At 41.8% G+C, this 144,179-nt stretch overlaps 1 protein-coding gene and 2 long non-coding RNA genes across 8 annotated transcripts; 2 read left to right on the top strand and 1 right to left on the bottom strand.

Moving 5' to 3' along the window:
* The first annotated feature begins 41,019 nt into the window (after positions 1-41,019).
* Positions 41,020-42,539, top strand: LOC116783634. The gene is made up of 3 exons (XR_004355772.1): positions 41,020-41,125; positions 41,852-41,890; positions 42,461-42,539. It is a non-coding gene; the product is annotated as an uncharacterized LOC116783634 (long non-coding RNA).
* Positions 42,540-85,914: 43,375 nt separating this feature from the next.
* PRDM1 (PR/SET domain 1) lies at positions 85,915-142,336 on the top strand. 6 transcript variants are annotated; one of them, XM_032684104.1, is made up of 7 exons: positions 85,915-86,343; positions 119,216-119,464; positions 126,009-126,128; positions 129,265-129,517; positions 137,251-138,359; positions 138,667-138,795; positions 139,211-139,786. In XM_032684104.1, exons 2-7 carry the CDS (start codon positions 119,282-119,284, stop codon positions 139,784-139,786), a joined length of 2,370 nt encoding a protein of 789 aa, XP_032539995.1. In that variant the 5' UTR covers positions 85,915-86,343; positions 119,216-119,281. The 6 variants fall into 6 exon arrangements, with proteins under 6 accessions (XP_032539995.1, XP_032539999.1, XP_032539994.1 ...); XM_032684108.1 differs by lacking the exon at positions 85,915-86,343 and adding an exon at positions 117,565-117,713; XM_032684103.1 differs by lacking the exon at positions 85,915-86,343 and adding an exon at positions 118,861-118,962.
* On the bottom strand, positions 112,478-118,363 carry LOC116785000. The gene is made up of 3 exons (XR_004356341.1): positions 118,155-118,363; positions 113,556-113,831; positions 112,478-112,999 (listed from the first exon to the last, which is right to left on the bottom strand). It is a non-coding gene; the product is annotated as an uncharacterized LOC116785000 (long non-coding RNA).
* Positions 142,337-144,179: the final 1,843 nt, after the last annotated feature.

Genomic DNA, 144,179 nt, shown 5'->3' with positions numbered 1-144,179 from the left:
TGGGACAAAGAAACTATCTTAAAAGAGTTAACTTCAAAGGAAGAAAGTCAAATAACCTGCTGTCGCATAACACATCATTACATTGGCATTCTCCTTGGCTCTTGAATTAAACTCTGTAGAGAGGATAAGGATACTAAAAAATAATGCTCGGAGTTTCCACTTCCTATTAGTAAGTAATTGATATCTATAAACGTGTCACGGGATGCAATATTACTGACAATTTTAGCTGGAAAGAACCACCACATGTTTTTCCTCTCTTCCATCCCTATATATGTATTCCGTGACTCAAGGTTTTCTTTCTTTTCCTTTATTCAAGAGCATGTCCAATCCAACTTTCAAAGCCTATTTGTTCATGCAGAAAAGCCCAGTCTTCAGACAGTCAGTGTAGAGAAATTTTTGAAAATCATACTATATCAAAAAGCTTTCAAATGAACATTCAAAATCAGTATCCAACACAGAAAACAGAGCAAGCTTCCTTCAGGCAGCCCACCATGCTAGCTCCCTCTGAAAGTCTTGATTGCCTTGATTTAACCAAGCAAAATCAATATCAGAGCTGATCTCAGAGGTGATTTTATGTAGCCAAAATGAAAGTATATCCATTTTAAAATACTTCTGCGCCGCAGAAGGTCTGTATTTTTAGTATTTTATTCTCCCTGATCAGACTGCATCTCCCACAGTCTGCCACATACATGACCATTCTGCATCTCAAAGAGAAGTACTACGGCTTTCCAGCAGCATCAAGTTTTCCTGTAAAGTAGCATAAGACACTTAAGGTTAGAGTTACAAGAAAGACTTAGGCCTGTCAGATGCCCAAGTTTGGTACAACTAATTGCCCGAGATATGCACAACACATTGTCTGCAATATGCTCCCTTGGTTTCCTAAATTTCATGTCTGACTTGCCTGCTGCCACCAAATACCTGGTGGCTCAGAAGAGTTCTTAGCAGCCCATACATACAAAGTATCATAGCCAGAGCCCAGGCACACTCCCATCACCTACACAAAATGCTGAAGGAGGGAAGGAAGCTATTTGTTATGCTCATTCCCACCTTTTTAATATCATAGGCTCATGCTTAGAGCACAGATGTAGGGGGATTGGGACATCATATTGCAATCCTTCTACTTCCTAAAGGGACTTTAGCATGTTCAAAATGCTTAAACAGTGTTTGCAGGGTCATTCTCGCATCATGGTCTGATGAGCATGTATTCAGATGAAAGTGGAATAGATGACACAGGAAAAATAAAAATATTTCCAATGCGTAACTTTAGCCTGTTGTTATTGGTAATCTAACTAATTTTCTCACCTAACCTACTGTGTGTTACAGATCCTACTTGCAGGACCTACCTGCAGCCTTTTTATCAAATGCCTTATTGCAGTCTCATCCAGGGATTTTCTTGGGGTTTTTTCTTTTCCCTCCTTAAACACATGTTCTGACAGTAAATGTACTGGATTACTAGGACTGCTTCATTTTGTTGTGGAAAGCATTACTCTAAAACACACATCCTGCTAGTGAGCATCCACAGTTAATATGCCAGCCAGCCGTCTAGGTTTCAGAAAAGTTTCTCTCTGTATTGTGAAAAAGAAAATGTGCAAATCAGCTATGAGAGAATGAAAGCCAAGGTCAAGGCAGTTCCCAGGAGCTCTCCCTGGTTACAAATAAGAAGGGAACTTGTAAAAAGTTGGAATTAAGTTAATCTAAACAGAACTTAATGCAACTGAGATTGAAATCTGGCCCTGAACACACCTCTGTGGAGATATCATACTTCTAGGTCAAATGTGAACAAAATATCCTTTTATAATTATCATCTCATTGCTAAGCAGCAAATCTTACCACAAAACATTTGATGTTTGTCACTGACAAGAAGGCTTTATCTTTCTCACATGATATGACACAATCTCTGGTCTCAGACTCAGAATATATCAGCCGATGTCAACACTTTCTCCTTCCATGTTCAAAATACTGCTGATCAGACCAAGTTTCATTTCACTGAAAAAGGTCACTTTCTTTCCTGGCTGGGTGGAAGAGCAAAACTTGTCAGGGTTACATGACACTTGTGTCCCTATCAGTTTAGACTGCAACCTCTGCGATTGTCAGCCAAAAACTTCCTTAGGTGGCAAGGATGCAAGGCAATGAAATGAGAATTTATTGTTGGGTTACAAACTCTTGGGGTGCTCTGAACTGCACTGCTGTCTTTCCTCTGGCTGCCCCTTGCTTATGAGCGTGCTGCCAAAAGAGGTACTCCTGGAAAGAGCTGCAAGAGTGAAAGCAGAAATCTTCACAAGCATTTTGCTGAAATAAATACTGAATTTCAAGATGGCATGCCCCACCCTCTTTGAGTCAACCTTGAAAAAGTGCTGAGTTAAAGCTTATGATAAACACATAATTAGGATAAATATTTTTTTGAGTTGCAGCCAAAACTGAGCTCTGCTATAGAGATTGTATTAGGTGATAATGATACAACAGAGTGTCTGACAACCACAGTCTTCTGTCTTCTCTGGTCCTATCTAACATATGTGGTATCCACCTTGCAGCATTCAGGCCATGCTCATTTGGTTATGTTCAGTGTCTACGTATGCATTCACACACATATTTTGCCACATACCCCTTTTTTATCAACTAGTTTAAATCAAAACAAAATCAGCAAATACTTTCCATGCATATGAAGTTTCCTATCACAGGCAGTTTTTCCACTTCAGTTTCACTTAATTCACATTGTCAGAGTTCCTCCCTCACATGTTCTTCTCCGTCTGTCTCCCTCACCTTGTGCTTTGTGTTCTTCCTCAGGAGTTACTGGCACTATGCTAGCAAAATATTATTTTTTTCACTTAGGATGTGAAAAATATTGTGTTCCTTCTCATGAAAAGACTTCTTGAAAATACAGAATATTAGGTTGAGAGGTTCAAAGGTGATGGCCCTGAGAAAGCACTAGCTGCATTGAAGAGTTAACATAGGTTTGGTTGCAGAAATGTTAGCCCATTCTGAGAATATCTCCGTCCAAATCTGAGTATTTACTAGGTAAGAACTGCAAGATAAGAAAACTTCAAAACACAGCAAAACATTTGAAATAGCAAGATGTTTTAGCAGTAAGTCCCTTTGGTGGAAAGATGATACCCAATTCTAATTTCTTATTCAATTAAGCTCTTTATTTTGGGCCAAACAGAAAATGTGATTTCACTCAGAGAATCTCAAGTTGGTCCCTTTAAGAGCTGTAGGCATGTTCTGCTTGGCAAAAACAAACAGGCGGGAGGAAAAATCAGATAGTGCAAAATGTTGTGGGTTTTTTCCAGAATCAAAGTGGTTGGTCAGTCACGCCAGATATTCTGGGGTAGCAGGTAAGACATGGTTGTTATTGTTTTAGACCCCATGCTTGTCTGGGACGCTATCTGGGTGTAACCAAATCCCTTTCCCTGACTGTGAATCCTGCATAACTCAGTAGGTCTCTAAAAATACAGGAAAATGAGAAAAGAGAGACAGAGAGCTCAACAGGGAAAGAGCAGAGAGAGAAGGAGGGAGAAGGTGCAAGAAGGCAGACATGGGGTACAAGTGCAGAAAGGAGCACTAGAAAGAGGCAAGCAGAGTGTTGTCCCAGGCGCTTAAGCTTGATCTGGTCCCATGGGATGGGTGAAAGGGCCTCCTGGCTGGGCTAGTCTGGATAATACAGTGACTGAGGCTTACTAATAAAGGGAAAAGTCTCCATGGCAAAGCAAGCCTTCCACTGGGGAATTCCCCAAACATCTGCTCTGCCCAAAGCTTCCCTTTTCTCAAGATGCCAAAAAAAGCAGGGCGGGGGGAAGGGAAACATAGACTTTCATTATTTCAGTCACCATTTAGGACTGAAATGAAATATACAAATTTTGTTCTAGTTTCCAATTCCCACACCTCTTTTCTTTGCCATATGGGAACCTTGGGCCTTCGTGCTATCAGTAATCTTTCTCACCGGTACTATTTTCAGTTTTTTGAAGGTCCCTATCTCTTTTTCACCCACTCTAGTATAATTCATTGCTATAGGTAGTATAATGCTTACAGCTGTGTCCTTCTTTCCTCCTCTGAGTTCACAGTTTGTCGAGACATGGAAGAACTTTGGATTGATGAGTCTGCAATGGCTCCATTCACCTCACTGCCCGCTCAGTAGCCTATGGTTGGTAAAACACATGTACCTAGGCGAAGTCATCTTTTTTTCTCTGTGTAGGCATGCAAAAGAAGCAGACAAATCTACACAGAAAAGACAACAAAAAACATGTTTAACTGAGTAAGCATTATTTCTTGTACACTGGTACAACTACCTCATGTAGTTGCAGTTTATCCTTGTTTAATAAAGAGAAGAGAAGAGAAGAGAAATCTCTTCTTTGGTGAATATTACCTGAGCCTATGCTGTTATCCTCCCCATATGATATTCTCACTAACTCCTCTTCTTCATACCAGCACAAATCAGCTCCATTCACACTCAGGTGCATTGGAAGACCTAAGTGCTTTCCTTTTGCTTGGTGTCAAAACCAGAAACTTCAGTCTGTGTTCATTCCCTGTATTGAAACAAGAACTATGGTTCTGGTCAATGTCCAGGATATTACAGACTAAAGTAATATGAACATTTATTTCCAGTAAATAGATCTTCATTTAACAAAATTGCATGAGTATTATAAACTTAAGAAAAGAAAGATCTGAATTATACACTGACTGAATCCTCCGGAGACAACAGTCTAACGATACACATGTTCAATTTTATTATTCCTGTGTCTAGAAATTACAATACAAACCAATCACTTGAGAGAAAACTAAATCCCTGTTGGCAAATGGACAGCATTTGTTGACTAGCTAAGCAAGTTGTAGATTTCCTTTGCCAAAAATATCTGATGAGCCAAAAAAGGACTTTTTGAAGTCATTCAGCTTTGGAAAAGAAAAGTACTAAAAAACCATAAATTTTTTGTGGAAAATATTAACCCCAAAATTTGAAACACGTGAAGGATGTGCAGAAGTGATGCCATTATTCATACTGTATTTTACTGAAATTTCAAGGTTCTTTGTGTGATAGATTTTGAGGCACGTCAATTATACTGCCGTGACCCAGTTTTAGGTCAGCAGCTGATTCTTCCTTCACACTCAGGACAGGTCTCCTCCCTTTTTGCCATAAGGCTGCAAGGGAAATCCTGGCCACTCACCGAGTCCTGCAGTAGCATCCCTGTTCCCATAAAGGGGAGTTTCCCATGCCCAAGCCCTGGATGGCAAATGCTAAGAAACTCTGAGCTGGAAAGAACGACAGGCCTGGGACTTGTTACAGGTTCTTCTTGATTTAATTAGCAAAGCCAAGGCCTGGGAAGCACAAGGATAGGACCCGCTACAGAAAATATAGTCTGAAGCAACAGAGGTAAAACATGAGCCAGAAGATGCTCCCAACACTGGGCATATAACACAGCACAGCTGGGCAGAAATTTGAGTATTTTTATTATTGTTATTTGATTGTCAAGGGGTAATTAAAAAGGGCCTTACAGATTTTTAGTTATTACTTTTAACTTTTTCAGAGAAATCTAAAGAAGCATCTTAAGGCCATGCTTTACCACCGAGAATATCTTTTTCTCAAATTACTGTTTTTGAAAGTTATTTTATATCCCTCTACTCCCAAGTGTCTCTCCTCACCTTCAGGGGAATGGCAATATTGACCTACAAGAGCAACAAGAAGGGAACACAAAAAATCTGAACAATATTTTGCTTCTTGAATGGATTATTTATTTGCTAAAAAAAGAAATAATTTCATGTTGATCAAAATAAACAGGGATTTTTTTTAAGTAAGGATTTTAAATTAATTGTTTCATTGTCCCCTTAAAGCAAAATATTTTGATGTTCTCAATTTGAAAAGTTTGAAATGAAAGGGAATTTTTATTTCAAGCTACATCAAAGTTGGCCTGACATAAAACCAGGGATTTCAAAGAGAGCTTCTGTTCTACTGGGAAAAAAATAAAAGTATCTCTGTAGTGGTACAGAAACTCAAATTTTTTTGAATTATGAGTTTCTACTGAATCAAAAAAGAAAAAAAAAGTATGAATTTTGAGAGCACCATCTTATTTTATATAGAATAATGAAGGTAGAATGGCAACGGAACATTAGGTTTGTCTGGTTCTTTTGGTGCAAATTATAGTTACACAAAATGTTTATTAATAATTTCAGCGGTGTTATAAAAAAAAAAATCAGGCAAAAAATGCAATCTTCTATACTTCCCCAATCTTTCCCCGGACATTAAAAGAACTGCTACACCACAACCTCCGAGTCAAAACCATACTTATTTATGGTCATTTTCCTATGCCATTTCCTATGACTGTAGATGTTGAGGTAGTCTACAACAGAATATTTTCCTTTCAAAAAATGAGAACTAGGGGGCCTCTGCTAAACAAAACTCTCTTCCTAAAATATTGTCTAATGACATGGGAGAAGGGGCTTGTTTTTCAAGTGGCCACTTTGTAAAACTTACAATTTTGAGGAAACAGAAAATAAAACCCAATTCTAATTAGGGTCTAGTGGCCCCTCGCTAGCTGTAGGAGAAATGGTTCAACTACACTGTGAACAGTGTCATTGCATATCAATAGCTGGAGCCTCTAATAATGCCAATACACTATTTCTTTTGTGTCCTTTGTTAAACTGTTTGGTTTGAAGCTATAAACTGGGAGCAACAGCATCAAGTGTCATCGTATGCCTGAGAAATCATTATGGGACACAGATCCATTTGTAGAAGGGGCCACTCCCCACAGTGGATCGGATCTCCTCACTTGCCTGTTGTTCTTACTGTTCACACTCCAAGAAAGTGCAGAATTAAAAGATTACCAGCTTCAGACCCAAACAAAATATACTCCTTTTCTCCTGTCAGTCTGACCAAATATAGTGCTTGGGTTTTAAACTGACCTTATACTGCAGTTTCTTCTTAAATAATCTGTTAATTAAAAGGTGACGTATCACAAACACCGAAACTTTAAATAACTCTAGTGGCCTAAAAAAAGAACTGATAGCTTTTCCTCTGGGGAAAAGTACTAGTAGCTTACTGAGAAAGCTTAACCTCCAAGGCCAGTCTAGCTAACTATGGCCTTAGGGACTAATCCTTGTAAAGTCCATCTGGAGAATGTCCTAATTCCACTGCCTGCTCTTCACGATCATCCTTCTCCTTTTTTTCCCCACTCTTGCATCCGTTTAGTGTCCTCATTTGCTTTCTAATGACTTTCTAGCATGAACTCAGATCTGATTTTTTTTCTCAGATGACCTTTAGCTGGTTTTCCTTTCCATGCTTCCCTACCTCATGGCAATATGATCTGTGATGCTCATATCCATATGAGCATCATATCAATACCATATGTTACAGACACAAGGCAGGCAATTAGCAACCATACCAAAACACACCTGTAACTTCCCAAAAGAGTAGGTTGAGCTGGGTAGACATCTGAGGCACTTCTGCATTTTGAAACAAGTAAAGGTGCTGAAAGACTTTAGTCCTGATAGCTAAGGCCAATGCTTCCAGTGTAGTTTCCTGTGGAGCTTGATGCTTTTCTGAACTTCCGATAATTCAACTAGGCGTTTTTAAAGACGAGGTAGTGACTCTGTTCTGAACAAGGTCACGTCTTCAAGCAACAGAGTTTCAAATATTTCTGCCAGTCTGATTCTCAAGTACTGCAAGTACTACAAAACCCTTGTTCTTCTTGGAATCAGCCATCAGAGTCGTCATGCAATTACCGCGAAACTACTTTCATTTGGAGAGAAATGTAGCAATAATAGCCTGATTTCTGGTATTGTGTTTATTGTTTTACCTTCAGAGTATGAGCTTAGTTTCTTAATTACAGCCTCTCATTCAGTGGTTTTCATCCTTTTATGTGTCCCTAAATTTTACTCCTAAGAAAGACAATGGAGATGGGGCAGAGTGCACCCTTGCATAGCACATGTAGAGCCCACTCGTCCTAGGCTGTGTGCCTCATACCTCTCAGGAACCCCCACAAAAGAAGTCTGAGGATCTCTAGTGGTATGTGGGCCAACAGCTGAAAAGCAGGAAGCAAGAAGTCCTCACAGAAGGAAGTGAAAATACTGCAGTGTTGTAATCACTGTAACATTACACGTACCAGAACATAAAGGCAAATGAGACAGTTCATCCCTGCTGTAATTTCTTGTTTACTTACATTCTAGTTTTCAAGTGCAAACTCTTTAAGCAATTAAGACTTGCAGTTAAAAGAGCTTGTTGAAGGAGCCTTGTGGTAGCATTAATTCTCTCATGTCCTGACACACTGACCTGAAATGCTCAATTCCTTTTACAGCATCAGGCTTCTTACTAACAGGGAAATCTTTGATAGTGAGGACTTGACAATCTGACAATATCGCATAAGTGAAAAACTCCTTGGGTAAAAATAAGTTGGGTTAAACAGATACACCTATGCTAACAGCTAAGTACCTGTTTACACTTACTAGTCACCTCATTAGAAGTATTACTCTAAATAACTTGCCATATATATTTGTTAAACCCACTTCACAGGAAGCTTAACTAAAAAGGAAAGAGGTTAAGATTTTAACCTCTGCATAAGTAGGTGGCTAATCACAGCTTCAGACATGCGTGGTGGAGAGGCAGGCCCTGAATCAGGGCAGATCTAAAAGGTACATGCATACGTAATCCGTTGTACAACGCTTGAGCTTCAGGCGTGTTGTGGAAGAAACAGGCGCTAGCAAAACTGGGAATACCTTTTACTGCTTTGGGAATAATGCTTTTCTCTTTATGGGGAGGCTTTTAAATTATCTCTCCATAGAGCATATTAACAACCTTGGTTTTTTCTGAGTGCTGGTCCACATATGTGGTGCGCCTGCAGATGCTGCGTGAGTTGTTCCAGCTCCGCTCAGCCCTGCCAGGTCTCTTCAGTCCTGACTTTCACACTGTCCTGCTCTGCTTCTTTCCACAGCAGAGGTTACCAGCTGTGGGACATGCTCTTATATTCTAGGAACTATGATGTTATTACCAAATCTATTTTTCCATGTAACTTGAGAGAGGAATAAAGAGCAAATTCTCAGCTAGCACAGATCACCACGACCCATTTGCGATGGGAAAGGTTCATCATACTGTGCAGAATAATGTCGATGGCTATCAGACAGGAATTTGACTCTCAAGATCCAGGCACTGCTGGAGACACCACCAGCCCTCCCCCAGCCCTGGTCCCCAGAAGGGGATAATTCCAGATTAAATGCCTCAGGTGCTATGTGGGTTGGACCCTCATTCCATTGTCAATGGGTGTTTGTTTTTTTTGCGGGAAAGGAGGAGGGGGGGGGCGGTCGTTGGGAGGGAGAAATTCTTGAACCAGATTCAAAAAGGCCCTTAATGGGCAGCAGGACAAGTGAATGGGACTGAAGTGGCTTTTTTTGCCATTTCCCCAGCTGCAAGCCAAGCTGTCAGCCAGCATCCTCACATGGGCCAAAGCTCAACACACTCTCATACCTCTCTTCTTTCTCCTCTGGTAGGCTACCTGCTCCTGGTCCATCCAGCTCTTTTTTTTCCATTTGCAAGGTAAAATTTCTGTAAAGCTATAAACTGCATTGTTTCAGAAACTCTGACAAATGGTACAAAATAAGATGAAGGAGCATACGGGTGGAGATGGGAAGCAGTGGGCATGAGGAGCACCAAAATGAGACTTTCCCTGTTATGTCATCTCTCACCCCTCCTGTAGGCACATTCACATCCACCACACTGAAAGCCCTTGTTCAGCTGCAATCAAAACCTCAGCAGGTCTTTACTGGCCAAAAGTTTATGTGGTGTCTAGCTCCAGGCCTGTATGCAATGACAGGGTTGTCCTGACAAAGAAAGCTGAGTAACCTCATGCCTACCCCACAGAGAAAGTGAGCCAGGTTGGCTTCCCGAATAGGAAGGAACACGGCAGGGTCAGGAAGGAAGAGCTCCAGGTTCTTGACCCTGGTCTCAGGACTACTTCATGCCCACTAGTGGAGAAGTGTATTAGGAAGACACTGGGGTGAGGGCCCTTGAAGTTACCCACAGCATTTAAGTGGGGTAGTTCATTCCTCCTACAGAGTTTTAAAAGCAATTCTTGGCCAGGTGCATGGGTCATCGTAGGATGGTTTACACCTTGCACAGTGACAGATCCAGAGCAAGGGAAGCCAGACACATCCAAATTAGATGCTGGAGGACCAGAAACCACGATGTCCCCTTGGCTAACTCCAGGGTAGTTATGGTATCAGCACAAGGTGAAATCTACTCTGAGGTGCCGAATTCTCCTCAAGGACTCAATAGACATCACAAAGCCCTCACACAGGGTTTGGGGCTCTGTTTGGGAAGTCAGGCATCAGCAGGTGTTGTGCCATTTAACCTAGAAACAACCATGCTCTTTATTGGATTGGGCCTGTCAAATCAGATCTGGAAAGTTATTTGTGTTTGTGCTTTGCTCAGCAATGTGTGCAAGAGAGCAGAAATGTGAGCTATGTAGATATCCATCCTCTGTCAGTGCCTAAGCACAGTCAAAATAATTACCAGATGGTGATGAAAGTGACCCACGAGAGAATCACAGAACTCCATCCAAACAAGCAAGATGAAATTACTGCCACAGAGGTAAAGAGATGATAACAACAGACTTCATAAAAGAGAAAGAAGATTTCTAATCTTCTGTACAGGGACTAGTTTCTCTTGCTGCAGAGAATACCTGTAGGAATAGAAGGATCCTGATGTTCCCATGTTCCATGAAGTACTTCAAAATGTGTTATTGGAAACTTACTTTGAGTGCATATCAAGACTACTTATAAGGAGTATGAATCACTCTGATTTACCAGAACAAAGAAAAGAGGTTTGTTCCTTTTTTTTATAGTGCTTTTTTTTAATGTTTCTGCAGAATTTAGCTTATTTACCTCAGAGCTGGATTATAGACATACCAAAAAATGACTGAAAGCTTAATTCAAGCTGAAACATTATTATTCAATAAAGAGTCCAAGTTAGTAATGTAAGATCTAAATTGTTTCAACAGGGTTTTTAGAGGGAGAAAGATATTCAAATAACTGTAAACTTACGGGTATACTGTACTGCTGTCAATCACCTGTTTAAATTTCTGAAATATCTTAAGTATATGTGAGATGAGATGGCGACTTCCTAATTTTCTGAGATCTTGTTGTGTGACATTGCCTAGCTGGAGTTTCGTGGATGCCAGAAGACAGGTAGAGCCTGGGTGGCACTGAGGGAAGAGGAGGTGATGCAAGCCACAGTTACAGTGCAGTGTGTGTCCAGAGCACCTCGGATGAGTAAGTCCAGAGATTGCCCCTTCAGGATACACAGCAATACCTCCGTTTTTAAAAATGTCTTCTCACCAGAAGAAAATAACTTGGACCAGATACCTTCCCATATTTCATTAATCCGCCTTTACTCTCCAAAATATGAGAGGAAAAAGCAAGAAAATTTACTAGTGAAGTCATGGGAAGATGAAAGCCACTTTGCGTTTAACTCCAAAGAGGAAGAATTTAGCAGAGACTTCACTGTTGCTGCTGATTTTATGCAGAGCATACTCAGGTACTAACAAGATTATAAAACCAAGATAGGTGCCTAGATAATCAGACAGACAGACTGAGCTTATTTGTTTGCTTGTTTTTTTCTTTTTGTTGATTTGAAGACAAAGATCCTCACAAAGGCACAGCAGTCTGCAAATGGTATTTTCTCATAGGAAGTTGTCTGAGAGGCTGAGCAAGATGAAGAGAACTTAAACCAGTACTTCTAATGCTTTTTTATTAAAGGACTATTTGGAGTACATTCTCCACTCAATGTACATGCAGATCAGCCTTAATAATAACATATGTTATATTTATAAATTTCAAAGAAGAAAATACTTCAGAGAAAGGATTAGGTAAGTCTGAGGAGCCTTAAACAAACATTTTTACACCACCTCGCTTTTGTCCAAAAGTTTCTTGGAAAAAACACTGAATTTCATCATTTAAATCACATTTATAGAAGTTGACAGATTTAAATTCCAATGTGGTTCTGTTTCTCAGTCCAGGGGCACATACATCCGTGTGTCACACAAGCATCTGTTTAGTTACTGAATCTCAACTGTGCAGATTGGACAAAGTTTCAGACTTTTGTCTAAATTTCCCTGTAAGAAATAGGTCAGTTTTAATCTTCACATTTTAATCACTTCTTTTTCAACTGAAATTTAAATTGCTGAGAGGTTTTGTAGGGGAGGGGGAAATTCCCATAATTGTCTCATTTAAATAATCTGAGAAAAACAACGTGAGTATCACTCAGTGCAGGTAAGCAGGATGCAGATGAGCAGCCACAGCTGAGTGAGTGGTCTCCTGTCATCCCACCAGGCTAAATCTGACTTGTCTTGGATTTAAGGTTAGGATGAGTAGGACTGTTGATACTGAGTAATTCAGATCATCCCTGTGCTAGGCATGGGCATGGACAGTGCACCCCAGTGAGATATCTCCACTTGACAGAGAGAGATGGGTGGAGAGTTGGCTACCCCTGTGGCTCTGGGTACAAGTGCACCGCCTGTGCAAGAGATAGAAGGACAGAAGAATTCCCAAAAGCAATGTAGTAGGTGCATTCTGATAATTACTGGGACCTGTAGCAGTAGGCTGTGAGGCATTCATTTCCTCAAGGAAAATGCTACATGAAAAGACACTGGCAACAGATGTGCTAACAAGTTATATATGGTTCAGTGCGGGGATTTCAGTCTTGTAGGATATCAGACTCCTCAGTCAGCTCAGTGTGGGGAATGGCAAGAGCAAAGACATTCTTCCTTCAAGGGGAGCTGTAGTTCAGTTCCTCCCAAACTGGTTCTCTGAGATCTTTCTGAAGCAACAAACTTGTCAAAGAAACTAAGCCCATCTAAGTCTTATCTCACTGCAAGGAACCGTATACCCAGTGCTTGAGGAAGCTGAGAGGTGGACACAGCAGAGGACAGAAGAAGCAGTAGAGAAGGGAAGGTGGACTCATCCCCAACTTTCAATCTAGCAGTGGCTTGCCTTTAGGTTGGCAGCTCATGGTCTGTAACACCTGCAAAGAGCTTCAGAAAAATATGCAAAAGAAGGTTTCTGCTTGTATTAACTGTCCATCATTTCACTAGCCTTTCCTCCTTTCCACTGCCTCAACTGTAATGAATGGCATCCTGAGGGGTGCAGGGTCCTCTCCCACCATATGGAGTTGCAACAGAAAACCAAGCAGCTACAGCAGCTTGCATCTAAGGAAGGTTGTCATCATCCTTGTCCCATCCTTGACTAGAGAGAAGCCCCACTAAAACTGATAATTAAACCTTGGCAGGCAGACAGACAGTGCGGGTGAATCACCACTTCCTTTCATAAAAGACATGTCTTTGTTTTCAAAAATGCTAAGTAAATTTCACAAATTACTTAGTCAAAGCTATATTAAAGAGACCTCTAATAACATGAATGCCACTTTTAGGCTCAAAAGTGGTATGTGAGCTTTCTTACTGCAGAGTGTGTTTATTTTTTTCCCAGGAAGCTGATGCCGAGAATTAGTTTCTTGCACAAGATACAGCGTCTCAAAGTCCAAATGGTATGGATCAGAAAAGGCATCCAGTGTCTAACCCACTCTCTGAGTCCATCATTCAGCCATGATGGCCAATGCATCCCCAGATCAGCTCCATTTGGTTTTGCCTTTCCCTAGATCTTCTATGGTTCAAAACCAGAGAATTTTGGATGTTTGGAAACAGAGTGGTCTAATCTGCTCTACTGAGATGTGTAGTGGTGCCATAAAGGCACTAGAAACATAGCTACACAACTAATCCCTGTCTCAGAGTGAGGTTAAACTGTTTTAGAGATAGGATTGCAGCACATTAGAGCTATGGGTCTTGTACTTCAACAGTCTATGCTGCTGGCAACCTCAGCCCTTTCAAAGTATTCCCATCTACCACTGGCTTGCTCTACCTTATGTGACTCCATTGCGGCTCCTAGAAACTGCCAGATAATCCCTTCTGAATTATAAACCTCCCACATACCTTCCTTCCTTCCTTTCTTTCTTGCTTTCTTTCTTACTTTCTTTCCCTTTCTCTTTCCAATCTCTTTCATGTGTCAGAAAACTCACAATTCACAGAAATGAATCTCAAGTTGCTCAGCAAATCAAAGTATATTAATAGAAGTGTAGTTCAACAGTACAGGGCCAAAAGTCCATCACCCCCACTATCCCTTCTCTGCAAGTGATAAACTGGACATGAAGAGCCTAGACATGCTGGCTGCAACAGCTCATAGGAATGAAGTTCCTTCCTGGCCTTCTCTTCCTTTGCCAGGACCAACAGCAGCTCCCACAGAAGAGTGGGAGCTGTAGAAAGATGACACCCCCTCCCAAACTGCCACCAGCAGCCAAGGTCCGACACGGCCAGTGCTGCACCCCATAGCCATGCAGAGGTTCACCTGGGTGCAGGCTGGTCCTAATGTCATCTGGAGAGCTTACCTGCTCACTGCTCCTTCTCTTCTCTGCACTTTCTACCCAGAGGGAGTGGGGAGGAGGGGGTGGAATGGAAAGGGCAGAGTGGCCCTTCTAGCCTGTCCCAGATGCTCCACTGTCCCTGTTCTGCCATTCACCTCCCCTGTCTCTGTAGATGAATCTTTACAGGCCTTCTGCCATGCTGTCCCTATAATCCCCTGAGCTGACCTAGCTCAGGTCTCATAGCTATCTGGGTGAGTGCTCTGGGAGCAGGGTGACCTCCTTTTTGTGCATGAGGGCCACGAGAACCTCTGGTGAAAGAAGGACCACTGACACCTGGGAAACCTGCACCCAGAGATGCTGTCCAGCACAGATGACAAACGAAGACCATCTTGCTGCAACCTGAGTCTGTGCTGAGGAACATGATCTACCTAGAAAAGACCAAGACAGAGTGATATCACATGTCCAGATCACAGTGATCCATCTACAACCCAAGTTCAGTTTGGAGCAGGATGCTATGTGCCCTCTCCCACCACCTTCAATGGCTCTGACACAGTTAGAAACTTTTCACCATCAACCTGAGATGCTTTATCATGCAGCTCTCTGACCTGTCAGTATTTCCTCACAACCTGGGAGCTCTTCAGAGTCAGTAGATCTCTGTGGTCAGCAATGCCAGGTGGATGCCATGCTGCTTGCCCAGCTCACAGAATGCCCCTTCCATTCTGTCTCTGTCCCATCTGCTCTGGAGCTGCAGGGTATGCTTAAGTCCCCCTCTTAAATCCTGCAGTCTTCGCTTGGTTAAGCTTATGAGCCTTGCCAGGTGCCCCCTCTACAAGACAACATGATGTCCAGAGAGACTGCCTTTGCACACACCTTTATGACTCTTTTATGAGCCCTTACTCTGCTGCTTCACCAACCCATCCCACCCAGAAACAACATGCTAAGAGCTCTCCTCACCAAGAGAAGGCAAAGAGCATCAGTGAGCTATCACACACTGAGCTAATTCTGTGTCCCTGGGAAATCTGGCAGTTGTGGACTGCAGGATCTGTTTCCAATGCCTGGTGCTGCCATGTCTCCTTGCAGGGTAGCTCTGGTCAGCATCTGGCAGCTATTTGGGTGCCTCAAGGGAGGAGTGGGTGCAGCTGGGGCACCCTGACAAGTGTCACCTGATCTGTTTCCCTGTGTTCAACCTGCTGTCTCTCCTCTACATATCTCTTTATCATTTTTGCCACTTGTGATTATTTAACTTTCTTTCCTCTTCTGTCTTCTCTTTTCCTCTCCTCCCTCTATGGACATTTTTGGGATATTTTTTTTGTTTGTTTGAGCTTCTCTTAGGGATGGACTGCCTCCCATACCTAAAGCAAAAAAAAAAATGTCCTGGGGGCAGGGGCCAAAAGCAGATAACTTCAGATGGCTACAAACCAGGGGAAAATACAACAATGTTTTCCTGGTGCACTTTCCCAACCATCGTACTCTCCTAGCCTCCAGCAGATTGCAGGTCAGAGATGTAAGCAAACACTTTCTTCAGAAACATTGTTCATCAGAACTCTCCTTCTTTAGTAACCCACAATGGAGTTTGTTGTATTACCTACCCTAAATAAATTAATATTAAAGGTTATGACTGGCTATGGCAAACATCACTGGGTGAACAAGGCATGCTACACCATGCCCATAAACGAGAGACTCATGATGTCCTTGGAGAGAGAACAGAACTTTTATAAAGCCATGGAGTTTCTTGTAACAACCTTCATTACAAATGCAGACCGTCTGCCCATAAACCAAAAGTCAGTGCCTGCCAATTTCCTTGTACACCTCTAGTTCCTGGTACCTTATGAACTGGGGCTGGGTTTCTTTTCAGTAATGAAATGGAAAATGAAAGAGCATGAAGGGGCAGCAATGGCATGCTCTAACAGAGAGATACAGATGAAGAGTAAAAATCTTAACCTTCTTGAAGTTAGCAGAATGCTAACACTGACTTCACGGGGCCAGAGTTTCAGTCTGATCTGTAGAAGCTGCCAGGCAATCTCATCAGTCTTTGGAAAGTGCTGCTACGCTTGTTATTTGTAGTATTTTCAGCAATTTGAATGACGTTAAGCCCTAGGGGGTGAAGCCCCAGGAAGCAGAAGGATGCAGATAGCCTGAGTGATAATAGCATGAGCCCTGCTAACTCTCCTTGCTTAAATCAATACCCTGAACTGCTCCATGCAGAGTTGCAACAAAAGGAACAACACAAAGCTAGCCTGAAAGTTTTTGAGGGAAAACAAGCAGAGATCAGCCACAAACAGAATGTTCTGACCAGACCGCTTTTTTTTCTCTATCTTGGGAAGTGCTGAAAATTCACCACTGATCTTCTACTCACTCTCTCAATCAGTCATATGACAACTTACGTTTTTACTATTTCCATAATACCTACTCCAATCACAGCTTGTTAAAGAATTGTGGGCACACTATATACAGGTGCCTAATTCCAGCATAAATATTTACAGCAGTGTTGCCACTTAAGAGTTTTCACATGTGGCCTTTTCAGGGAGTAATTTATGTGTGTTTTAACTCTTCTGATGAATTAGACTACGCAGGTGAAATTTCTCTTTAAAAGTGCAAACGGTGACATCAAGTATTGCCTAATAGCTAGAACATGCTTCATGTAATACTCATGCTGTTTTGGGATCTAATCCTTCAAGTCCTTGTCCTAATAATGTCTTCTTTAGATTTCCATAGCCTAACACGTGGGCTGATTTCTTTTACAGTCTATTTTTTTTAAAAAGTCCTCCCACTTGTCCCACTTCATTCATTGGCAAAAGACCCAACTGAACCAAATGGTAAAGGAAGCAAGAGGAAGCCTGCAAGGAAAACTTATAAAAGCACTCTAATCTTTTAAAAAAACAGTTTCAAAAAATGCACACAGCATTTTTTGAGTGAATAGAGGTTTGTGAAGGTCCTTTACTAACCAAATTCAAGTAAGAATTCAACAAAAGCACTCCTGAAATTTAAAGAAGTGAAGCTGGTGGTGACAGAGACTAATGTTTGGATTCTGGGAATCCACTTATTAATTTTGTCAGACTGAAAACAACGGTTAACAGTTTCCAAAATAGCTGAACAATGTCAGCAAACATTTGCTTTGACTGAACTGAGACCTTCCCTTGCCCTAAAATCAGCTCCAGGACATTTTCAGAAAGGCTTTCTTTATCTCTTGACAGTGTGAAAAAAACTTTACCTGCAAATTGACTTGTGTGTAGAAGGAAGCTATCATTCATGCTAATGGAGCCCATCAGCTTGCTTTCACTGTACCATGATACCCCCGAGCAAAAAATGTGAAGCCTGTTAAGCCCTAGGCTTAGCAATAGGATTTAACAACTCTAAAATGCCTACCTTCCTCTGTTCACATATTGTGGACCACTATCCCACACATTTCTCTGTTTCTGTGACAGCTGGTCAATGTAAAGTAGCTCTTAAAACATTTTATGTTGATTTTTATGCTGTGGAAGCTGTTTTCTTAAAATAAACCCCACAAATTTTAAAAAGCAAAGAGACAATGGGAAACTGCAGCAGAAAACAGAGCAGAAAATTGTACAGAAAATTGTTTACAAAGCTTCAGGTAATTTGTTAATATGAAGCATCTTCTTGCTCGCTGCACTCCTCAAATAAAAAGTTGGAGGGCACATTTTGAAAGCATTAGAGATCATGACTCCTGCAAAAACATCACTTTTCTAAAATGTGAAGGTATGAGAAGAGTTAATCTCAGACCACGAAGTCAGACAATAAAAGCATGAAGAAGCTGGCCCCAACTGTGGAAGGGCTTTGACTGGGACACTCAAATAGGTTAAGATGCACCAGATGTGCCGAAGTGGTGGGCAGCAACTTTGTTAGACATAGTTTACCAGTTAATAGTATCAAAATGCTAACATGCAAAGAAGTGTTCAGTGCGGGGAAGAAATGGCTCCAAGCCATAATCAGCAAATGGGGAACATCAAACTATTCCCAGTCCGGCCTCCTGAGATCTGGAGTCATGCCAGCCCTGGGATCTGACACGCCCCATCTCAGGCAAAACAAGAAGGATTGAGACAAAGGGCTCATTGACAGTCCCTGCATCTCAGGTCTCTTCTCTCACCCATAAAAGTTGATCACAACCCTCCAGAGCTGGTCCCATTGGCCCCTACCCTCCACTGGACCCTGTCCAAAACTATGAAAGCGCTACGCTCCTTGTAATCCAACCAATCCTACATACTGCTGGGCAAAAGTTTTTTTTTTAAAAATTAAGTGATTGATGATGGGAAAAGACAAAAACTCTCAAGGATATGACAGAAGCCAAAAGAGAAGCAGCAAGACTAAAGAGAGCAAGGGCGGGGCAGAAGAGTAGTCCTCACAGATGGCACCAAGCACATACCCTTCAACTTCAGGTAAAACAACCCTACATTGTGGTTAGGTGGCAAAATGAGATTGGTCAAGAGCAGGGAACAAGGCAGCAAACCATCCTGAAAGAAAGGTTTTATGAAAGCCTATAGTGAAATGTAATGTTCAGTCTTTGAGGCATGAGACCAACCAAGGGTGCTGTCTGCTTGATGGAGGCATTCTTGGAGCCAACCTGACCACTAGTGCCCTACCAGGACACGTGGGAATCTGGAAGAACAGCAGAGAGGGCTAAGAGTTCCCCTTCCCTGCCTGTTTTCAGAGGATGAAAAGGGCTGAGTTAAAGAAGGACTTCTTCTCTGGAGGTATCTTAAAAAGTCCCAATGATATAGTAAGTTAAAGGGCAATACTTGTAGACAGGTGAAAGAGGATGAACCAAGATTTTCAGTAAACAAACACTGTTTGGTGTCTATATGGGGCATGTATTCAATGTGTTTTCAGCACTCTAACCCAGGCCCACCTTGGCCAGTCTCACTGTGCTACTCTGTGCACATGTAGCCATGAGCCAATTCATTTTGATCTCATAAAGTGTTTTTCCCTAATATTCAGTCCTCCCCCTGAGTACAGCCAGGACTTCCATTCTCAATCTGACAGCCTTAGAGTCTTGGTCCACTGCCCATCTCTCAGTGGGTATGGCACCAAAGGACTCAGGATAGACAGGAGTTTCAAAGGCAGATTCATAGTGCTTGATGAAGACTACAGAAGTCCTACTAGAAGGATAATAACTCTTCCGAAAAATTATTCCTTTGCATCCTGTCGTACCATAAAAATACATTACAGACCATAGATTGTCTGGACTTACAAATGAATTCCCAATGTTTAATCTATCTGAATGTCTTTCTTGTGGTTTTTTACTTCAGTGTAATCCTTCACTAAACATTTTTCAGCCATTAGCTCAGGACAATACATTTTTCATTATTAAACTGCCTCATGTTTTCATTATATCTGCACGTCAGATTTTACTTAGTGATATATCAGTGGGATCACCTCTCTTATTACTGCACTTGAATTTCTCTTCTGAGAAAAATACAGTTATTTCAGATGAAAAGGGGCTTCTCAAATCCGAATGGTCATGAGCATATTGTCAAAGAAGCTACTCAGAGAAGAGAAGGCTGTGCGGTGACCTAATTGCTGCCTTCCAATACCTGAAGAGAGCCTGCCAAAAAGATGTGGAGAGACTTTTTACAAAAGCATACAGGGATGGGACAAGGGGGAATGGCTTTAAACTGGAAGAGAGTAGGTCTAGATTAGATATCAGAAAGAAATTCTTTACTGTAAGGGTGATGAAGCACTGGAAAAGGTTGCCCAGAGAAGCTGTGGATGTCCCAACCCTGGAAGTGTTCAAGGCCAGGATTGATGGGGCTCTGAGAAACCTGGTCTAGTAGAAGGTGTCCCTGACTATGGCAGAGGATTTGGAACTAGATGATCTTTAAGGTCACTTGCAACCCAAACCATTCTATAATTCTATGATTATTCTTGCCAGACCCATGATAATTTGTATGAACTGAAGTAATAGAGAAGTAATATCATTTATGAGAAGGGAACCAAAGTAAAAATTATCTCTCTGGGGAAAGGTGTTATGTGTAGCTGGAGGAAACACTTGCCCCATGGAAGAGCTGCCCAAACAGACGAGACAGACAAAAGGTGTGAGAAAAGAAGTGTTGTCGCCCCATATTACAAACTGGGACTTGAGTCATAGGATGAGCAAGTGATCCGGAGAAGGTCACACAGGAAATCTGTGTCATGGTTAGTTATTAAACCCAGATTTCCTGATTTGCCACTGAATCCCATAATTACAAGACCATCCTTCCTGTCCTTCCAACTCTATCCATAAAGTACCTCATTAATTGGGCAATGCTTTACAAGAAGAAAAAGCCTTCTGTGCATCCTGCAACATGATCTTGGGTGACTCCCACCATCGGATTCGAATCCATGTCCCAAGAGCCTGGCTGAGAAATTGCATTTCCTCGTCCACACCAGGCTGCTGCCCACCCCTGTGCACATGTCCTCTCACGCAGCTTGTGACTTGACACCCAGCTTGCTCCACTCCCTCACACCATCCTTCTCTGCTCCTTGGCCACTGCTCCTCTCACAGCCCCCCATCTGAACCAACCCTGCTGCTCCCATCTGGTTTGGTGGGGTTTCCTCATTTCGTTGGTTGGGGTCTGGCTAGTGGGGTCTGACTAGAGAGGAGGCCTTGGAGATCTTCAGGGCTGATGCTGTGGTACATTTAGTGAACCTACCTAAAAAAAATAAAATGAGGTCACAGCATGTACCCGTTAGATAAATCTTATCCATCGCACTTTAAACAAAAGGAGGAAAACCGACTAAAGATGGCTGTATCATGTGGAGAATGACCTACACAGAAGATTTCTACCAGCAGAGGGAGGAGCCCTGGGGCTCCAGGAATATCAGATATTCTGGAAATTTATGGAACTTCTGGAAATCAGAAGACAAAGGAAATTGGGCTGGGACTCCTATGAATAAGAGATGTGAGGATATGAAGTGGACACTACTCAGCCTACCTAGGAAAGGAAAAAACTAAAAGCAAACAGCAAATGTCTGAAATACCAAGTTAAACAAGAAGATAATGATACAATCTCATAGATTTCCACAATTTGCTGAAGAAGACTCGTTAGATTTACAGATGAGAAAAAGAATTTGGGTCCCTTCTTATTGGTCTTCTGAGAGGTTTACAATCTGGTTTTGGAAGTGTTAAAGAAGTCGGTAGCGGAAATAACAAGAAGATAGAGACAGGCAGCCCTCCCTAAGGAAGAGGCAGCAAACTCATTTTCAAGTTTAAAAAAACAGAGCCATATGGCTGGATGGTAATGCAGGGCTGAACCCTATTTAATATCAGCATTAACACTATAGAAGCTGTTGCTATAGTAGTGACATCTGGAAGAAACCTTCAAATAGATTATTCTCTAACCTGGATGAAGGATTCTGCCAGTCTGTCTGTCAAAGAAAGCCTTCAGAGCAAATCAATAACAAAGATCTTGTTACCTGAATGCAATGTAATTTAGCAGCTAATCAGTTTGACAACATTAGAAACACAAGGAGAGAAGAAAAGAAGAATGGAAACCAGGGGATGTAATTAACAGCCAAGGCAGAGATGTCTCCAGGAACACATGGAGAAACATCAAACTTTTATATGCCACTATCCAATGAACTTGATCAGTAAAATCACACCTTCAGTCTAAATTGTTCCCAGTCTAAGCTAATACTTGCTGTTCGTAGGCTCCACTTAAAAAGCATAACATTACCAATGAATAGTATTACTAGTGAAGATGAGAGATGCATGCACAAAATACTGCTAATTGCCAGAGCAGTGATAGATACAATGGTCCATCTTTTTTAATATTGGTCTGAATACCTGTTTTGCTTTGGCCAAGTGAAAAGATTCCTGTTGACTAACTAAAATGACTCTGCTGAGCACAGACATTTGGCAGCCTCTGGAAATTCAATTCCTCCTCGTAGCTGGCCTCTCTTGCTGAAGCAATATGTGAAATAATTGCTAGAGAGAGGGGTTTGTTGATCTGTTTGTTGATTTGTATTAGATTTACACAAAAGCATTTTGCACCTGATTTACTTTTCCTGACACTGAAGAGATCAGCTGTAGTTGACAGGAGCAATTCTCAGCACCCACCCCTTGCACAAGATGTGGTCATTGAAATCGTAAAGTGTAAGAAAGTTAGCAGTGCCGTTTCCATTCACTTTCACAATGTATAAAACAACTCCATGTCAAACACTCTGATGTGAAATCATGATCATGACCATGTGTTTTTTGGAAGGTAACAGACTGTATGTGGGGATGCAGCATTAAACTTTACAGTTATTTTTTTAAAAATCTTGGAAATAGTAATTGACATTTTTCACACTTGTTTTCAAAAAACACTGTCCTATGCATTCCTTAATGTAATTAACCTATTTGTTTCCTGGAGGGATTAAACTATTTATTCATTGAATAAACATTGATATTCATTAGGGGTCTTACCCCAACCCCTTCAAATTCAGGTCCAACTCTGTATGTCTTCACCACTCAGTAGAGCAGATCTTACAGAGAGCAAAGGCATGACACAATTCTTGACTCGCAGCCTATGGGCTTCCCAGGTGAACACACAAGTGAATCCTACTTCTTGAGAACAGGCAAGGGCCTACACTAAATAGGCTGTGTGTATTTACCCCATGAAGGCAACAGAAATTTTGTCATAGAGTCCAGTGGGAGTAAAGTCTTGCAGAGTTCTCTTAACATCATCTAACATGCCACATGCAGACATCTCAGAAAATGAGTGGTTTTAAAGTTCTCACTGTCCTGGTTGTTCATGGACATATGTGAGCAAGAACTAGATACACAATTCATATAATTCATAGCATTTAATACCAATATTATCTAGATGTTAATACAAAATATGCTATTTCAGAATGCCGTATTTTTCACACCAACAGCAATTCTGGATTTTCTTTTTCATAAAGCAGAGACAGAACGTACAAGGGTCAGCACTATTCAAAGGTGAAAATAGATACAACCTCTAGGGCAAAAAGCCCATGCTCGTTACAAATTTTGTTTTATTTAAATATATAAAGGTGATTTAAATTATTTAATAACAGAACTCATACAGTCTCAGCAGGAGTAACTGTAAGAGAGGAAGAAAAGTAGATGGAGCACGAGAAAAAAAGTAGAGATTTTATTCCAGTTCTGAGAAAGTGGTTAAGAAGTCCCTAGATGGCTATTCATGCAGTTCTTACTCTGGCAAAATTGCCACTGACTTTAATTGCAGTTCACTCAGTTGGATCAGCCTGCTAATCAACTAAGCACTTTTCATTTCATTGCAATGAGAAGGTGTGCTGAAAATGCCATCATATTTCTAACCATCTTCAAAGCCTAGAATGTCTTCACACCATTTCATGAGTTTCCCCTTTCCAGTGCTAAAAAAGGATGCTATAAAAGTCAGGATTTAAATGATATATTTCAATTTTATGGACTTGGAAGCTAATTTTGCTTAGAAGCATTTTTATGGACTTTGGAAGCTGAGAGTGGGGGGAAACAGAGCTCCTAAGATCAAAAACTTTCCTTCTGTAGAACAGGTTTCAGCAGGGAGCAATTTCTACCTCCTCTGGATAGGACTCAATTGCTTCTTGAGTCTCCAATATTGAAAGGTTTTTGCTGGAAAGTACATGTAAAGAGGGAATTCATTTTATCTGCCCTACAAAAAAAAGAGATTATTTTCAGTTTCTGTTATGAGAGTGAGAAGGGAAGGAGTTCTTTCCGGGGAAAAGCTAGAAGATGTTTTCCTTAATTAGTTTAATTACAAAATGTACTAAGACTATTAGATAAACATTAGGCTGTTTTCGGGTTGAAAACAGGCAGATGTTAGCAGGATTAAATCAAAATACTTTATATGCCTTTGAAGATTTTTTTTACTCAAAGACCTCAGCTCTTTTTTCTTTTCTTTTTAGGCTCTGTAACAGCTGATATTATTAGAATTCTTTTTCCTTTTGATTAAAATTATGTTCATCTAACTCATGCAAGTCAGCTTTCATTAGCAAAGCAAGTGGGATTTGGCCTATGGTATCACATTTCTGGAATCTGATGATTTCTTTTGTATTCATCCATTCTCCCCGCACTGATCAGACTCTAATTATAGCCAAATTACAGCTATTGTCTCAAAGACTGAGTAACATATTTGTGGTATTGGGGGGGGAGGGGGCAGAAGATGACTGATTTAAAAATAGGAATTATACAAAGTAATAAGAATTGTTTATAATAATTTTTTAAGGGAAAATGAAAAAGGTGGAGAAGGGGAAGAGGAAGGCATCTTTACATTCAAGTAGGAGAAAATTACACTTTGCTGAATTGAAACTGTCTTTCTACAGCTTCCCTCAATATTAGCCCTCTATCAGCTGCTATGAGGCACCGAAGAGCTAGGTAACTGAAGAGCTGGGTAAGAGGCATGAAACATGCTGCTTTGGGGCCTAATGGAGAGTTCACTGAATATGTGAATAGTTAAAGTATCACTGGATAAATAAATGTAAAACTTATAGAGAAAGTTTCATAGTCATGAGCAAGTCTGCTATAAACTTAATGTCACTATTACATACATACTAGGAGAAGAAATAATACTATATTAAGCAAAAGTATAAAGAACTGAACTCAATGTTTGTGCATCCTTAAGAGCAGTAATGATGCTTCTCTGAAAACACCAAAATTATTTCTGAATTGAATTTCAGGCACAGGTATCCTTAACTATTCTCACTGAGTGACAACCTGACAACTGTTATTAAAGGCATGAATGTTATCAAACATAAATGAGAACTCAAAGTAAAAAGAGCAATGAACTATTTTGGTCAGAAATGCAGTTTTCAGTGCTAATATATTTACAAAGCATTTTTACTTCATCACCTTTAAAATCTATTGCTAAAGACTACCTTTAAAATTACTTATTATCCACCTGCAAATTAGCCCAAGATACATGCAAAGTCAAATGAAAGGCTTCTCAAACATTCTTGCACATCAATAGAAGTGGTTTTACAAGAACAATGCAGTATATTTTATTACATTACCGTGCTGGTAACCTCAACAAGATGAAAATGTACAAAGCTTTTTTAGCTTTTGGTTTTCAAAAGACACTTTGGATACTTGGCAGCCTTCTGTCTCCACAGCTAAAAGTTTAAGTGTGAGTTTATCATTTTCTCAGAGACTATCTTCGCCAGCATCTACCAGGAAGACAATAACAACAAAACCCACCAGGGTAGGCTGATGATGAACAGACAGCTTCCAAAAAAATCCATAAAACAGAGAAAACCATGGACAATGCCATGAAGACAGCGATATATTCAGTAAAAAAGTGTGCATTGTGAATATTGCTCTTGCATGTGCATGCGTAGTAGCTCAGTGGCCTACCTTTCAAACTCAGTAATCCCTTTGAAAGCCTTCAGTGAAAAAATAGAGGCTAAAATCCCTGAAATGTTCTTCCTGCACACAAACTGAGATGAGCAGTTCCTCCTCAGAAAGAACTGTATAAATGTCATCATGTGTTAGTGTAATGCAATGACCATCAGATTTTACTAAATTACTAAATCTATTAAATGATTAAATTCTTGGTCACACCAATTCATGTCAAGTGTAAACATACGGTGAAACACTTTTAAATCAATTACCTGATGATAAAGGAATAATCTTCTTACTTAAATGAAAGCAATTAATGTATGTCAGGGTTATGCATTTAAGAGGTTTCCAGGATCAGAACCATCCATTTGATAGTATCTAAACTCACACTTTCAGAAGTTAAATTAAATATTGCTAGCAGATATTGAGTAGTACTAAAGCACATGGAAAACTAAATAGTGTTTCTTTTTTTCTTTTTCCAGTGCATTTCATTCCACAGGATCTCATAACATTGTACTTCACACAGCACTGAAATGCAGCCACTGATATTCCTCTTGCCATTTGTTTCAGTATCTGTAAGCATGACACCAGGAGAAGAGCAGAAGTCTCGTACTGCTAAAAGGTGGCATTGTGGAGTTCTTAATAGCAAGGGTGACATGAATAGCATGTGAAAGAGAAGAGGAGGTGCAATAGGGCCAGATGATGTGCCCTGCAGCAGTGTCACAGCTGCTCAAGGTGATTATGGCTGTGAGGCCAGGCACAGTATCTCTTTACTGTAGCAGGTACATAATTTACTTGTTCTGGGACCCCTGGACCACAAAAACTGAGACTTTTGAGAGGCCACAACATACACCAGGCCAAATGACAAAGAAGAAATATAACAACTAGTTTAACTAAGAACCTTTAAGAAATTGCATACAGAACCTGCCACATTTTCATAGAATCATAGAATCATTGAAGTTGAAAATGACCTCTAAGACCATCAAGTCCAGCTGTTAACATAACACTGCCAAATTTTATTTGACTGTCTTGCTAGCTAAGCCTGTCTCCTGTTCTTGGTAGAACTATGGCCTTGGTCTTGCTCTGGGCAATGTCAACCTAAGGATAAATGAAAAATTGTAACTGTCTCCCTTTTCACACTCTCAGTCTCCTTCACTCCTTTCAGACAATTTTTTTTAAACATTATATTTGCAGTATTATGGCATTGATGGAGAGGTAGGTGTTACCCCTCAGATCCACATATCCTACCTCAGCTCTTGGTCCATTCACCTCAACATGGGGCTCACCAACACCAGAGATACTATGCACCACCATGGAGGCAGAACTAGGAGTCACTCTGTACATGTCACCACTGCGAGGTTTGTGTTCTCAGCAGAACAATGACAGTGAACACCAAGCATGAGCCTGGGAGTCTGGCCACAGGCCCCAGCTGAAGAGGGGTCTTCAGTGTGCATTATGTTGGATACTTCGAACACACTGTAAAGGTCTCAAGGTCTGATAGTGTTGTGCTGTGGATACGCCAAGTGATGTGCAGCGTTAAGTGATACCCATGTGTAGCGTGACCATGGCCATATAATGCACAGTGAAACTGCATTACACATGGCTTGTGTAAGAAGTCCAGTCTTGTTGAATATGCAATATACAATCACTCTGTGGCAGGGCCTTAAGGCAGCCCAATTAAGTGGCAGTGACAACTGTGGGCATTGGTGGAGCATGCTGACACCCACCCTGCTAAGAAATAGAAGCATACTCCTGAAGCTGACATAGCAGTTTTTCCAGCACAAGTTCAGTGTTCTCCAACACTGCAGGGTATTGTGTGGCCTAGATATGCCCCAGGTTGCAGAAGGGTGGCTAACCTCTCAGTGCCCCTTTCCAGCTTTCACCTTAATTTTGTGAGGGAGGGAGGGAGCAGTTGCACTTCCCAGTACATGTGGAAGGGAGAAATTCCAGCCTACTGCCAGCCTAGGGCTCAGAAACTTAAGTTATTAGATGCAGACTGAGTTACGCAGATAAGCAGACAGTTGCTCATAGAGTACAGATAGAGATGGAGACATGTCATGAGACTTGGAACCCTCTTTTCCTTTAGATGACTGGCCTTTGGCAACAGACCTTTCCTAAAGTTTCACTGGTTGCATCCTTAATTCATTCAGTCAATCTACTGTATAGGGTCCTGGCGATTTTCTCCTCCCTGCCCTTTCCTTTATTCCCTTCTCCCACATCTGTATTTTTGGGTTTTTTTAGCTAGAGTTTCACTGTATCCTGCCATGCAATGTGTTTAATACCTGTGTCTATGTGGCAAACAAAAAATCAGAGGTGGAAGAAACAGTCACATTCAGAAATATTTCCAGGATCACTATGTCCAGCTGTAAAATGTTTGGACCTGTGTGTCTTTACTCTGAACCCATTCTGAGACATTCCCAGAAGTGATGCACAAGACCCTTAGACGCAGAGAGGTCCTGGGATTATGGAGTCCCATCTTTGGCTGACCACATCATGAATGATGGCAAAATTAATTTCCCTCCACAACTGTGGCGGCTGGGTTTGCCACCACATCCTGCAGCCCAGGTTTCACTGGGATGAATTTAACAGACTTCCCATCTATACAGGATGATACAGAACTAGATCCTTGGGAACATCATATGCAGTATAGATGTATCACACTGAAGGTTTTATCTCATCAGAACTGTTCACTCACACTACCCTTATATCCCCAAATTGATTTCTGGAACTTCGGCTATGTTTTATCTACAGTGTATGGCTCTTATACCACATATAACTGTCAGGAAAGACTCTGAGCTCTCTCCCATTTCTGCTGAACTTGATCACAAATTCCCCTTAACCTTTAATGCATAGATGCAAGTACTTCCTCAAATAATTGAAGATCACTCTTAAAAAACAGACCATTTCTAAGTATTAAAACCTAGGAAGCAAATTTAAAATACCCTCTTCTACTGTTTCCAAACCCCAAAAAGTTGACCAAATTGCTTAATTTCAAAATCTTACAGAGTGGAAAAAAATGTCCTGTCTGAGACTCTCCATACCAAACTTAAGCCACAAATACGTTCTTTACTGTGACCATTTACAACTGGGAAATCTGTGGTTTATAATGGAATGATTATAGACATTTAGCTTGGGATGTCACAGGCCTTCTGGTAAGGTAAGTGAGAATGGAGCCAGTTCTGAACCTTCATGTTAGACACAACTATTGTAATAAAGCAGCTCCCTGGCCCTTTGCACACAGTTTTGCACCAGTTCTGAGTTTTGTGGAGTTTTCTTTTTAATAAAGTATATTATGTAAGGCCCAGCTTGAAACAAAAATGCTCATTCCTTGCTGAGTTGTATGAACTTTGGAAATACGGCAACAAAATGGACACATATGTTCTATTGTTATTATTGTTATTATTATTATTATTATTATTATTATTATTATTATGCTTAAGGGCTACAAAAATAAATCATTTGCAAAGTTCACATGGACAAAATGAGCACTGCCTTCTACGAGAGTCTGTACTTACACATATCTGTTTACTTAAAGGCATCTGTTCTTGATATCTCATGGAAAAATCAAATATTGTATCTTATGACAAAACTTTGCTGAAGCAATGTTCAGAAAATCAATCCTAAACCAGAAGTCCATTAAAAAAACCTGAATACCTGGGTCTCTTTGCATGGAACTGTCTTTTATTGTTATTAATAGATCATTTATCTTCAATATGGTTGGAGATAAAAATTCCTTTTTGAAGTGATGAAATGAAGAGATTTGCAAGTGCTGAAACCCCCTGATCTCCCCCTCTCTCTCATCACCTGATACAGGCTTAAGGTTTCACAGTTTGTAAAAATCAATGGGAAGTTCTCCCCTTGCTAGCAGATTGGGCCAATTTAATAAGTACCTGAACAGAGAGGCAGCCTGTCAAAGGGGCAGTCACCTTTCGCCTGGCAGCAGGAGCTGAGGGGGCCAGGACACTGGAGTGCATTGTGTTCCCACACGAAGGCCTTAATCAGCAGTGATGAGATTCTTCTCTCTAGCTTTCCCTCACCAGCTTGACTGTAACCCAGAGGGGAACATGCAAGGGGATGGCCAGCTTCTGCCACAGGATGCACTTCCCGGTGGTGATGGGACTTCACGTTTCTCGTAAAGGGCTTTCTCCTGTCTTACTAGGGCAAGCACATAGTAGGGAAACTCCAAGCAGCTGTCAAGCAATTTCCTTTCAACTCTGTTCCAAAATCACTGTCTAAAAAACCAGTTTTCTGAAGGCAGCTCTGGCAGCCTCTTCTCCTCCTCTCCCTCCCACTTGTTCAAGTTTGTCGATACCCGATCCATGAACATTTGTTTCTTCCTTCCCTGGAGGAGTTTTGCACTCCACTGACCTCAAGTTCAGCCTCAATGAGGCTGGCAGGAGGGCTCAGCTGGCTCTCGTTTTCCCACTTGCTGCAGTCCCTTTTGTTGGACTAGCAAAATCAGTGTAACTCAAGCAGGGGCAACCCTTCCCTTGCTAGCTCCTCACGGCTGCCCAGGGCTCTGCTGTAGGGAGAAAATTCACCCACCCTGGTCCCAGCCTGCGGAGGTGAACCCCCTACACTCCATCCATGGAGGCTACTGGTGCTGGGGACATACAGGCAGGTCAAGAGCCTCGCCTCTGCTCTGGCTGCCCTTAGCTCTTCTCCCCGGTCTGCACTGCTCCTCGCTGTTCCGTACCGCACACCGTACACCTGTGGCTAAGCTGCACCATCCCCAGGTGGGTCCCCACTTCACAACACTGCTGTGGGTGCACAGGGGTGAAGCACTGGGGGATGGCAATGGAATGGTTGGAGGGATGGATAGATGGACAGATGCGTGTTTAACTCCCCTCGCAGCTTGATCTCCAGGTGATTCTCCTCCCACCTTGTATCAATACTTCTCAGACCTCTCTTTCCTTCCCCCCTCCCCTCTCCACTTCTTCTCCCTCTTTTCAGCAGTGACAAAGCCTTTTTCTTTAACCCGTCGGGGCTGTCCGCTGCCTTCCCACAAACGTGGATTGAGGAGGGAGATCGAGGCTTTCTGTCTCTCAACAGCTGCGCCGCCCGTGCCTAGTCCTCGTCGCCCCGCTCCCCGGAGCGGGGAGCCGCGGGGGTGCAGAGAGCTGCAGGGGGACCACTCGCGGTGGGGACGGACGGGAGCCTCGCGGGGGAGAGAAAGGGTGCGTGGACGGGCGGGCAGCGGCGCAGACCACCGCGAAACCCGAAGCACGGGAGGGGAGGGTTCCCCCGCGGATAAATCAGCGCGGCTGTCCCACCGGCTCCCGCGGCGCTGCGCGGAGAGTGCGCGCAGGCAGCGAGCAGGGCTCGCTGCCCGCGTCGCGACTCCGCAGCCCGGCGGGGAGAACCGCGCTAATTCCCGTCCCGCGGAGCCGTTTCGGTGCTGGTCCCATGGCACTCGGAAACCGCCGCCCCTCTGGTGGCTCCTTCTGCGCCACCGGCCACCCAAATAACTATTAAATGCCGGTATTCGTTGCTTTCTAATTAGCGGCGCCCGAAATGAATCTGTTTTGTCTTATTCAAGACGTTGCTGTTACGCGAGCAACATACATCAAATAAAGAAAGAAAAAACCCTATATTTTAATTAAATTTTCCCCTCGAGCAGGGTGAGGTAAAAGAAACCAAAATGCAACACACATCCTGGGAGATAATCTCTGCTTTTTACTCTCCTCTGTCCGCTTTGCCCAGGGTTACTCATTCCGATTGCCGCGCTGTTATTTATTTCGGTGTATTTATGTTTCCCGAAAGTTACACAGTGAAGATGTTTACGCAAACTGCAGCGAGAGAAACATGGCAAAAATTTTGGGAAGGATGTGAAAATGAACGTGGTTTGATAGTGCCAGGATTGCGACGGAGTTCACGTTTAAATCACGCTCTTCGTCCGAGCGCTTTGGGTGCGCGTGAACAAAAAAGAAAAAAAAAAAGGGAGGAAAAAAAAAAGGAAGGAAGAGGGCACATGCTAGGAATAACGTACTTTTCTCGGTGCTGCCGAGAGGCGGATGGTGGAAAGCCGCCCGTGTTTGTACGTGCCGGCCCGGGGAAAGACCCCGCGACTGGCATGCAGAGCCGGCTGCCGCTCAGGTGCGCGGAGCTGCAGGTGGGCCAGGCCGGTCGGGTCTCGTCTCCCGCGGGTTGGGGCCACGGAGAAGGTTGCTGAAAGAAGAGCAGTGCGAAAGCCGAGGGGGTCATTAACGCGGCTGATCCTCCTCTCCGCGCCCATGCCCTGCCTCCGTCGCTGCGGCGCTGCAGCACCGGGGCACACCTCGCAGGTGGGGCGCGGAGACCCGGGGAGCGCCCACGCTCCCGCCCCGGCAACTCCTGTCTCCCGCAGCCGCTCCAGGCCGGCTGCCCACCGGCCGCCGCGGAGCCCTTGCCTGGCGCTGCAGCGAGAGGAGCGGTCGCCGGCGCAGTTTTGCCACCGCTATTTTTCTTTCCCCTTACACCAGCCTCCGGCGGGATTACCGTGCGGCCAAGCCCGCACGGCCTTGGGCTTTGACCCCTCCGCAGCTCGCACCGCAAACAGGGAACTGCTCGGTGGTTCCTGCGCTGAAGGGTGAATCAGCCACCGGCGGGATAAGCCCTGATGCTCAGGAAACGCACTCGGGCGGGTGTCGAGAAGGAGAGTGGGCATCTTTTTTTTCTTATTTTTCCCGAGGGTTCACGTGAAAGAAAAAAAGTCCCTTGTTGTGAAGCGCACGATTTTATGAGAAAACACGAAGTCCCTCAGCAGAGCGTTTAGGTTCGCTCCGAGGAGTTAACTCGTTCCTCGGCGTCGCGGTGCCGTAGGCGGGAGGGGCGGGAGGTGACCGAGCCGAGCCGAGCCCTGCCGCTTCTCACCGGCTCCGTGGCGCTGGGAGCCACTCGCCGGGGCTGCTTCAAGTGTGTCCCTTCATACACGATTTGTAAAAACCGATTCCAATCAGCAAGCAGCTCCGAAGCTAAACGACTTTTTATGGGCTGAGTTTACCACCACCGGGGTAAAGCAAAGGTAACTTTCTAACAATAAACTTACCCCCGGGGGTGGAAATGAGATTCCGAGAGGCTGCTGAAGTCTTCCTTGTATTGTCCAAAATGTAACGTTTTGCATAGTTTCTAGTGGCTTCCTGGTCATTAAAACGCCACGTAATTATTTGTGGGTGTTCAAAGACAAGGGCTCCCATGCTCGCAGGAGGAGAGATATACATGCTGGATTTGGGGAGTGGGAAATGGAGACCTTCCTTCAAGCAAACACTTATGTTCCTCCTAAATGACTTTTCAAACCCAGTTCACCTAATCTAGGTACCTCTTCCTCACTAGAACAAAAAAAAAATGTGTTGTTAGGGCTCTGGGAGGGTTGGCAAGCTATTGATTTCCTAGTTATTGGGAAGACAGACTGAACGTAATTCAGCAGATGCAGACAGATCCTGGCTGAGAGATTGTTTTCCTCCAGAAAGCAACCTTGCAAGATGCTGAGGTTATTGACTTTGGAGTGGGGAAGGAGGTGTCTGATAATCAGCTCACTTTCTATCTCCCTTAGATTTATAGACCAGGGCCTCCCTGTCACTCCTGAAAATATAATCATGCTGGCAATAAACCCTGAGGGAAGAATGAGACAGCAAGTGTTTTTCTCAGAGGTAACGCAGTGACTTTTGAGTTACATATTTAAACGAACCATAATCTTATAGCAAGCTCAGTGCTGGTCTACTTGATTGCCCTGTCTTGGTTAAGGTGCCATAGCTGCAGCGGATGCAGGGCTGGCAGCGCATCCCACAGCCACAGTGCAGAGGGGCCCAGGGTACAGTGCCCTGCTCTGGCTCTGAAACTGCTGCCACAAGGTACAGGGTTCATTTTGAAATACTTGTTCACGAGGGGGGAGATATCTGTCTCCCTGTCTCACTTTGTTTCTCCAGATGGGAAAACTGCACTAGAGGGACTGCTTTCTTTTTTTTTTTTTTTTTGCCTTTTTTTTTTTTTTACAGAAACATTTCCTGTCTTCTTTGCAAAAATGTATTTTATGACCACTTTGCTGTACAGATTTCTCCCTCTCTGGACATTGCACAGAGTAATGCAACACCTTCAATCTGTGGAGCAGATATCTCTTGATTTCTTTATCTCAGAACATGCATTTGTCTCTCTTCAACCTGTTCTTGCTCTTCAGCAAAAACTCACCTTTTTACAAGCTGTCAAACGTAACACTAACAGCTGAGCATTCCTTTGGAAAAAAAACCCCACACATATTTACTTAAAAATCACTTAGTATTTATGGTTCCTTGATTTTTTTATTAGCCCTTTAACCATGTCTCTCACTTTAACACTAATCCAGAGGGAAGGGGCTCTCTCCTGTGCCTGTAGCAGACATATCCAAACAGAGAAGGGGAAAACAGTTGTTTAATCGCCTCTAGTACTTCTGATATTTAAGGCCATCTTTGAACAAGTAGAAGACCCTGTTTCTGTGTGCCCTCTGCTAAAAAAGTATTGTTTCCAAATGCCATGGTCTATCTGGTGATAAACAGGATTCAAACAAACAGCACAAAAGGCTGCAGATGCAACTGCTTCTACAATCCCATTCTGCAGGGCAGGCACTGTTTCCCAAGGGACCTTGTTTAATGAGGAAGAACATAACCAGGAGATGAAAGTTTGGCCCTTTGACACAAAGATGGCTCAAGCATCGCAACACTCCTTCACTTTCTTTCCTAAACTCAGTTGAGTAACTCCAGCCTGCCCACGGTCTGGCAGGCGAAAGGAGGATAAGTGCAACTAAGTGGTATCCATCTTAAATGGCACAAGTGGTTACTTTGGCCAAAAGCTTGACAGACTGAGGGGAATTTCAAAGAGGCCCAAGGCAGCCACGAGAATGGGTAACAGCTTGGGAAATGTTAAACAACAGACACAAGATTTGAAAAACACATTCACTGATTTGCCTCTCAATTTGCTCTGGTGACTCAGGATGGAAATCTGGACATCACTGTGGATAACACAGTGAAAACCTCTGGTCAAAGGGCAGCAACAGTAAAGGAAGCTAATTAAATATTGGATAGCAAAGGAAAGGGGAGGCAAGCGTGGGAGAAAGATTTACATAAGCTTTGTCATCATGTAGATCAGCGGGAAGCCCCTGCCAGGAATAGGATCTCAAAAAGAAAAGAGTAGAAATAAAATGGCTCAAGGAAGCAACAGGAATTGTCAGTGATCTAGACAGCAATGGTGTTTGAAAAAACCACGGTTGCTTTGGGGAGTATGGGATAATCAGGGGGTAAGATGAATAACACAGATGTGTAAAAGAAAATGGGTGCAATAGAAGATAGATTAGGAACTTCTTGGCCCTCATGACTTGTATGAGTAATACATAAACAAGACAAGAGGAAATGGAAAAGAGATCTTAGGAATTTTCTGTAGAAGGGAGTGTTAACTTGTGGAACACTGTCATCAGATGCCATTAAAAGCAAGGTCTTGATGGAATTAAAAGAAAAATATAGATGGATAGTGAGAGTAATATTCCAAATGAAAACAATAATATTTTTATATTATCACATTTGGAAGCAAAACAAATCTTCATCTCTAAACCTAAGTAACCAAATATTTAGGAAGAACCTGGATTAACCTAGAAATGTTATTTTTGGCATTCTTTGTGTCTTCCCCAGAAGTAGCCACTAGCAGTCATAATTTGAGGTTGAATACTGGATATACCTTGGACTGAGCTAGTAAGACCACTCTCATATTTTTAAATCTCTCTGAAGCAGCTTTCTTTACTGGAGAGCTTTTAGTCCTGATTGCTAGTAGCAAGCCTTGAACAGAATTCAAAGAATAGAGGTACTGAATATTACACTGAAATATTAAGTAGAACAATCAAATAATGTTCTATCCTTTTCTCCATGTTATTATGGCATCTATGTAAATTAGGATGTCTCATTTAGTGTCAGAAAAATATTAAGTCTCCAGATTTTTGAAGATGGGACTGGGAAACTTTTGAAAATATTACCCACTGCCTGAAAAAATAATGTGTAATGTCTAAACTGTTACCTCTTTGACCTATTCAAAATAAGAATCATGAACATTTATCTGGGTCTTCACATGTGGCAGAGTCAGTTTAGCTTTCACTTCCAATTCAAGTAATCTCTGTCTTCATATTTGTGTTCTAATTTTGGGACTTAGATTTGTTTTTAGTGGAAGTAGAAAAGAGTGCAAGCATGTAACATAAAATTTCTTTAAAACTACAAAGAGAAAACTTCTACCCTTATTTTTGTTCTTTGACTTTTAGTAAGAATAATTTTAATTTACCACATCTGGGCAGCTTGCACACTATCAGATAGTACTTGCATATCCGGTGTTCTAAGTACTCTGGACAAATACAATGACTTAAAAAATTAAAAAAAAAAAACAACAACCAAAAAACCCAACAGAAAACAAAAACCACAAAACAACAACAAAAGCTCAAATTAAATAAACAAAAGAGTAACCACTGACACTCTTCAAGTGCCCTTACAGACCTGTAACACTATTTCTTTGCCCTTCCTAACAGCCACCTATTCTAGGCAACAGAGAAGAAGAGTAGGGGGTTTTTACCCTGAAAAAAAATATCATCAGTAAATTCAAGCTATGTGAAGCTTAGAAGAAAAATAAGCAGCAAATTTCCAGGACTCTAATACAGTAATTTCTCCCTCAGGACAGACTGAGCTTCGATCTCAATTTCTGTGTTAACTGAAATTTCTTAACTAAACTCTATCACTTTGAAACAAATACTTTCAATGTGGGATTGCTGAAACAGGTTATAAACCTGAAAGAAATCATACTTGCAATCACTGGGACACAGAGAAATATTATTTACCTTGAGCAGAAAAAGCAAGGCACAATATCCTGCCCGAGCTTCTAGGAAGTCTGTCTGGTTCAGGAAGACAAAGATCTTTTCTAATTCCCATTGGGAAGACCACCTTTCCACACTGTATTTAATCCAGCCTGCCCACCTCACATAGCACCACACTTTTGTCACATTTTGTCCATATCAGTTGTCATTATAGCCGAAGGTCAAAAAAGGGTGTAGATTGCGCCAAAGCACTTTTCCTTCAGCTCTTTTTTTTTTCAGAACAGGATGCCATTTAGACTCATGCATACCATTAACATAAATAACCTCAGAACTATTTAAATCCCAAAGAGAGTTTTCAAGTGTTTGGAAACAAAAATGTGTGCCAGGTATACATTTTAATTTATCCTTTCCTCCTGTTTTTAACTTAAAACGTTGGTAAATTAGATTATCGTGAAAACTACATAAAAGGGATAGCTTTGAGTCTGGTCATCCCTCCTTTCACTGCTCAGCAGCCTGACAAATGTTCTCTTCCTACCTTGACATGCAAACACAGGTTGGTTGCTTCAGATTATTCTACTAGTAATTATTAGAATAACTTTTGTCATTGCTCCCTGTAATTTTGAAGATGGAAGGACATTTAGCCAGTTGATTTTAAAACTGTGTTTCACTTGTTTGAGACCACTTCTTTGATGTTAGAAAAAGCCAACAAACAAAGTCACCCAATTTATTTAAAACATCATGGACACTTGATGGACACTCAACCTGATATTCCTTTAATTCTAGCCTTTTGTCAGTACAACTGATGTTCATTTAAGTGCACATATGTAAATTAAAAAGTCCTGTGATGAAAATGTGCCAACAAATGAATAAATTCGTGCCTCTTTTTAAACTAAAAAAGAAAAAGTAAGGTCCTTTCCTCTCATTTTCTGTATTTTTTGCCCCTTTAATTTTGTTTTCCAAGCATCCAAAGGTAAAAGAGCTTGATAAAAACTTAGCGGTGGGGGCAGGGAGCAGGGGAAGAGAGGTAAGATAACATTATTCCAGGCCCTTGCTCTGTTTTGTTAGGACAGATTTAACCTTTGGGCTGCATCAAAAGATAGGCCTGAATGACTGCCTGATCATCTCTTCACTCTCTCTTCTTTCATCTGGATTACTCTTGACTGTTTTCAGGGATGATATCTCTCTGTTCTTATTTGGTAAATTAGGCTACTGTTTTCTTGTATTTCACTTATTGTAAAACGTTTTCTTTCTTAACTTCAGGCCATTGTTCCTGGGTAGTGAGCATGCTGTCACTGGAGAGGGGGTTCAAAGAGGGAACTATGTAACTGGGGACAGATTCTGCCATATTTTGCCAGTTAACACTAGCTTGTTGTTGAGTGCTCTTGATTTCATGGCGGTTTCTAGCAGAAAAAAATATTTAAAAAGGAGATCAAAATCGGCCTTGTAATTGAAGAGGAAAATGAAGAAAGATAATTAAGATTATGGAATATGAAATAGTCTCAAATGGCAATTTAATTTTCAAGTTAGTAAATACTCAGAATAACAGGCCATGAACTGGGTGGTTTTTTGAGAGAGCATTTATTCATAGTCTGATTTATTAGTTCTTCTTGTTACTTTATGATAAACACTAAAAAAAAGAAGAAACACAAACAGAAATGTCACAGTCATTTTTGTTCCATTTAACAGTGAGTTTTAAAGCCAACAGTTGTAGTTCAGAAACAGAAACCTCAGGACAGAATACAAAAATGTGTGGTGCTGGACTTCATTTGTTGTCACTGAAATGTATATTGTGTGGCAAATTTTTATCTCGTAGTGCTTTGAAAATAAAAAAAACAAAGCAAACCCCATTGTAATTATATTTTGTCTATTCACACTGAGTAAAACACGCCAGACATTTGAGGAGAGCAGGCTGAGGTGCAAGTAACCAAGCATAAGCATGTGCCAGTGCTTCACAGTGTGTGCAGCTCGATGGCTGTCACTGGCATCAGCCAAGCTTCAAGAAAACCCAAGGGACTGCTAGTGTGCTTGTGACAAGGGCTTGCATGAAGGTGGTTACGGGCCAGCTCATTAAAGATGATGAACATGTGTTGTACCATGTTTGATGACTGTTGAGAGAAGGCCAGAATGAAAGAGCTTACATAAAAGCAAGGACATAATGCCAGTTGACTCACTCAGCACAAGGTTGTCTCCACATGGAGCATGTGTAGCCATAATTAGTGAAATAAGTGCTGCTGTGTCTTTCAGGAACTGTTAGGACCTACAAGTTCCATTAGGTGGTTAATGACCACCAGCCCACAAGCATCACATAGGTGATGGGTATTTTACAGGATACACATGGAGAGCTTCTTTAGAGTAGGTTACTGCTCTTTTCTGGTTCTCTTCCCTCCAGACTGAACGGCATCAACATTTAGACCAGAGGTAGTCATGAAAAATCTCATATTTCATACAGGAGGGTCATATCCATGAGGGTAGGGTGCCCACAGAATTTCCAAGTGCTGTAGCAAGACAAGTAACTCCCTTTTCCTTTTTAATTGCTCTTTCAAAATGAAGCAGGGAGGCAATGGCATTTGATATACTTGTATCAAGCATGCCTCCAGCCCCGGAAGTGTTTATTCCGAGCTCAAAAATAATGCTGCTGGGTCAGATCCATCCCTGGTGTCATTGTGGGACACTGGATTTGCTACTCGTCAGGTATTAAGCAGTCTCTTATGTGTGGTTGCAGTGTTTTGGAGGGAAGTGTGGAAAGGTCCCGCAGAGGCACCACCGCGTCCCCGCGCCAGACTCCGGCCATTGCCCGAGGAGACCTTCCCTGTGCAAGGCATGGTGCTGACTCCTCAGTGGGATTTTCACCAACCCCTTTAGATACACTGACAGAAGGGATCAAGTAGGTCGAGGGACGGGACGCACACGGGGCCAATCCCGCAGGAAACCAGAGAAAGCATCCCTCTCTGCGGCTCTCAAAAGCCCTTCTCCTACCAGTCCCCTCGACACACTCATCTGCTGTGGCGCTGCATGCGCTTCCCTAGACCAGAGCTCCCACGGAGCCGGCTATATTCATATTATTCTCCCTTTTTTCCTACTTAAAACACAAAGTAAGGCTGACGCGAGCGGAGCCGCTCCTAACGACCCTGCTCCGCAGGGAGGTCAGGGGCGGCCCTGCTCCTTGACAAGGGATGCGGAGGGGGCTGAGTTCTGCCCCTCAGCCCTCTCCGAAGCCGGGGCAGGCGCGGGGCAGCGAGTGAAGCACTCGCTGCGAGGCCTCCTGTCAGGCGCCGTGCCCCCTCCTCCCCCGAGAGCCCCTTGGCGGGGCCAAAGTGAAAGCGAAGCGACTCCCGAAACCCTTTGGGGGTGGCGGCAGGAGCCATGTGACAGCCGGGAAGCAGCCCGGCCGCACGGAAGGCGAATAACGGGAGGCAGGGGTGTGCGTGTATAATTTCTAAGGGCTGCGGTGCCCCCCTCCCCGCCCGCCACGGCAGGGGCGCCCAGGAGCCCCGCGCCGCCTCCCCACCCCACCCCGCTCCGCTCCCTCCCCTCCCGCAGTCCCGCACCGCCGGCATCTCCCTCCGCGGCCGCACTCGCGCCCGTCCCTGGAGGCTGGGCCGGGCAGGACAGGGCGGGCAGCTCCCCCTCCCTTCCTCCCCTCCCCTCTGCCGCGTCCCCCTCAGGCAGGGCAGGAGCGCGCCCCGCAGCGCTGCGCCCGGGAGGAGGGACTCCCCTCCCGGGCATGGTCACGGTGGCTTATTAGGGTGGCCGTCTCTCCCCTTCTTTTTTTTTTTTCTTTTAATTATTATTTTCAATTTTGCCCCTCCTCGCCGCCTCCGTGGCTGTCACTGCTCTCACCGTTACTTTTACCACCGCTCTTCCCGAGGCTCCCGGCGCGGCCCTGCCCCGCCGCCTCTTTGTGCCCGGCGCGATGCTGCGAGGGGCCGGCGGCCGGCGGGCGCGGCCGGCCCTTGGCGCCCGGGGGCAGCGGCAGGTAAGCGGAGAGGCGGCGAAGGCCGGGCGGGGGGCGGGCGAGGTGGCTGCTGCCCGCACCGGGGCCGGACGGGTGGGAGGGAGAAAGAGCGAGGTGCCGGCGCGGAGCCGCCCGCCCCCGCAGCAGCCCCGCTCCTCACCCACGCCGCCGCGGCCGGCCGGGTTTGTGCCTTCCTTTGTTTTATTTAGGCTTTCTGTAAAAACTTGTTGTCACCATCACCCGAAGGGACACCCGCTTTCTTCCCCCTATCCCCAGGCGAGACCTCTGGGGTCTCAGACCCTTCCCGGATTGCCCCTTACTTTGAGTCTTGCCTTTCCTGCCCGATATTAAACCTGTCTCCCGCTGCGTATCATCCCTCTCTCCAGCCTGCTTACCCCGCTGCCCTCCGGATTCCCCCATTCCAGCCTTTCTACCTATTTTGATTTTATTTTCTCCCCCCGCCTCTCCATGGTTTCTAAGGGACTCCCCTCCAACCTGTCTGTAGGTATGTTTGTGTAACCAGACACTGAGAGTAGCTGTCTGCCGAGGAATTAACTCGGCAACCCCCAAAGCTTAGTTTGCATTCAATAGAGGTGTTTGTTTTTCAGGTTTAAACCTCCAGACGGGTTGAAGAAATCGCCCGACAGGAACCACTCGGCAAATTTTGTTTCCTCCCTTGAAATCCCACTGGACGTGGAGCAGGTGGGGGATTGGGAGGGGAGAATTTTGGGGGGTGGGAGGGGGTGGTGGGATGGAGAGTGACCAGGGGCTGAGTGGTGTGGGAGGGAGGTGAAAAGGGCTTTAGAGCTGGGAGAGCGGAGCCGTGCTTTCACCCTTCCCCTCCTCTGAGGAGGATAGCTCAAGGCTCTCGCTCTCTTTCGTTAAAAATAAATACTACAGAAGTTGGCAAATTTTGTAGTTTTAGAGAAGTGAATTCTCTCCAGGATTAACGTAAAAAATGTTGATGTTTGAGGAACTGCTCTTGCTCAACCCGTAAATAAAGAGATGTTGACAGTTTGTCTAGCCTCTGGTAAACGAGAACAAAAAAATATTTCATTTCTTGAAGGGCATCAATACTTGTGAGAGTGGGAGGGAGAGTAAGGAGTTTAACCATTAACCTTTATCTGGGATCGTAAATGAGTTGAAACTCATGTTTCTGAAGCTTCTTTTATGCATTTGCTTTTCTGTTTTTCCCCCTCTTCTTTCCTTCACTGGAGATGGTGAAAGGTAAATGAAAATGATGCTCTCATTAATTGGACAAGCAGGCGATTTTATGGCTCACCAGTAAAAAATAAATGCCACGGGAAAGTTGCTGTTTGTAGTGCAAGTGGTGGGAAAGTGGTCTGGAGGGTGGGGGGGATGGCAAAGCAGCGTGACTGGCTGCAGGTTGCGCTCTTAGTTTAGGGGCGTTTGAATTTGTGTTTCCAGATCATTCACTTGAAGACGCCGAAGGACAGTTTGTGGAAGGTAAGAGAGCCTCTTCCCCAACACTTATATCCTGCCACGTGTGCTGTGCATACCTGTATATTTTTTCTGTCCCTCAGGCCCTCAATGCCAGCACATTCGTGCTGGGAAGTGATAAATAGGAAATGTCGAGCTTTTGCTGTCCGCGGTGTGGATATTGTAAAGCACAGCATTTTTTAGCAAATGGATAAGATGCTTATACACACTGAGATGCTTGGTAAACTGATGAATTCCTCCCTTCCAAAAAAGGATGTCCTTTCTTTACTTAATCAGGACATAGCTTAGGAAAACGAGGCAAAGGGTATAATGAAAAAGTTTCTGTTCCGACTGTTTTCTACACGTGGAAGTAATATGCCTAATTTAACATGTAGGTTGTTTCCAACAAAGATGTTAGTATTAATTTTGATATGAATTGGGGAGAAAGATTATCCTTGCACCTTCTTAATTGCATCTTTCCCAAAAGTGGTGTTATGTTATTTTGTGACACAGCTCTTGCCAGAAGTGAAATAAAATTACTCTCTACTTTTGAAAATAAACTGTCTCCAGCCACCAGAACTTTTGTCCTTCCCACAGGTTTAAAGAAGTGAAAGCAGGAGATCCTGGGGAGAAGGCAAGGGTGGAAGAGATATGGGATCATAAAATTTGGCAGAGCAAGTGATTGAGGAGGTTGTCTTTGTTAGTTTGTCAGCATCACAGTTACAAGTAAAATATGCTTGTAAAATGCAAATTCAAGTAATTTCAAATGAAAATTTAAAAAATGCTTTCCCATTTTTTTTTTCCTTAGGAGTCTTTCACTTGTTTGTCATTATTTTGTCACTCTCTTGTCTAGGAATCAAAAATACAAAGACTGAGTAATACTGCTTATTCTCATAAATTACTATAAAAATCTGTACAGCACACTCAGTTTTAGAGGGAGTTCCTCTTCTTCCCCTTTAAATGAGTCCCTGCCAGCAGCAAGTGTGTTGATATACTGATCTGAAGGACTCAGGCATGATGCCAACTAAAGCAATTTAAATGACATGGTTAATAGTGTCTCTACTGTCCTTATCACACAGTAGCTGTCTTTAATAAACTCAGTGACTTCCAAATGATAATCATGGATGACAAACTAACTGTAGTCCTAGCTCTCATGTTCAGATGAACTCCCTTTTGCTCTGGTGGATTATATGAAATATGAAATATGAAATGCAAATTACAGACGGACTGTAGAAATTTGCAAAATATACTTCCCTCCTCTAAGTTTGTGATCTCTTTTAGACAAATAAGACCCAAATAGATTATCTGAAAAAAATTCTAAAGTTAGTGTTCCCATGGATTGCATTGCTATCAGTGTAATTTTTAAAAGTTTTTCTATAGTAATAATTGTATGCGGGACACTGCATCCTTCAAATGAATCCTTATCAAACACTTCAGAAGAGGAAATAATTTTACATAAATTAGGTAAGCCAGTATGATATGTCTAACAAATCAAAACACTCTGTAACTCTTGTAAAGCGTTTTGGATGGAAGTGAAGATTGATCCATCAATTTCAATTTGACATAAGTAACTTCAAAAAACAGCAAATACAATTTCAGAAGTATGCACACTGGTAAACAGCTGTTTCACAATGGGAATTTTAAATTTCTTTGAGTACCTCTGGTACTCATACTGCCTTTTTCCTTTGTCAAATTAAAGGATTACAACATAATATATAACCACAGAAGAATAGAGTAGTACAATTGACTTAACTGCAAATTGCATGTATGATTGCTTAGTTGTTTTTCTTTTTTTTGAATGGTTTGATCCTAAAATATCATTGCTAGATCTCACCTTCCTGATTTTCAAACCTGCTAAATTTTGCCAAAAGCTGTAGAAATGCTCATGTTCTCAGCAGATGTGAAGAGCTTACTAAAGCACCTAAGAATAATGTGTTTCATGTCTTGTGACTGTGATTGAAATAGTGCTGTGTGCTTAACTGATAAGTTTGGAAATGCTCTTCTTGATAGTCAAGATTGTGTTTTTGAAAATGAATACATGAATGCAGATTGTCGTCACAGTTTTTATTTCTTGCGGCTTTGTTTGCAAAATTCATTCCTTTGAGACTAGTGAAAAATAACAAGATTCTATCCGTATCTTAAAAGTAACAGTAGATAAGTAATAGTACTCTCCTAAAAGCCTTGTACAAATGAAGAAGTCTAACAGATTTGTTTTTTTTACTTTGTGTCACCAATCATATTATAATCATAATGAAAGTTAAACAATATAAGTGTTAGATTTTGTCAAAGTGAAAGACCCGACCTGAGATAGTACCGAAATATTCCCATGAAATGCCTATGGCCCAAAAAATGGGGCAAAGAAGGGAATGTGGCCTTTATGTATATATTCGCTATATAATAGATATGTTAACTTCAATCACTCCTTGGCACTATGGATCTACCTTATTAATTAAAACTAAATATTTGCTTATTCCAACTAACATTTGAAAAGCTATTTGATGATGTGAAGGCACGGTATTTCTAGAAATGCTTTTTAATAGGTAGTGGGTCACTCTTTTTTGGATGCTCTGACATTATGATAGTGGCTTTGCGATACTCAGAATGTGAATTTAAAAGTGATTTCATTGTTAAGCGTTATAATTTATGACTTTTTTTTTTCTGCAGCCTTCCTCAAACCTGATAGTTTTTTCAGTTCCACAGTTGGCCTCATGTTGCACTTTTCTCTTTGCTTTGAAGGCTGGGCGGAAGTCTTGTCAGGGTTTGCAGTTGTACTACTCCGTGTAGGGCTGGGTGCCTGTGCTTAAAACCATATGGGTGTTACTCTTCCAGAATTGTTGCCACCATGATTCCACCTTCTTATTAAACCCAATGCTAAGAATCACTTCATTAACAATGTATCACATTAAAAACCACATGCTAAGCATCATATACTTGAAAAATTATATTGTGAAAGATAAGGCCTCAAAGACCTGGGGTTTTCTGGGTGGTTTTTGTTTGTTGGTTTTTTTTTTTGGGGGGGGGGGGGAGGAGTTGTTGTTGTTTGTTTTGGGTTTTGGTTGGGATTTTTTGATTCTTCTTTTTTGGTTGTTTTTTTGTTTGTTTGTTTGGGGTTTTTTGGTGAAAACTTGGCACATTAAATGCACAGAAAAAGTGTTCTGGTTCAGAAAGGTTTACAAATGTAGTATGTCAGAAACATTTCTCTCTAAAATACCTTTCTCATTTATTCTCCCTTGTTTGCCACATTCATCACTTAAGACCTGAAGTTGCTAACATGCATAATAAGCACCATCTTATGACTGATGAATGCCACTGAAGTAATTGGAATAATTTTTAGTAAAGCAGTGCCCTGTGTTTGCAGAATGGACTAGCCCTTGTCTTTTAAGCTCTGCAGGGCAGGGAATTGTCTTTGAAGTATTTTCTGTAAAATGCCTGGCATGTCTGTGTGTTCCAAAAAATGATAAGTAATAATAAACAGTAGTTGACAATTTATTCAGACTTCTCTTTTTATTTTTTAATTATTATTATAATTTCGGAATTTGCCTATAGGGTGCTTTCTAGCAAAAAGAAAAATGCCAGAGTGTCTTCCAGCTGGGGCAAGAAGTGCTCTGATGGCAAGAGAAACTTTTAATCAAAATAGAATGCACATTTAATCGATAATATCTTCTGTAAAGCCATCGGGCTAAAACATCAACTGTCATAAATCAGTGTATCTCCACTGAAGTCTGTAGGGTGACTTATGCCAGATGATATGAGTGGCCTTTTTGGCTTAAACAGTTTTCCTTTAATCTTTTTGCCGCTTAAACTTTTACTATGATCTGCCTACATTCCAGAAGCATAGAAGGACAATGGGATAACGTTTCCTTACTTTCCTGCTTCTTTTAAGCCTTTGGAGGCTTTTCTTTTGCGTGATGGTGCATGCTTTATTAGTTATATATGCTCTAGTCTCCTCTTCAAGCCTGTGAAGGTAGCTGCCCTCCTCAAAATCACACCTGTCATTATGTTCAGAAAAACTCCAGTCTCATCTAGCTTGCCAGATGCAGGTGTATTGTAAATAGCTTCCTGATCATTCTGTATATGTAGTTTAAGGTTTCTAAACACTGGTATTAGTAACACTCTTATTAACAATATCTGCCATGAAGCAGTTTAGAAACACTGCTCCCCACGTTTCTTTCCCTGAATAATTTTATTGTGTCTGCCGAGGGTCCTAATATTTTAGTTTCTAACAGCATAATTCATATGAAGTAATTGAAAATGCTGAGTGTGTACGTCTTGTGTGGTGGGACGACTCCAATGATATTCTGGCAGTAGAGAACAGAGAAACAGAAATTATTTTCTTTTCCTTCCAAGCCTCTAACAAACATTTTTGAAGGCAGTGTTAATAAACTAATTTTTGTTAGATGTGGCAAAACTGTATTTGAGTAGAGAGTCGCTCATTTTCAAGCTAAATGTTCAAGCTAAATTTTGTTGTTTCCCATTGAACTATAATGCAATTTTTAGAATTTCAGCATAAATATTTTTTACTAAACTTGCTTTGTTAAGTAATGTAGAAAAGTAATCAAGTTTCTTAGATGACTGCCCAAAATTGATGGTTTTGAAGAAAGATGGGATACTTGTGAGTGTGTGTGAGATTTGAAAGCAACAGAGAAATCATAAATCCTCAAACACATAAGCACACAGGCACACTCTGAGGAGAATGGTATTAACTGCCTAATCATACATTTTTGCTCAAACTTCTTCTCACTCTATGTCCAGTTTTTCCTGATCTTCCTAAACTGATAATATCTTCACTGAAAAAGAGAGTAATAAGATGAAAATGTTGTGCCCAGATGGTGTCCTGCAGAAGGTCACATTCGTAGTCTGTAGAGCCTGATTGAGAGTGGATTCTGCAAGTGGAAATGAATATACTCCGTTTCCTTTGAATTGACTGGAAAGTTACTTTCCTCTTTCCAGCTTGCCAGTTCTTCCATAGCTATAAAGGATTATAGTAACCAAACCTTTCACCAACATTTTATTAAAGCAGGAAATATATGTAATTGCAACATTTCAAGTAACTCGATAAAGACAGGAACCCAATAATGTATGCAATAATTTTAGTTTTTACAGGCACTTGAATGTCTATTTCCTTTTCATTTGTAGTTAGGAAAAAATTTGGATGGAAAAGGGCAAGAGTAGATGCCAAAAAAGTAAAACACGTTTCAGAGCCTGGCTTGATTTTATTTTATATCGGTGATACTGTCTTTACAGAAGGTGAAAATACTCTAACAAAACTCTAAACTGGACTGTAAGGCTGTAAGAGTGAGCCATTTTCAAAAATGTGTGTCTCTTCAGTATACTTCCATCCTGTACAAGAAGGCATGTTTTCACTCTTGTTTTTGTACCTATTTTATTGTCAGAAACACTTTGCAAGTCTTAAATTAGTCCTGGTGGGACATCAGCTCCAGTTGAGCTTTGACAGTTAATAGCAGCTGAGTATCTGATATAATACTGATTTGAGAGCCTGGTCCTGCTAATATAAGATTGTTAGATTTTGTAGATAGCATGTTATAGTAAGGAAAATTGAACTTCTAGATATTCATCCAAGAATTTCTTAAAAGTATAAATTTATAAGATGCTTTCATATGAGGGGGAAGTCCTGTTATTTCACTGGTTTTAGTGGTTTTCTTAAACTTTTGTATGTATTTACAAACTGTAGCTAATGATGAAGAATTGAATGCCATAAACTTGCATCATAGATTGCTATGTCTAATGGTGTTTTTAGGGTTGCAAATGCTTCACTGGAATTTAATTTATAGCTAAAATAAAATAATTTCCCTGATCAGATTTCTTTACATATTTTCAAGTTGGGTTTTTTTCCTACCTTTTCAATCAAATTGCAGGAGTATACAAAAGACAAGAGGTGAATGCTGGGAAGTAATTTAGAGAAAATAAAAAACCCTGAAAATTATTTTCTAAGTGAAGATCAGTAATACTAGAAGTTATTGGTTTTGTGTAAGCTTTGTCTCTAAAGAGCAAAACACACCCAAATGTTTTTTTTCTTTTAAAGTTTTATAAATATTGTAAAACGGTGGAAGAAATTATATATTGTATATTGCTTTTATCTTGTAGTGAGGATTTTTTAAGGCTAGATCTAAGAAAATTTTATATATCAACCTAAACGATTCTATAATTCTCTGTTAACTACAGATCCCTCCCGGCCAGTCACAAAAGCTCTGCATGATGCCGAATCATGTAAGGTTTTTGTTTATAAGCAATTTGAGTAATATATTGGACACTGAATAGCAGAACACCGAAAAGTTTAGCGGATCGGGAGTTTTATCCTTCCACCCTTGTTCTGCAGTGGTTTTGGGCAAGTTAACTGTCCAGTTACATGAATCTGCAGTGGGAGGGGAACACATGGGACGGTTCAGACAGAAAGTTGTTCATGTGGGAGTGTTTGCAAGATCAGAGCCTTGTACTGCAAGTTGGCTCTCATGATTTCAAAATGAAAGCATATTAACCTATAAGCTTAAAAATAGTTACTCTTAATTTAAATATGATTGACTGACTCCTAAAGTCTTCTAAGTGCTTTTCTGCTGTGACTTCCTATGCTGTTATCTGTTCAAGAATGAAATAAATCTATCACAGCAAAATTAAAAAAAAAAATCCGATCAAAGCGATTGTTAGAAATTACACTATTTGATAAGATCAGCTGCTGAAAATAAAGGGGGAAATGAGATCTGACAGAGGTAAAACCAGGTAAATAGCTTTCAGCTCTGCTTTTGTTATTCAAGAAGAAAGAGAAACAATAGGTGCTGTTTAGAGTCAGGAGCTGCCCTTATAACCTCTGCTGCTCTTAAAATGCCTGAAGGTTATTGCATGGTTCATGGTGGCTTTTATGCTTGCAGTTCAACTTTTAATTTTCTAACAAAAGGAGATGCAGTACCAGCCTGCTGATAAACACTTTGCAGAGCAGTGAGAGAGAAAAATGGAAAAATTCCTCACACTTTTTTCCTCCTTTCCAGTTACTGAAGCATAAGGTCATATTTTTAACAGAAGAGCACTTCCTCCTATGTTAAGCTGTCAAAGCTGGAGACTGATTTTTAAAACGTAGGAACATTATTTCTGTGTGGATGGGATGTGCTTTTGCATTCAATAGCCTCAGCCCAAACAGATGATTTGTTGCATGCTGCTATGGGGAGTGATCCAAACATCCACAGGGGCTGTATCTATTTCAACAAGATTTTTAATTCTTACTGCACTGGCAAAACTGAGTTGACTTAGCCTTAAAACCAGCCTTCTCAGCATCAAAACTCCAGCTTCCTAGCCCAGAAGTGTTCCCACTGAGTGTGAGAAGCATCCTTTCTCTGCTAGCTGTAAAGCAATGTATAGTGTAAGAAATACAGGCAAACCTCATCCAACACTTTGGCTCTGTCCTTACACGTGCTGCTTGAATTTGTTGGAGCGATCGTTGCCGGTGTTTGGAATACCGTGCTTGCTGTGATGCTTTGTACTTGGATACCAGTGCGATCAGAGAGAGAAGGGGTCAACTTCTGAAGGTATTGTTTTCAAGCACAGCTGAAAGTAATGGAATGTAACAGTTTTAGGAATGTACACCTGTGAGTATATAATACGAGGGTATCTGTTTGTGTATTTTCACTGCTGACATTCAGATCAAAGGTCCCCTAGGCGGTGGTGGTGTAAGAAAAAGGGAAAGGGGCCACGTCTCACCAACTCTGACTTGTTGTGCTGCTTGTTGTTTGCAAGTTTTCACTAGGAAATCAGTCATGAACCCGTTTCAATGAGGTAACTTACTTCTGGGGTTCCACTTACTATATATGAATATGCAGTTCAAAAAGTGGCAGTGAATAAAAGGAAGAATACTGCCACTTAAATATCAAAATTGATGCCTGGTCTTGCACTGGATGGTGCTGGGATATTGTCACAAGCACTTTAAAAAAAACTTCGTGTTTTGAGCAGAGAGTGTCACCTCTGCATGACAGATGCCAAAAAAGCTGACAGGTAAACTGAGAAACATCTTCAAGCCTTTACAAACACATACCAGCTTAAGCATCTTCAACCCTTTACAACTTTACAGCTAAAACAAAAAGCAGAGAAGGCATCTGTCTCTTGCCCTCCAGCTTGCTTAAAGGTAAAGGAAATGTATTCCAAATGGAGGAGGACCCCCCAGGCCCTGGAAGTTGTTTTATTAATCATCAGTTTCAGCCTTCTCATGAAATGGCTTCTGTTTTCTCACATGGGCACATTAAAAAGATGATTTCACGTGGGCAAAACAATGCCACCTGTTAAATCTTCCTCTGTTGTTAAGCGTGGTTAAAAAAAATATTTAGATTTAATTTTAGATATGCAGAATAAGTAGAGCTATACTTGCTTTCTTTTTATGCGGGTTATGTGGGATGTGTGCTGGCACATATTTGTGTCATAATAATGTATGCTATTGCTCCTGGCAGTAATTCTCATCTCCTTTAACCGAATTTGCTTAAATCAGAAATACTAACTTTTTTTTTTTTTAACTATTAAGGCAGAGAGACTTTTGCCATCAATTTTTTGCTTGCTTCCGTGACACATCTGACTTGATTTCTATATAACAAAGGTGTTTTAGAGGAGAGTCACAACTATAGATGCTATTTATCATGCTGCTTTAACGTTACGGCTTTTGTCAGCAACAGAGTATTTCAGGAAGAATTTTCCATGGACTCAAGGAAGCCGGCAGCAGCACTGTGAGAATTCTGCATGGAAATCTGAGTGTAGACATGGCCTAAGGGAAACTACTTATGATTCTGGGGGCATGTTTGGCAAGAAGTAGTAAACCATGGGTGTTGGGTAACTGTGGTCATCAAGAGCTTAGCCGGCTGTTCATGCTCAGTGTGCGTAGACTCCTTGCAGTCTTTTTTCAACATGTTGTGGAAAGTTACTAGCACTTTGATGATACACATTTTTCTCTTTCCCCATGAGCTGTACAGCTTCAGTTTGCTCTGGATGATTTCGTGGGGCACATTGTTTGCTTTCTGTACTCGGTCCTGGGAAATCAGTACCTTACTAGGCAATAAAGACTGTTGTTTGGATAGTTTGACTTAAGATATTATTTCTGAGATGGAGAGTCAGATGGAGTCCTTATTTTGCTTTATCCAGATTTACTCCAGAGAAAATCACAAGCTGGGTATAATTTGGAAATGTTTGCTTTAGTTGCACAGTTTTCACAGTGTGTTCTCCCAGTCAAAGGGCGGGGAAAATATGCAACAAGGCCTGTGGCAGCATGTCACACAACCCTTGGCCACATGGTTTTGTTTTATTTTTTTTCTGTTGGCAGGCACTAAAGGGGGTGTTAATTCATGGTCTGCTAATTTTGCTTAGGAGGTCTATTCAGCCATCAGCACAAAATGGGTTACCAGCCTTGCTGTTGCCTATGGCAGCTGTGGTGCAACACTAGCACGTGCTGCTATGATCACGAGGCTGGGGTACTGTAATTCCCTCACAATAAATCCTTCAGCCTAGCTTCTCCTTTGCCTGCCCATTGCATCTTTGGAAAGCAGCAGCGTGGTTGCTTGTCAGCTGGTGGTACTGCATGTTCACTGTGCCACCCCTCTGGCTTTTTTTGGGTTAGCAAGCTATGAAGTAGTGACTTGACTTTATGGAGGCAGTGCTGCTATATGCATTTCAAAGCTACATGGTAGGATCTAGTTACCTTAAAGATCTCTTCCTGAAGCTTTGGCCTGAAGGATGTTTGCCTTCGGATGATAACCTGTCTAATTTTCCCACTGTTACACGAGCTGTGGTGGTGAAGTGTTTACCTACTGGACCCTGCCCCAGGCCTTCAGCTTTACCTTCAGTCCATCTTTGGTCATTGTTCCAGAAGGTGCAAGTCCACAAGAGCTTAAGCACTCTCTTTTCTTCCAGTTCCTGCCTTCCACCTCGCTCTAGAGCTGGCTCATAGCTGATCCTGTATGACCCACAAAACAGCCCTCAATCTGCAGACTAAACCACAGAAAATCAAGAAGCTTTCTGCAGGGTTATCTCCCTAAACTGTCTTTTCACAGGAGAGGACAGGTTCCACCACCAGCAGCAAAGATGTAGTGGGAGCAGACAGTTTGAACTATGGGGAATAATAGCACAGCTCTAGCAGCAAAACAATTTAGTTACCTTTAAAGTGTTGTAAAAATGCAGCTCTTTCCTAGAGCTGCAGTTATCACACATATTTCTAAGAAGGAAAGCATTGTCATTGTTTTATCACGTCTGTACACAAGAGAGCAAGACAAAAGCTACAGACATTGTTAGGCATCACTGTTAAAGAGACTGGGGACTGGGGGAAAGTGTTTTAAATGTTATCAAAATCCTTGCGGTTGCCAGTGCTGAGAGCTGGTCTGTGTTGTCATATTATTTTTCTTTATATTTCAAGATAATTTATCAGCATAAGAATTTCCCAACTGAGAAACTATACCATTTTAACTTAAATCCAAGGAACAAGGGTGCAGTCTGTCCAGCAAAAAACCATGGCAATACCGTAGCAGGCATTTTTGACTGAGGCAAGGGATCTATTTACTGTATTTATGTAAATATTTTTTTCTGGAGAAAATGCCAGTCACTGTACTTCATACTTTAGGTGATTAGCCAGTGAGAGAAAATTAGTTTGTTGGTGCTTATCTTGCTAAAGATGATAGAGCACCTTCTGCTTATGGTTTCTGCCTTTCAAATATCAGAACTTTTTCTTCCCCCCTAAAACAAGGCTCAAGAACTAAAATAGGAGCTGTTGGAGTCTGAAACTGGGAACGATAAATCTTATTAAATTTATTTTTGTATTTTGGTAAAAAGCCAAAGTGTTGAAAAATCGAAACACCAAAACCTGAATGTGCAACATGTGTAACTTAAAAAAAGAACAAGAAAAGTTTGATTAAAATACCTTGTCCTGCCAGTCGCTGAAGTTTTTATCTCTTGATGTACGTGACGTTAAAAGCCAGCAAAAACACCTAGTGAGATGGAGAGTTCAAAGAGAGGTATAAAGGAAAAAAAAAAAGCTAAGCAAGAGAAAGGTCGATTGTGATACAAAAACAAAGGCAGCAACAAGTGTAATGCCTTCTTTCTTCAGGATAATGTTAAAATGAGTGTAAGTTTCATCCTCGGAGGGGCCTTGTGGTGTTATAATGATTCATAGGATAAAGTAATTTTTATTGTCTTTTTCGCTCGTATTTCAGTGGGATTTCTCTCAGATAAACAAAGTAACACACAGGCAAAGACTCTTTCTGCCTCATTTAAACACCTCACCTTATCAAAACTCCACTTCCCTGAGTGATGGATCTTGGATCTGGATGGGAGAATGAAGTATTCAATTACCTTATTTTCATGTGCTAATGAAGCAGAATGTGGCTTTAGGGGTTTTCTTTTCAGCGAGGTAGCCTGTTTGGTTATGCACATGCCGTCTTCTTATGTTTCCTTCCCCATCCCTGCCTACACTCAAGCGGCGGTCTTAATGGGCAACAGGGGCTAATCTGTCTGCCTGACAGCAAGCCTTGGCCTTCTACAGCCCAGCGGGAGCAGCCCTGGCCTGTAATTAGCGGAGCCATCAAACCAAACTGTTAGGCTCGAAATTATTTCTTTTGGCACCTCTTGCAACAACTTTATATGCTGAATATCCGTGAAGGATTTTTTTGTTGGACTTTTTTTCCCCTCACATCGCTGAGTGTTGATGTGAGCTCAGAAATTCTCAACCTGCACGGCAACAGGTTTGTACTCTGCGAACTCCAGCTGTCCTTAAATGGGAAATGTACAGCTTTTAAGTGTTTGACATCGTTTGTTCAGTTCAGTTTTAAAATGCAGGTACATCTTTGATTGAGAGTCAGATGGTAAAGAGAAGTATTTTTTACAGCAAAGTCATGGTGCTGATGATGCAGGAAAAGCATGTATTCAGCTCACACACTTTTTGGTGCTGTCACACCCTCCTCAAATATCCTCAGCTTTACTTCCATAGAGGTGTACTGGTTTAATGGCTGGAATCATTCAAACACTTGATGATAAGCTTTTACTTAGTGCTTGGCTGAAATAGGACCTAAGTGTTCAATGCTTTACATAATAGCTCTTTAGCTACAGTTGCGTGTCCTTTTAGTACCCTATAATGAAAAGTAACACATTTTGGGGGTTTTCCTAGCAACTGTATGCTAGGAATTTCTGCGTCAACTTCACCACAATGGATGATGGAGGGAAATAACCATCCAGGAGTTACTCACTGCCAGTTATGAAGCTGAGGAATTGGAAAAAGGCAACAAATTTCCCTTTTTTTCCCTTCCTTTAAAGAATTAAACAAAGTACATCGAAACATACCCAATCTGGATAGTTTGTTTGTTTGTTTATTTATTGTGGAGACTTCTGAAGAAAAGAAAGAATTACTTAAGTGGCTGTGATAGGTATAAGAATAGTCACCTTAAATTCTCCTAATAAGTAAAAGGAGGAAGTGTAATAGACAGTGAGCAGTAGCATGGATTTTGTCAAGTGCACCATGCTGCTGGGCATTCCGGTTTCTCTTGAAGGAAATGTAGGGGAAAATAAATGTATGAAAACAAAAATTGGATATTTTTTTCTTACAATCTTTCACAGAGGTACTAAAGTTAATGTAGTGGTGAAGTCCTGTCGTGAATTACAACGGGTGAAAAAGTTAGGAGATGAGCGATAATAGTCTTCGGCTCTCGACTCCTATTTAAGGGAAGCTTTAAAAAGTGGTATTCTGAGCAGTGTGAGGCAGAGAGGCATCAAGAAGCAGCCCTGATCAGTGAGGTTGCATGGCTAGTGGTTTGAAGTTATATATGTTAAGGCTGCTGTGGGAAGATGCCTCCAGAAGTATGCAAGGAAATTAGGTAACTTAATAACACACATTGTGTCTGAAGTACATCGCAAGGCAGATTGGATCAATGCACTGACATTATCAGTTACCTTTCATGGAAATAAGACCGATAACATTTTCTGCTGTAGCTGTTGAATACGGCTTTTGTGCAAATATCCTAGCCTGTGTTGCTCCCAGGAAATTCACCTCGTGTAAAGGAAATTCCCGGCATGCTTACCCCCCTCCAGCCTTCCTCCACTTGGAGGGGAATTTCCATGCTTCTCCCTTATCTCTTGCCTATCCTATCTCCAAAGTGTGCTGAGGTAAAACAAGGTGTATCTGGGGCTCTGCAGAGCACTGGCTGCCTTTGGCAACCAGAGAAGCCTACTGTGGTCTGAACAAAGTCACAGCAGCTCTTTCATCCCTCAAATTTGGGGAAACAGCCCTGTGCTCTTAGAGTTGTGTAAAGGAAGATTTCATGACTAATAACTTCATCAATATGTGCTGTTGTGGAAAGCAAAGCAATTAACTTGATTGGTTATGAATCTAGTTTGTTGTTCTGATTAAGAGTTGAAGAGTTTCCAGCTAAAACTTTTTTAAGATTTTAATTTCTTTTATCATTCTCAAAAGACAGCATCTCAGAGCATCTCTTTCAAAATAAATCAAGTATTTTTTAAATTACTCAGACTTTGCTTGGGAACCCCTGAGATGTTTTTGTTTCACACTGCTTAACATTATCATTCATCTCAAAAAAAAGCTTTTTCACTGTGCAGAAAAAACCATCTCCTGCCTTCTTAACTGGTTTTAACACAATTCTCCTCCTCCTCCCCTCCACTTCCTTTTCGATGTCCCTTTCTTGGATCTGAGTAAGTACAGTGTCTGGTACCTCAGCCTGGCTTGAATTTACTGAAGCAAACTAGTCTAGAGTTTTGAAAATAAAATAAAGGGAAACAGTATAGGAGAATGTTACTGGAAAAAGTAAACTTTTTAATAGTACTGTACTTGGCAAGAGCAGATACTTAACATGCATTCAGAGCCGGTAGTAAATTAAAATTAATAATAAACTGCGTATCTATTTTACAAAACTGTATTTCTTATAATCAAAAAAGGTTTTTTACTTCTTTAGTTATTTCGAATTTGAACTGATTTCCCATGTGTTTCTCAGTCGAGAACATCTCACTAAAACGACTTTTTTTGGCTCCTGTCTCACTTTCTGGTTTTCACACACCAGCACCCCGCTGCACCATTAACGTTGTAAACATTGCAGAGGTCTTTGTTTCCATGAGCACGCTTACTGAAGTTTGTAAACTGGCTTGTTTCGGAAAACTCCCCACAAAAAACCCTAAATTTTTCAGTGCTGTTCATTTTAGAATTATGATGATAGAAAACAGAAAAAACATTTTATGGTGGTAGAGGTAATATCTTTTACGTTATTTTATACTGGGAAAAATGTTCAATTCACTTTACAGTGAATTGAACTGTAAAGTTTAATTGTACTGGGAGTGTCTTGTACTGGGATATATAGCTTTGTGTATTTAAATACGCATAATTCCTAGGCATGAATTTGGTGTGAGAAGCAGTTATCTTGTTGAATCTCATCTCACTCTAGAGGGAACTGTGAAAGTTGTACAATCATACAGTATAATTTTTGTATATAATAGGTGTGTACAGCATACAGAGTATTGAACTGCATTATTCAGTGCCTAACAGTTTATAAGACTATGTGTACTATTACTTCAGAGATGTACACACTAACAGTCCTCCTCCTATCTAGTTATATTTAGTACAAAATTTACTAAGAATTATAAAGCCAGCAGTGTCAATAGCCAGGCAAAACCAGGAAGAATTGAGAGAAGAGTAGAAAAAGAGCAAAAGTCATCTCAAGAAGAGAAGCCTCCTCAGCGAATTGATTACAAATCAAAGATTAGCATTTAGATAATGTTGCCTCTTACATATCAATAAACTTATGCAGATCTATAGTGCTATTGAGTTACATTGTGGCAGTGTAAGCAGACACAGGTCTTGGGGAAACTGAAGGCATTTACAGTTAAACCCATATCACTGCATTATGTCCAGCATGCTGTCGTGCATAAGCAACCATAAAGCCACACTTCAGGCTGTAGTGTGTTGGATTTCACTTCAGCTTCTGTGTAATCTTAAGGACCTGAACAAGTAAAACCATGACAGTAGCCTGTTCTTGAGGTGACCAGAATATGGTAAATGTCATAAATCCACATCTGAAATAAGACCTCACACACTCTTTACCAAGCACAGACACAGAAAAAAGGCTCTTTGATGTGGCTCTAGTGTAGTATCAGCTTTGTCCGTAACAAGACCTTTGTGCTTCAAACTTGCTTTGTGTATAAAAGGCTGTACTGTTGGGTGGAATGGCTGATACAGGCTTATCCTTCCTGTCCTCTCCACCCCCACCCACCTTCTGCACCTCTTGGTGATCTCTGTTTTGGCTGGCTGGAGTCTCAGCCGGCTAGTTCTCATCCCAGCCCAATCACCTAAAAACCCTGGATAATCCCATCCCAGTGCATAAACCCGAGCAGCCATAACAGCGATAAACAATTGCATAGCAGCTGCCTATTGCAGGCATACCCCTCCTGGGTAGGTCAATGGACCTCAAATGCTGCTGCCAAGAGAGCAGCACCTCAGGTGGCAAAAGATGGCTTGGTGTCTCCCTCTGCTTCCCAGCACACCTAGCAGTTTCTACACTCATAGCAACTAATACTTCGCTGAATACCCCTTCTTAATATTAGCATTGCTTTTCACCCCACTACTGCTCATACCCATTTCTGTGCCCGGGACAAGACCCACATAATACATAAGGGTACCTCTTTCATACTTCCCTCTTATATGGTCCTCCTTTGCCCTGGCATTTTGTCACCGTAAAGGAGCTTGTTTTGATATACCTGGTCTGATAGCATCTGACAGTGGCCCTCTTTGAAGCATATTTATTTACAAATTAGACTACTATCCATGGATATGTGAAGATGGTAAACCTTCCAATATGGCATCGCAGAAAATAGATGTGGTAGGAAAATGGTAAAGGATGAAATAACTAAGAGCCTCTAGTGGGGCATCTTACCTGCCCTCCTGCTATACTATTTTTACACTGCAACTGCCTTTTAAGTAGCCTTATGTTTTGTAAAAAATAGATTAGGTATTCTGCTAGATAAGAAATGTCCTTTCAGTCACATTGCTGTAATTAAGCTGTTACATGGATCATTGGTCCTCATACTTCAGCCGTGAAATGGTATTGGCTCGTTGGAGAAGAAATCCTCAGGTCCTATATAGGTACTGCACATGTTAGGGGAGTCAGTCAGGGATGCTTATGATGAGAGGGTTTTTACTTCCTTCAGAATTCAGGCTGTCCATGAAGATGGCAGAAGATGGGATTTAGCAGTTAGTTAAGGACATGTTCAACTCGATTATTGAAAGTTAAAGGGGTCCCACACATTATCACAGCAGAATAGTCACTATTGTAGCACGTGCATTGGCATACCTTCTCAGTGTGACTTGGGGTGCTGTGGGACAGAAGGGTTGCCCTGTGAGCCCTGCCTTACCTGATCTCTGCTGCACCCAGAATCAGAATAGACCACAGTGGGGTATCAGGTTTCCACTGGAAAAGCACTTTCAAGGTCTGTGCTTTCAGTTAGGTTGTAATGGTGTTTCAGCTGCCAAGTTACTAATGTGTGGCACAGGTGGTAATAGCTGTTTCTGCTGTCCTGCTTCTTACCTCTCCGTCCCAGAAAGTACTGATATTTCCAGCTCTGCCAATACAGTGCCGGCTGCACTGGTGTATAAAAATTGTTAATGACTGGCTAGGCAGCATAACTGCTAGCATGGCAGTGGTTGGGGAAAATGGATATATTTGGATAGGAAAGAGCTTGAGCACTGAGCAGCCTGTTATGCTTTTGCCATGGGGAGTATGAGAATGAGAAGTGATGGGTAAGGTGTGCCTTGAGTTCCCTCCTCCCATCCCATGAACTCATGGGGCAGAGCTAGCATACCAGGTAGGGCACTCTGCTGGAATGTTGACACCTTTTATTGACCTTCTCTTATTTTTCAAAACATAAGCAGAGTATTTACCAGGTCATAAACAATACACTGTGAAGAGTTATCATATGTAATTGCAGCTGCCAGAATGAAAAAAGTTGTCTTTGTGAGGCTGATGAGAGTGTATTTAGAAGGGAGTGAGTTGGTTTGGGTTTTGGTGTTGTGATGTTTACATGCTACCTTACAAAACTCAGTGCAGTGCTTGAGCTCCCAGTGTAAGTGAATGAAAATTCAGCTTTCCTAGGAATGTAGTCATACAGGGGTGAGTAAGTCAGAACTGACAGCTTGAGATACCTGTGTTGCCCAGATTCCCATCACTCTGCATGGCTGTGAGCAGAGTAACACAGGCCTCCCCTGTGTCATTTGCTCAGCAAATGGAGAGAGAAGACACCAGTGGAAAAGGTGACCCCTGTGGTTCCTGCGTTGGCATGGGGCAGCAGGTGCGCTCCTAGTGACTGCCTGCCCACAGCTGAGGCTGTTACAGATATCAAAACAGGACAGGTGGAGGGATTTCAGAAAGCAGTCTCCTGATTTGTGTCCCCCAGACTTCTCCTACCCCTGATGAGGTCTGCATTAAGGAAAACAGGATTGTTTATCAGGTCTCAGGTTGTACTTGTCAACCAACCAGTTGGTTTTTCACAAATATTCCTCAGAGAGCAATATGTAATATATGGTGAAGCAGTGTTTATTGCTTGTTTGTTTTTAAATAACCCCATTAAGGCCATTATTAATTGTAAAGAGGCTATTAATCAAAGCAGATTCATATCTCCTGGCAAATTAATCCACCCTGTAATCTATTACTTTTAGTTAGATGGTTTAATACCTTTTTGTGGCAGAACATTAGCCGCATCACATGTTCATGTCACAAATCGGTTTGTTCAGTTCTGGATTTGTTGTATATGCACTTCAGATCACAGCTCACATGTAGGACTGCTCCTTTAGGTATTGTCCCGGGAATTGCTCCTTCATGCATCAGAAATGCGGCTTTTCTCTTACTTAGGTGAGGAACAGAAGAGGAGCTGATACAATTCGCTCATCACTGTTAGCCATGAGACAGCCGTGACCTTGTTTGTTTTGAGCTAATTTTCAGATGAAGAAAGCATTGACATTTCTTTCCCCTTCTTTTAGATTGATGGGTGGAAGCAGTCCTTGGGATTTGGCTATTTTCAAAACAAAATATTTGACCTGAAAGGTAATATTTATAGCAGGCAGCTAATAGAAAACATACTTGCCCTCTCTCTGCGTCTCTTATGTGTATGTGTGTATGAGCACTTCGGGTTCCCTTCTGGGCCTGACCTCTGCTGCACACAGCGCAGCTTCATTGACTTCACCTTCCATTCCCTTCTCCTGATAAATGAATCACTGGAAACAGTGGGGCTCGGTATGCGGGGAAGCAGGGTGCAGGAAGTTCAGGGCAGTCCCTTGCCATTCTGATCCTCTGCAAATGTCCTTCCTGCTGGAGTGATGGATGGTGTGGGGCTTCTGCGTCAGTCACTTGTGAACTCTGAAGGTCACAGGGGACAGTGTATTCTCCCTTTGGAAAGAGACCTGCAGGGATGTTGATTTAGTGACATCTAGCAAGGACTGACCCTGTCAGTCAGTGTAATAATGTTGGGAGTGGGGAATGGTGTTAGCATTGGGTCACTGGATCTAAAGCAGGAGGAAACGATAGTTGGACTCCATAAAAGCCCTCCTCTGGGCTGCTGATTGGACCTGGCAGGTGGGAAGGGGCTATTTTGGAAGAGGTATCTGGCTGAAGGAGCAACTGCACTCCCAGCTCTCTTGCTGCAGCAAGTGCTTTGCATTTAAGTGAGGACGGGGCGAGTCCTTCTCCTCTGCTTACAAACAGGCGCTCTTCAGTTTTTTTCCTCGAGGTAAAAATTTCAGCAGGACAGTAGGTCTCTAGGGAGCTTAAAAATGCCCATGTAATTAGAAATGGTGCCTGCAGTTTTTTGGGCTCCAGATTCCCATGAAGTTTGGATTTGAACAAATCTGATTTTCTCATGTTTGGACCCCTGTGCAAGTCAATAAATCTTGTATTGTTCAGTGAGGATTTGCTGTGGTGGGGGATGGCTCAGTGGGATTCAAGGTAGGCATAGAAAAGGCAGGTGCCTATGCCATTAAAATGAATACATATGGGCGAAGCAAACCAGTTGCAAAAGCAGCATTTGGAGTGAGGTGGGAAGAATGGGGCTGAAACAAATACAGTTCTATCTCCCTTGTCAGCCTCTACCTGAGATGCAGTGCTGGTGGGCCTATGTACCATTGAGGCATTTGTAATACTATAGTCTGGCCATAGCTGCAGATTTAACTGTGTATTTGAAAACACATTTTGTTTTTTCCAGCCAAAATTTCTGATACATCAAACAGCAGTGACTTCACAACAGTTCTAAAGCTAGAGACTCAACATGAAAATCCTGCATTCCACTATCATCATGAAGTTCCAGATTTTGGTTCAGCCATTATGCGTTCGGAAATAGAGATCATACTCTAAGCAAGTTGGAATTTGAGTGAATTTAAGCTGAGTATTTATTAAAGCTCTATTTAGACTGGACTGTGATGAGGCTGGATTGCAGAGCTACAGGCTGTAATCAACACTCAGCAGGAGGTTATTCAGATTAAATACCAACTGTCTTGGAATGGTGGGAAAAGTTTCAGACAAAAGTTTTATTTACTGGTTCTTGGACAAAGTTGTGGGCTTGCAGTAATATTTCAGGAATTCTGCTGGACAGATAGCTTTCCTCCTTGAAGAAATGTTCTTTTTGAATTGCAGTGTTCTTGAATTCAGCTACTGCCTTACATATCCTCTGATGAATACGGCTCATATCCAATTTGCTCCCCTCCTTTATCTCCTTACTGTGAGACTGTAATCATCCTTTTGCTTTCTTTTAGTCTGCATTTTTTTTTCCAAGAGAAAAACAAGACAAGGAAGAATTTTTTGAGGGGGAGGAGAGGGGTGGGTAGCTTCACAGATTTCTCGTTTTTTTCTCCCTTTTCCCTCTTTACTTTTCCATTTTTCATGTTGACTTTCCTTCTCACCTTTCCTTTTCCTGTGTCCTATCTAAAGGCTGGGCTTGCTCCTCCCTTCTCATCTACTCTTTTATTTTTGAAAATAAGAATCATGACTGGTTGTTTTTTCACCTCATCATTTATCTACTTGTCCACACCTGTTTCTTTCACTTTGATTTCCTTCAAGTTTCAGCATGCATTTTCTCTTGTTCTGCCTTTTGCTTTTCATTTCTCCTCTGTCATTATGTCAGATCCCCTGGTCCCCACTCTCCTCCTTTCCAAGCTGCTGGCCCTGGGCTTGCTTTCTCCTGCCCAGCCCTGGCAGAGGACTTTGCAGCCTGGCTGAGTAGCTCTCACTGCTGTTACAGTGCCATTGGTGGACTCGTACCTTTCCATTTCTCCCAGCACAGCGGCATTCGGTTTCAGTGCTAATATGTTTCGCGTCATTTTATTTTGGGGTCAGCCCTTTCAATAATTCATGCACATAGGAAGCATTGTAATGACTATGTTGCAGTATTAAGCTTGAACTGCATAAAGCAGGGTCCACTGACTTACTTTCAGAATGAGTGCACAGTGTATAAAAAACACAGAGAGGAAAAATGATACTCATGTAGTTAATGTCCCTGTAAACAGAATGAGTGATTCTGTAAAAAATGTGGCAAGCACCTCCCTGAAATTAACAAAAGCGCATGTTTCCTGTAATACTGCTTCAGGTTTATATGGGGTCTCTTGTCTTTTTCTGGCTTCATCAAGTGAGCAATACAAAATACTGGAAATTATAGTTAGACTATTAAAGGTCTACAGCCTTTCTCACTTAGTCAAGTAAGTGAGATTTCCTGTTTCTCATTGTCACTTGACTGCCATGGTGAAGGTATTTAGTACAATTGCTAATTTTATCTAGAAGTTATTTCTTCTTTTTTTTTTTTCCTGAGGCATTCTCAATTGCCACAAAACTTTCCTGAAATTGGTTTTATTAACTGTGTATTTCTTTTGCCTCAGTTTTTTTTTGTCTGTATGGAAGCGTGGAGATTCCAGATGAGACTGTGCCTACCAAAGGAGTCAGTGGAGCTACATACTCCTCGTCACACAGTAATGGGAAATACGTCACTGCACAAAAGGCCTTGGCCATGATGGACTAGAAGCAGCTGCCCTCCAAAAACCCCAGTCACAGTTGTGCACTGTACATCAGAGGGGAACTGATTGGAAGGTGGAGGTCTTGGAAGCACTAGCTAATCAAAAAGAGTCAAATGCTAGAGCACAATAAATAAACTGGCCTCATTGCCAGTGCTTAGCAGATTTGATTGAAAGGAGATACAAAGACCAAAGTATTTTGTCTGTAGAGATGCAGTCTGAAAGGCTGATGTGTGAAGCGTGGTCCTGCTCACCATTATCTGAGGAAGCCCAGGTGACCTCGACTGCCAAGCGAACCAACCCTACATGGGAGCCGTGCAGGACAGGCTTGGCAGGTGGCATCCACTCACTGTGCTAGGCAAAGAGTGACACAGACTTTGTACAATAGAGACACTTTACATTACTAATTTAAACAAAATTCAGCAATACAAAAATTATAAACCTTGTTAAAATAAAACTGAAAATACTGAGAGCCTTTGATCAGAATTTACTCAAGCTCAGACTGAAACTATCTTGATTTTCCAGTGTCGCAGTGAAACCAAATGCTCATTAAATCACTGTAACAGTATTTAACATCCTCATGTCTTTTTAAGTAGTCTACAGAAGTTTTTGTTTTCCGCAAAATAATTTCACCAAAGTCACATTTGTCATCTGAACCTTGCTAAGTAGGTTAATCAAATTGTAATTTAGTATCTGAACCACAAACACTGTGTCAATTGTGCAAAGCTCTCTGGGTACGCTTTCGGGCCTTACATACTAGTTACTCCATTTCCATCCCACCCAGCATAGAAATGCTGTAATACTTCAAACGTTAAAGCTCTTGACCAGAAACCATAGGTGAAAAATCTCAAGACACATAGAACGATTTTAATAGTGTCTCCTGCAGACCTTTGCAGTGCTTAAACTGGGACTATTTCTTCCTGCATCTTTCTCATAAAAGCTTTTGGGGAGGCTCCCATGTGTAAGCATTTTCATCTTCATATCCTGTCAACGAAGAAACTGACATTTGCCCTTTAGTTTAAAAATATGTCAATGGACATTGGAAAATTAATATTATTAAAAGGGACAAAATATGAGTAAAAGAAAAGCTTCACAGGTCCTCATCTCAGGCAGCACTCCAGTATCGCAAATAATGAAAGTGCAAAATAGATGTCAGTGAGCTTCTCATGAGTTGTTTTCTGCAGGGTAGAAAGAGTCACTGATCCTTGGCTGGTGTTCATTGACTTACACAGCTTCCTCTTTCCAAGGTGCTTCTTGCAGAAGCTATGATCAAAATGGCAAACCATCTCAGGCAGTGCTAGATTACAGTGATTTAGGAACGATGCTTGGTGTTGACCAAGCAGTAGCCACCACAGGAATGTGTACCATGGCAGCTCTGGCTTCTAAGGAATTTGGTACACATTTTCAGGAGGTCCCTCCAGAAGTGCAGTTAGTGCACTTCTGTTTGAAAATGTTTAATAAAATTTTAAAGTAGTCTGGAATGTTGTGCTAGGGTCTGTGAGCATCCCTCCACACGCCCCATCAAAATTCCTGATGAGGAAGGTCACTTGAGGATGTATGCTCTTCTGCTGTTGTAAAATCTTGACTTTCCAGAGAGTTCAGCATAAAACTATAATTAGTATTCTTATTAAAGCAGACAAACAGCATCTCAAAATTCAAGTACACAGCTCGGTTACTAAAATCATTGCACATCAGCAAAAAAAAATAAAATTCTTATCAGTGAATGTATTTCTCTTTTGCTAACCTAAAGAGGAACATTCCTGTTCTTCATATAAACAAGGCAACTGTAGTTACCTTCTTATTTTGGATTTCACCAGAATGTCACAGTTTATTTTCCAAAATCTAATAAAATGGTTGGGAAAAATTCTTTGAAACTCATTAAATGAACCCTAATATGTATAATTTAAAATGTGGTTTGTCTGATTCTACAAGCTGTTTGCATGCTATCCTATACTGATGGTCTAGCAACTCTTAGATGAGGAAGGAGTGATGAATAACAAAACTGCAGCTTTCACCAGTGTAGGGGTGACTGCCTGAGCAGAGATTTTTGCAGCACAAAGAGAATTCCTGAAAAGGCATAAAGCATTATTGTGGTAGCTTGTAAGTTTAAATAATAACTCTGTAAGTTGAACGTAGGGGTCCCAAATCACTGATTAATACCAATTCCCAGGAGGATATTTTACATCTCAACTGAAAACAACACTCCAAAGTTTTCTGTGAGTTTCTGTAGATAACATATTGAGGTTGTGTCTGTTTCCTCTCTTACAAATTTGGTCCTAGGTTCTGACTCTGAAGGAATTAGGAAAAGTAGTTTTAACTTGGCCTTGTATAGAAACCAGGAATTTTATTTTCAATCATGAAATTTCAAGGCAAGATCATGAATTAATGCAAATTTTTAAGCTGTCAACATTTCACAGCACGCACAAAAATCACACAAAGTGATTTATGGCTTGTCACTTGCAGCATTGTCAGGAAAGTTTTATGTGGACCTGAATTTGTTTCATGCACTCACAGTAGCTCTGAAAAACACAGTCTCCAACTGTCATAAAATAAGAAAATACACATTTCTGTGTCACTGTTAATTTGATACTGAGCTGTGATAGATTTATGAAAGAAGCTATGGGTAAGAATCACTATTTCTATACAAGGTACTGTAGTAAATATCTGAGAAATGTTGTGGGGTTAACACACTTTGGATCAAAATACGGTTTCAATGTATTGCACATATAAAGCATTTTTTTTCTTTTCTTTTTTTTTCCCCCCTTCTATATTAGGGGGAATATAAGTAAGGCAAATATAACTACTGCAAACATTCAGTAGGATTGCCCATGGCAGCAAAGCAAAGTATACTCATTTGTCAGACAGACAATTTAGAGAGATAGCAGGATTCATAACTAAGTGTTTTGTTTGTTTGCTTGCTCATAAATGGTTTATTTTAGGCTGGTTTTAGGTTGGCTGTGTGCAAAGGGCATCAAGCCATGTTCTGAGGCAATTCTACTTTGTTACATTTGCAAAAAAATGGTTTGGATTATAGTTTTCCCACAAATTATTAACAGGCACAAATGGTGTTTGATTTAACTTGCTTTTTATTTACATAATGATCAATGATAGGACAATGCCTGAATTAGTTTGGAAATCATACAACTGTTTTTATTTGACCTGGTTTCTACATTTGGATGAGATTCCTTTTCCTGCATATAAATATCCATAAAAACATGTCGAAAATTTCAGGTCTCACCTAGTTATTCACTCTGTTGTGGCTACTGCTATCTTTATGAGTTTAATTCTCAAACACTTATGTACCAGTGTTCCACTTGATGGCTTGTTAACACACATTGTACAAATAAAACTCCCTTCGTTTCACCTGATTTAATGTAATAGCCTTCTTGAAGAATCACAGAAATAAGAGATAGAAAGGTAAACTTGTGCAGATTTTTCACTTGTGTAAGATTGTTCTCTAGTTCCTGATTCTCGTCTAATGTTTATTACTTACCAGTTGTCTGTTAATAGATGGCCAGACATTACACGTTATTTGGGTAGAAGGCTCTCTTTGTGCCTGATACTCAAGCAGTTAGTCATGTTATTATTATCCACAGAACACTATTTTTCCTATGGAAAGACTGGTAGCCACACTGTTTATAAGCTGGCTACTAAGAAGGCGTAAAACCCCATACAGTTCTGACTGTTCCTCTATACATGGAAAGTACAAAATAATTTAAGAACTGTGTTTCTCTTTTTTACTCAGGCAATGTTCCGAGTAAGATTTCAGCAGAATTTCTTTTGTGATGCAGCAAAAAAACCCAAACCTGTCCAAGGACTCCACTGTTTGTCCTCTTTCTCTTTTTCACATTTTGCGAACAGACATTGCCTTTACCCAAATTAACCTCTTCCGAGTTTTGCTTTCTTCCCCTAGTATTTGGATCAAGCTTCTCTCTGGGTGGGGTGAAAAGTGAACTCTCCCAACATACAGTACAAATTAGATCTTTTTAAAAACAAAGACTTCTCTTAAGAATAGCTGTATTTTATTTCTGACAAAGGAAGGGAAAACACAAGTGTGCTCAGTAAATCAAGAAGTCAAATGTGTGTAATCTGATGCCAAGTGTAAACATGTATGGACTTTACAAGGCTTGCCGACACTAGATACTCTGATTTTCTTTCATTTGAAAAAGTGCTTTTGAGTATTCACAGTAGTGCTTGCAAGAGGCAGTCAAAATTGCAAAGTGAATAAGAGCAGGTCTATGCAACAGCTTGTGTTGAATCAAGACACTTTTAGTTTTTTTATGAACACAGTATTTTCTGCTTGGAGTAGCTAATATAAATGTGGTAGATGTAGCTAGCTCCATATGCACTGGGACTTTTTGGCCTGGCTTTTTGGCAGAAAGTTTGTTAAGTGAATACCATAAAAAGCTGCTAAAGAGTCAAAATACAGTCTCTCACATGCTAGCAAAACTGTTTGATTTCAATGGAGGTTAAACACATCCTGAGGTTAACCTCAGGATATTGGCCATAAAGACCACCTGAATACCCTGCCAGCACTGAAGGGCCTGAACATTCTTCTATGTCCATTGAAGAAAAATGTGAGTACAGAAGTTAGTGATTTAATTAATAAAGATCTTGTCTTTTCTTCACTACTGTCAGGCTGCTGCTGTAACAAATCATGGTATTACTCCATATGTGCAGAAGTACTGCTGTAAAACTGTAAATTTTCAGGCTGCTTAGCATTTGTACTGAATAGTTCAAGCTGTGTTAATTATATATCTGTAAGCACTCTGGTACTAGTGTCAGTTGGGTAGATCCCAGAGGTCTGTCAAGAATTTCTTCACATAATTTTAACGTTAACAGTATTTTTGTAGCTGGGTATTTATTTTAAACATATCACACGGGTTTATAAGCACTAAAAAAATCACGTTTGCAGTTAGTGAGTGGGACTTCTGTTCTTCCGCCTTATCTCTAATTACACCCTGTGACTGTGAGAACGGGTGTTTCATTTTTGCTTGTTCATGCTTTAGAACAGTTACCAGATTGCTTTATAGGGAGGCAAATGTAATGACTTTAGCCTTTTACATTTCTTCTGAAGATGGTGAGGCATGTTCACTTTATTTCTAGTAAAGAGAGAGAGACACTGATGAAAATGCAGTTATAGGAGGTTTTCAATGCTGAGAGACAGCATGCCACACAGTGGATGCTCTGAGCCTCTGATGTTCCAGCAGGAAGGAAACATGAAAGATCAGGGAGATGTTACATCACCTTTCTTCCCCCCTCCCTCACTTGTTGTTGGCTGAGAACTGGTTCAGCTACCACGCAAGCTACAGCAGCCATAGGACCAATCCAGCCTAAACACTTGACCCTTCTGAAAAATTGGGCACCAGAAGCCAACTGGAAGAATGCATTACTTGCAGTTCTGGAGAAGTACAGTGCCCAGGGAACTGCAGTGGTAGCTCACGATCACCATACTAAGCCAATGCTCCTAGTGTTGGACATTCTCTTCATAGGCCTGTAGGCAGAAAGGACAGGAAGATGCTGAGTTCACACCACCCAGGAGACACCCTGTGGGAGGCAAATTCCCACCTGCCTCACTCTGGACACGTGAAGCAACTGCAGTACTAGACAAGTTCCCAGCTCTAAAAATCTCTTGGGAGCGCAGTGGGACTAATTCCCTCTCCATAACCACCCCTGGGCACAGCTGCTTCAGTAGGCTGTTGTTGCTCTACAGGAAAGACTGACAGAAAGGGATGGGATAGTGTGCTGCTGCCTGCCCTGCTTCTGACATAAAATCTGAAGGACACCTTCTAAAGGGTCTAGAAAAGCCTAGATGGATTCATACAGTGCTTCTCTTCCCCTCCCGTCCTCCCTCAAGCTTTTTCCATGTAAAATAACAGAGAACTGACTCCTCAAAGTCACTTGGATGAATATAAATGCTTGAAAGTGTCACGTAGCCCTTGGAATAATTCCAGATAAACTCCAGATTATTTGGAAAAGTTGGTCCTTGAAAGAAATGCACGAATATTGGTCTGGATCCAAAGCTGTGAAATCAGCAGGGACACTCTCATTACAGAGGGCTTTGGAAACAGCCCATTGGTGGCTATGACCAGAATGATGGTCTGTTATAATAAATAATTTTTAGATTCATGTATTATTGATGCCTGCAAAGTTTTGGTAAGAGGAGAAAGGAAAGAACAACCTTCCAGTGAAATCACCTTTTCTTTTCCAAACTCTTTGAAACTATAATTTATGACTCTTATTATTCTACTTTGAATGCAGTACCTTTTCTCTCTTTTTACAAAGATTAGAGGTATATGTAACCGATTAGAGTGAAGAGTGAATTAGCTGTGCCAAGGACTTGCTTTTAATTTCCTTTTTTGTTTGTTTTCTTAACAGCTCAGGTTTTTTTATTATCCAAATCCATAGGTCATCCTAGGTAGTTTAAATACGCAGGACATAGAGAAAGAGTCAGAATAACCAGCAGAGACTGAAAGAAAAATTCAAAGTAGTCCTAATTATTGTGTTATATGTCGAGTTCTTCAATGTGCTTTTGCAGAACAGAAGCTTGAAACTGCGTGTTAGTATCATTTGCTTTGCATTCTTTTTTTTTATCGTTTGGGTTACATGTTTTTTACTCAGAACAGCAGACACAGTGCACTTGCTTTGTTAGAAAACCACAGGCTTCACTAGAAGTGAGTTGCTAAATGTAGTTAAGAGCAAAGCATTTGTCTAGTGGTGGGATAAAGGAGTTTATTATGACTTAGGCTATTAAGGCAAACTTTTTTATCTACAGAAAAAGTGAAGAAAAAAAATTAAATCAGTTAAAAGAATATGGGTTTTTAGATTATCACTTGTAATATTATCAAACCCTAGCTTTCAAGAACTGTAAGTCAGGTCATGAAGTTGGCTTAAAAATCACAGGTTATGAAAATAGTATTTTGAGTTCTGGGTTTGGTGCTAATAGATTTCGGTTTCAAGCTTCTGTCACCAAGATTAGACACTTAATTTCTTTCTTTCCTGAAGGCTGATATTCACACAAAATCCCATGGTTTTCTTAAATACAAGGCTTTAAGAAAAGCCTGTCTTGTAAGATTCATGGTAGAATTCTTAAGAGCCCACAGCGCTGGTCTTGCATAAAATACAGGCTGACAGTAGATAAGCAGGTTTTCCCAACTAACTTTAGGAAATATAATCTGTTACTCAACTCATCTGATAGATATCATCTTAACATCCTTAAATGTTTTGCTCATAAACACTTCAGGAGCACCTGCTATGCTTAACTGGAGAAAGCAGGGGGCAAGAGGATACAAAGTAACCCTGTCTGCCTCTCAGCCACTTTAAATAGTTGCCTTTTCCCAGAAGCCATGCAGAGGGTGGAGGGGTGACAGGTTTTCCAAATGTCAAGTCCAGAAACTGAATAGATATCAAATTTTTCACAGGCAATAGTGCATCTGAGAAACTGATGCACTGGCAGAAGAGCAGCACAGGATGCTCTAGTGGATTTCGTTGACTGGCCTGCTGGGATTAAAAGCACGGCTGTATAGTGTTTAAGTATTTCAGGGTGATTAATCAAATTGCACTCCTCTGTTAGCTTACAGCAAAGACAGTAACATTCTGGAAACAGGACCAGATTTACAAATAAGCTCTACAGTCTTCTATCTTAGTCCAAATTGTGGGACTGCAGGATCTCACACATGAGCTCTGGTTGCTCATTCTGGAGGAAGTAAAAAGGCAGAAGAGAAAACATGATCCATATTTCTGCCCTTAATTTTGAAAAGGGATAACTGTTTCAATTAGAAAATAGTTATAGCTGGGGTTGGAATACCTTGAATAAGATGAGGTTGTCTTGAGTCCCAAGTCAAGGAGGTTTGGCAGTCCTGAAGAAGACACACAGAAGTGATCTGAACAGCTGGGCTGTGGACTTCCTCGTTCATCAGTTTTTGTAGCTGATGCAGGAGAATAGCACAACACTGTGCAAAGGGGACATACTAATTCCTGATGTATGGGAAGCAAAAAGCCTCTTAGGTCCCCTTTGACTGAGAAAATCCATATTTGGTCCCACTTGTGCAAGTTACTGCCTCTGGTTTGAAAAAAAAAGTTTGAAGCACTGTGCTTTGCTTTTGGGGTTTGGCTTTTTTTTTTTTTTTTTTTTTTTTTTGTGAGTGTATGTTTACACTTTTGAGAAGGCCCTTTTAATGCTGAATGCCCAGAGTCTACATGCTGTCATATACAAAGGTTTATGTGGTTTCTTTAATACTCTCCATTTTCTGAAACAGAATTACTTGCTTTCCAACTTCATAATGGAACAGTAGTATGTATATATATATGTGCGTAGATGTGTTCACTTACAGTAAATATTGAAATAGGGGAGACCTGGGAAGGATAAAGGAAGAGTCAAAATGAATCTCAGAGAAAGATAAGTGGTGAAAATGGGTAAACAGAAAATTCCACATCTGTGGGAAAACATGGAAGAACTAAACCACAAATAGGAGAGGACACAGCCAAATCTAAACAAGGAACTGCAGCAGCAAGCTGCACAAAATGTGATTTTAAAGAACAGTGTTCACAACAGATACATGTCGCTGCTGAAGATGAAGTACGTGAGCCTCGCTTTCCTGCTTCCCCATCCCCATTACCTCCATGGAAAACTCAGCCTCTCCTGTCCACCTTATTTGTTCAGTAGTGGACTTCATACGACTGATTCAGTTCTCATTAAACTGATTTACTGGGCTCACTGGCTCTGCTCAGCTTCAGTTTATTCCTACTTTGTTTAAAATTCGGGAAGTGTTGGGGGAGGGGACAGGACACTAATGGCTGTTCTCGTGTAAGTGGAGTGGTAGCTGATTTATTGCAAAGGTTATAAAGGAAAAGAATTAAGTGTGTTCCATTCTATTTGGCAAATCCATCCTGCACAATGTCCAACAAAACCCTGAGAGCACTGGTTTTTACTGAAAAAAAAAAAGAAAAAAAAAGGAAAAAAAAAAGGAGGAAGGCTGTGCATGTGTGTGGAGGGGGGATGCTCCAACAAGATGTGCTCTTCTTCTTTCGAGCATTAATTAAGACTGTAAATCACAGGCAACATGAAACAACTGTATTTGATGGAACGTGGACAGTTCTGGAGTTCTGCTGTGCTTGCGCCATCAGTTTGAATACCTACACTGAAACACTAATGGGAGAGCAAACTTCAAAGAGAAATTCTGGCACGAAGAAGCAGTCTGCAGGACCATTACATGGATAAAGTTGTAAAATAGACTCCTCCGTGCAAACTGGGAAGGAGGTGGAATGAAAGCTTGAAAGGTTTATAGGTACCCAGGCTTCTTTTCTTTTCATGCACAAACTCAGTCCCACATTAATTTGGTCTTGTCTTAAAATAGGCTTGTGTACTTGTGTTTTGAATAAAAGAGGGGATAGTAGGGTGAGGGCAAAAAAAATTGTACCTGAATAATAAAAAGCTCAGTTAATAGTATTTAAAATTAATTTTCCTTTTCTGATAAATAGTTGAGGGAGTTCTTTTGTTAACATCATAAGTAGTGATGGGTCACCCTCCCCATGTTTATAAAATTTAACGCCTAAGTCTGTTCCAATCACATAGTTTTATCTTCAGCAGTATATCAGTTATAGCAACTCACCCAGTAATTCCTGCACAGTTGTCACATCCTAAATGAATATGCTAAAGCTTGTTTTTAGGAAGCCATCTAATCTTGCTTTAAAGGCATTAAGTAATGCGGACAACCCCCATGTCAGGTTACTCAGTTATTTATTTAAAATAAAACTTAATCTTTAAAATTCTGCTTTTATTTCTCTTTGACTTAATCTAGTTACAGTTTCTTGATACTGTGTCTGTACTGGGCTGAAGTGGAGCTGCTCTAGTGCAGTTGAGAAGATGATTTTCACCCATTGTGGAATACAGTGCATTTGTTTTTCGTTTTCCTTTGGTGTAAAACGACTGGATGCAAGGAACATTTTGATGAAAAATGGTCTATTCTTAAGAGTTAATTCACAAGCAACTTATTTCCCAGCACAACATTTTTATATAATTATAAGTAGACTGCTGTCCAACTACTTGTCCAGGATTCCTCAAAGCGTTTTTGGTTTGCCAAATGTGGTTTGAGATGTAATTAATAACATGGAGGATTCCAGAGTTGCTGAAGAGGTTAATTTTCCTTCTTGTAGAATATGATATTGTAATAGACATGCTTGGTTTAGACATGCAAGATGGAAAAAATAATTGTAAGGAATAACTTTGAAAAAAAAATAGTCTGGAGTTATTTATATTTAGTATATAGGAGTTGGGAGCCCTGTTTGCAGCAATAGTTCACATCCTTATCATAAAGCTGCTTCTTCCACTGACCCTATTGATTTTATGCCATCGAAGGATAACCATCTGATGTCATGACACTGCTCTGAAGACTATTCATTAATATAAATACATTATTTCTATATTTAAATATAGTATGAATGTCCATGCAATGAGCAGGAAAAAGGAATTTGTTGTATTACAGGAATGTGCATGCTAGAGGGTTTATGGAATGAGAATTTGAGTGCCTTAAACCAAAGGTACAGTTCAGAGTAATTGGACTTGTCATAACTTGCAGAAAGAGACAAATTATCTGTATGCTACTTATGCTGACAGGGAAAGTACTTGATGTAAAGCACAGTGTGTCCATGACTTTGCCACTGTACTAGTACTTCAAAACAGTACCTCTCCTTTCCTTAATGACAGAAAAAACCCACATTAGTTGACCTTCTGTGACATTTAAGACAGCATCTTTTTTCTTAATTGGGAACCAGGATTGTGCTGCCTTAGCCTGCAGTGCCTTTCAGAGGTACTCAGATGGTCTTGAACAAGAATAAATGCATGTTGTTAAAAATGGTTGCACCATAGCATAGTCATGTGTGGCTTACACTTGCATGTAAGGCTTATGCTTGTATGTCCAGGTATAAATAAAGGGTGCAGAGTCTTGAACTATACCTGTGTTGGAAAAAAAGTCTCATCACAAAGTCTGAGATAATAGTGAACACCTCTGTTACTTCCCCACTGTTCCGTCTCTAACAAAAAAAAAAAAAAAAAGACAGCATAAATGAGCACTGTGTTAATAATTCTTTTTTAAGAAAGATATTTCAGTGTTATTACACAAGTTCATATAAAAGGCACATTCTCAACTTGCCACTGATTTCTATGGACCTAAACCAATGTTTCTTACACCCAACCTGAGTGGCTGCATTCTGCTGCTAAGGATATCATGTGCAGCCACCACGGAAAAGCATACTTTCCTTATTCAGTTGCCTTTCTGGCAGTGCTGTGGCTGGTTTAGATTGGCTATGACTAAATAGGTGGTCCAAGGAAAACCATGCGTAAAAACTTCTGACCTGAAATGACTGGCAGATGTGAAGGATCTGTCCCAGGCTCTTTAAAACAAGCATACTATAACTTTGGTTCCCTACTTGCCCTGGTGTACGTATTCCTGTCAGTTTTTGGATCATCTGGGAAGAATACCCTATCCATAGCAGAATACCTATCCACAGCCCAGGGTTTCATTTTAATTCACAGCTAATTTCTATGTATGGAAAACAGTCAAACATTTCTGAATGAGAGGTGATAAAGAAAAACAAGAACCAAGGGAGCTTGTCCATTTCTTATTGACTTCAGATCAAGATCCAGTGTGTTCCTGGGAAATACACTCTATGCAAATTAAGTCCAAGGAGTTACCAGCCATGTGAAACACATAGGTTAGTGTTACGTAAATGAACAGGCTTTCTGCCCATGCTGGCTGAATCTCTGATAGCAGAACAGCTGAGCAAATGCCCTTCAACACCATTTGTTATCGAAGTTGTTGCTGTTCCACAGTGATTGTCTGTACACCCAGGTAAATGTTCTTTGGGTCTCATCTTGTGGCAAGCACATCGACTTGGAAGAGACAACATCCAAATGGAATTTCCTGGTCTCCCGTTGTCTCCAGTATGATTCTGGGCAGAGAACTGGGGTGGCATATTTTTCACCCGGCTTCACATGCCCGCATTTGAGTCAGTTCTCTCAGAGCTTCCTTTACTGTACATAGAGAAGACCAGCCAACATTTACAACACATTTATCAATCTCTTTCAGACATCAGCAACGGGGAAGTTTACGTTTAGTCAGATGAAACTGACACTTAGCACCAGACTTTAAAGTGTGTTAAGATGTCTGATGATGCAGACAGATACACACTGAATATGTGAAAACTAGGTGTAGATCAAACTAGGCTGTTCTCTTTTCCCTGAGGAGAAAAAATACCTTTAACAATCAGTCTCTGGGCCTCTGGGCTAGTGACGCTAGCCTACTGGGCATAGGAGCCTTAGGTGCTTGGTATCTACACTTCTAACTGGTGTGGATGGTTGCTAGCAGTTTTGGCCTGACTCAACCAGCATTCTTTTGACAATTCCTGGGCACAGTTGGGGTGTTAAAGATAGACTAGGCGTCGTTTCTGGTAGGTGACTTGGATGCAGCCCTTTGACAGAGGCTCGGAGATGCTGGTACGTGTGACACTGGCCCTTCTGTGTGAGAAGTCTTCAGTGCTGTAGAATGGTTGCAGCCATGTCTGTAGCCTGTGTGTCCCCGCTCCTTGTTTATTAAATCACGGCCATAGTGTTCCCTGCCTCGAAATTGTTTATAAGTGTAAGTTAAAGGTTGTGGAAGAGCTCCCAGCCAGGGTAGTTTACAGCCAGAGCAGTTCCTTGGTCTGTTTCGTACACAGCTATACAAATGCTTGTGTCTTTATCACTGGGGAAGACCGGGGTGGGGGAAGGTAAACGTGTCAGCCGGTAGAAAGAGGGGCGTGGCAGCAACTGCTTTAAACCAGCATTGCTGCCAGAAACTTGTTCTTCAAATGACCCCCTGTCGACTTCACCTGCCAATCCATGATCGTTTGCATAGTTCAGTATATTGGCTTCAGGGAGCCCCAGAACAAAGGCTTCCCTTAAAAAAACTCAGACCTTACTCAGATAAAACTCCCACTCATGCCCCAGGGAGTTTTGCATGACGAAGGATTACAGGATGGTGTCTCAGCTTTGCAGTGTATACTGCCTGTAGCTGCTTTTTAGTTTTGTGGATGAGTAAAGGCTGTGCCCATTTAGTAGGAAACTTGTTTTCCGTTTGCTCACACTCAGTTTGCTGAAAACTTTTTTTATCATCCTCTCTGTAGGTTAGAGGTGGGGCTTTTGAGGAACCTACAGGTGAGGAGAAAGGGCACCCACCAGAAGTAGGTGCCTTGAGAGAATGTGGGGAAGGAGACGGCTTTGAAGATCTCAGCAGGCAACTGGTGGCATTTGAGATTCATAAGTTGCCCACACTCCTCCCCACGTGGGCCCCAAGGTTTCAGAAGTGAGGAGCTGCTCAGCCCCGCCAGGACTGCTGTTAAGCCCGAGCTCATCTTGTGAGTCTGTTCAGTGTTTGGGGATCCTGAGGTGCTTTTCCCCCCTCCTCCTGTGTGGCAGGTATGCTGCATCATGTCTTTAGTTTCTCTGATTCTGCAATTACTCATTGTTATTTTGTGTGAGCAAAGCCGGCAGATGTTACAATACCTTCCCCGTCAGCATGTTCTGCAGTTTCTGTTTCATTGGATGAAGCAGTAAAGCAGTCACTTCAGGGCCAGAGAACTGGGCCTCATTTCGTCAGCTGGAAGGTGACTAGTTAAAATCTAACCAGCAGTCTCACACCCAGTGGTTGACAGGAACAGTCTTTGAAGACTATTAATAAAAATTCCCTGCTCTGTCATATAATGGAAATGAGTATGCTTCAACAGCCATCCGCTCTAATCTGTTAGCCAGCCCTTAGCAGCTTACCAAGTCTGTATTTAACCTATTTCCCTAATGGCAATTAAGAAATGTTTTCATTTCCCAGGGAGAGGATTGCCAGTGAAATCCCCCTCTTCCCCCCCAATCCTCATCCTGTGGCTCCGTTCTCTGCCTCCTCTTCCCCACACCCCGGCTCCTTCTTCCTTAGCCCAAGGCATCCAAAGCATTCCCCGTGTGTTTGGGTAGCATGCAGTGAGGAAGAAATGATTAAGCAGCTGAATGTTTGAAATCCAGCTAAATGCACCGATTATTATCTGCTTAGGGCTTTCTTATCTTGAACTGTGTGGTGCTTAATGGTAGGCCCATTGTTTTCAGCTCAAAGGTATTAATGAAGGAATCAGGGCAGCAGGCTGATGTCATAGGTGGCTGAAAGGTGACTTGTGCACTGATTTCCCTTACTCCACCCCTTCACAAGTCCCTTCCAACTAGTTCAGAAGAAGGGTTAGTATTTTTAGAGTGGAGGGGAAAGAAAAAAAAAAAAAGAAGGAAACAGCTAGGTTGCATTTATGTGTCTGGTAAAAGGATTGCAGAGGCTCCTAAATATCCTGCTTAAAAGATGTACTCTCTGAGCTTCTGCTCTACTTTCTCACTTCATAAAGTGAGTGTTGGCACAGGTCTAAACGTGAAAGCGGTCAGCCGGCCCTTGTTCACACCTGCCCTAGGCACTGACCGGCAGACTACACTTGATATCCTGACCTATATCCAAGGTGAGGTTTCCACTTAGTGTTTTCAATTCGAAGAAAAAAAAGAGCTGTGTGTAAGACACTGCCACTAAGGGCGGCTTCTTGAGGTGGGTGAGCCCCTAAGATATGATGCAAGATTGAAGGAAGTGCTTTTCTGGTCAAGTTATCAGTTGTACTTTTCGTCACTTTTCTGAGTCATCTTTTTTTTTCTCAAATGTACGTAATTATTAGATGCAAAGTGGTGTATGTTGTCTGAAGAGAGACTCCTGTCCCTGGGGTAGGATATCGGGAGTGTATTCAGTGTTCTATTACACAACACAAGCAGCGAAAGAGGTAGATTCAGAATAGATTAGATTTCATTGTCATTGCTTGTATTTTAATCATACACTGTTATTTCTGCAATGCTTTTTGTGACAGATTTAATCTGACATGCCTTCCCTTTTTGTCACAGACATGAAAAACACACTTCTTTCTTTGACTTAAAGTGTTACTCTACACAGTAGAACTTTGGCAATATGCTGCCTGCAAAAATGGTAAACACAAATAACATTTTATCAAGGTGGTTTTTTTATGGACCCAGCGAAGAATTTGAAGAAAGATGTGTTACCAGGAGCTGACTTGTGGAGCTTTTGTGATTTATGAAACAATAAAAGAATAACAGCTTTTAACTGGTGGTGTCATAAGGCAGCAGGTAAAGAGTTCCTGTGTGCATACATATCCAAGCAGGTCTCAGACAAGAGTGAAAAATAATGCCTTTTTTTTTTATTTGAATGAGGCAATATTTTTGCGTAATATGTAATTTAATCAGAGTCTTTGTGGGTACAGTTATAATGTCTTTGCTGATATGTGATTTGTAAGATAGGATTTTTATCTTAACCTAAATAAATGAATGAAGAGTTTACTCCTCTTTCTTATTTTTAACTGTTTATTTTTCTCAATTTTGGTTTAGTTTTGGTCTGATGTACAGGTAGTAGCTTTCGCTGTTCAATGGAATATTTTGTGCCTGTTGAAGGAGCTGTCTAAATAGTCCACTAGCACAGGCTAGACCTCAGAAGAGAGAGCAGAGGCAGAAGAAGAGTGGCACTGAATAGCCATACATGCATCAAAGCCAGCTGCTGTCTTAAAATTTGCTTAACAGCAAATCATCAAACACAAAAATGCTCCCCTCAGTTCTTTTTTTCCTGAGGGAAAAAGAACTGCGTAGCACTAGATTGATTTCTTATTTTGATTTTTTTTTTTCCTTTTTGATTTACTAGCTCATGGTTGGGTTTGGGTTTTTTTGTTTTGGGTTTTTTGTTAGTGGAAATTAAATCAGCTACCGTTCTGAGTGGAAAAAAGGAGAACTTTTAAAAAATGTTAGCTGATATGCACCAAAAGGGTTGAGCGAACTGACCAGCACTTCTAGTCCTGTCCTCTCCCATCCACCTTCCCGTTTCTGTAAATTCAGCAGTAAAAACCTATTGAAATGTGATATCACCAAACTGAAGCAATCAGTCTGAAATGATTAAAGAAGATGACTGTTCTTTCCTTCAGATGACCAAAAGTCATCTTGTTCAGAGTTCCTTATCTTCGAGATGCTATTTCACAACTGTTTCTTTCTAAGTGTGTATTTCCTGTTAAAATCCGGGGGGGTTACATTTTAGGTAAGCTTGTATGCAGAAACCATCACGAGTAGTTATAAGAACTGGGGTCTGTCTTCCTCTTAAAATTGTGTTAAATGTTTTAAAGGAAAAAGTGTTTGTTTATTTCTTTAGAAATTTAGCAGATTATGTGTCAGGGTGAAATTTTGTTTGCTGAACTTATCTTAAACCTCGGGAGGGGAGGAAGGTTCCATTTAAAGGTCAAAGCATTTCAAGATTTCAGTTCAGTATATTTTTTACCTTTAAAGTTTTCCCTTACCCCACCCAGACTCAGACCTTAGAAACTTTCAGATGCCTTACGTGTTCATCTTGTATTGAAAGTTTTGAAACAGCTCTACATTAAATGCCAGAATAGTTAAATATTCACGTACATATTGTTATCATCCACTGCGCACAAACACTTCTCTGGCAAGAAATTCGATGTTTGAGGTTAGGGGAGAATGCTGGAGCTGACAAAATTCAGATGCTAATGATAATTAATTTATGTGGTGGCAAAGATAGGTGCACTGCCAGGTGCTTTACAGGCAGATAAGATCTGGTTTCTGCTTCAACGAGTTTACAATCGGAGGCCCCAGTTTTGCAAATAGTTATGCACATGAGTTATGCCACTGAGTGCAGTGACACTACTCATGCATGTGAAGTTACTCACCTGTAGTGAGCATATCTGTGTACAGTTTCACCTGCATTAGCTTTTCAATTGATTGTGTGGTGAGTCAGTAATTGTTCAGGATAATAATTGAAGTTATTTAATAAGCTCTGCGAGTCAGAAGTTAAAAAATAGAGGAGTCACTTTTCCTTAAGGGAACGGAAAACCAAGTTTTTCAAGATGCAAACAATCCACGTTAGATCTGGCACTTTCGTGTCACACTGGCTTAAATTATGTTTATTTGATTACAAATCACAAAGGAGAAATCACGCAATAATTGGAAGGGAAAAGTGTTATTCCCCTTCTTCATTTGTTGTGATTCTGATCTTGGGGGCCACGTTAAGAGCGTTTCCAGTGAAATTACTTTCAAGTCTGGGAAAATGTAATCAGCAGAGGCCTTGGTAGCTGTAAATTTGTGGCAGCAGTCCCTAATTCATCTTGTAATTCTGTGACAGGCTCTGAATTGCCCGTATTTAGCCAGGGATCACCTCAGTGGACAGTTAATGAAAGAGCAGAGGGAACTTGAAGGTCAGTCACACTGAATTCTTTTTTCTTCCTGGATGTGTCTTTTTTATTGCAACCTATGTTTCTTTGTATAATTTATTAAAGAAAACCCCTTTTTTGTTTCTGGCAAAGGCAAATCTGATGCTTCTTTCCTTGAAGAGTTTATAAAATAGCCCAAAATGTCTCAAAATAGATGTTTCTGTTGAAACTGCTGCACACAATTACACTCTAGACAATTTCTATTTCTTGTCTGAGTGTGGTTGTGAGAATAAAACAGCAACAGATGCTGCAACCAGGTATGTTTTTGAGAATGGAATTTGTAAATTGACATGTAAACTTAATCTCAGTACAATAAGAAGACTTTAGTTATTGGCTCAAGCTCACAATAAATGAATTTGAACTTCAGAAATAACACCAGTAAATGCATTTGGGTCTGCTGGATTCAGACTAATCAGCAGATAAGGTGCAATAATATTTGTTTGTTGAAACACTGTAGTAAATGGGGCTGACTTGGCAAAATACAAGACTTTCTTGTGACATATATAGTATAAGAGACATGTTGAAAGAAATCAAAAAAATAAAAACAAACAGGGGTCATGGAATAAAAATTATACTTCTTTTTCTTCTTTCTTCATTAGTAAAGTTAGTGCCCGTTAACACTTTTTTCTCTTTTTCAGTATCCTTTCTTTGAAGAACATTAGCTTTACCTCTTGTTCTATCTCATTCAACCTGTCTCTCAGAGTACCTTGTGTCTGAATCTTCTCTCTCTAGCTTATGCCTCCAAACCTTTTGCCTCCTTTTTCTGTCCTTTTTATATTGCCTTTTTTCCCCTTTCCTTTATTTTGACTTCCATTCCAAATACATTATCTTGCCATCTCAGAATTCCCTTTCCCTGTTCAGCCAGTGTCAGAAAAAAAATGTATGGGGCTCACCATCATTTGACACTTCAAAATCAAGTATTTTGAATGACCACTCTGGCTCCAAGCAAAAAAGAGGTGTTGGTAGATGAAGTAGTGTTTCTTCAGCACCTGAGCTCCTTTCAGTCACAACAAGATCACTGCTAATTCCTCTCAGGTTGAATTCAAAATCCTTTGCGACTCTTGGGAAGATTCATTTGCTATTAAACTCAACCTACCAAGTAGGGAGAAACAGGAGATAGGAAAAGTGAGTAGAGAAGTTCACTTTCTGCCTGGTATACAAGGGAAAGTTAAAAAAATATTTAGAGGTGAGTTTATTTTTCAAAGTGCATTCGGTTTAAACTAGCTGTAAGAATTAACTCCACTTTAATGGTTACCATCTACTCAAGTAAGTCGTTACTATAAGTAGAGTACAATGAGCTTTTCTATTTGTGAACTTGGGATTCCATGTCACTTTTTAATAGGCTTCTAAAGCACATGTCCTTTTGACTAGCTCTGATGCAGCAGTGGTCATCACTAGCTGCAGGACCTGCTGCTTCACATGCACTATCTGTGCCTGTTTCGGTGCTGGGACATCTCTTGTGGACATTGTGACTGTGACCACTTCTCATTTACCAGCATCAAGGGATTTCCAGCTCCAGTTGGTGCTAGGGAAAGCAAGGTGATGCCTTCTAACTCCGTTGGACTGTATCTGTACAGACAAAAGGGGGGGTTGCCCATATAAAACCCTTTGAAAAGAATGCCAATACAGTCTTAGTCAAGTCTCATGGAACAGCAATGGTTATCGGTTCTTGCACAAACCAATGTGGGGAACAATGTGGCCTCTCTTACTGTTAGCAACACCACATTTCTACGTGTGCTGAGTTTCCAATATTTGTAAAGAAGCCACTCTGAGAAGGTTGATTGGAAGTGATCAGGATTGTTTCGCATCTCAATTTCACGTATTTCTGTTGAAATCAGGATAAGTGGTCATATATTAGATGCTGAATTTGGCAGTAACAAAATTCCTTGAAGGAGGACATGAAAATCTTCTGTTTGTTTGTAGAAGAGTATTGTTAATTTAACGTAATTGGGTGTCAAAAGCCATCATATGCTATGCGTTTATAAAGTACTTGTATCAATGGTGTAAAAGATCCAATAACAACCCAAGAAACTTCTCATTATGAGAGGAGAAAAATATTAGTGCTTTTCCTGACACTGTTTGGATTCCTCTGTGGAACACTAATCAAGTCCATTCAGAAAGGTCTTAATCAATTTAATTAAAATCTGTCAGATCAAACTGATTAGCCTGACATCCAGCCTGGCGGGAGGAAGGAGGCTGGTACATGCATTGTAACTGTGTTGAGGTGGCCTTGACTGCAATCAGAGATGTGTGGCTGCTGTGGTGATCAAAGCCATCTTTCATTGTCCTCAGGATAAACATTAGGGCTCCTCCAGGCAAGTGAACTGGTTTCTTTTAGTTAAGAAATATTTTATACCTCTACAGCCCTAGCAGCTCAGGAGGGGACAGCAGGTACCTGGCTCTGCGTGTGATTGAAGGGGAGTGCCAGGTGACATTTTCTACCCTTCTGACAATGGGCATACAGATTAAACATTTCTCATCCCTTCACCATCCTCTGTTTTAGCTGTTGGCCATGACTACTGCTGCATGGGTAGGAGTGAGACAGAGGCCCTGTTGACAGGGTGACTGTGCCTGTTGATGCTGTGGGTGTTGCTGCAGCAGAGCCTTCCACGGAGTGGTGTGTCCACATGGGGCGTCTTTCTTTTGAGGACTGAACTGAAGTGGGAGATGAAAAACTACACCCTCTGCTATCTGGCTGTGCTTATCCAAAATATGAGGAACTACCTCAACCATGTAGGCTTCTTAATCCTGCAGCTGTTAATAATGATGTGTGGTTTCTATGGCAATCATCAGGGCAGCCAGTGCAATCTGTGTCTCTCACCCTTTCCACTTCCCCTACCCCACACATGTACTTACAGAGTACCTCTCATCTTCAAAGATTTTAATAAACATTTTTATCCATCGTTATAGTGGGATGGATCCATCAAAAGGGTAATAGCTAGTAAATACTCAGTTTTTTGGGCCCCAATCCTGCAGATGCTTAGGCATATGTTTTAGCTTTATCTGCCATAATTCAGGCTTCAGTGGAACCATTCACAGTGCATGAAGCTAAGCGTATGTGTAAGATAGAAATTACAAAGATTAAATAGTATTCCTGTTAGCTAGAAGTCAAAAGCTAGATGAAAACAGTGACTCCAACGACAGAGGAAATGCAGTTCCTGAAGGAAGAGCAGCAGCAGCTGACATGAAAGACTTGCCAACAGAAACCTGTCAGTGACACGTGTTTGGTCTTTATTTGTGAGAAGGACTCTTCTCCTGGCAAAATGTCAACAGGCCAGTTTCTCTGAGGTGGAATTCATCTGGGGCATCCAGTTCCACTTGTGTGGGCGCACACCTAGTGAAAGCATCTTTCTACATCATCTGGAGATGCTTTTCCTGACTCTTACCTTCCCAATACTTTCTGGCCATGTCCGTTGAATTGATACCAATACCCTTGAAATGGGCAAGATAGTTTTAGTTTGAACAGTGATCCTGCAGTAAAAAGGTTATGTTTCATCAGTTTAGGATCTTAAAGTTGGAGAAAGATGCTTCAGGGAATGATTTAGGGTGATAAGGGTAGGGCAGACAAATAGATAAGAAAATAAGCCACTAGCCAATATATTTGTCTTTTTTTTTTTTTTCTGAAATAATGTTTTTCCTTTTCTGCTATCTAGGCCCAAGCTCAGATGCATAGACACATTTTCCCCTACTTGCCAAAGACTTCTTTGATCCTGATCTTGTATTATCTTCACACTGACCAAAGGAACCACCCATGATGAGACCTTTTGGCAAGAGAATGGATTACACAGCCTACACGTGGTCTCATCTGTTGATGATGACCAAACTCAAGCAGTTCTTCCTAGTGAAGTACCAGAGCCTATCTTGGTTTTCCTCCATGCATTTATTACGGAGTCCCTCCCCTGACATCTTCCCAATTTCTCCATTAATTTTCTCTTAGGTAATGCAAAACGGAATTCTCTTCAACTGTGCTCATTCTGCTCTAATTTTTTTTTTTTGCAATCATCAGGTACATAGCTTGAAGAACTTAAAGGTTCCAGTCATGGAACTGAGACCAAGCAATAGGTTCAACTCATTGCTATAATGCATGTTGTAGAATATAAACACGCAATAATGAATTTTTGAAAATATATTTTTAGTAAGATACTGTAAAATTTGTCTCTTCCAATGAAACAACAGTACTAAGTGTACGTATTACTTGAATCAAAGTGATCTTTATTTTTTACTTCATCTTTTGCATTCAGCTAACCTAATATTTTCAAGGACTGGACATTATTGATCTATTTTTTTTCTTTTCTTCCTGGCTCCTAGGTCACAGTTTAGGCCCTAGTTCAGCAAAGTACTTAAGAAGAGGCTTATCTTTAAGCACATGTTCAAGTCTCAGCAGAGTAAATGAGAATTAAGCAAATACTTAAGTACTTTACTGAATAGGGATAGAATTAAGCATGTAGTTGAATGTTTTGCTGAATCAGGGCCTTAAAATTAAAAATTAATCTTATTTGTGCTACGAAGATTGAAAAGCTACGCACTAGATTTGGATCCTGAATTAATATAACCCAGGAAAAGGATAGCACCAACTGTCACAAGAAGAGAGGTGTATAGGTGCAAAAACGGGGTAAAACTGAGGTTGTTAAAATAGTGGGTAGGACTCTGGGAGATGTGCACTCGGTTCCTATGTCTGTTTCAGGCTAAATTACTGGAGATCGACATTCCTTTGTGTTTTAGTGCTGACACTGGTGAGCCCTGGCATGCATAAAACGTTCTATAACGTTAATACCTGCCACGCTAAGTCTGAAGTTGCAGGAGAAGAGTCTTAATCTTTCTAAGTCTCCACACATACGTTATTTGTCCCGTGAAGTGAAGGTAATGCCAATTCCCATCTTTCACGTTGTGTCTCCCTTCTCTATCTGATTGCAAATTCTTTGAGCTGGTAAGGTTTCTTTCTAGCATTTACATGATGCCTGGCACAGTGCTCTTGCTTGTGGCTTCTAGATGGTTTTGTAATTAAAGTCTGTAATAATAAATCTTGTGCTTTGGGTTTGACAAAATAATCTGTGTGGTGTGACAAAGTATCATTGCAGCTGCAGTTTTTTTCAAGAGTTAGGTTAATAGAAAATAATGGCAGCACTAAGTAGTTTTCTGACCTGCATAAGTAACTTGTGAAACTCTCAAAAAAAAAAGATTTGAAAAGTATGGTAACTTTCCACTATTTTTTAGGAAGACAGCTGCTGTTTTCAGCCTCTAGAGTTGAGCAGCTTATGGATGGATGTATGGGAATGTTTGCATGGACTGGGTTTAGGCATGTCTGTTAAATCTGCGAACATCTAGTATGAATTTTTAGTGCCTGTGAATTCCTTCTGAGCAGTTTTTGGTATCAGTAATAAGCATTTGAGTTGTTTAAGGGAGGTATTTGACAACTATCATTTCTACAAACACGGAGCTTTCGCCCACGGCTGACTCAGTGTGCGTCAGTGTGCATCCTGATGTTCTGTGTTGGGGCAGTTGGTGTTACCCTGTAGCAACGCTTAGAGGAGACTGATTGACCCAAGTGCTTCTCTTAAACTAAATTTCATACAAGGATACCTTAACAAGTGTGCATAGTGAGTGTAATACGATCTGTATAGGTGCTGGCTAATGGTTAACCGGCTCTGTTGAACCTGTGTTTCTTAAACAAATGCTATCAGTGTGAGATGAGTTGTCTTACTTCTGCAGACAGGCTAGTTCAGGTTGGAGACTAAACCTTTCTTCTTAGAAGACAGCAGGAGGGCTTTCACTGCCTGCTCAAGCAGGGAAGGGAAGGAAGGCATCACATTACTAGAACTGCTGTTTTCAAATAAAGACAGGAGGGATGAGGGTAGTAGGGTCTCTGAGTATGTTCTGAAGTTTGTAGAGTGGCTGACCTCAACTCAGCTGTTATTTTGATTTTTTAACTGACTGCGGTCTGAACCAGGTGCTTGATGCAGCGTAGAGCTTCTCAGGATAGTTGGCGTAGCTTTGTTTTAACGCTTTGAGAAAGGGGAGAGAAATAGGCAAGATCATGCTTTATGCAGGAGGTTACAGTGTGGAGATACTCCGTACGGAGTATGAAGGGGCAAGATAGTGCTGAAACTTTGAGCTTTCTGTACAAGGCAAAAACCTAATAGATCAGGTGAGTCAAAACTGTGGAACTTACTTGCATGCTGGGGGCTTTGAAAACTTTGTGAAAATTGCTTGTTATAAGGCATATGGGATAACAGTCTTCTTTTCTGAACTTGAAGGCAAAAATTTACATTTTCTTTATGTGAGAGACCTCTCACCCAAGCACAGTTCTTGCAATGATAGCATTGTATGGTCATCTTCATTAGTCATCTTGACTTATAAAATGGGTTGTGTTAGTATCTTAAATCTGAGCAGTTATTGAACTGTTTAAAAAACGCTGGTTCTGGATGAGTTGTAATTGGGGTATTTTTTGATGAGTTGGTTGGTTTGGTTTGGTTTTTTTTAATGCCAAACACAAATGCCCTCTATGTATTTAAAATAAGAAACGTAAGCTTCAGTTGAGCATAAGCAAATTATTTATTCCTACAGGTAGAAACCCAGAACTCAGCATTGACAGCTTTAAAAGCATATCTAGAGCAAATCCAGTGTTTTGCTTTTTCACAGTTATGGGCGGAGTAAGTTGGTATTTCATTTTTTTGATCCTGACTAGTAGGAGATATATGCATTACATCAGAAATTGTCTCTTTGTGGTTATTTTTTCAGACTAACTTTTCCTCCCTTGATGAATGAAGTGATCCACCTCTACAAACAAATAAGATTGCTAGCTTTGAATAAAGTAATAGATTTTTAACTGTATAGCATCTGCTCACAATAGAAGCCTCTGTTCAGAACAGAAGTTTAGAACTTGATGCATTTAAGGTATTTTTATTGACCAGATAAAAAATTCTTTGTTAAAGTATTGTTGGGCACTCAGTTCCTTCTTCATTTAGGTTATCCTTGCACTGGTGTGCAAGCATGTTTGATTCAATTGAGTTTTCTGTGACTTAGACTATTAAACACGTGACAAGAAACAAAATGATGAAAGATTTCAAAGATAACTCTTTCTCTTCTAGTTTTATGTTGTTAATAGTAAACGACACTTCCTAGTTAACATGACATGAAAGTCTCTGGAATAAGTAATGATTATTTTAAGAACTTTTCATTCACAGAAAAAATACATACTTCTAATTTTTTATTTAGTTTTTTACAATTACTATCAAAGAACAAAACCTTTATTTGTAGCTTAAGTTATTTTGTTTAAATAATTTTCTCTTGACAGAGTATGGTTTCATATGATAACTGAGTTGATTTACAATAGAGAATGTAAGAAATGTTAACATATTTTAAACAGATCAGTGAAATAATGGTAGGCCTGGAACACAGACGATATTGTTTTGTAAATTCTCCAGTAATTTTTTTCTTAGGCAGAAAAATCACACTTGTGCCATTTCTATGAATTATTCTATAAACTCAAAAAAGTTTAAGATTATAAATCAAAATTTTGAAGCAAATCAGAAATTAGGAATTTGGAATGAGAGGCTAGTTTTTGTTAAATGCTTTAGCAATTTTTTTTTTAAGAACAGCAAAGTTAAAAATTTTTATCTCCTTAATACCTTTCTGGATTAAAGTTATAAATTCTAAAATTACTTTATGAATGCAAGTTTCGGGAAGGGGGCGTTGTTTTTTTGTTTTTTCACGAACATCCATTTCATGGAGACTTCATGAGTTCCAGTGCATCTTCCAAATATTGACAGTGTCGGGGCTGGATGGAAAGTTCAGGCCAAATCTTGAACCTCCTCTTGTTGGTTCTACAGACTGTCTGGAGTCCAAAGGTTACGAACTGCTTGTAAACTATCTCCAGAATAAAAGCCTGTGCCAGGACATCAGTGCTGGTATTGTGTCCTCTATTCTTTTCCTAATTTGCTGTTTCTCCCCATCCTGCCCCCGTGGATTGTCAATGGCCTGAATTGCTTCAGTCTGTTTAATTCAGTGAGGCTGTGCTAATCGGTGTCGCCTGAAAGCCTATCCTGAGACCCCGAGACTTCAGAGATGTTAATTCGCTTAGTACTACAAAACTAAAAAAAAAAAAAAAGAAAACAAAAAGAGAGTAGTTCGACATTGTCCGCTCCAGCGGATTCAGTAGCAGCCAACACAACAGCCAGTACACAGATTTTAATGGTACCGACTTAACAGCACTATTTTCTTTAACGTTGAGCACCACGCACAAACGCGAGGTAATTGATGTCATGTATTAGCCTAAAGGGTCTCTCTGCAGTATTTTTTTTCTATGTGGGATCTGGCAACATAAAGATTAAAATTTGCATTCGAATTTATTGTATAAGATTGACCCAGTTATTAGAGTCAACGGAAATCTTCCCGCGAACCCCATTTTAAAGAGTTTGCTTTGCTTAGCTGTGCAAGACGTGCATATTAAATCAAATAAGACTATTCATGTCCTTAAACCTGAAGCAGTTACACGACGCTGAACATACAGGTTTCTCATAGCGGATGTAGACCCGTCTAGTACGTACCTGGAGGAGAATCTTCAAGCTTGAGTTAGGTGTGAGGCTCTCCAGGTAGCTCAGTGGGAGAACACAGTACTCGGGAGAGGAATCCCAGGAGCCAGCAAGCTCAGCCAGGGGCATCCTGAATTTAGTTCAGTGATTTGTGCATTTTTGCAAAGTGGAGGATAGGGCATAGTCCAACACAATCCTTCCCCAATAAATGGAATTGCCTGTCTGTTCTTTGGATATCCTTTGAGAATCCAGGCTTGACCTCTCAGGCAGAAATACAGAATGGTAGATTTCTTCAATGTTATTTAAAAATTGGTTCTAAATGATCATTTCTGACTAAAGTCCTTTTCCAAAAGAATACTTCTGCTAGAGAGACAGGGAGCGATCACTTACAGCTTTCCACAGGCAAATTGTATGTATTTTATTCCCAACTGTGATAAATTTAGCTTAGTTTTAGTTTACAAAGAAAACTTCAGCAGAGAAATGTAATTTCTCCTCATTGTCTAAAGATAACAAATAGTACTTATCTCCTTTGTCTAGTTGTTTTTCAGACATGAAATTCCTGGTAAATGGATCTAATTAATATAAACATTTTTAAAACTCACACATTTTCCCCCTGCAACATCGTGTGTTTTTTAGTTAGTATCAGAATATGTAGTATCAGTGGTTCATCAAAGGTCCAGTGAAGGCAACTTATGTGAGTCTTAAACTATTAATTGATCCTCGCTGATCAAGTTAAACTTGCTGCTTTATTCAGGAGAAATAAGTGGTTGTGGTTGTTTGTTTGTTTGTTTTTTGTAAAATAGCTTTTACCAAAACTTTTTTTGTATCAGAATTTTTTAATGCTTTAGTGGCATATACCTGATGAGTATACTCTAAATACCCTTTGTAGCCAGCAGTAATCTTAATGATAAATAATTTTACAATGTTTCAAATGTTCTTAACTATTGGTGAGATAATTCCAAATTTTGTGTGTTAAATATTTTCAAGAAATAGGCTTGCTGACTTTTAATCTGCAGGTCTGTTTCGTACAGCATGCAGTTTCCAGGTACTCGGTATCTCTTGTGCTACGTAACCCGTCTCATGTGAACGGCTATCTAATCTTGTGGTAGGTGAGAAGCTGTAATTTGTGGGGTTTCTTATCGAAATACAGAAAACTGATGTGGAAAGAATGGCGATTAAGATGTATTTTGCCCGCACAATATTAATCCTGTTTTTAAAAATAGATGGCACTGAACGAATAATCTCCAGAGCTGTTAAAACATTGCAGGTTGCATGGTTCAAAGGCAAGCTCTGCAGAGGGAAACTCCACGGGGCAGCAGCGCCCCTCACTCCCTGGGAGCCGAGTGTCCCTGCCGTGCTCACCAAGATCTGATCGTCCAGTGATGCAAGAGTTTGCTAATTAAACAGTTCACAGAGGTGTTTGGGGCAGAACCTGTGGACATTTAACCAATTGAACAATTTATTGCTGTAATTGAAGGGGTTAGCTGGTGTTTATTAACTAGCCTTCCTGTCACGTTCCAATGGCTGGGCTAACCCTTGGTCCCTGACTTGTTTTCAAGTGTCCCACCGTAGTGTTGTCTCTGCAGTGTCACTCTTCAGGCTGCTACTTCAAGGCCAGAACTTCATTTATCTGCCTTTTGCAAATTCAGCAACATGATTGGGCATTTTTTTCCTTGCTGTAGCAACTGTTTTATTACAAACAAAACACTGTCCCTTTAGAGCAAAAAGGAGGTTTTATCTTCGACCAAAAATAAATTTGGATTATTAGGAAATTTCAGCAAACTGATTCTGGTTTGAACAGGATTTCTGGTTTTGTAATCTCAGCATAGGGATTGTTTTCCTTTTACGATCATGGTCACCTCTGCTGTCTCTATCATCACTGGAGCTGGCTTGGGGCTGGGGTAAAGGCATCATTGCAGTAGCGTGCAGCAGGTCTTCCAGTCAAACCACTGAAGCACGCGCAGTTTGGGACACAAATCTATTCAAGGAAACAATGAGTCCTGATGGTGATAACAGGCTACTTCTCCCCCTTACCCATGAAAGCTTCTATAACTAGAACTAATTGGCCGTTCTTAAAGTGCAATTAGCAGGGATATTAATCTAGGCCTGACAGGTGTGAAAATGTGTTTCTTTGAGTCTATTCAAAAGACACTCTCTCTGATCACCCGTAGGAGAAGCCTGAAGCAATTGTGGCTATAAACTTGCAAGGCTTTAGTTTGTTGGAACCGAACAGCCCACATTTAATAATCTCATTTGAGTCAGATGACATTAACTCCACAGAAATGGATGGAAGGAAGTTCACTTAATACTGACATAATAGTTGGTATCACTTCCATCATCGGGAAGGGAAATGCCTGCTTCCGCCTTCATTTGGGTACAAGAAGAAAAGGGAAGACTTAAAAAAAAAAGATGTTTTAATGAGAAAGCTGGGACTGAATTATTTTGCATTAAGGATCATTAGGTGTTCCCCCTCAGTTTACCTCTAGTGCAGTTTAATAATCTCCATTTGTAATCCTTGTTGCTTTTCTCATTTAGTTGTTTTTCATCCCATTAGGCACAGCATAGAGCAGAGACTTTAAAAAGTGTTGCCAACAAGGGTGGCTCATCTCATCAGCTATGCAGGTTTTAAGCAGTACTAATGTAACAATTGGTGATGGAGTTTCAGGACTCAGGAAGGATACATCACTACTAGTTCAGCTTTTTTACAGCTCGTGTAAACAGGCACAGCTCAGCAGAGCTGCACTGGTTTATCCATGTCCGAAGACACTTAATTTAACCAGCAGACTTACTGTGGGATGCTGAAAGGGTTCTAGCTGAACCTACAGATGGCTGCTTGTGCTAGTGGGCTTCAGGCTTGGAACTAAATGAGGAAATTTGTATTTCCCATTTTAATTAAAAGGGGTATTCACAATCTTAAGACTGAAAGACAAACCTTAACCTGAGACATGCATCTGTTTTACATAAGATAAATGCGTTATAAGAGTGAGAAATTGCTTGAAGATGGGTCTTGATACTGAAAATAGCATGATTTCATGGGCATGCACATACATGTATACTCCTCAGTCAGCTAGAATTTTTTTCAAAGGTGGAAAATTTATGATATAGGTTCTGCTCTAAAAAAATGTCTGCATAATGTTTTACTAGCTCACTGTTCTGGAAGTATCTGAATGCCTAGACCACAGTGATATTTCTTAGAAATGCCTTAGAAGACTTTGAAAAGATGAATTTAGAAGAGGTCTCCTCAGTTGCTCAGCCCAGTCTCCTGACGGGAAAGGCAACTTTGTTAAAAAAAAAGTTGTTCTACTAATAACTGAGGCCCGTTTTACCAAGGCTGGGATTTCTTTGCCTCACTGCTCTGAGGGAAAAGCCCCTCTCAGATTAAAGTAGTTTTGACCTGAACTTGCTTGGGGCAGTTCTGTTGTTCTAAGAAAATCTTTAGCTGAAAAAACTCAAGAAATAGTTCCTTGCTGTTTACCCCACAACACATTTATAGAGCATAACCACATCATTTCCCAACCTTGGCAAAGTAGGAAAGCGAGAAAGATCATGCTTGCATAATGGAACAAGGTTCAGCGGCCTTCAAGAGTAGGAGCAGTGGCTGAGGTAGCCTTAGAAACAGTGTATGTCCCTGGACTTAAATTTGTGTGCCTTTCTGAGCTGTAGAGCTTATTACCTTAGCTGCTAATGTGTCTGCATTGCTATCTTGATACTGCGATGCCCCTCAGGACACTACGCTTTTCTAGCAGGCTTGGAGCTGGCTCTGCAGGCTTTGAGCATGCTGCATGGTGTAGACATGCTCTTTTGCATCTTTTCTGAAAACAGCTCTGCATTTTCTAACCTGATGCCATCGAAATTGATCTTGATTAAACACAGATGATCAACATAGCAAAGTTTATAATTTCTTTGGAACCCATTGCCCTTCTATCAAGACATCTCAATTTTCCAGGTGATTTACAGGTTTAGTATTCAATTCCTGGTTTAGAAGGGCAAGGCAGTCTTTTTCCTGATTACCCTACATAGTGCAAAACACCCAAGAGGAAGGAGGGTCTTGTGATTGAGACAAAACAGTATGATTCAGGACCTGTGGGTTCAGCTCCTATCCCTGCTCTCTGCTTGCAGTTAAACCTTGGGGAAGTCATTAGATCTCTTCCTCTTACATGAAATCTCTGATTCTTTCTGTCTTTTCTATTGAGCTGAGAGGTTCTTGTCACCAGCTGCCACATTTGTTTGCCTTCCTCACCATTGTTATCCACTAATGCAAACTAGACAGCCAGCCTTCTGACATTTGGGGAGGAAGGTTGAGGTATTAGAGTTTTGGGGTCTGTTCTTAGAATGGAGAACATGATCCCATGCCCAAATCTGCTACCAGGACTCCTGCTCACTTTTTCATCTTCCCCCCTAATTCTCTCCCCCCAACAGTTTCATTTCTCCCCATCTCTCCTGTACCCTCAGAAGCAGAGAGGAAGATAAGGGCTAGCTTTCCCCCTCCCTACTGTGAAAACAAAATATATCAGTCTTCTCTTAACCAGACGTGGGAACAAGATTACTCAAATTGATGTCAACTGAATATGAGTTACGCAGTTTTGCAAGTTGATGACTAAAACTGTTGGAATTACTCAGAGCTAAATGATTTGTTTTAGCTGGAAATTGGAGAACCTCTTGTTGTTTACACCACTGTTCATAGTGGAAGGGATAAGTCCTGCTGCTTCACATCTTCATTCTTTTTATAGACAAAAAGAGTGCACAATGAGGAGGTTTGTTCATACTTGCTTAACCTCAAATGGTTTGGATAATTACATTCTTTATACCTCGGTTGTATTTTCATTCCTATTCAGAGTTTTCATTACCAAGTTATTTTGTGGCTACCCAGAGTGACATTTAGTAATTGCATTGAGATGTTTCTCTTTTAGATTTCTAAACTATAATGATGCAGTAAACCCTGCTTTTACTCAAGAGTTACCTGAGCAAAAAATGCAGCAATTAAAATAATGGTTAAATAAGCACTGATGTGGTATTTATTGATGGAAAATTGCAGCTCTTTGCTGCACAGCTGGTAAGAAACAAGAGAATGAATAATAGCTACCACTGTCCCAAGTCTGAAAAGTCAGAGGAAATGGCAGCAAGAAAAAGCAAATGAAGATGGATGAAATCCCAGGAAGGTGAAGGGAGACATCCTCCATGCTGGACAGGGCTGGGCGGCTGACTCCTGGGTCACCTCAGCTGTTGCTTTTCGAAGTGGTGTTTTGAAAGGGCGCTGTTTGGGAGAAGAGCTTCCTGGCCACCACTGCCACACACCACTTGCAGACGCTGCCTGTGGGTCAGTGGGAGGTCACCACCAGTTAACTCAACACCTCCAGCAAGGAGAAAGCTCTTGGGGAGTAACTTTTTTACTATCAGTGTCTAACCTGCGCTGAGAGAACTCGCAGATGCTTAACTTGCCCCTTTGCTTTGTCCTGAACTAGGTTTTTGTGGCATCATTGGCACTGGCAACTACCATCTCTAGCCTTGTCTAGTGCAGCAGGTTCAGCATTGGTTTCTATAGCCCGGTGGTTGGGTTTTCTCCTGGCAAGTCCCTCTCTCTGTGCTGTGGCCACGGCTGAGCTGCCCTTCAGTACCTCACTAGCACCTTGGCAAAGCTGCCACAGATCAAGAGAGACCTCAAAGTCTGCAGAGGCAGCAGCATCACGTGCAGGCTTGCGTCCCCCCAGAGCATGCGTGGGTGCCTCCTGGGCTTGCTGTGTGCTCGGGGCACACCTCATGGGCCAGCAAAACCTAAACCAAAGTCAGGCCCATTGCCTGACACGGTTAAATGCCAAAGAGAGTCCAAAGGCAGCTCTTACACCTCTGCCTGTAGCCTGAATGTTGTCAGTGATGGCATCAAGGGTGAACATCAAAAGAGGATAAACTGAATGTGAAAGTGGATGGTGTTTGCTTATGAAATGTAAAATCTGAATATGTTCACCAAACTGCCTCAAGTCTGTAGCTCCAGAAGCAGAGCAGTTGCATTTAAATCACTGTGTTTTGAAAAAGATCAAACATGTAAATAAATGGCACAAGTAGTGCAGGAGCCCATTTTTTATTATATATATAGAGGTACATGAGAAATCAATGTATTTTACATTGCTCCCATGTTTTTACTTCTGGCAGCAGTTCAGAGCCCTGCTCACAGGTGCAGGCATTCCCTGGCTGTTAGTTCCCTGGTGGGGCTTTCCCAAGTATCCATGCAGATTTGGGGCAAAAGTCTGGAAAAGGTAAAATGCTGAGAGAAGAGGATCGAACTCTGCAAACTCTCTGCAGGTTTCAGGCTGTTCTGTTCTTGTCCATAAAGGAATTTCTTAGGCGTATATTTTATGTGTGTAGGTACATCAGTAAATGCATAAAAATACATACATCTGTTTTCAATAAAAGTGTTTCATGTTCTAAACATCTTCCAGATCTTAAAAATCTTAGGCTTCACATTTTCTCGAACAGGCTTGTTCAGGGAAACGAAAGAGAGTGCTTGACAAGATTATGGTGTTGCTTCTATACGTTTCCTTTATTCTTGTGGCTAAAAGGAAATTACAATGTGTTGTTAAGTCAAAACGTGGTCTGTGGAGCTGAACCAAAAAACTTTTAAATGGAATAAAATTCCCTTTCTGATAAAAGGGAAAACTACACAGCAGAGAGACAGGATATCTTTAATTTAAATAGTGGGTTTAGGTATATTAATTTGAGTTCAAAGCATCTTTCAAAGGGTATGATGCCCACATTTTTAATTTTACCTAATACTGAGCATCTGGTGTGGACTGGTTTGTGGTACTGAGAGCAAAAGGAAATACATTACTCATAGATGAAAGGAGTGAGGGGGAATCACTGTCCTAACTAAAAATAGCCTTTTTTCCACCAGTTAATATCAGCTGGAGGTTTTATTAAATAGTAATTGTCTAGAAAAGGACAATAATTGAGTGTGACTGTTTCCTTTCAGGGGCCAGGCCCAGGTGGTGAAAGTTAAGTATTGTCCTTCAGATAAGGTCCTGAAAACAGTTTTCCTGAATGTCCACCAAGCCCTTCTGCAAAATGTCCTTTCTGGGTGCTGAGCTGCAGACAGACAAAATCCAGGCCTTTTCTCAGGGCAGCAGCAGTTTTCAGGGATGTAGCACTGGAGGATTTTATGGCTGCACTGCAGATACAAGCTGGCTCACCTCTTTGGCTGGAACTCTAACCCAGAGGTGCAGAGATCACAAGAGACAAATGTCTTGAATTAAGAAATGGGGTTGACATCTATAAACGTCAGAGCACATCTAGTAGGCAACATGTGTAATAAGACTACAACATTATAACTAATAGGGAGATTGGAAAGCTATCTGAAAAAAAATGTGGCTTCTGTTCAGATCTGCACATTCAAAAACAAAATACACCAGATTAATGGGTTTTTTGTTCCTCCCCTCCCCTTTTATTTATTGATCTGAATCCCAATGGTCTTTTCCTAAAAATCAGTCTGGTTTTTTCAGTAAGAGGTTAGTAACAACTTTGCCTACCTTTATTCGAGTCCATAGTGAAGAAATGTGTGTTTCTGTGAGGTTAACCATATTTCCCTCTAGATCTCTCTAGGTTATTCTCTCTGAATGACCCTTTTATGCTTCATAATGTTAACACTTACCATTTGTCTAGGACTTTATGTATCATGAATATCTAAGCATTATTTAATTAACCTTTGCAAGTGTCCAGTGAGACAGAGAGCCATGAGATACAGCCAGACAGGAAATACTTTTTCTGCCCTGCAGATGTTTTCAAATTGCTACTTATTCCAAGCTGAATGGACTCAAAACTTTGGCGAGCTTTTCACGGAGGAAAAGTGGAGGAGGAGAGAGCGTGAGAGACACAGTGGCTTGCTGCAAAATAGCCAAAAGTTACAGAGTGCTCCCTGGGGAAAGGGAAAGCTATCATTTCAACCTTTTATCCTGCTTGGTGAAGTTTTGGGACTTCAGCCTTCTGCCTCCATATGCTGAATTAGGACTATAATGGCTGAGCCAGCCATGAGTCAGGCCAGCTCTGCTGGGTAGTCTGGGGACAAACACTTGGAGACAAGGCCACCATGGCCTTCTAGTGAGAGCAGCTCCCAAAAGCTTTGCTGGCTGTAGCTCAGACTGTCTTTTCTTTTGCGCTTCGCATAAGTGGTCTCACTGCAAGGTGAGGCTGAACTCTCATCCAGACAAAAAAAACACCTGAAAAATAGCACAGGTGTTCTACCAGGAAGCCTGGATTTTGGCCATGCATCATTTTCCAGGAGAAGCTGACCCCTTGGGTTGGTAAGGGTAGTTGCTTCCAAGACACAGCAGAAATTGATACTATATTCAGTCTGAGAATTCTTTATTCTATGGTTTGAACCACTAGACCACGCTTTTTCTGAAACAGGTAAGGATATTCGCATTTTTATATAGGGAAACAGAGGCACAGAAAGGGTACAAGGTGTGCCAGAAGCCACATAAGAGGCCTGCAGAAGAGCTAAGAACAGAACCCAGGTTTCCTGATACCAGTACCTGTGATTCAGCCACAGCACACTGTGAGGGCAGGACAGGAAGGGGCAAAGAGATAAAAAATTAATTTCTTCTGAAAGTGAAAACTCTTCTTGCTTTAGTTCGTGTTTTCTATTATATGCAGATCATTGCTACATCCCTATAATCTAATTTTTCTTTACCAGTTGGGTTTAACAATGAATGTTGCATTGGCACCTACCCCTGGAAACTCTTGGCCTTCTGCTAACCACAGATTGGTAGGCTAAAATGAGAGATTGCCCATTGAGAATATAATCCTGGTCTGCAGGGGGCACAGAGATTTCTTCCCCTCTGGGAAGCATCCAGTGGTTTACAGTAGCAGGAGCCTGAAACTCCACATTTAGTACTGCACACCATGCTGAAAGTTAAATGAACTTTGAAGAGGGGAAGAGTGGTCCTTAACTGATGAGAAGAGTGACAAGTTTCCTTGTGGAAACTTTAAACATGTAGAAAATACATCTGAAATTTTAAAAGGTATGTTAACTATGAGTTCAGGAAAGCAGATATTTTCCTGTCTTCCTTCCTTGCAAATATAGTGGAAAACCAATATAATTCTGTTCACATTTATTAATGTGTTTTAATAGGAAAAAAAAAGGGTCAGTAAGTCCTCTGAAAACAGACTAAAATGAAGGAAGATGAGAGTTCATGGCTTCCATATTTTGAGCCTGTGACTTCCAAAATCAAAAGCCTAGTAATCCTAATGGATTGACTTCCAAATTTCCTTGGATTTGTATTGCTGGACTTGTCTCTCTCTAGGGCTTAGCTGAATCCCTGCAGATAGATTTTTAGGTTTATATGCTGTAATTCCACTTAGTCCAGCTGTAAACTTGTGGTGGCTGAATTAATATATTATAGAGGGAAAAAAAGAAAAAAAAAAAAGAGTATACCTACAAACCCTCTAGTTTGTATATCAAATCCTGAGGGGGAAAAACTGGGCATTTCAATTAGTTGGTTGTGTGGCCTGATTGAAGAACAGCCCCGTGGCTAACAAAGCTTTGTCTGTAGTATCAGCTTGCTCCTCATCCACCAGGACAAATAGAGTGGTTGGTCATTAACGGGCTAGCCATCGGGTAGGGGTTTTGTTCTTAAATGGGGGCTTTGTCTTATCCCTGCTGTTTAAGCCCTCTCCAAGCACTCCTCACCTGTCATATCTGTCATACATTTAATTCATCACGCTCTCTGGTCAAAAGCTACACTGATAGTATCAAAAGAAGAGGAGGGGGCTTCTTATAACTTTAGCGATCAAAGGAGATTACCAAGCAAATAAGATTTTAATGAAGACGGCAGGTTGGGAAAGGAGAATTTACTGCATTGCAAATCACTAACACATAAACGTTCATTTTATCTGTATAGTATTTGAAAGTGGAATCCCAAACTATTACAGAAGGAAGGATGGATACATGTGTTGGTGCCTGGTTTTAATTAAAAACACAGAGGGAGGAGATGTAGGGGGGGAAAAAGAGCTCTTTTATTTCACTTTAAAGGTCATATTTTTATTCTGTAAATATGATGAGCGGACTGTGTTTAAACACAAGTTTGTTTTAATGATGACAAATACATCAAGCAATTTGCCACTGAACTGATATTGTCAGGCCAATGCTCTCTGTTATTTGACCTAAGTTTCAAAACATCAATCACAATACAGAAATACACTTGGCCTCACTGTATCTATTCAAGAGGCAAAGTAGGCAGGCCATTCCAGTCATATTCACTGAAATCCACATGTTCCTGGGATAGTACATGATGGAGGCCAGAGCTAACAGCAATGCATCTTCTGTGTCACTGAGTGTTTTATAGGAAGGCAGCCCTGTGCCAGGTGAGTGGAGAAAACTAAACACCTTCCCTTACACGTTCACATGGAGAAGAATGTGCTGCCCTGTGGTGCTTTGTCATGGAATGCGAGCCTGCAGCATCTGCATCTTAATTCACTGTTACCTTCTATTAAACCCACAGTCTTTTCACAGAGGAATTTTTCCTTTGGGACTGTCAGTCCCTCTATTTTCTGATAATGTGGTAACAACTGCTAGGGAATTATCTGTTGCAGTTCCTAATGCTACTCAAATGCTGTGTACTGCTGGCGTGCAGTACTCAAATGCTGCACAGCCAGTCATTTGGAGATGAATTTAGCAGCAAAGATGCTCTACTGGAAACATAAAGGTTATGGAGCAGATCATCTTGAGTACCATCAAGTGACACGTACAAGAGAACTAGGAGATCAGGCCCACCCAGCACGGATTTATTGCTTGACTAATCTGGTCTCCTTATGGCAAGGTGACCTGCTTGGTGGATGAAGGAAAGGCTCTGGATGTTGTCTACCTGGACTTCAGTAAAACCTTTGATACTGCCTTCCACAGCAATCTTCTGGAGAAACTGGCTGCTTATGGCTTGGACAGGTGCACTTTTTTCTGGGTAAAAACCTGTCTGGATGGCCAGGCCCAGAGAGTGGTGGTGAAGGGAGTTACATACATGTGGCAGACAGTCAGTGGAGTTCCCCAGTTCAGTACTGGGGGCAGTTCTGTTTAAATTCTTTACTGACAACCTGGACACAAGGTTCAAATTCACCCATTGTCAGTTCACAGACAACACTGAGTTGGGCAGGAGTTGATCTGCTGGAGAGCAGGAAGGCTCTGCAGAGGGATAGGAACAGGACAGGCTGGGTCAATGCACCAGGGCCAATTGTATGAGGTTCAACAAGGTGAAAGGCCTGGTCCTGCACGTGGGTCACAACAACACCCTGCAGCACTACAGGCTGGGGGAAGAATGACTGGAAAGATGCCTGGTAGAGAAGGACCTCAGAGTGCTGGTCAACAGTGGCTGAATGTGAACCAGCAGTGTGTCCAGGTGGCCAAGAAGGCCAGTGGCATCCTGGCTTGTATCAGCAACAGTGTTGCCAGCAGTGATCATCTCCCTGTACTCGGTACCTGGGAGTCCACACCTCAAATCCTGTGTTCAGTTCTGGACACCTCACTGCAAGAAAGACACTGAGGTGTGGAGCAAGTCCAGAGAAGAGCATCAAGCTGGTGAAGGGTCTGGAGCACAAGTCTTACGAGGGAGATAAGGTGGTTTAGCCTGGAGAAAAGGAGGCTCAGGAAGGACTTTCAACTAGAGGAAAAAGCCTCAAGTTGCAGGAAGGGAGGTTCTGACTGGATATATTAGGAAAAATTTCTTCTCTGAAAGGATTGTCAAGCAGTGGAACAGGCTGCCCAGGGAAGTGGCAGAGTGCCCATTTCTGGAGGAGGTATTTAAAAGCCATGTAGATGGTGGCACTTAGGAACATGGTTTAGTGGTGGACTTGGCAGTGCTGGGCCTAATGATATTTAAGGCCTATGATCTTAAAGGTCTTTTGCAACTGAAACAATTCTATGAACTTATAAATCAATGCTTCAGGCACTGGTGGGCATCTGCGCAGTGTCTAGAGCCAAATCTGCCCTGTTGGCAGCAGAACTAGGCAGCTTTATTTTTGCAGTTTTTCCTTGTGGTGGAAAGAAAGCCTTTGCAGTTGCTGAAGCCTTTGATAAAAGAAGGGGTAGTTTGTATTATTAGCACGGATGTTAACATCTTTACTTCAAAGACACGGGGGAAGTGGCTGCCTAGCTTTCTTTAAACTGAATTTAAAATGTGGAGTCCAGGAAGGAGCTCACAAAACCATGTCTGAACTTGTCAGCCTCTACGGGTTTGGGTGGAAAACTCCAGTTCTCACTTTCCGCTGAGTAATACTGAGAGCTCATTATTTGTGTGGTTTTCAACCTGGCTATGAATTATGAATGATTTATTTAAGAAGTGATAAACTATCAGTCTGCCCTTAAGCTAAGAGGAGGTCCCTGCAGCTTTGGTATTTTACATTCAACAAGGAGATGGTCTTCAGCACTCTTCCGACAGTAGAGTCAATATCTTGTATTTTCATTTGAGGGCAAGTATCCACCCCTTAAGTTGCTTTTCTGTAGCCCGCAGGATCTCCTGATAAGCAAGGCCCAATGAACTAGTTTTACTGAAAGAGAGATGGAAATGCCCATGGAGTCTGTCATCTGGTGGCATGAATTTAGCTGAACCACAGTCAGACCCAGATTTATTTGCAAGCAAAGATGGGATAAAGATACAGCCAGGACTACTTCAGAAACTCTGCTTGAATCTTGCTTTGAGTAAACATGTCAACAAGTAGCTTCTAAACTGATTTGCTTTAATCAATAGTGATAAAAACTGTGTGTGAATAGGGTCTGTATTTATTTGATACTGTGATGAGATGGTAGCAGCAGGGCTCTCCCAGTGCTCCCACCAGCTCAGTGGATGGGTATTAGTGGCAATGCGAGTTGTTCTGCAAAACTCTGCCCTGTAAATAGGGTTCGCATGTGTGCCAGACACAAACATTTGCTTTTACTGTTGGTTTAAGGACCTCCACGCTTTTATTAATCTGGAAACTGGGGGGGTTTTCTCTTTTCTTTTTTTTCCTCTCCTTAAGTTAAGGTGGCAGAGGCTAACTTAAAATATAGTCTTTCCTTTCACAAATTAGAAATTCTGAGAAGGTGCTTGAGTTACTTGAAGTATAGACCTACCACCTCTACTAACATGTTCTGGTCATAGATTTTAATAGGTATTTGCAAGACTAAAGTGCTTAGGTAAAGAAGTGTTTTTTAAAATAAGTCCACATGACAGCATATAAAAGTCAAATGACAGAGAGAGCAATTCATGGGTTATTGTTACAAAACTAACCTTTCAAATGAGCTCCTAAAATACTCTGTGACTGAAGTTTCACTTAAGGAATTTACTTTTAAGCTGCTTACTCCAAGTTGTCTACAGAAAACTTCAAAAACTTTTTTTTGTTGTTGTCAGGAAAAGAAAGAAAAATAGCATGGGGATTTTTTTTCCGTGTTAAAGCAAGCGCTTTTAAAACATATCACCCTATACCTGGCTGGAATTAAAAAAAAAATTACCTTCAGAAGCTGGGCATCAGTTTTCTTTGACAGCGCAGAAGCCACCATGCTAACACTTAGAACTGCAACACATCAACTGCTCTTATAGCTCATACTTATTCTCTGCATCAAAGCTCTGGTGAGGGGGAGTAAAAACAGAGAGTGAGAGAGCGAAGGAGTCAAGCTCTTCAGAGCCTCTAATGACGCGTGCCAAACACGTGGAAGGTAAATCCCCTAATTCAGTCTATTCTTTCAGCATTCCCTGGCGGGCGGCCAAGCTAAATATTTCTGCTGGATAAAAAATGCACCCTCCTATGCGGCACTTTCTTAACAGGATGGCTCTCCAGCTTTAGCGGAGGGGGCTTCTCTGGGGGAAAGCCAACATGTGTGTTCTCTTATCTATTTATTTATTTTATTAAAAAGGGGCTTTATGGGCTGTGATTGGATTAACTTAGTGAACCCTGGAGGAAGAGGAAAAACAAATTGGGAAGCTGGTTTAGCACCCCCACCTTTTTGTCATCTTCTTTTGGGATTTCCTGGCTGGCTGCCACCTTGAGCCTGTTGAATGTTCTTTAGATCAATCAATTAAAAAGGCTTTAATATTTGGGTGATTGGAACGCAACATATGGGCTGCTGGTGCGGATGTCATGTGGTGCGTGGAGTTAATTGAAATGATTAATAGAGGTGTTAGTTTCTTCAAGACTAATTGAAGAAAGAATATAATTGGAAGCATGGACTAACCATTATTGTTGACTTTTTTTAACATATTGCATCCCTTAAACATTTGTACATGTTTATAAGCATGCAGATGGACTTTGTTTAGATTTCTTCAATGTGGTGATTTGCAAGATCACATCAACTGTACAAAAGTCAAATCTATTTTTATGTAAATTAATCAGAAAAAATATTTCCCTGTGTCTTGCCTGTTTTCAGTAACCAGTACATATACTGAATTTCTGGCCCCTCTTTGTCTTGTCATCCTTGCTAGATTTAAACCAATTGATCTGTTCTCACTGTTATCTGTGGGGTTACAGCAACCATGCACAGAAACTGATCATGAGCCTTTGAAGGTCTGTTAGTGCCCTCTTCTCTCTGTGCAGTGAGTTGTAATAGCACTGTGCATTTGTGCCAGGTATTTCAGAGAAATAGCGTCTCGATCATACTGCCCCATACTTTGTCAGCTTGACCATATTTCAAAGGAATCCAGTTATCTATATAAAGGACTGGCAGAAGTTTCAATTTGAGAGTCAGAAAGAAATGTGAAATGAAAGAAATTCTGAGGATTTAACTCAGACCAGTTCTTTTGGCCTCTCCACCTTCTTGAAGAATAATACATACTTCTTTCGGGACTAGTAGCCTGGGAGTTTTTATCAAAATTGTTAACCTATTGTGAAATACAAAAATGTAAGCCAGGAACTAGCTGCAGAGGACATCTGGCAGCAAGGAGAGTGTATGAAGGATGTGTCCCTGAAAGTTATCCTGCTGTACAATGGGGCTCTCAGGTCAGAAATGGGGAAACAGAGAAAACACGACCATCTCTCATCTGCAGTCAGTCGGTATGGGCTGGCTGCCTGAGCGCTGTGCGAGGAGAAGCAGTGTTGCATCCTGCTTGCTGCTGGGCTGTGGTTATGAGTGCTGCAGCAAACTTTTAGCTGGGGATTTCTTAAAACTGAAGAAATAACTGGCTTAAATAACTTGTGAATCTGCTAGAGGGCAAGTGGTGAGCTGCGGGAGAAGAAAATCAGGCAAGATGACGATGAAGTGTTGATCCAAAAGGTAAGTCAGTTCAGATAGATAAGCTACTTTTTGAAGTGCCTTTTTTTTGACACCAGCCTGCTTTTTGCCTGCTTTTTGGTAATATGGGAAAACCTTATGCATAATTTTAACATTCTGGAAAAGGACTGTCTTCCTGGAAGGAACATACACATTGTCTCTATTTGTTTTCCTTCGCACATGTGGTGTGCATATAGCTTATGCATTTGTACATCTTTTTCAGTAGTCAGAAAGGTTATTCTGCAGCCCAGAATAAACTGAACAGAGAAGTGGTAGATAAGTTTAGAGACGGTTTGTTGTTGGCTTAGAAGAAAAGAGTATAGGATGGTTTTAATATTTTAGAGTCTTCCCACACAGATTTCCAGTGATGCTTTGAAGGCAACTGTGTGTCTGCAAAGACTTTGAGCCTCCCCGGAAGATGTGGCCTGACTTGTGTACAGATCTGAGCAAAGCGTTTGTAGAGAGGAAGTGGCTGTCCTGTACTGGGGGCAGAGAGGAAGGGAAGACATTAGGTCTGATTGCAAGCTTCCCTTACTCCTTGTTGTCTGATTTGTGTGCACATAGTTCTGATAGTTTTAGATGAGAGGGGTATGCTGGGACAGACTGGTACAAATTAATCTTTAAAAAAAAATTCTTTTATTATAATTATTTGGTGATGAGATTAGTCATTTTATGATCTGGTTTTATTACAGTAAGCTACTGCAATTACACAGTCACTTGTTTATTTTTTTAATCTTAACAGTGATGAAAAATAGGAGTCTCAGCATTCCTCTGTCTCCATTACCCATTAGGATTTAATATATTAAAAGGAGCAAATTATGTAAACTTGTTGGAACAGGAGCATCCTCTCTGTCTTTATCAAACCTTGCCATGTTGTATAATGAATATGATTCTGGTGCATTGGTCTGGGTCACTGAAAGAGGAACAGCGCTCCAAGGAAAAAGGGTTTAAAGCCATGGACGTACTTTGTATGGGACTTGTGCGTGATGGTAATATTCTCATTCTCATACAAAGGAGAATGTTCAGTAAAGGAGAATGTTCATCCGCCTAATATTAATCTCAGGAAACTGATATCTAGTATAAGCAATGCTGTTGCTAATACTAGATGTTGCTTATACAACATCACCTGTTGCTAAGACAGACAGACCATTTGCATTAGGAGATCCCACTTTTAGGTGCTCATAATTCTACCAAATTCTAGATGTGTGGCTCAAGTCTGTCTTGCATTTTCCTTTCTTCTGGCTAAATCTATTCTGACATTTCCAAGAACTTGGCTATGACAAAAATTGTATTGCTAACATTAAGAATGTAACAACTTTTCTTTTGAAAAGTAATTTCCACCATGATAGTCCCCATTTTTTGGACCAGAAGTTAGAATGACAGGTTCAGTGGCTCAGTGAAGGACAGCATATGTGGTAGGGGAGGGTGGTGACTGTCATTGTCTGGGATGCTCAAATACCATCCCCTCTGCCAGGAGCATTTCCCAGTTCATGGATCTCCACATGCGCTTCATTTGCACTGGGTCTTTGATAGACGCTCAACACACTCCCCTCCTGTCCCCACCTCCATCTCTGATTCTCACACCCAGGAGAATTGCTTTTGAGCTAGAAGCCAAAATAGAGGATTGGCAGAGTAGCCTTCCTAGCAGCTGTAGGAGGGAGGGCATCAAGACTTGCTTCAATGAGGGAACGATTTGGAATGGAGCACCCGAACTGAGAGCAGAGGAGTGCATGTTTGGTGCGTGCCTACTGCAAACCATCCTGAGGCCAGAGAGTTATCAAAAGGAACTGTCTTTAAAAGCCTATGGACCAGAGCTGAACCTGGAGGGGATTATGAAGGAGGAGAGACTATGCCCGGAGATCAGGGAAACTGAGAGTAAGGTTGGTACAGGACCGAGGGATTTATCCTTATGGGTTATTGTAGACAAAGACGAGCAAGCTCAGTGTTAAAAGCGGGTGGGATGTAAGCCAGCTCTGATCCAAAAGCTGCCTGACTGCATTAGCACGGTGCTAAGCCCAAGCTAATATATCCGGCTTCTCACCAGGGCTTATTAGCTCGGGCTCAGTGCCATACTAACATAGTCACAGGAGTTCCAGTAGGCTTGACACCATGTCTGCTCTACCTGTGAACTGGGCTCACTGCTACGTGCCTGCAGAGGAACACCAGGAGATGCCTGGAGACTTGACTGCACCACACTGCTGTGCAGGCTGTGGAGGCCAGGCCTGCTGGTCAGCAGGAAAGGGCACATGGGGATAGAGAGCATGCCATGTTTGCTTAGATGAGGACAGGAAAAAAGTACAGTGCAGATGAGGAACCAGGAGGGACTGAAACTGGCTTGATGAGAAGACTTGGCACACAGGAGCCTGGGTGTGGGAGTGGAAGATGGGAGTGACTGGAAAGGGAAGTTACAAGAGGGGTCAGGAGTAAAAAGCTGAGGACTTGCTGGCCAAGGAAACCAATAAGAAGTCTGAGATGAGGTCTGGGAGAAGGAAGAACAAACTCCACATCAAACCTGGCATGAAATCAAGATGCCTGAAAGCAGTCATTCCTCTGCTTCCAGCAGGTCTCCTGGGGAAACTCACCAACAGAAGTGTCCTATCCCTTACAATGCTTGTGGTGACCTTGCCAAAAACAACCATATGGTTGCTCTGAGCCAGGTCTGCCAGCTTCTCTGCAGAAGTCTGCCTGTGGCAGATCATAATATCCTAGCTCTGTTGCTGATCTGTCTGGGCATCAGTGTAGTGGCAGGTCATGTCGTGTCTACTTTTTCTATTTACAGTTTCAAAAAGCAGCATAAAAATTGTAGAAAAACATTACTAAAATCGCAAACTCAAGTTCTCCAGACTTAAGGTTGTTTGCCTAACCCCAATTTGATCCTCTTATGCATTATGATACAGTCTTTAATTACTCCTTTAATTACTGTTAACTGGTTACTTGCCTCATTCAGGCATAAGACAAGCTTGCTAGGGGAGATGAATTGGGGTGGCGTAATGTTATCTTTAAGACACCTCTTCCCCCCATCTCATTTGCTGCAGCATAAGGAAGTAAGATGACCATGGCAGAAAAAAATGCTGCTCTTCTCAGAGCAGGTGAGCTCTGCTCTGAAGCACTAGGTATTATTTCTTCCATAATTCTGTATAATATTCATGCCAGTTCACCTCAGCAAAGCCTTCAACAGGTGGGCAATAATTCTGACATCTTCCTGGGTGCCTGATGTGAAGTCCTGCAAAATACAGAGCCATCACAGATGCCAGGAAGAGAAATGCTTTGAACGTAGAAAGTAATGTGCTGTGCTCAGTAAATTGGCTGTTCCACATCCCAAAATTAATGTATGCTTTTGATGTTAATGTCATTGTGTCTCCATACCCCTTCTGCAGAGAGAGAATAGCAATAATACCTTCATCAACATATGGGGGAGGTATTGTGAAAATCAGATTAGTCATTATTTGATGTTTGTGAGGCGTTCTAGTGCTGCTGTTCTGATGAGCAAAGCGGAAAAATACAAGACAAAAATTGGTTGTCTTCATTTGAATGGTCTGTAGTTAAAGTAAGGCACTGGGCCTTTCAAGGAGAAAGGAGAGAAAAAAAATCTGGAAAAATGACTCTTTTAATCATCACTCTTCTTTCTGAACACCAAATGAAGTGGAAAAAAAGATAGTGCATCATATGCCAGGAGTGCAGAAATGAGTTTCTTAACGCAATTCTAGATCTCCTGGCATCTCCTACCAATTGAAAGAGTGCCTGAGTTTGCACCATAATAGGTCTCCATTTACTGACATTTTGGAGCGTTTGTCTCACTGCAAAGCTTGGGGGTTTTTATGTGAGGCTGTTGTCTTGCAAATCTGACGATTTGCTGTAGGTTTTTACAGAACTTTGACTCAGTTTCAGGGAAGGAGGAATGAAGAAGCAGAAGAGTGAACTTCTGGAAGCTGAAACCCTCCTTTCCCTGGGTTTGAGCAATCTGTGCTCTTATGAAACCTTTTGAAATCTCATTTGCTGATGTCTTTCTGACCCCCAAAATTATTCTTGTGCAAATGTTGACACCCAGCAGAGATGAAATCATTGACTTGGGAAAACATATCAAGCTTATCAGAAACTGCAGGATTTCAACAATACACTAGCAACATCAGCCTTTCCTTTTTTTTTTTCCTTGTATTTTTTAAAAATTGTCTGTGGTTGGCAGATGGTATTGTGAATCAGGTTGTACATAACTGAGGGAGCAGAATGTTTTTTTCAGTTCATACGAACCAAAATCCATGTCACCTATCAAACTGGTTTTATTTTCTGGTCTTCTGCGTGCTTGATATGTTTACTAATTTTGACAGTTTTCATTACACACTCACAGAGCGTATAAGCAGAACAAGAACTAGATATGTTTCTCAATTGAATTCAGGCTGTCTGTAAATTTTCTCTGTGTATTTTACACATAGTTCACTGAAATCAAAGGACATCAAAGTTTCTCCACTGACCACTTGAACTCGGTTAGTTCTCAATTGTTTTTCTGATGATTCTGACACTAAATTTCTGTGATTTGATTGCTGAAGGAAAGGGATTTAAAAGTGGATGGACAAACTATCAGAAAAATGTTGAGGCTTTGGTCTCCTGTATCATGCTATTAGACACCAGGCGGAACAAAAGGAACAATTACAATTTGTTTATTTGGACATCTGTAGAGCCAAAAGATACATTAAAACTTGCTTTCACATCTTGGATGTTTAGAGTCACAAAGTAATTCCACAAAGAAAACTGCTTCTAAGGAGTTTGCATAGGAGAAGAGAGCTGCCCTATAATAAACTTGCAAAAAAATCAAAATAGTCTTATTGGTTCAAAAGCATCAATTTTGAGCTCTGCTGCTCAAAAGTGAATTTTGGTTTTTTATGTTTTAAATTAAAGGCGTGTCTGAATGTTCATTAGCCCTACGATAAAAGGAGTAGAAATAGGTACAAAATGGCTCTTGTGCAATCTTGTAATTTACCTTTATTTTAAACTGGCTTACACATCTTAATATATTATGACAATCAGAATTATCAGGCCACCAGGAGGAGAGGAGTTTGTTTTGTTAATTGCTCTTGTTAAGCCTAATTACAGAACGGGGTGGAGTGGATGTGAGGGGAGGGAGGAATCTGCTAGCAAGAGGAAATTCTAAAATCCTCGGAGCAGTTCCAGACAGTGTGTGTTGAGGAGCGAGAGCGCGGGTGTGGTGTGGTGTGCATGAGCATGCATGTGTGCGTGTAAAGGTGTGAGAGTGAATGACAGACTTTCCATATGGACTAAAATCCTGAGATGCATAAGCTGGAGGTGGGGAACCTGTGCTGTGTGGACACATGAAGGTACAGCTGAACAAAGAACTGTGCTGTAATTTTCTTTATGAACTAACTCCTGTTTGTTTGTTTGTTTGTTTGTTTGTTTTGAAAGGGGGGGGCTGGGACATGATGCAAATTACTTACTTTGCTGTTAATTTTTGAGGTTTATATTAGAGTGTTAAAATGGTTTGCTGATATGTTGCGCCATACTTTGATATTACAGGTTGCCACACGGCTGTGGGTTGGTATCCTAAAGCCCTTTGAAACTTTTTCCTTCTTCCCGGTGATCTTAGCAGAGATGTACTGCTGACAGACTGTGTTATTCATTTATACTTCCCAATGGAAAGCAAAGAGCCCTTCTGCCCTGCATTATTCCAGTTTGTTTATGTGCCCCACATTACGCTGTTGGCGACTTACTGTGCCTGACCTGCATTGTCAGCCCCCTCCGTTGCCTCGGGAGCCTCCGGCACAGAAGTTTCTGATAAGGCAGTTTCGAACAAGCCAGACGAAAAGTGAATGATTCTATAACAAATCTGTGCTCTTCTCCGGGGTATGTTACCTGACTTGTTTGCTGCCAAGGTGGTTTTATTGTTTTGGCTACTGGGTGGAGGGAGGAGACTAGAACAGCAGACGAGTCACGCTTTTGTTTTGCTTAATTATAACGTACACTTTAAATAAAACCTTTTAGTACCATGAATTAAATGGCATTGCAATCCTGCACAAGAAGAAAAATGCTACTGCTGTTGTAGCTGACAGCTGAGTGGTTAGATGGCCAGCGTGGGTCTGAGGCTTAGAAGCCCTTTCTTTTCTGGCTGGCGATACTGCTGGGTAAATGTGTTTACTTTTTCCTTAGTATTTATACTAGTTAATGTGTCGCACTAGATAAATCTACTTCCTGAGTCCATCTTTCAGCTTGCTCTCTTCCCTTCCAATTGACAAATGGTTTGAGTTTGACACCGTTTTATCAGTTGAGCCCCTGCTGGGTGCTGCATGCCTGCTTGTTTCTGCTTTACCAGGAAAAGTGAATTATCTGCAATATTTTGCTACCATCTAAATAGCAGTTGGCAGGCTTTTCTATGTGAACTGATTTAGCTTTCAGCAAGGGGAGGCTGTCGTCTTTCGCTGTAAAGCCCTGTTGTTGCTCTCCAGGAAAACAAAAGATCCCGGCGCTTTCTGCACCACAATCTGCTGCTGTCCCACTTTCAAGGAGGTGTTTTGTTTGTTGCGGCAGCTTCCTATCTTAAAATGATAAATTGAGCGGACATGTGTGCTGTTTTAAACCACTCTCTCCAGGGCTTTGTGTTCACTTAGGATAAAATGCATGATTTTGTGGTAGGCTCTGGTTTAAACTTGATTTAAATTTGGTTTAAAGATTACAGAGCAAAAGGGAAAGCATCAACATTTCAGTAATGGTAGTCTGAAGAGGAATAGCTGTCAGAAGAAGAACTCTACTGACTTAACCTCAAGTGGGTTACAAATGCATTAGGGATTCATTAATATTAATAGTGGAATAGACATTTCCTGCTTTTGTTTGACATCTTCCACGCTCTTTTTTTTTTTACGAGCAACTTGAAATGCAGTTTTAACACTTATTCAAGTTACTACAAGGATGATAAGCTAAAGTTAAACAGAAAGAGACCTCTGGGTGTGTGGGGTTGGTCTCTAGGAGTCCTGGAATTTGGTGCTGTGCCTTAGAGAAAAATTGTGGTAAACTCTTGGGTTAGGCTTTCAGGGCAGTTTGCAAAATGGACCTGCTAGGTACTACTGCAACTAGAATAAACTGTTGTCAAAACAAATTGTTCTATGAGGGTGACAGGAAGGTCACTGTCAAAATGGCATATAAAGGTTATTAGCTGTGTAGATTTCTAAGGTGGAGACGGTAGTGGCTTGTTCACAAGTTCAGGGCTGAAAAAAGAAAATCCAAACCGTTATTGAGTGTCCAAATATTTTTGATGTTGGCTGAACAGTTCAGTTTGAAAAATAAATAGATTCAAGGTAATTTTTACTTGTTTTCCATCTTCTAAATTCTGTGCTGCACATTTTCATGCTTCTTTTCTATCATCAGCAGGCTTCCAACATTTCCAAGAAAATAAAAAGGAAATCTGAGAAAAACAGCAAATATCTTTGAGACATAAAGTAAAACCAAGAACGTTGTCAGCACCAAGAGGAAATATGTAATTGCAATGATCGTTTTTCAACATCTGAATCTCACCCACTGAGCCCTTTAACTAAGAGAATTTGTGACAGTGAAATGAGGCAGGGGCTTGTTTTTTATAGAAAACACAGTTAGGAGTCTTAGTCCATAAAATGTCAAAAGAAAACAGGTAAGCCCCCCCGCAAAGACCTAGTCTGGCAGGTCTAGTGATGCAGCAGCTACAAATGCAGAAGTGCACGTGAGTTTGGCAGCTCTTACTGATAGGGCAATTTGAATTGTCAGTGTGCGTCTGCTCTACTTGTTGAGCCTAATGAAAAGTACTGTTTAATCACTGGTGTGCCAAATTGACCATGATTAGCTGTTATTGCAGATTAGCGCATTGTCTGGGGCTCCAGAATTATTGATCCGGGTGCTGTGCTCTGGTGTTTTCTGTGCCCTCTATCGTAACCTCTTCTTAATGCTTAGGGGAGAGAAGCAGGAAAGGAGAGTAGGAGGGAAGAAGTCCAGATGGGAAGAAAACAGGTCCTGAAAAGACCACATAGGAACTAGGTCAGGTACTCTGGAGATTAAAGAAGCATGCTTCATCCCTGGACGCAGGAGGCAGGGACAAGTAGCATACAATTACGAGGAATTAGAACGGCAACAAGTAGTGCAGATTTATCAGCTTTAATTGTCTATTGTCAGGACAGAGCCCTTCTTGTAGATCAGGCACTGCCAATGCTTTAATACCTCTAATGGACTCTCTATTGTGGGATTATCTCTCCTAAAGACAATGTATTTCTTAAAACTAGTTGTTTTGGGAAAGAGAGAAAAAAAAAGAAGAAAAAAAAAAAGTAGCTGCAGCCCTCCTTTTTTTTTTCTTTTTCTTCTCTAGTTTGTCACATTCTGCAGGAAGTACTTGAGAGCCCAGTGTTGCTCTTCTGTCAGCAGCGCTATTCCTTCAGGGGAACTGATAGATACCTATTGAACATTAACCCCCTTTGCTCCACCTTCCCCAACGGGCTCCTCCAGAAACAATAGCTGGTTGATAAAGAGCAGATAAGCAAGGACACCGGGCTTAAGAATCTCTCTGCTATCTTTATTTTAAAAGCTTTCCTGGGTTTTGCAAAGTAAACATTACAACATTTAAAGAAGGATAAGGTGTCAACTATTTAATGAGAAGTTGTGTTTAATAGCAGAGGAATTCTTCCCTCCCCCACCCAACACATAGGTATGAAAAGACTGTTATTTCACCACCCTGAGGTAGGAGAGGTGAAGAAATGACAACTGTACTCTTAGAAGATTAAAAAGTGGTCCTTTGGACCAACCCTACCAGATTCCCTAATTAGCTCTAAACATACAGTCACTATTTTGAATCCTTTGGTCCTAGATGCACGGTAGTCACATTGCTAGATCTGTGATAATCTGTGGGTAAATATTTTCATTTCCACCACATGCACTTTGTCATAGTGTGTAGCTGTTGTTTTTGTTAATCTGTTTTGAAACGCACTCTGCGGCCAGCTCTTTGTCTGAGAAAAGTGGCTTGGTTCCACCCATGGATCTCACCCTCCTTCTGCTGTGCTCATCAGCTCCAGGAGACTGGTAAACCCAGAGAGTATCTGAAATGAAAACAGAATTGTGTAGGGGCAGAATCTGAAGTTTCACTATTGTTCATATCACTGTGTCTTACCAGGCAGGTTTAACAGAGAATACCCCAAAAAGTGTCATGACTGCCAAGCAGGGAAGAGACATGAAAGTGTAAATTATGCAGTTAATTCTGAGGTGGCTTCATTATTTCAGCTTGTGAGCTTGTTGTGGGCCTGATACCCGAAATATTCACAGGAGTGAGCCTTCTAATGTATGTATACCACCCTATCCCTCTTCTGTGACAATTTAGAAATCAGCCTATTTTAAATGAAAGTTTTCCAAAACACACCCCTTTTTTTGTCCCTTTGTCACCAGTAAGGTTGGAAAGTGGTTGAAATGGTTTGGCCTGTTGTCATAAATTTTGCCTCAGACTCAGTTGCAGTGGTAGAATATTCAAAAGTCCACGTTTGGGATTTGAAAGGTTGATTTTTGTGCTCAGGTGTTCTTGTCCAATACGAACTTAGGTTCATAGAAACATGCAAAGACAATAAAAGTGTTGTTCTGTGGGCTTCTGGTTGTCATTCTTACCTTTCCCAAGATCACCATTGCTCAGAAGTGTGATGGGAAGGCTGACGGTAGACAAGAAGGGAACATCTGTGGTCCACCTTCTCACAGAGCCTTCTTGCCCTCTTGATAGCAGGCCCATACAGCCTTGTCTCCTTCTCAAAGTCAAGCCTCAATGAGAGGAAATGGCTGAAGCTTAGTTCTTGCTTCTGTGTGCTGGGAGAATGTTTTTATTTAATTGGAGGAGGATTGTTCTGGCTTATTCGTATGTCATCTGAGCAGTATTTTAATAAGGCCTAGCTGGAAACAAAAAGGGTATGGTATTTTAGTTTGACTCCTTTTTTCTCTTTTTAAGGAAAATTTCTTGAGAGGATAAAACAACAGAAACCAAAAGTGATGTTAAGGCTTGCACTAGACAGTAGCTGAGGCTGCAGCCAAAAGATCGGCTCTTGGTAGTGCTCAGCTGAGACAAAAATAAACATTTGGCGTTTGGAAGTGCTACAAGGCAATGACCAGGGTGCTCTGTAATTAAAAGCAGTCCCTGAAAGCTGCATGTGTTAATTCAAAAGCCTCCTCGTTACACCACACACCACCCCAAATGCCCTTGCAAAAACCTTCATGTAGATTCAAGAGCAATTTTAATTTCTCTCCTTATAGGCAATAGCATGCTAAAGTTGTCTAGGGCATACAAAGCCTCTGAGATCATATCTGAAACCTATAGGCACTGTTTTGCAAAGGACAGGCCAGTCTGTGAGAAGACGGCTGTAACTTTTCCTGTTGCACAGTCACTAGGGTGTGCTGGGTCTCTAGACTCTCTTTCCCTTGAATCTGACAGCAACCACGTTTTCAAAAATGTGGCCCCAAAACATGAGTGTATATCAGAACTTGAAAGCAAGTTCTTCTTAGAGTTTGATTTCTCAGTTGGCTTTTAAAAGATGTGCAGTCGTGCAACTACATGGTGTACCTTCTCCAAGTAATGACCACAACTGGTCCCCAAATGTTTACCAGCACAAGGATGCCTACATGCAGGAAGTGGGAAATGGGGGTGGGTCTGGTAGTTACCCTTGATGTGGTCAATCTGCCACTGACCTTGTTTGGGGAAGGGGAAGGGGAGGATGTGAAAATGAGACTCTTCTTTAATCTCTTGTGTGCATTTTATCTCCCCTCCAACTTTCTAAAGAAATTTCATCTATTAGAGCCAGCTCCCTTCCCTCCTTCTTCCCCTTACAGCAGGCAGGGAGAACAGCAGCAGTGGCAGCTGAGGCTGAGTTGCGCAGGCTTGTTGTTGAGCTGAAGTGGTGATAGCATCAAAGGAAATGGATGGGGATTTCTGAGATCAGAGCTGTTAGGGCCATTCATGATTTGTTGCCAGGCTGAAAGCTGCTGGAGAGAGAGCTGCCTGAGAAATGCTGATTAATACAGTAATTGAGGTTTTCTCTGAGCGAGAAGGAAAAAAATAAAATATGACTAAAAATGATCTTTTTGAAATGAACAACATTTTGAGATTGCACATTCCAGACAATAGCAGCTGCTGGTACAAACGATTTCTATAAAAGAGCAGCGAACTTCTGGTTGAACAGGGTGTCTTTTTATGTTTCTCTCTTAAGGAGGAAGGTCAGAAGGTCAGTCTATATATTTCTTTAATGGCAGAGTTTCCTTTGTGTTTCTTACTTTAGTACGCATTCTTAACAATTTGTTTCTGTCTCTTTTTCTTGATAAACTTAGTTTTATTCCAGATCAGGCACTATTAGGCTAGACCTGCACAGCACTGAAACCCCTTCTCCTGCACTATGGTAGTTCTGGGCTCAGCTTCACTGAGGCACCTGGAGTTAATTTCAGGATAGCCTCGGAGTGTGCCTCAGAGTTATCTGAAGTCCATAGGCTTCACAGGCTGTGCTTGCCTCCTCAGGCTCCAGGGAAAGAGCTGCACTGACCTGGGATAGTGGCATCCTCCTGTCCTGAGGAACATTTTACTTCATCTGATCTGATCTAATCTCTGCTTCCTCTTGTTTTCCAGCCCAAAAGCGTTCTCAGTTCCTTGAAAAGCAGATTTGCTTTTTTCTCTGCTCTACTTCACGTTAAGAAGATCAGTCCCTGAAGGAAACACATCAACCCTTTCTTCTTGCCCCCCCTCCCCTTTTTTGTTTTTCTTTCAAGCTAACAGGGAAGTGAAAAGCTCTGAAACAGCTGCCTCTCGGAGAGAGACTTTTTTTTGGTAAAATAATCACCTTCAGTATGACTACATTGTTTTTCTGTTCTATGCAGTGTGACTCAGCATCAGTTAATTAACCCAATCAAGTAGGCCGGATTTCTCTCCTTTAATGAATGGTTCTTCCTACTTCAGAGCCTTCCTAGACCTCATTTTGGATGTGCCTTCGTTTTACTGGGTATATCCAATTACACTTATATCCTTCAGCCCAGTGCTCAGGCCACCTCTCTTGTGGAATTACGCTGTGGTGGCAGTTAAGCCAGGACACTGACTTGCCAGCAGTTGCCCTACTTATGTCTGCTGCCACGAGCCCTCCCGTGCTAGTGCATACGGAAGGTCTTTACACAGATATGCTATTCTCAGCATCGCAGGCCGAAAACGGCAAGTAATCCTTTCCACACGTCTTTTTATCAGTGGGAGGAGGATCAGGTTAAGGGAAAGGGGTTTGTGTATGCCTGTCAGAGAGACAGACAGGCACTCAATTGCATAAAACCTGCTTCGCCCCCCCCGCCGATGCTTCTCCCTTTTTCCTGTGAAGAAATACGTAACACCCAGATCATCCTAAAATATAAGTGATGTATGTTTGGAAGAAGATGTGAAATTGGTAAAGTGCCTGGAAAGTGATGAGAAATAGGCTTGCAGACGTGAGAAGAAGGAAAAGTAGTAGAGTTGCCTCACAGTGCAACAGCTAGTGTTTCGTGCTGGGCTGTGGATGGCTATAAATGGAATTGTGCATCACTGTTCCTCTGAGCCTGAGGATGCCTCACTAAAGAGACAGGACCACTGAAGGAAGTAAGGCATCTGGTTGTTCTGTAATGAGAAGCAGGAATGCTCTTAATAATAAACAAACAGGACATTGTATGCCATCATCACAGGATGTCCTTCCTTCAGCCAGCATGCTGACTTGGATCGGAGGGAAAAAAATTGGGTGCAGGGATCTGCTGATTGCTCTACCAATCCTCCTTCCATCACCAGCATGTTCCTGGATGGTCACTTACACGTTGCGCTGTGCAAGATCTGTGCTCATTTTCTTACCACACTGTGAAGGAGGCAACGGGTTTGGAAATGCTGCCTGCCGTGCCCTGCTGTTGTGAGCTTCCCTGCTGCTGTTGTGAGCTTCCCTGCTGTTATCTAGGGAGACGGGAAGGTTTTCTTTAAGGGAAGAAACAGAAATGTTTTTCCCAGTTCCTTTTACAGGCATTGATTAGAAGGAGATTCAGGAAAGGGATAAAATCAAAACTCTGAAACTCTCAAATGGGACATCTCAAGTGAAATACTATGATTGTTAGGGTTTGGGAGCAGGCACTTTGAATCGAGTTTTAAATGAATATTCCTTGGGAACTTGGAAGTAATTTTAATTGTTATTTTTTATAATGTTCTATCAAGTCAAACTGCAGAAGAATGAAAGCGGGCATGTGTTGAACTCCGGAGCTTAAAAATAGCACGAGAAACAGATTCCTAGTAAAAGCTGCCTCAGGTGCGCTCTCCGCGAAGCGCCCGCCCGGCAGACCGCGGCGGCGGGGCAGCGCCGCGGCTCTCCCTGCTGACGTCTGGGTCGAAAGGGAGGAAAAAAAAATAGTGATGTAAAAACCCAACGCGGGTGGGCTGGGCGGGGGCAGGGGCCGCAGGTAGGGTCCCACCTCCCGCTCTGGGGGGAGAGGGGCCGAGGGAAGGAGGGAGGGAGGGGCCGGTGCGAGAGCGCGGGCGGGCGGGCGAGCGGCGGGCGGGCCGGGGCGAGCGGAGCGCGCGGCTGTGGCAGGCGGCCCCCCAGCGTTCCCCAGCGGCAAGAGCAGCAGCACCTGTCTGACAGCGGGGGAGGGAGGAGCAGGAGAGGAGCGGCGGCTGGAGGTGTGAGTCAGTCTCCCGGGGACCCGGCCACTGGAAGGAAGGAGAAATGTTTACTCTGTAGAGATGAGCCAGGTTTGCCGCCGCCGGTGGGCTTCGGTGTGGAAACGCGCGCGGACTCTGCCCCGGTAAGGAGCGCGATGCCGTCCCCCCTTCACACCCGTCTCCACCTCCCCGGCTCCTGCTTCTCGCCCGCCCCGGCGCCCGCGGGACGGAGCAAAAGTTTCCTCGTCGCCTCTCCCGGAGCGAGAGCGCTCCTCTGATCGGCATTAACCCTTTCGCTCCGCCGCGCAGCTGTCGCCACCCCCCCCCCCCCTTCCCCCGCGGCCTGAGTTTCGCTGTTAATCCCCTCTCCCCATACCACGCCGAGGGGCCGTCGCTGTCGCACTGCTCGCCCCGACCGCACTCGGGACGGGGCGCGGGGCTGGTCCTGCGGCGGCCGCGGGGGGGCTGCGTGCCGCGACCCCTGCCCAGCCTCTTCGGGCGGCTCGGCCGTGCCTCCCGCCAGGGGCGGTCCCAGGGGAGCTCGGGGGGTCTCCCCCGACGAGCACAAGTCAGTCAAACCTTACCCTCTTTCTGGGAAGATCGTGCACTTTCAGTCTTCGCGTTTCGTTTTTCCCGGAGGAGGGGTGTGAATTTCGTAGTAGCTGCGTATTCGAAAAAGAAAAATGAAGAGATTTTACAGTGGATTGAACGTCATTCCCAGCTACAGGCGTAGGCACAGATTTTGGTGAATTTTATGGAAAGAGCCTGACCCTAATACCTGTTCGAGGATAGCTTTGATAACAGTGCTTCTGTCCTGAACAGACCGAGGGGCTGAAGGACTTGCTGGAATTGTCCTGCTAGGCTCATATCTAGTGCTTTGAGGTAGTAATTCTAGTAGGTACCATCAAAATCAAAAGGGATAGAACAACTTTTTAAAAAATATTTATTTTATTTGTTTCCTCTGCTCCTTTTCTGTTTTGACCCCCAAAAATGTGTTGTAGTGCTTTGTGCAGGGCTGTTGCTGCTACAGTGATGCTGGCAGGATGTCGGCTTTCTCAGCCTCCCATGCCAAAGGATAAGGGGACGTCAGGAGGAGGCGGGGGGGCCAGGTTGTTTTGAAAGTTGTTTGTGTGTTGAAAGCCGGTGGGAAAGTTCAGGCTTCCCCATTTGGAAGAGGCAAGGCTGGGTTCCGCTCTTCCAACATGCGCTTTCCATTTTTAGCTTCATTCAGACGCAGACAGCGGCTCCTTTCCTCTTCCTCTCCTTGTTTGTGACACTTTTCTGAGGCAGCTTTTCCACAGGCGACTAAGTGGTCTCGCAGCCATGACCCCACGTTTTCTTCAGCAGAGAATATTTTTTTCTCTGAAGCATTAAAGAAAGGGTCTGAAAGAGGTAAAGCAGTTGTCAGCCTAGGGATTTTTTCCTCTGTTTTTGTTCCCTCATTATTACCAAGGCTGGCATTTTAAGGCGCTGCTTCAGTCAGAGCAGCTTCGTTTACACTGCTTTTTGGCTATTACTCAACTGTACCAAGTATCCTGCATACGCTTTTAAAGTGTCACAGACAACTGTATTAGTCATGCTGTATCGACGGAAACCACAACACTGAAGGACAATGAGGATTAAAGGCTGTTTTCTTTTTTTCCAGGCTGCTACACAGTGTAGCTCGAACACTGTGAGTTTCAAGGATCTGGTGAAAGGGAGAGAGTGGACAATGAAAATGGACATGGAGGATGCTGACATGACTCTGTGGACAGAAGCTGATTTTGAAGAGAAGTGCACATACATTGTAAATGATCACCCGTTGGATTCCAGTGCTGATGGAGGCACCCTAACTCAGGCAGAGGCTTCCTTGCCAAGGAACTTGACTTTCAAATATGCATCTAACTGCAAAGAGGTAAGTGGCAATGCTCTGGGGAAGGCTGGAGTCAGACGAGGCAAATCACAGCGCTTTGGAAAGCGTGTGCCTCTCTTTGATTCTTTAACATAGACAAACACGCGCTTCCCCCCCCCCAACAAAAACTGCCCACTAGCTTTTAATATGGGACCCTAATAACTCTTTTAAGAAACTGTGAGCTGGTCATCTGTTGTGTAATATTTTCACTGAAAATTGCAGCCAACCTACCCCTGAAACTGGTTCTGTACCAATTCGCAAACAGTTAAATTTTCACACAATTTGAACAGCATCTGAATAAGCATATTTAGACTGTGGGGTAGTTCTCTGTGCCAATTTCTAGACTGCTGTTTGCCAGGACCATTCATTGCCTCTGGCTCAGAGATTAAAGTGCCTCGGTTGTCCAATAAATAGCTTTAAAAAACATAGAGGGGGGAAAAAACCAAATTCCTGGAAATGTGTTTAATTATTTCTTTTTGTTTTCCCTTTGGTTATGAAATTGCTTTATTCTTTTCGTGAGCTTGTTGTATTCCTGACTTCCTAAATTCTTAAAAACTCCAGCAATCTGGTTAAGGAAGTAATGGTAGGACCGTAGCAAGCTTGACAGAAGGGTGGCCCTAGCTTAAATTAACTTTTGTTTATCTGGGACAGTATCTTCACTGGTAGCTAGCTGCGTAAGTCTGTCCTATCCTTGTCCCTGGAGTGGGTACATTCTTTGCTGTTGTTTCAGAAGGGCTGGAAAGAAATGAGCCCGGATGAGCAATTTGGTTTTGTGTTTACTCCTTCATATAGAGTAGCTATTATAGCTAGGTGTGATGTTCAGTAGGGTAATAACCCAAAGGACAACCCTTCATTTCTCCTTGTGCTGAGACTTGTGGTATAGCAACTATTACCTGTGCTTCTGCTTTGGCTAAACATACTGACCACAGAGCTGAAAAGAAGAGGTACACTCATCCGTGCCTATCAAATATTTCCTTCCAGAGCAGGTACTTGTTTAATCCTGCGTACAGAAATAGGGCCAGACTCCCAGCTGAAGGGTGTTGACACCGTGGAATTTAGCTTGGCAGTGCCTAATACAGTGCCTAGTAGGTTTGGTAAGAGGTAAAAGCTAAATTCTCTGTAAAATCACTCTTCTCTTCCCATCTGCCCTGCCCTGCCCTGCAGAACTTTGGCAGAGAAAGGTCATGCTCCAGAAAAAAAGTGTGAAACCTTGCTTTGTGTTATGGCATTGTTAGATAGGTCTTACTATCTAACAATGGGCAAGAGGAGGGAAATAAAGCTGTAACTGTTGTATGATATGAGAGGATTTCTTGGTTGAAGGATGAGCTTGCAGTGCGACAGCTCAGGACGATCCTTGGCAGCCAGCTGGTGACTGGTTGCTGAGGCTGCTTGCTCTCTCTGTCCCTGTTGAGTTGTCCTGTTGCAGCTGCAGACATCTGAAGAGCTTTCAAAATTCCCAGCACTCTGTTTGGAAACACTGAGGTGTAATTTCCTTACTCTCCAGCTTAGATCAGTGAATCAGGGTAGGAGTATTGCTGCCATCTCTGTATAAGAGATGGGGGGAGAGAGAAGTTGTTGAAAGATTGTTGGTTCTTCCTTGTAAAATGTGACCTGTGCAGCTCCCTGCTAGTGGGAGTCTGAATATAGGACATCCTCCTTTTGTTCTCTTAAGTTCCCCCCGGTCTTTTATTTGTGCTGAATTGCATCTACCGTAAGGAGCAATAGAAACTTTCAAACCCTGACTACCTCTAAGGTAACTCTGGAAGAAAAGGCCGATATGATGCTTTTTTTGCCCACCTTCCGTGAAAGCTACTGTTCCCACTGAATGTACGGACAGGTCACTCATTTGCTACTCATCTGAAGGGTGAAGCAGTTGTAGTTGGCATAATCTGCTTGCATTCTAGCAACTTCTGACATGAAACATTGTTTTTCTTTCTGTCTGCCTTCCAATTTTGATTTCGTTCAGGGGGGTCAGGACTGGATGTGTGTATTGCTCTTGCACATCAGTGTTTATGGGGTCAGTGAGGGAGCCTGATTCTGGTTTTGCCCTCATGGAAAACCACTGGAGTCCTGACAGCTCGGTAGGGTGGGTTTTTTCACTTGCGAAAGGATGAGGTAAGAATTTGGGGGATGTGTGCATGCGTGTTTGCCAGTGGGTTTCAAATGTGAGCTGTCTTCATTGTTAACTTCGGGGAGAGCTGTGGCTTCATCTGGCCTAGAGTTTTAAATGCTGAGTCAGTTTATTGTCAAAAAACATATATAATACATCGCTTGTGAAATGCTAATACTGTCATGATTAGATCATGAAAATCCTAGTGTTGTCATGATTAGTATTGTGTCTCCGGTTGGATCAGGAAAAGTACTGCGTGCCTTCTTAGGAGGGAGGAAGTACAACCGCTGTTACTTGGGGAGGGTTGCTTTTTCTGTTTCTTCTCTTTGCATGCTTTGTGGAACGAGTAGCTCTTCTTTAAAGGTTTATGCAATTTGTGAGGGAGCCCATGACACGTCATCATACTCTTGTTTATTCTTGGATCTTGATCAGGGACTTTTCTGAAGGACACATTTTTTGTTGTGAGTTCACAGAATGTGTCAGCATTTTAAAAAATGAATTACTACTGCTCATAACATTTTAGGCTGTTAGATTTGCATGAAGTCATTTATTTATTTCTGTGTATGAATTATTTATCCTTTCCTTAGTTTTGGCAATTGTCAAAAAATGAAGAAATGCGGTGTTAGGCTCATGTTCTAGAAGGCCATATGTGAATGATCTTTTCATGGAGACATTTAAAAACATTGTTTTTCAATAATTTTTCCTTTGGTCTCGGTGCTTAAAGCCCCAACAGACTGTGATATAAAGTGCCAGTTACTCTGGTGTTTTGAGTATTACTAGTGCCTCATCCTGGTCTGTGAGCTTAGGCAGAGCAAAACGTGTCTCAGCAAACCACTCATTGCAGTTGCATTTCTATAATAAGGCCATTTCTTTGAGACAGACCCTGAATCAGTGATTTTGGTGAAAGCAGTGATTTTGAGCTGTTACTAAGTGTGACCTTAAACACTTGCTCCCCTCTATTGCTTTTATTCGTTTTATGTGTTGTCACTGAGGAAGCCATCTGAAAGGATTTTATTTTGTGGCATCACTTATAGAAAACTGGTCACTGAACAAAGGAGTAAAAATTATGTAACTGTAGGACTAGTAGTTAAAAAAAAAAAAATAAAATCGGTGTTATTCCAGGACACATGATGGCCTGTCCTGTTTACATGTGGAGAATACTGCTGTTCTAATGAAGCCAGTAAGAGTTTGTTCGGTGTTTTGGATTTTTTTAAGCAACTCAGTGGTTGCAAAATTGCAAAATACCCTCCCCTTGCAGAGTTAGCAGGAGTCGTTGTTTACTTCAGTACCCTCTCCCCAGACAAGGATGTAGGAGCGTTGATCTTCCGAAGCGCCATCTCCGATCAGATTTGGAACCGGAGCCCGTCCAGCTCATGGCCGGGAGCCGCGGACAGGCCAGGATGTGCTAACTGGGCCAGGCGGGCCCCGGGCGTGTCCGGCCCCCGGCGCCGCATTAGGACCCTGGTCAGTTCCAGGGCCGCCGGCCCGGGCTCCCGCCGGCCCCGGGCTCCCCGCACCGGGCCGCCCCGCAGGCGGCCGCGCTGGCCCCGCCGGCCCCGCTCGCAGCTGGCCCCGCTCGCAGGCGGCTCCGCGGGCGCGCCCCGGCCCGCTCGGGCAGCGACGAGCGCAGCCTGGCCGCAGCAGCGCCGTGCGGGCTCGGGCTACCGCCGGGCTGCACCTTCCTGCTGGAAATGCTGCTGTACTGAGAGGAGGGATGCGGCGCAGTGCTGGAAGCTCTGAAGGGAGAGGAGCTGAACGACTCTGCAGAGGAACTTGTGGGCTAAGTCGCGCGTGTCTGCCGTGCGGCGCGGTCCGGGCCCCGCAGGCAGCGCCGGGGCTCTGTTTTTGGGGAGCGCCCGCGGCTCCCGTCAAGGGCTCCCCGCCGAGGGGACACCTGGCGGACAGAGCTCCGAAGTGCCGCTCTGGCACAGCCCTCCGGCAGCCCGGGAACGGCTCACCCCGGGCTCCGGACCTGGAGTTCCGCCGCTGTCCTGCCTCCTGGCCCTCGGAAGCTCCCTGCTTCCTGACCTCTTATTAAGCCGTCCCGGCTAAACTGCGGCGGGGCAGGAGTCCCTTTTGGCTGCGGCAGGGGGGTTGCCGGCAGTCTGGAGCCAACCTGCCTTGGCACTGCTGGCACCCTTCTCCTAGAGAGTGCCCTTCATCGGCCTCTGCAGCTGAGCTTGTAGGGGCACGGTGAAGGCCAAGAATTGCTAACCAGAAAGCCACCCTCAGCTAAAAGTCATCTGGGCAGCTTTAGTCTGGGTTAGCAAAATTTCAGTGCTGGCACAACTGTGCAAGAACATCCTCTGCCAAAACAACTTTCTGATGGGTACAGGCTGAGAAATCATCTTTGTGTTCAGCTACACCGGGGAAGAGGCAAACTCTGTCTGTAAGGTGGATATCAAACAGTATCTGCTGTGTCAGAGACTGTTTCAAGTTGACTAGTTCAAGGAGTGATTTCTAGAAATTCTGAGAATTTCATTAAAGTCGTTTTAATTAAGGCCAAGATATTTTTAAAACCATGAAAAAACTCAACCTATCATGTAGTAAAACTGGTAGGGTGTGCTGTAGCTTGGTTGTGAACTTTTCTTGAGAGAGCAGATGGATGTAAATGAAGATATATAGGGAAAATGAGAAGAACATCTGCCTTTTTCAGCTCTTTTTGAGACAAGTACAAGCAAGACAAAAATAAAACTGAGCCACTGAGCTTGTTTCAGCATATGGTAGGTGTAGGAAAATTTCTGGAAGTCCTTCTCTCCCTTCAGTCCAGATGCACAGATCAGTGGAGCATTTAACTACCTCTACTGTTGATGTTTAAATTTTTTTGGTAGTGTGCTGAAGCACACGTTCAAATGCAAACGAGTACAAACAGCCACAGCATACACCCAGCAGTCTGTTTCCAGGTGATTACTTGATTCCATGGTTGTCATTTGTCCCCTTTATTTCGACATTTAACATGAAATTATGCTAGGTGTTAGTTATTTATTGGAATTTTTAATCTTGACCAGTACACAGGCAAGGATTTCTCTGTCTGTCTCTTATACATTAAGGGTTATACAACAGAAGAAAATGTAGCATGAGAAAATCAGAAGGCTTTGCTAATTTGTGAAGGGCTGTCTCCATAGAGCCCAGGATTTCTACCACCCTTTGCTGAGAAGGACTGTTAAAAGAAAAATAAAAGCTCACTGAAGTGAGCTGTCTGTGGGGTCTGATGACTGCTGCTGATGTGTCTGACTTAGTAAGGACATCGATTCCCCTTGTGGGGTACAGACAGCAGTAATCACAACTCTCACTCTTCATCAACAACTTCTGGTGTTCTTGTCTTGTTCTGAAATCCTAGTGAGCAAAAAGACAAGTGACAAGTTGTGTTAAAGGGATATATTTAATTCATTTTGCCATGAAAGTTTGTATATTGCAAAATTAATGAGCTTTTTACCTTCCTTTTTTTCCACTATCTGAGCAGCAGGATCAATCTTGCAAGGGCTTGGGGGTCTTGGATTACAAAATTATTGGGTTTTTAACATCATTTGGATACATTAAATTTAAGAAGATTAGTGAGAAACAGAGAGACAAAACCAGTAACTCAGCAGTGTTTTGCAAAGGGTTACTCCAAGGCACGTTCTTCTGAATAATGATGAATTGCTTCCTGATTTGTGGTCAGTGACTTTTTTTGGTATAATTACTGTCAAGAAGGAAGCTGAACAACCAGAGTACATTTCCTAGACCTACCATAGTGGAGCATTTTCTTCAAAACCCTTATGGCTTTTTGACCAAACCCACTTAATATATGTTACTGGAACTGCTGATTCCTTTTTATAAAAGAAGGTGACCTGTGAGTACATGTCCCAAACCTATTTCATATTCTGTTTTGTATGCCACTGTATACTGGTAAGAGAACTGTAGGTTGTCTTTTTTTTTGTTTTGTTCTCTATTTAACTATCAGGGTGGGTGTAGAGTGAAGAATGGAGGAGGGTGGAGGGTGGTTTCGTTTTGATCTGGAGGAGCAGTCATTCCAGTTCCTAACTTATTAGAAAAGTGAGTTCTGTAGCAGTGAAGTGATTGCTAGATACTGAATATTTTTGTTTGCTGGAACTAGACTTTCGGGGGTTACCTTTGATAAAAGAAATAACTTCTGAAGATATTTGGTAGTCTCTGCACATTTCACTTACTCTTTCTTCTTGTGAATATATTTCCACAAAATCAATTTTTAAGGTGGTATTCATCATTGGTTTCCATATATCTTGGTAAAATGCTAATATCTTACGAAGCTCTTTGTATTGTATCCAACATGACTGTTCATTTATTTCTGTTTTGCTGACCTGTCACTGAAAATTTCTTGTGTTGTCTGCTTTACTTTGTTAAGGGGGACAGGGCAAAAGAGGAAGACTTCTCAGTTTCTGCTGGCAATGAACTGATCCTCTGTTGCTCTTCTTGTAGGTCACTGGAGTTATAAGCAAAGAGTACATCCCAAAAGGAACACGCTTTGGACCCCTGGTAGGAGAGATCTATACCAGCGATACGGTTCCCAAGAATGCGAACAGAAAATACTTTTGGCGGGTAAGCAGGAAAAAATAGCACCATGTTGTTGCAGTAAGCAGATCACTAAATGAGTAGGGCTGAGAAGCTGGGTCACTTCCTGCTGCAGACCCATCTGATGCAGGGGACAGCCTCTGTACACTGCCTGGCATGAACAGAGCCAGTGGGTGAATTAAGCTGAGTAAAAGCCTGGCTGTCTTGGATGTAGGGACTGTGTGGGTGGAGAGAGCAGTGGAGATGCACAGCCCTTCTCTCTGTCACTTTGGCTCTCTCTTTCAATACGGGTCACTGCTCAGTTCTGTAAAGAAATAGTTCTGCTGCTTGCTGTAATGGTAGGCTATTTTGCATTTCTTCACAGTGGAAGGTCAGTCTAGTTTATGCACGTATCACATCCTTGATTTTTCCCGCTGTGAAGAAGCTGTGAAAGTAGTGCATAAACTTTTACTCTGCAATTTTGATACATTTTGTGACATTTTTTCGTGGGTTTTGAATAGAACTGCTATAACACAGTGGTGGTGGTGGTCTTCAGTGTATATCATTCAAGTCATAAATTTTTCTAGTCCACCTCAGGATTGTTAGAAGAGCAGCCCAAGGATCTTAGTGAAGGAAAAAGAGACAAACACTAGAGGTGGTGCCTAAGTTGTACTCCACAGCATAAGCTGGAAGGGAGCGTTAGCCAATTTATTTTTGCTTGAGCAGTCTGTGCAAGAGAATGTGCTTCCAGTTTATCAGTTGACATAATTCTCAGTTTCCTTACAGACCCACTATTACTTGTTAGAGAATATTCCTTAGCCCCATGTCCTTCCATAGATTTGTTTTGCTGCCTTCTAGACGCTTTGTTTGTGCCTAAATCCATGGATTTGGGACTGTGTCCAAACCTCTGTGCTCAGGTGCCTGCCTGCCTTAGTAACATCCCAACCTCATAACCAGGTGAAACCCTGGCCAAGCACCAGCATTCCCCATATCCCTTTCTTCCTACTTAATTGAATCATTTTGGTTTTCTCAAATCGTCTTTGTGCAATACAGTAAAGCACTGCACAGGCAGTTATTTGCGTGACCATTTTTACAAAGCAGGCAACTCTTTTCACATTCATAAGGCCACAAAAAGTTTCTTTTCGATGAATTTTTTGGGAGCTTTTGTGCAGTATAGGACGAATCTGGTACGCTGGCCCTAGTCCTGCCAGTTGTTAATAAGACGAGCACAGAGAAGAGGGACTGCTAAACATCTTGCAGGACTTTATTCGTATATTGCAGCAAGAAAGATGACATCATTCTCATGATGTGATTTTAAGCCTTCATGCGGAGGGATCCTCAGAAAAACTATCCTAGGAGCCATCTAAGCATCATTAAATTCCCTGTTATAATCTCTTGATTCGTTCAAGACAGACTGCTGCACTGAAAATTAATTCCTTCCTAGGGGTCTGACACAGGCTTGCATATGCAAAGGAAATTGTGGGAGATAACTTTCCACATGTTATTAAAGGCATCCTGGGCTTGCTGGCAGAAGCAGGAACATCTGCTCTGTGCACGGGGGATGCTTGCCTGTGCCTTGCCCGCGTGAGGGGAGCAGGGCCGCCCAGGGCCCACGTCATTTCTGGGAACCGCGCCGTGACTCAGCACATCTGGTCTCGCCTTCCCCAGAATAAGTGGGAGCCTGGTGGGTGCCTTTGCCAGGGGAGCCGGATCTGTGGCCCTGACGTGGGAGTGGTGGAGGGCTGGTTTGGGAAGTGGCAGCAGGTATCAAGCACCGGAGCCCCGCGTTCCTGGAAGTTTGTGAGCCGGGGTGAGCAGAGAAACCCGAAGGCTCCTCTTGATGCAGCATAACTCACCCAGCTCCCTTCCATTTTCTCATAACAAACACACCGCAAAATCTCTCGCAAGCTGCTTTGATGAGGCCACATGTATTTCCCCCTTCTCAGTTTACAGGAAGTTACTCTTAAAGAAAGTGATTCTGGTGTTTGCGGCCGGCGTTAAAGGGCCAGGCTGCCTTGCCCCTCTGTGACTGTGGCTCTTGGGGAGCAGAGGAGGGGTCCTGGCTGGCCGGTGGGCGCTCGCGGGGCGTGCTGCCTGGCCAGGTAGGTGCTAAAGACGGTAATGTGAACACAAAGGCAGAAACACCCTCTGGAGTGTTTTCCCCATAAGATAAGCTCTGTCTCCCCTTTGGAAAGGCATTTCCTGCTCAGTGAGGTGCATCTCTGGTGCAGGCTGCTCTCGCTTCAAGGTCTGTCTTTTGCCTGGTCATCTGTTTTGTGAAACCCGGGAACCCCATTTCATCCAGCACAGAGCTAGTTCTGTCCAAAAGTAAGCAATGTGTCTTTAACAAACATGTCTGCTGGATTTTCCTTGATTTTTTTTCTTTAAAGTAGTTCTCTTATTCTTACAATTTCAAGAAACAGTAGCTTCTGTCAGTGATTGGGACTTCTTTCCCCTAAAGCCGCTAAGCAGTTTTTAGATTCATGTTTTCTTTCCCCTATGTGGACAAGTCAGAGCATGTCCCTTGATAAGAAAAGTGACTTCTCATGGGCTAGCCCCTCTCTAGATCTTCGCTAAGTTATGACCTGTGAATTTCATCTTTGCCTCACCCAGCCCTTCTACAAAAGGGTTACAGTTCAACTATGAGCAAGTGTTGCTTTAGGACTCTGGTGGGGGGTGGAGAATGTTTGCATAGTTTAAACCTTTGGGTGGAGGTGGTAGGAAACTGCAAGTACAGAGGCCATAGAAAAAGGCGAGAAAGACTGACGTAGCACAACCAGTCAGTCTTATACACAGGTGACTCAAAGCATTAATGCAACATGTACTCAGAGCCGCAGTCATCAGCATCACCCACTTGTTGATCATAGCACCAGGAAAAGGACTATAAGGTAGACTGTTCACACAGGGAGAGTACTCTGCATTTCAGATTTTGTGTCTTGTTTTCCCATACTACCAGAGACACAGGCTAAGCTGAAATGGAAAAGGTGACTGTGTACTTATGTTTGAATACCTTTGTAACTCTCAGGATGTCATAGTTGGAAAGGTGGGAACTCAGCTTGGACTCATATTGCAGTGATATCTGTTCATTAAAAAAAAAACTTATTGTTTTCCCCCTGGACTCTGTATGTACGTGTTGCATATAGTGCAGATATATATATTCATAAACACTTCCTCTCTATTCCAGATCTATTCAAGTGGTGAGCTTCACCACTTCATTGATGGATTTAACGAGGACAAGAGCAACTGGATGCGTTATGTAAACCCTGGCTACTCTGTTCAGGAACAGAACTTGGCTGCTTGTCAGAATGGAATGAACATCTACTTCTATACCATCAAGCCCATCCCTGCCAACCAAGAGCTGCTTGTGTGGTATTGCCGAGACTTTGCAGAAAGGCTGCACTATCCCTCCTCCAGAGAGCTGACAATGATGAACCTCAGTAAGTGGATTACAGTATGAGCAAGGAATGCTAGTAATGTCTCTTCTGCCTATACGATCTAATAATAAGTTGTATAATTACACAGCTGCATCACCTGTTGTGTCACAGTAGGTAGCTTGGAGTAGGAAAGGGGAATTAAAAAACCCAACACAACAGGAGTTCCCCGTGCCTGTTCAAATGTAAATAGATTATAAAAAATCTGAGCAGTTGCTGGTTTACAATCTGAGTCTGATCTGATGAAATTCTGGATGGACAACCTGAATATACCCTTTGCCTTCAGAATCACAGCTGTTGGTTCACTCTGACTTTTCAAGTCCAGATCTCACAGTAGGTTGAGCAAAAATCTGTTTTGATAGCATATACTAAAGGTTGTCCAGTCATACTCCCAAAGGACTGCCCTCACTGTACCAGGAAGTGGCGATGTGCCATGACTCTGTCTAGGTGTCTGACAAAATACGTGTTTACTGCATAATGCACTTTGAGCCTTGCATCTACACTTATTTATCTTATGGGAGCAAACCTCCTGTGGTCTTCGCATTGGGTTACTTGTTTTTTAAGCTTAGTGCACTTTGTCCCCATTTCTTGGCTTTATATCGCAGCTTTCGTTTTCTGTTCAAAAATAATAGCACTGCTAGCAGAGGGAAGAGGTGTTTCCAGGAGTTTATCTCTGTGTTTCTCTGTGGTTTCTGACCATTTCCAGTCTTGGTGCTTTACTCATAGCTTAATCACTGCCTAGCACCTCACCCAGAGCCCCTTGAAGAGAGAGAAAGATTCTTGCTGACTTCTCAATGGACTCTTAGGCCACCTGCCCCACTGCCAGCTGCTCTGAGATAGAGCAGAGCATTCTTTTGTCCTTCTGCCAGTGCCTACACTGAAATTTGAAGAAAAAAACAAGCAGGTTTTTTTAATAAAAAGAACTTTTTGCGGTTATTTGGCAACAAGTAAGGGGTTATAAAATATCAGTGTTGCTTTGGAGATCATTAGAGCTAAAATGTCATCCTGTATCATAAAAATGATGTCACACAGATTAATCAAAAGTACATTTGTCCTCTGTGGATGTCATCCTTTCATCAGTTTTTTGTCTTTCCTTACAAATTAATAGAAGAAAACTTCTTGTCTTTTAATGGCAGGCAGAAGAGAGGGAGGGAATGTCCTATGCAGCTATATTCTCTATTCAAAAACTGCCTCAGTGATTCTCTAATCTTTGCACATATGTCATTTCACCGCTCTCTGTGCAGTTTTATTTCCTGATATGATGAACTGTTGGCTTTTCAGTGGGACCTGCAGTGGGATGAGACAACAGCATTTAGAGTTCCTGTGAATGAGGAATTTGCAAAGATCTAGCTAGGAGGATACACAAATGCGGGATCGGTTTCCTGCATCTGCTGGTACCTTAGCTTTCCTTGCAGAAGTAGCAAGGAATGTATTCATAAAGTGTTAAAGTGTTTCTTACTGTGTCCAGTTACTCAAATGTGGTCAAAATGTGGTGTGTCCGGACACAGCAGAGTAACCCATTTTAGTAAAAGTAGGCTCGATATGTGGATTTAAAGAAATGGGATCGTGAGCCACAACTGTGTAGTTCAGCCTTAACATTTGCAGTATTTCCAGGTGCTGAAATTGAAATAACCATTCTTCTCTTTTAAGATAACTACATTTAAACCATTTCAAAATTTTATGTTAGCTTCCTTTGCCTAAAGAAAATAGCAGTTCACCAAAATAAGAAAAAGTTTTCACTTTTTTTTATTTTCCCCCTCATTTTTATGATAGACATATTCAGGCCTAAAACCTGCATTTGAGCCAAAAACCCTGCAGGTACCATAAAGATTGAGGTTTTCTAAAGTTTTGGTGCCCTTTTTTGAAAAGTACAGAAAAAAATCTAGAAGTTTCACAAAGATGCTTATTTGCAGAAGGCCCTGTAGCAGCAGTGCAAGCAGGGGTGGTTTTTCCAGCGTTAGTGTTGGAACTAGATGAGTTTAAAGTGAATGCCAGCACTGTTTAGTTTTCTTCTGCCCCTTCCCTCCCAGGCCAGTTAAATTTAAATCAGTGAGCATTGTGCTGCCTCTACAACCTCTCTCTCTATCACAAAGCGTGACCAAGGTACTATGAGTAAAGTGCAGAGGGCTTGTCACCAGATCATTAGCACGTTGCACCTGCTGCAGATGTGGGGCTTTGGCCCACCAAAACAATCTTAACACTGTCTTGCTTGAGGAGACCCCCACACCAGCACCTGCTAGGAAGTCAAGAAAGTCCTCTCCAGATAAAAGGATTGCTAGTAATTTGATGTTTAAAGTGGCATGGCTTCTCTCAAAGGAGCAGGTGAGCATCTCTACCCCTCCCAGCTCCTGGCTGTTGGTTTTGGCAACCTCTGAGGAAGAGGGAGGGAAAGTTGGGATCCAGGTCCCACAGCAGGTCCCCTGAAGTCAGGGCCCCCTTCCACGGGACATGCACTGGTGCAAACATGAGGCAGCCAGTGGCTGTGGTGTGTTGCACTCAGACCTATCCCTCTGCCCTGTCTAGGGTATGCAGAGCTCACTGGTGCCTGCAGGAGGCTTTGGAAGAGCCGTCCGTACTTTGGTTGGCTGCCCAGCCCAGGACAGGCGAGGTCACCTGGGACACACACCTACGGAGACCTTCCAGTCTTACCACGTAAAATACAGGCAGCTGCTTTAAGTGCCTCAGGGGTTTGAGGATCATGATCTTGGAGTTCAGAATCTCAGTTCCTCTTTAAGCACCAGAGCAGGATGGGCCTCTGGGGAAAAATGTATCAGGGAATTTCTCTGGCTTTATTTCCTGTAATTAGTGGCCTCAAAAATGAGAGAACTACCACTTTAGAGCATAAATATATTTACACATCCACATATAACATCTACTTGCCTCTGTAACAGCAAACTTTCAAATTAAAGGTAACTTGCCCAGCGTTAGTTCATTTGTGCCCTGTAGAAGGAAAGCATCCAGATTCAAGACAGCAATTAGGCATGTACTTAGTTGTGGGTTTAACCCTGTCCTCTGTGTTTTCTTGAATTGGGGCCTTTGACCCAGTCCTTCAGACGCTGGAGCACACACCTACTACCTTCACAGCCATGATTAGCTCCAAGTGGAGCTACGTAACTTCAAGTGGATGTTGAAGTGCCTGCAAGGAGTTGCACAACAGTGGTAGAGAAAAGACTTCCACATTATCCCAGCGGTAGAAATTCAGTCTCATTTTAATCAATCCCCTTCCCTTTCTTGCCTGTTTTGAGGCCCCTGATGTTTTCTGTCAGGATTTAAGATGTCACCTTCAGATGGTGCCGTTGTCCAGGAAATAGTTCTAAGTATGGGGGCACAAGATTTCCATATTCTGCTGGCAAAAAAATAAATTTTTGGTAATTTGTTAAATGGGCCTAAACTTCATTCAGCTGCTCCTTCACATTGTCTTTTAGTCTGTGATATTTTATATTTGGACTATTTAGCAAACAGACTGAGGAAATTTGCTTCCGGGTTCCCACATAGTTTAGCATTTCATTCTTACCTCATCATGGGAGGACTATTTTGGGGTGGACAGTGGAGAGGGTAACAGTTAAAAAAAAACCAACAAAAAACCCCCAACAAAAACGCAACAAAATCCAAACAATTGCATTGACTCGGGACGTGACTATTTGATAATAATGTTCATATATCGCAATCATATGATGCAACTTCCTGCTGCTCTGTCATGTTTGTCTCCTCAGTCAAGTGCAGGCAGGTGACATCTTTTGGTCAAGCTTCAGAAAAAAAAGTTCAAGTTGGGGAAAGAAAATTTGCATATTTACAAAATATTTGGCAATCTTTTTTGTTTCATTAACAGGTTTAATGAGGCATTATTTTAAACGTTTCAGCTTCTATAAAGATTAAGGTTTTAATATTTTTTTCTTAAATGCAATTTATTCTTTTCTTCTTCCTACTGGCCCTGACATGCTGGCCGTTAGCTCAGCCCTGCCGCTCGCTTTCCCTTTTGTTTATGGGCAGTTTCACTTTCTGGTTTTGAAGCTTTTCTGTTTGGGTTGAGAGGAAACATCTGCACTTGCTTAAAAAAATGCCTCCTGGAATGTTCAAAAGGGCTCAGGAAAAATTATTTTTAAGTGATATGAAAGGTTTTCTTCACAAAGCCAGAATTTGGGGACTAAAGTTGGATTTCATATGGAGGATTATTTGAAGGCTCCCTTAAAGACCTTCTCTGAGCAAAAAGTTTTCAAAGGTATGCCACCCTGCCTTGGACAGATTCAGAAAACAGATGATCAAATTATGTACTTCTGAATGTTGGTCTCCATTCTCATTTTGAGTGTAAACACTCTTTGTTTTGCCCGCTTCACAACTTCGAGGTTCTCTTACTACTAGCAAAAGAAATGCTTAATTTAGATCGAAAATGTGAATCGGCATAATTAAGCTTCACCACTCGAAGTGCTCAGTACCATCTCACTCCTGAAATTACTATTGAAATTACTGTCTGCCTACAACCGTTTTTCAAGTTTTTAGAAAAAACCAGATCATTGTTTTTATGAAATCTTTCTCAGGCTACAGCTCAGAGCACAAGAACCGAGAGCAAAACCTACAGCTCTGCAGCAGTCTGTAGCTGGAACACCCACATTGGAGTGACTTCAGGCAGCCCCTCCACTCAAGTTTTGTTAATGCTTAAAAGTAACAGCAGTTTTGTCCTTTTTCTCCTTGCACGCACTCACTAATCTCAGATCTAACTAAATAATCTGTTGACCTCAGAAGTGGATCAGGCTCCTCAAGAGGCACGTCTGGAGGTTTTTTTCTTTCTTTTTTCCCCCTCTCCCCTCAGATCAGTAACTTAAAAATGCAGCTGCACTGTTCTTGTTTTGTCATGAATCTCTTTTCCGTGTCTCTCTGACCGCAGAAACTAGACAGATCTTGGAAGAGTATGTGCCTATATTTAGTGTGTAGTGTGTGTGTGTGTATATATGTATGTGTGTATATGGGGGCAGGGGGGAGAAATGCATTTCAAGAGCAAGAGGGAGACATTCTGATTGGTAAAAACTTAAATCTAAGATCACAAGTTTTAAAAAAAAATCCATTTATAAAAAATATGTCTCTGAAGTGTGGCTCCTATAAGAACAACAAGGAAGATTGTAAACCTCTCAATCAGTTTCAGCCCTGGTTTAAATCCACCTTCAGCATAAAACCTAGGAACCTCTCCTTGGCCCACAACATTACCTTCTCTTATTTTACACAGTGCTGACATACTTGTTTATGTTTTGATCTCTCTGGTGTTCCCAAGTGTCCCTTGTGCTCAGGTAATAAGGGAAAAAGCCAAGAGGGGATTTTTGGACCAAAAATAGCTTTCAAACTAAAGAGACTTGTCACAATTAGACTTAAAAAATAAACTTTAAATATCGCAACTTCTGTCTACACATGGAAATTAGTGGGAAGGAAGGCTTTACTGGGAAAATTCAGAAAGGAAGGAAAGAGCAATTATCTTTAGTGAGTCAAGTGGGAGCATGGGCTTGTTGCACAAAGAAAGTTTCACTCTCTGCTTGAGCTTCCTTTCTGTCACTCATGGGCTTGCTCCTGTGTGTAAGGCACGTATGTCCCCACCCTCGTGTTTAACCTTGTGACAGTAGGAGCTGTTCCTCCAGCTGAAGCGGCCCCAGTTTCTCTGTCGCTTTTCCAGCAGCACCAGCACTTCTCCTTCCTCTTCCCCTCCCCCTGGATTTTTTTCTTTAGAAGAAAAAAGTGTCAGTTTGAACTTCCTGCTTGACAGACCCCACTGAGAAACTGATATGGGCCTGATAAGGTGGTATTTATTTATTTTTCCTGCTGCGAGGCTTCACAAGTCCCACTTTCCACCCCCCCCATGCAGCTTTCAATACTGCCCGGTCTTGATACTTCCCAATGCTGATAGTGTCACTGGAAATGTTTGCTCTTCGGCACTGGTGTGGTGAAAGGCAGCTGATAAGAAGACACAGATAATATCCCCAGTGCCATTGTGGAGCTTCTTGAAGCTAGTAGGACCTCAGTGTTATGCCCAAAAATCTGGTGGACTTTGAGAAAATCAGTTACCAGTCCACGAGTGCAGACAAAATGACCAAAGAAAGTAGATGATTTTTAAAGCTAGACAACATAAATAATATGCTATTATTTAATTTTTTATACAGCTCTGCATTAAACTTTCAACATTGAGAGAAGTAATCTGTGCATTTATGTGTGCATATGCTTGCTGTACAACACCTTTGAGTTTTATCATAAATGTTTTAATTGAATATTTGATTGCATTTCATCACAGCTTGAAAATACACAAACTGCTCACATATCTCAAACTAAATTTGCTTGCTAATGCCATTTGAAAAAGGATGCTACTGTAAAGTGCATTGCTGTGAGTAGGAGCATGCTTTGAAAGCAGCTGTTCTGTTGGATACGTTTAATAAATGGCTGTTTCTTTGCCTTATAGGGTAATGTTGCCAAATGATAGATTCCTTCAGGGTAGTGAATAGTGAAGCAAAGAATCCATGTTGAAAGCAGCATGGTCATTGCCTGTTCTCATGTTACTTGCTGGGTTCAGATGATCCTGCAGAAATAACTGTTTCTCACCTCAGATAGTGAAGTAAGAGCAGTCAGTCATGGAAGGAGAAAAGTGTCTAAAGTACTGTAATATTTTTGAGTCACATACATACCGGTGTTGATTTGTAACTCCTGATGGAAAGCCGTGCACATAACTAAGCATGATTATGTAGTTTTGTAGATTTTCCCCATAATAAAATACTTTACAAGTAATCAAGATTTTTTAATTACTAACTTAGATAAAAGCAGACTTCTTTTTCTACTGAAGACGCCTTTCAGTGTACTGTCTACATTGTAGTATGTCCAGACAGCAAGGTCTTTGAATACAAATAAATGGAGTATGTGCTGAACTGAGATGAATGGATGCTAGCTTCTATTTCCTTCTAAATATGTATTTCTTTTTCCTTTTTTTTTTCTTTTTTTTTTTGCTAAAGTACATTTCAACTTAAGCTGGAGCCAACCAGTCTTGCTTTCTTTTGCTTTGCTTCAGCATTTTTTTTATAAAGTACAGCTGTAAGTAGAGGAGCTTTGCATAGACTGAATGCCACAGAAATCTGCAGTAAATAGTCTGCTTTGTTGTAGATGTTCCTAAGCAGTATATTTAATGAGTAATGATCTGTTTACTGATGGAGAATACCTTCGCTTTGAAGAAGGCTTTCATCCTAGCCAGCCATGGTTTTTTTGGTACTGTAAGTAATTGAACTGGCTGGTGAAGTGACTGCTGCGGTTTGGCAAAAGCTGATTTGTCATGCCTTGTTATTTTACTGAGGAACATTTCTGGGAGTTTGTGTTCTGCAAAGTCCTTCTGTTAAACCTGTATTATGAACAAATGCTCGTTACCACATTTATTAGAAATACTGCTTAAAGACACATTCAACAGCAAAGCTAGTCAAATTTAAGGGGAAAGAAAGGTGAAATCAGTTTGCAGAGTGGAGACTAACACTCTGCAAATGCATCATCATCCAGATCTGTATGTACTGTCTGGTATCCCTTAAATTAACAATGCTTTTTATTAACACTTAATACCAGCAGGCATTTCTTCACACAAAAATTAGTCTTTTGGCAAGTTAAATGATTGCTCATCTTTGAGAGTAGCCCTTCCTTCCCACTAAACTTGTAGGAGTTAGATTGTGTTTTGAAAAGAGATAATACCAGTGACATATCTAAGTAATCATTACCTTGTCTTTGTATTTCAGCACAAACCCACATTAATCCAAAGCAGCACAGTGCTGATAAGGATGAGCTTTATCAGAAGAGCATCCCAAAGAAGGAGCACAGTGTGAAAGAAATCCTGAAAATGGAATCCAATCCTCCAAAAGGAAAAGACTTCTTCCAGACCAACATTTCACCAGTTACTCCAGAAAAAGACTTGGATGATTTGCGTAAAAACTATAGCCCGGAGAGGTGTTTCTTCCCTCGAGTTGTCTACCCAATCCGACCTCACATTCCAGAAGACTATCTGAAAGCTTCCTTAGCATACGGGATGGACAGACCCAGCTACATTACTCACTCACCCATCCAGGCATCTACTACACCGAGTCCTTCTGGGAGGAGCAGCCCAGACCAAAGTTTAAAAAGTTCAAGCCCTCACAGCAGTCCAGGGGTCACTGTTTCACCTCTGGCACCTACTTCCCAAGAGCACAGAGAGCCATACTCTTACTTGAATGGATCGTATGGCTCAGAAGGATTAGGGTCTTACCCTGGATATGCACCCCCTGGCCACCTCCCACCTACCTTTCTACCATCCTATAACCCCCACTACCCCAAATTCCTGTTACCTCCATTCAATATGAGCTGTAATAACCTGAGTGCTTTGAACAATATCAATGGCATCAACAATTTCAATCTCTTCCCAAGGATGTATCCTCTTTATGGCAACCTGCTCAGTGGAGGTAGCCTTTCCCACCACATGCTGAACCCCACCACACTCCCCAGTTCATTGCCGAGTGAAGGAGGCCGTCGATTGCTGCAGCCTGATCATCCAAGAGACTTCCTCATACCAGCACCTAACAGTGCCTTCTCTATCACAGGCGCTGCTGCCAGCATGAAGGACAAGCCATGCAGCCCTACCAGTGGGTCACCCACCGCTGGTACAGCAGCCAGTTCGGAACATATAATGCAACCTAAACCTACCTCAGTGGTGTTGGCTGCCACCGGCGGTGAAGAAGCCATGAATCTCATTAAAAGTAAGAGGAATGTGACCGGTTACAAAACTCTCCCATACCCACTTAAGAAGCAAAATGGGAAGATCAAGTATGAATGCAATGTTTGCTCCAAGACCTTTGGCCAGCTCTCCAATCTGAAGGTAGGCAGTGGAGAATAAGACAGGAGTCTCCTGGGAAGGGCTCAGGTTTCTCCCTGTAGTTTTCAAGGAAAAGTGGAGACAGGCCTCCCTTACTTGTTTGGCTGTTTATCTGTCTGGGCTTAATACAGCATCCCCCACTCCCCACAAGAAATCATCGTTGTGTGTTTTAATGCTGACACCACCCAATTAACTAGATGACATTGTATTTTGGCAATGGGACTCTTCCGCTGACTCTAGGAAACATCTGAAAGTACTTTTGTTATAGTACTGGAAACTGCAAATTGTTAATTGCTTTGTTTCTCCATAGGTGCACCTCAGAGTACACAGTGGAGAGAGACCATTTAAATGCCAGACTTGCAATAAAGGCTTCACACAGTTGGCTCACCTCCAGAAGCACTATCTGGTACACACGGGAGAAAAACCCCATGAGTGTCAGGTATGTAACACACACAGAGACGACTTCCCTTGGAGGCCGAAGGGACGGCAGAGCTTGTGCACATCCCGAACGGTGTTCAGGGAGAGCTGAATGACAAACCCTTGGCTGCTCAGGGCTGGAGTCCACACCACAGGCATGCACAGCCCTGGTGCAGCAGCATCTGGGAGAGAGCAGGATTGCTTGTAGCCTGCCAGAGCAACATCTGCCTGATACAGTTTTGCCATCAGCCACACTCAAAATGCCATTCATCATTATTTAAGTAAAAAAGGTGGGGATTTTTTTTTCCCTTTATGAGAAAGTGTGAAGACATAAAAAGCTGCTGCTTCATCCTGCTGTCTCCTCCTAGGTGTCTGTGATTTAAACCATAAAATCCCCTCCCACTCATTCACTGTTTCTCTGCCACCCCCCACATTAGGTTTGTCACAAGCGGTTCAGCAGCACCAGCAATCTCAAAACCCACCTGCGGCTCCACTCTGGAGAGAAGCCTTACCAGTGCAAGCTCTGCCCAGCCAAATTCACCCAGTTTGTGCACCTAAAGCTGCACAAGCGTCTCCACACCCGGGAACGCCCCCATAAATGCATCCACTGCCACAAGAGCTACATTCACCTCTGCAGCCTCCAGGTCCACCTGAAGGGCAACTGCCCCGTCGCTCCTGCCTCTGGCCTCTCCATGGAGGACCTGAATCGAATCAATGAGGAGATCGAGAAGTTCGACATCAGTGACAATGCTGACAAGTTGGAAGAAGTGGAGGACAATATCGACTTAACATCGATCGTGGAAAAGGATATACTGACCCTGCTCAGGAGAGAAATGGAAGGAGCTAATCTGAAAGTATCTCTACAGAGGAACCTAGGAAATGGGCTTATCTCGTCAGGATGCAACCTTTACGAGTCGTCAGATCTGTCAATTATGAAGTTGCCTCACGGTCATCCACTACCTCTGTTACCTGTAAAGGTCAAGCAAGAAACAGTTGAACCAATGGACCCTTAAGACTTTTTGGCAAAGTGATTTTTTTTATTTATGACTTGGCAAGTCAGGGTGCCTGTAGCAGTTGCTTGTACGTAGTTTCAATGCTGCAAAGCAATCTTGGCTTACAGTAGTTTCCCTACGCTCTCCAGCTGAAAGAAGGAACTCCAAAGTTACTGTTTTCTCAGGGCATAAAAAGGGGCAAAGGACTGTGCATTGCCTCGCCAGTTACTAAAAGACAATCATTTATCCATAACTATTTTTTCAATGATAGTACTTCATAATTTATTATGCAATTAATCATTCTAAAAGCAATAATTAGGAAAATGTTTACAATGACTGGAAAATTCATTGTAATTTTTACTTTAAATGTTTTTATTTTTTGTTTTATGGCCATTCTTTGTAGATATGTTTTTCTGCACATCTGTTTTAAGAACCTAAGATTGGGGTTTCAGTAAATGTGTTTTATGTACCAATGTCTTTTGAACAAATGCGGTTTTTCATATTGCCAAAGTTGGACATGTGACATACAGAATCCTAGATCATGTTTGAAAAAAATACCATGTACTTTTATGTGCAAATCACCCCACTGGGAATAGAAAAGGAAAAAAAAATAACCAAATCAACAACCCAGAGTAGCAGCAAGCAGGGAAGAAACTGTTTCCCCTGCCTCTCTGAGGAGAGGAGAAAGATTCTTCTACCTGCAGCTCTACCTGGAACAGACGTGGCACTGACCTGCCATGGACAGTACCACAGGTTTTAGAAAACAGCTCTAGCCCCACACATTGTCACGTAACTTTAAGACCAAAGGAATGCATGAGCTTAACGTGGTTTTTCAAAAATAAAATCTCACATTCTTTTATTTCCAAAAGCAGTTTAAAAGCAAAGAAACAATTATTCTTAATATTCTGCCCGAAATTAGGGTTTTGGCAGATTTCTTTCTTCTGGTTTTTGTTTTGTTTTGTTTTTTTGGCCAGAGCCTTCCAGGGATAAAAAAAAAAAGACGGTCAGATTCCCTGAGAAAGAAGGGGTTCGGTTTTACTTGTATTTTCCTCTCCCACTTTGCCTGGGTAAAAGTGGGAAACAAAGTCCTTTCCTGGCACATAAATTTTTTTCTTCCTTCCTGTACGACTCAGATTTTTCTCAGTATTTGTGTTTGTACATTTTGTGGTTAATTTAATTAAAGAAGAAAAGGGCATTGCAAAGTTGTTGAACAACAATTACCTCAGTGCTTGTGTCCAGTGGTGCAGACAATGCTGTTTTAACTAAATGCTTTGCTACTTTAGAGAAGAAACCAAAATGTGCACAGGGAAAGATAGAATGCACGTCCTTTTATCTTTTTGTTTTGCTAAGCCCAAAGATGATATGGTGATGTTTGAGGTGTAGCAAAGAATACATGTATATTTATAGATATATTTATACCACTATACTATATATGTATATGTATATATATTTATACCACTTAAGTTGTGAGCCAAACCATGTAATAAAACTTATTTTTCATCTAAGTGTGAAAATCAAATGTTACCCAGTTTTGCATATAACCAGTGACCTCAAAAACAGAAGATTGTACCAAGGCATTCATCACTTGCAAGTACACATGTACAGTTGTCCAGGTGGAGCTGGAACTTGCAAACACCTTACATGAATGACATCATCCACACTGGCGTCCCAGTGAATTCTGTGGGAATGACCCTGTTTGCAGGACAGGGCTTGTCAGCTCCCTGCTCTCCCGGCAGTCTGCACTGGGGGGGGGAAGGAGGCTGGTGGTCAGTCAACAGAAAGCCAGAAAATGTAACTGAAAGAACTTGGAAAGAAGCCAAACATGACCCATGTTTGATGTGGTCACAAATCACAGTAAGGGCAGGAGGGAAGTTAGTTGACACAAGCCCCTCGTCTCATTGTACCCTGCCATCAATGATTTGAAGAATTTAACTCACATAAATACAAGTAGCATTATTACACAACTCCCGTCCACGTATCTTTTTTTGTCTGGTTATATTCTTACAAAATTTAAAATAGCCCACCTCAGCAATCCAAGATTCAGTGATCTTTTTCTTTTTTTTTTTCAGCAAGCTTCGTTTTAATGGCTTCTGTTAGAAAAACAAACAATCCTGAAATACAAGTCTCTCAACACAGGTTTTGAAGGACTACAGTTCATTACATTTCCACTTCTGCAAATTGTGAGGCTGACATCTTTTAAATGTAGCAATAGTTCATAAATATAGTACTTAATTGTAGGAAAAACCAAAGTATCACTACTCTGTCACTGGACACACACTTTTCCTATTATTGCCTGTAGTGCTTTCTTGTATTTGACACAAATTTTACAAGAATTTATATACATCAGCTTTAAGAATTGTTACTTCTCTTTACTGTTTCCCCCTTCCCTTAGACGTTTTACATGTGAATGTAGCAACAATCAACAGTGTTTTTGGGGGCTTTTTTGTCTCTCTTGAGAAAGACTCTGACCAAAGTTAACAGGCTTTTTACTTTGCTAGAACAACAAACTATCATATGTTTACGTATTGGTTTACATCATTATTTATGTGCAAATTGTCAAATGTAAATTAAATATAAGTGTTCATTGCTTTACTGATGCTTCTCTTGTCTTCAATCTCTCCGCACTGAGTGGGTGCATAGCCTAGATGTGGGGCACCATCCCCTCCCGGCCCCAAATGTGTGCTATGGCGAGGGCAATGGTATCTCCAGCAATGCTGACTTTTGCCTTTGTGGGTTCTGATTTTCCCTGATTGAAAGTTGTAAACAGCAATGCCAGAGCCAAATACCCATGCCTTCGTTGTTTACAACTCTTTCCTCAGTTTCAGGCAGTACCTGTGAAAAAAACCAACAAAACAAATAAACAAAAACCAACCACAACAACAAAAACGACCAAAAAAACCCCCAAAATTTTCAGTGTTTCAGTGGAAATATTTGAATGCTATCTGCCTTGCAGATATGTGACCAGGGTTCTCATTTACATTTTTCCAAATGATTGTCATTTCTGGCCTGAAACCCTAACCACTGGGACCACAATGACACACTCAAAATGTCAGTGTGAGACCACTTAGTCCTGTCTCAGCATGGTGGGAACTGCATTCAAAACAAACGTGGATCTGTTGTAAGTGCTCACAAAGGAGATGTGAATACATACTAAATTCGGGAGAAGGCCAAGTGTCTGTCCCCTTCCCCACCTCCGCCCAAAAGTAACAGCAGGACAGGATGCCCCAGAAAGCTAATTCAACATTTGCTACTTCCATCACTTACTAAGAGATCTAAACCAGAAAGGCCATGTGCTGCCCTGCCCTACCTGAATGTTAAAGAAATAATGTTCCCGCGCATATTGAGACACTCAGCACCGTATGATGTTTTAAAAGTATTTCACTGTCCTCTTAAAAAAATTCATTTAAACATCTGTCTCAAGAATTTGAAATACTGCCAACACTGAACTGTGGAGTTAAGAAAACCAGAGCACTATTGTCATAAACGTGCCAAATGCAGCATGTTATATTCCCATATTCGACAGAGCTATTGCTGTAATAATTTTTAAAAAAAAAAACATAGGATAACCATTACCGCCATAAATCATACTTCATTACTTGGCAAAGCATTACGTTGCGCTGGAGAGTTATGTCCTGGGGACACTTGTAAGCTTTAGAAGATGTTTAATAAAACACATTACATAAAAAGACAATGCACGTTATAGATCACAGCCTCGCAAGGCCGAGCCCGGCAGCTGCTGTCTTGGTTTCTGGCAGCCCCCAAGCTGCTTGGAAGCTGCTGAAGGCGTGTGCTCCGACCAGCAATACAGCGGGTTTCAGCCACGGCAACACCACCACCACCAGGTCGGCGAACCGCAACAGCGTTAGCAAGGTGCAGGGGGGAAAAGCTCATTGACTTGGGTGCTGCCACAAAATGCAGTCCTGGGAGACCATGTGCCCCCAGCACAGAGGCATTGGCAGCCTGTGGGCAGGCAGGATTGAAGCCCATCTTGCTGCCGTCACTGTGAAAATGTTGGGGGATCAAGCATGTTGGGCAATGTGGCCTTGCCAGCTGAGCTGCTTTGCCACAGGATAGGATGAATTACAGCTGAGACAGACTAAAACACAGATGTAAGGAGGATCTTGTCCTTCTGGCTGGTTTATAAAGCCCAGTGTCTCTCAGTTGGGTATTGGGAGAGACACCACAAATTCCCAGTGTGGGCAATTATGGCCTTGAGGTCGAAAATGAAAAACGTGACTCACTGAGGGGGTATGACCCTTTGGGTTCAAATCAGTGGCTGCCAGTGCACGGCTGCGTCTCAACACGTGCGCGTGGGATGCGGCCCAAAAGCTTTGCTGTCATTCAGAGGTGTTACGTTTGACTGAGGGAAATAGTTGTGGCTGTAATTAAAGGCAGCCAGGAAACACTTGGCTAA

This window comes from Chiroxiphia lanceolata, chromosome 3, assembly GCF_009829145.1.
Source record: "Chiroxiphia lanceolata isolate bChiLan1 chromosome 3, bChiLan1.pri, whole genome shotgun sequence".
NCBI lineage: Eukaryota > Metazoa > Chordata > Aves > Passeriformes > Pipridae > Chiroxiphia > Chiroxiphia lanceolata.
The sequence above is the reverse complement of the archived record's forward strand: the minus strand, read 5'-3'. Positions and strand labels throughout refer to the sequence as shown.

Bases quoted from the DNA above. Each gene is read 5' to 3' on its own strand.
- PRDM1 (XM_032684102.1), top strand. From the start codon at position 119,183: ATGAGGATTAAAGGCTGTTTTCTTTTTTTCCAGGCTGCTACACAGTGT. The intron at 129,518-137,250 runs GTAAGTGGATTA...TTTGTATTTCAG, and splicing joins GCTGACAATGATGAACCTCA to CACAAACCCACATTAATCCA. The intron at 138,360-138,666 runs GTAGGCAGTGGA...GTTTCTCCATAG, and splicing joins GCCAGCTCTCCAATCTGAAG to GTGCACCTCAGAGTACACAG.